The sequence below is a fragment of the Hydra viridissima genome, unplaced genomic scaffold, assembly GCF_058129835.1.
Source record: "Hydra viridissima isolate aposymbiotic clone 2 unplaced genomic scaffold, HvirCarnegie_v1 scaffold_5, whole genome shotgun sequence".
NCBI classification, from domain to species: domain Eukaryota; kingdom Metazoa; phylum Cnidaria; class Hydrozoa; order Anthoathecata; family Hydridae; genus Hydra; species Hydra viridissima.
The window spans coordinates 13,655,844-13,763,311 of record NW_028324304.1 but is presented as its reverse complement, the minus strand read 5'-3'; the positions used below and the strand labels follow the sequence as shown (position 1 = coordinate 13,763,311).

General features: G+C 28.1%; 7 protein-coding genes, 2 long non-coding RNA genes and 1 pseudogene across 22 annotated transcripts; 6 read left to right on the top strand and 4 right to left on the bottom strand.

The window, feature by feature from the left end:
* The first annotated feature begins 273 nt into the window (after positions 1 to 273).
* On the top strand, positions 274 to 26,565 carry LOC145189215 (transducin beta-like protein 3). The gene is made up of 30 exons (XM_090088385.1): positions 274 to 415; positions 1,100 to 1,151; positions 1,568 to 1,663; positions 1,777 to 1,821; positions 2,641 to 2,718; positions 6,217 to 6,280; positions 7,435 to 7,519; positions 8,110 to 8,202; positions 8,284 to 8,355; positions 8,998 to 9,073; positions 9,173 to 9,269; positions 9,545 to 9,723; positions 13,303 to 13,444; positions 13,644 to 13,702; positions 14,131 to 14,237; positions 15,701 to 15,776; positions 16,276 to 16,329; positions 20,861 to 20,932; positions 21,073 to 21,231; positions 21,396 to 21,466; positions 21,570 to 21,648; positions 21,854 to 21,931; positions 22,187 to 22,245; positions 22,332 to 22,435; positions 24,312 to 24,377; positions 24,582 to 24,647; positions 25,664 to 25,756; positions 25,904 to 25,938; positions 26,097 to 26,148; positions 26,350 to 26,565. Exons 1-29 carry the CDS (start codon positions 390 to 392, stop codon positions 26,142 to 26,144), a joined length of 2,331 nt encoding a protein of 776 aa, XP_089944511.1. The 5' UTR covers positions 274 to 389; the 3' UTR covers positions 26,145 to 26,148; positions 26,350 to 26,565.
* Positions 26,566 to 28,216: 1,651 nt separating this feature from the next.
* On the top strand, positions 28,217 to 41,120 carry LOC145188523 (ATP-dependent RNA helicase DDX54-like). Its single transcript, XM_090088013.1, has 29 exons — positions 28,217 to 28,537; positions 28,763 to 28,862; positions 29,243 to 29,313; positions 29,555 to 29,606; positions 29,685 to 29,749; positions 29,947 to 30,015; positions 30,162 to 30,211; positions 30,510 to 30,551; positions 30,715 to 30,813; positions 30,939 to 31,001; positions 32,094 to 32,214; positions 32,707 to 32,743; positions 32,953 to 33,047; positions 34,307 to 34,364; positions 34,457 to 34,524; positions 34,634 to 34,718; positions 34,865 to 34,923; positions 35,093 to 35,165; positions 35,340 to 35,428; positions 37,315 to 37,444; positions 37,602 to 37,684; positions 38,253 to 38,317; positions 38,499 to 38,595; positions 38,778 to 38,817; positions 39,002 to 39,059; positions 39,160 to 39,261; positions 39,547 to 39,648; positions 40,100 to 40,185; positions 40,870 to 41,120. Exons 1-29 carry the CDS (start codon positions 28,271 to 28,273, stop codon positions 41,037 to 41,039), a joined length of 2,496 nt encoding a protein of 831 aa, XP_089944139.1. The 5' UTR covers positions 28,217 to 28,270; the 3' UTR covers positions 41,040 to 41,120.
* A 1,009-nt stretch (positions 41,121 to 42,129) lies between these two features.
* On the top strand, positions 42,130 to 60,421 carry LOC145188522 (DNA annealing helicase and endonuclease ZRANB3-like). 8 transcript variants are annotated; one of them, XM_090087099.1, is made up of 22 exons: positions 42,130 to 42,273; positions 42,469 to 42,503; positions 43,063 to 43,241; positions 43,457 to 43,700; positions 43,782 to 43,915; positions 44,625 to 44,694; positions 45,087 to 45,161; positions 46,763 to 46,897; positions 47,220 to 47,459; positions 47,705 to 47,884; positions 48,010 to 48,159; positions 48,268 to 48,661; positions 49,505 to 50,722; positions 50,915 to 51,186; positions 51,409 to 51,539; positions 52,374 to 52,467; positions 52,573 to 52,608; positions 52,829 to 52,904; positions 58,541 to 58,602; positions 58,922 to 59,047; positions 59,460 to 59,675; positions 59,771 to 60,421. In XM_090087099.1, exons 3-22 carry the CDS (start codon positions 43,063 to 43,065, stop codon positions 59,951 to 59,953), a joined length of 4,215 nt encoding a protein of 1,404 aa, XP_089943225.1. In that variant the 5' UTR covers positions 42,130 to 42,273; positions 42,469 to 42,503; the 3' UTR covers positions 59,954 to 60,421. The 8 variants fall into 8 exon arrangements, 6 of the variants coding, with proteins under 6 accessions (XP_089943225.1, XP_089943227.1, XP_089943226.1 ...); XM_090087101.1 differs by having other exon boundaries at positions 43,063 to 43,306; positions 48,274 to 48,661; XM_090087100.1 differs by having other exon boundaries at positions 43,063 to 43,306.
* LOC145192279 (uncharacterized) lies at positions 56,557 to 57,465 on the bottom strand. Its single transcript, XR_016452421.1, has 4 exons — positions 57,326 to 57,465; positions 56,990 to 57,077; positions 56,809 to 56,901; positions 56,557 to 56,694 (listed from the first exon to the last, which is right to left on the bottom strand). It is a non-coding gene; the product is annotated as an uncharacterized LOC145192279 (long non-coding RNA).
* On the bottom strand, positions 57,479 to 58,212 carry LOC145198021 (uncharacterized). Its single transcript, XR_016452420.1, has 2 exons — positions 58,003 to 58,212; positions 57,479 to 57,660 (listed from the first exon to the last, which is right to left on the bottom strand). It is a non-coding gene; the product is annotated as an uncharacterized LOC145198021 (long non-coding RNA).
* On the top strand, positions 60,346 to 69,367 carry LOC145189332 (uncharacterized). 2 transcript variants are annotated; one of them, XM_090087102.1, is made up of 3 exons: positions 60,346 to 60,506; positions 63,476 to 64,486; positions 68,941 to 69,367. In XM_090087102.1, exons 1-3 carry the CDS (start codon positions 60,475 to 60,477, stop codon positions 69,044 to 69,046), a joined length of 1,149 nt encoding a protein of 382 aa, XP_089943228.1. In that variant the 5' UTR covers positions 60,346 to 60,474; the 3' UTR covers positions 69,047 to 69,367. The 2 variants fall into 2 exon arrangements, with proteins under 2 accessions (XP_089943228.1, XP_089943229.1); XM_090087103.1 differs by having other exon boundaries at positions 60,381 to 60,506; positions 63,476 to 64,467; positions 68,941 to 69,173.
* Positions 69,353 to 73,179, bottom strand: LOC145189194 (neo-calmodulin-like). Of its 4 annotated transcripts, none has more exons than XM_090087105.1 (4): positions 73,040 to 73,174; positions 72,786 to 72,962; positions 72,263 to 72,395; positions 69,939 to 70,139 (listed from the first exon to the last, which is right to left on the bottom strand). In XM_090087105.1, exons 1-4 carry the CDS (start codon positions 73,146 to 73,148, stop codon positions 70,064 to 70,066), a joined length of 495 nt encoding a protein of 164 aa, XP_089943231.1. In that variant the 5' UTR covers positions 73,149 to 73,174; the 3' UTR covers positions 69,939 to 70,063. The 4 variants fall into 4 exon arrangements, with proteins under 4 accessions (XP_089943234.1, XP_089943231.1, XP_089943230.1 ...); XM_090087104.1 differs by lacking the exon at positions 69,939 to 70,139 and adding an exon at positions 71,660 to 71,925; XM_090087108.1 differs by lacking the exon at positions 72,263 to 72,395 and having other exon boundaries at positions 69,353 to 70,139.
* Positions 73,180 to 75,922: 2,743 nt separating this feature from the next.
* On the bottom strand, positions 75,923 to 77,532 carry LOC149888821 (uncharacterized; annotated as a pseudogene). Its single transcript, XR_016452279.1, has 3 exons — positions 77,414 to 77,532; positions 77,204 to 77,272; positions 75,923 to 77,014 (listed from the first exon to the last, which is right to left on the bottom strand). The product of XR_016452279.1 is annotated as an uncharacterized LOC149888821 (transcript).
* Positions 77,533 to 79,490: 1,958 nt separating this feature from the next.
* Positions 79,491 to 85,728, top strand: LOC145189085 (translation initiation factor eIF2B subunit delta-like). Its single transcript, XM_090087759.1, has 12 exons — positions 79,491 to 79,614; positions 79,802 to 79,954; positions 81,076 to 81,184; positions 81,300 to 81,477; positions 81,663 to 81,780; positions 83,159 to 83,235; positions 83,438 to 83,540; positions 84,001 to 84,128; positions 84,558 to 84,649; positions 84,884 to 84,969; positions 85,107 to 85,287; positions 85,464 to 85,728. Exons 2-12 carry the CDS (start codon positions 79,808 to 79,810, stop codon positions 85,667 to 85,669), a joined length of 1,425 nt encoding a protein of 474 aa, XP_089943885.1. The 5' UTR covers positions 79,491 to 79,614; positions 79,802 to 79,807; the 3' UTR covers positions 85,670 to 85,728.
* A 4,335-nt stretch (positions 85,729 to 90,063) lies between these two features.
* LOC145189171 (adhesion G protein-coupled receptor G4-like) lies at positions 90,064 to 103,398 on the top strand. 2 transcript variants are annotated; one of them, XM_090086764.1, is made up of 14 exons: positions 90,064 to 90,348; positions 93,607 to 93,927; positions 94,046 to 94,360; positions 94,461 to 94,787; positions 94,881 to 94,990; positions 97,309 to 97,388; positions 97,658 to 97,806; positions 98,139 to 98,368; positions 98,454 to 98,624; positions 98,748 to 99,327; positions 101,520 to 101,760; positions 101,897 to 102,162; positions 102,385 to 102,451; positions 102,575 to 103,398. In XM_090086764.1, exons 1-14 carry the CDS (start codon positions 90,258 to 90,260, stop codon positions 103,011 to 103,013), a joined length of 3,387 nt encoding a protein of 1,128 aa, XP_089942890.1. In that variant the 5' UTR covers positions 90,064 to 90,257; the 3' UTR covers positions 103,014 to 103,398. The 2 variants fall into 2 exon arrangements, with proteins under 2 accessions (XP_089942890.1, XP_089942891.1); XM_090086765.1 differs by lacking the exons at positions 101,897 to 102,162; positions 102,385 to 102,451; positions 102,575 to 103,398 and having other exon boundaries at positions 99,456 to 101,650.
* The last annotated feature ends 4,070 nt before the right edge of the window (positions 103,399 to 107,468 follow it).

The window sequence follows — 107,468 nt, the reverse complement described above, 5'->3', positions numbered from 1 at the left end:
AATTTTTATCACTATGTATTAAAATAGTTTATTGAAATAATTACTTGAATTCGCAATCTTTTCTGAGGACTTTTATTAGTTTGCGCCGTACTTTTTATTTGATGAAATCGAGAAATTATTAGGAATGATGAAGCGAGGCAAAAATACCACATGGACCTTGTTGCCAATTCCTATTATTTTTAAATAAATATATAAAAATTTACTAAATATTCTTAAAGAGTTAATATCACAAAGTAATTTAACTATTCAGTTGTCCCCATGTACGTTTTAGTTAAGGTGTCTGGCTTATCATATATAGGGTGCTAGCGTTCTTTAGGACTGTTAAGCATACGAACTTTATTTTTTAGATAAAAACTAAGCATCTATCCAGTATTAATCTTGTTTGAATAATGGCTGTAGATCCTCTCAGAAAAAAGTAAGCAGAATACTGTATGCCATTATGTCTACAAACATATTTACTATCACAAATGTTAAAATTAAGAATTGATTTGACAATACACTGAATTTTGTATTGAACATTAATCAAAGAGAGAGAGAAAAAAAAGATAAATTATTGTTGTCGGAAATTAGAGTTCTATCTATTCTTTAGTTTAAAAACTTTTTGTTCGTTTCTTATATCTATTACTATCTTTATTATTTGTTAATGTCATTTTTACTGTTGCTATTACCCTTTTTATTAACATTATTACTGTTATTATTATCGTTATTATTGTTATTATTATTATTATTATTATTATTATTATTATTATTATTATTATTATTATTATTATTATTGTTATTACTATCATTGTTATTATTATTATTATTATTATTATTATTATTATTATTATTATTATTGTTATTGTTATTATTATTATTGTTATTATTATCATTCTTATTATCATTATTATTATTATTATTATTATTATTATTATTATTATTATTATTATTATTATTATTATTATTATTATTGTTATTATTATTATTGAATTTCAAAAATTAGTTTGATTTTTTAGTTATAATTTATTGACTTGCTATAAGTTATTGAATTATTGATATAAGTTAGAGTTGTCTATATTACATAATTATCTTGATTTTTTAAAATAAAATTATATTTTAGTTATGAGTTGGAATTGACGATTAAATCCTTTTACACTGGAGGCATATCACATGTGAGAAGTCTTTATTATTTACCACAGATTTTATGTTTTTAAAAATAGTTTAAATCCTCATTTAAAAGTTAAAGGATCTCAAGTTTTTTTTTAACTCTAACTTTTAATACAATTAAAACTATTTTAACAGTTTCTTAGATGCAAAAAACTTCTTATCTTGGAAATAATTGTAGAAAGTTATGTTTTAGATATATTTTACATTTACACCAAGAAATGGTAGATATTTTTGATTATTATACCCTAAAATGTCACACTTTTTTAAAAATAAAACTAGCCATACTTCTTGATAGCTCATAGTCCTATGGTTTCAACGTATTATTTCTAACTGATTGAAGTAAATTTTAAAGTCCATGTCATTAGGTGATTTATAAACAAGTTTTTCATTTTACAAAGTTTTACCTCAGTTTTTTGTTTAGTTATCAAAAAATGGTGTGGAAATGTTATGCACTTGTGGTGATGTGGTGAATGCATTAGATCTTTCAAACGGTGAAAGAATCTACCAACTGAAAGATGCAAGTTCTTTATTAGTCTGTTCATTAAAATTTCATTTCTCAAAAAGTTATTTTGAGCTCTTAATTTGTTATTAAATCAAAAATTATTTGATGAGTCAATTTTTTACTTTCAGGATGGAAGTGATATTAGCTGTTTTACAATATCTCCTGATAATGAAGTAATTTACTATCTCCTTTTTGAAATTATTTGAAGAATTTATTAATATTAATTTTTTATTTGTTTCTTAATTATTATTATTAATTTTGAAAAGTTTTAAGTTCAAGGAGCTAATAAGAATTATTTTGTTTTTTATAAATTATCAAATGTTATATCCAAATTATCCAATTAAACTCATTTTCTAATTTTGCAACTATGAATTTCTTTTTTATTCTATGTAAATGTATTTTTATGGTGGTAGGGTAGAATTTATATCTATGGGCTATAAATTTTTATTATTCAAAAACTAACTTTGACATAAATTCTTCTATTTTATAATCTAATTAAATGCTGCTACTGAAAGAATTGCATTTCAACCAAAAATAAACTTTGTATCAGCACTTATGATTGAAGTTTAAACAAATATAAACTGCATAAAAAGTTGATGTAAATTACACTGAAGCAAACATTTTTGTTTATTCAACTCATAGTTTTTCCTGCACAAAAACTTTGTTTCCTTGAGTTACATGAAAATATTGAAAATAAAAAACTCCACAAATTAGGTTCAATTTTTTATTGAAGAAACTTCATAGAAACATTTTTTTTTGAAACATTGTTTATCACATCTTCTGAAACTTGAATTGAAGTATGAATAACTTTGTTAATCACATCTTCTGATAACTTATTTTAAAAAATTATTCTGCGCAAGTGTATTTATATCATAATTCATCTGTAGTTATTCCAAATAGTTATCTACAAAATCTAATAAAATAACAAATTATGTTTTATTTTATGGTATGGGTTTATGTTTATATTTAAAAACTGTGTTTATATCTTATAGATTTTAGTGACTGCATGCAAAGCTCTGTTACTACATCAGTTTAGTCTAAGTCAAAGACAATTCATCAGGCGTTGGAAGGTATTTCTCTATGATTTTTTAAAAATCTAAGTCTTGTCTCATATATATATATATATATATATATATATATATATATATATATATATATATATATATATATATATATATATATATATATATATATATATATATATATATATATATATATATATATATATATTAGACATGTCCAAAAAACAACTTTTTTTAAAAATGTCTGAGCACAGCCGCTAAATGTGTTCTTTGTAATAAATTAATACTAAATTTAAAAAATTTTTGAATAAAAAAAATTTTTAGGGGTTGCTCAAGACCCTTAAACATCAGACAAGTCCCTAATATTTTGAAAAAAAAAGTTTTTTAAAACCATATCATGTTGGGTCTCAAAAGAAGTGAAATTTTATAAAAATTTCAAAAATATTAACTATTTTATATAAAAATTACCAGTTCAAATTTTATGAATTAAAAACTATCGTTTTTTAACAAAAAATAAAAAAGTGCATATTTTTAAAGTTTTTTTTAATAAACTTTTTAATTTGTGTTTTTTATAAACTTTTTTTATTATTTTTGAAATTTTTATAAAATTTCACTTCTTTTGAGAACCAACATGATATGGTTTTAAAAAACTTTTTTTTTCAAAATATTAGGGACTCGTCTGATGTTTAAGGGTCTTGAGCGACCCCTAAAAATTTTTTTTATTCAAAAATTTTTTAAATTTAGTATTAATTTATTACATAGAACACATTTAGCAGCTGTGCTCAGACATTTTTTAAAAAAGTTGTTTTTTGGACATGTCTAATATATATATATGTATATATGTATGGGCAATTCCACGCAAGTGACGGTCGTAACATTTGACGCTTTTTTAGCCATTAAAAATTAACCAAGAATGGTATTTACATGAAAATTTCCAGAAATGTTAAATACTATTATATAATTTAGTATGCAAAAGTTAAATCATTCAAGTGTTCAGCTTATTTGATAAATCAACTTAATGCAGCGTGACGGTCGTAACGCTTACTTTTTGACAAATCTAAACAAATAAACTTTGTCAATCTTTATGCAGCCATCTACTCAGTGAAAGAAAAAATCCTTTGCTGTGTTCTTTAACTCTATTATAATATTCTTATTAACTCTATTTAATACAACTCAATATCTAGGAGTATGTACTTTCATATACCTCGCAAATGTTTTAAGGAGCCGGGAATCCAATATAGGAAAAAAATATCTTAGAATAGTAAATTTTTTTTACTAATATATAAGCTTTAAAATTGTTCTGCAACCCCATCACAAAATATTAGTGAATTTTGAAACCAAAAACTTTCCATTTTTTACTTGCCAGAAATGCATTTTGGTAATATTTGTAACGACTTTCACTTCTTCTATTTTATCAGCTATTAAGGCCCAGCTTAGATAAAAATTCCTCTATGTTGATAAAATCTAACATACGTTTTGCACCCATTTGATGCTAAGAGAAAGTCTTTAGCGCTTAAGATGACCACTTCACGAGATTTTACCATGTTCCAAACAAATCACTTTAATGACCCTCCTACTCCATTAACTACTCCTTTACCGTGAGAGGTAGCAAAAAAGTTCCATTCTATACTTTGAAAATGATATATGACAGAGCAATGTTGTATGAATTTAGCCATCTACCTATTTTTGAATTGAGTGCATGGACCATCACTCCATAATATAGCTTTTTATATAATCAATGCAATAGAGGTCAAGTATTTCACTTAACTATGTAGTAGTGGCGCATTTTGTTTCATCATTATCGTCGGATATTATTACAACTGATTTTGGCTCTAATTGGTAACAATAGATTACAACTGTAAATAAGGCAATAGTTGACTGCGACCAATAAGCAGCTTAAACAGCATCCTGATAACCGCATGTATAGTTTTGTGAATAATCAAAGTGTATCAAAATTTGGTCTGGTTCGAGATTTTCTTTTTGACTGCATTATTGCTCAGACTGGTGCTTTTTAGTGAGATGATGCTCAGTAAACTCTAGTAAATTGTCACGGAAATGTTTAAAAATACCTTTTATGTTTTTTTTAATGTTGACTGAGTACACAGCGATGATCTTCTTTAATCCATCAACTATAGGTGATTAAGGTATCCATGTCTCTGTTTTTGGGCAAAGAAACTTTCAATAGTTTACTATCAAAGTTTCATTAGTTACTCAAAGTTTCAAAAAAAACTTTAACAAGTTTAGTAATAAGATGTTTAATGATGTAAATCGTTTGAAATGAATTAAATCGTTCGCGCTTAAAGTTTTTTTTTTAAGTAAAAAAGCCGTGATGGGAAAACCAGCATATTGTGATGGTCGTAACGTACTTAGTAACATGTTGAAATGAGGATCTAAAGCACTTTAATGTTTTTTTTTTGAAACGATGATAAAGTATGTATAAGTATCTTTACTTTTACCATGGTTGCAGTTTTAAAAAGTTTGATACGAAGCATAGAAAAAACTTTTCGACTTTTTTTTGTGACGGTCATAACGTCTTGTTTTCATTAATATGCTCTTCTTATAGACCTAGTTTGAGTTCGTTTTTATAAAAAATATTATGCATAATGTTTAATTTTGCCTTTTAGTCAAACTTAATAGTTATTTAAAAAAACAGCACTGAATCTTTTTTCAACACTTCACAACATGACTATATGTAAATGTCAAAAAATGCTCATATAACCCTTACAACTTTAAAAGTATGTTATAGTATGATAAAATGATTTTTTTAATAAATTTTTTTCTTAAAGGTATTTTTAAATAGCTGGAAAATAAATTTAATGCGGTTATTATATGTTGCTGTGAAATTTTTTTTTTTTTTTTTTTTCATCTTTTACATGGAATTGCCCATATATATATATATATGGGCTATTCCACGTAAAATACCATATATATATATATTATATATATATATATATATATATATATATATATATATATATATATATATATATATATATATAGCTATTTCAAGTTGTATTATTTTCAAATACAATATCTCTTGTTCGTATAAGAGTGCTCAATATTTTGTATAAATAGAGCAATATATATATATATATATAAAATGAAGAAACAACTATGTATGGTACTTAAAGTTTCATGCCTAGCGGCAATCATCAGCCATGAAATACCATTTATTTCATGGCTGATGATTTACCATTTATTTCATGGCTGATGATTGCCGCTAGGCATGAAACTTTAAGTACCATACATAGTTGTTGTTTCTTCGTTTTATATATATATATATATATATATATATATATATATATATATATATATATATATATATATATATATATATATATATATATATATATATATATATATATATATATATATATGGTATTTTCTGAATAAATAATTGAATTTGATGAATTAAATTCTTTTCATGACCCTTAAAAATGTATTTGAATGTTTATAAGAATAAGAATGTAATTAAAAAGTTTTTAATATATAAATATATATATATATATTTTTAATATCTTTTTAAAATTACAAATATCATTATAGGTTTCCCACAAAACTCAAGTTCTAGCAATGGCTTTTGATTCTTCATCAACTCTTTTAGCAACAGGTAAAAAATAGTTTGAACAAATTTTACAAAATAATATATATATATAATTTTACACTGTCTCATGTCTATAATGTAACCCAAGTTTTTATAACAATAGCACACATTTATTTTATCCTGCTTATTATATGTATTTGTCTTCTTGGAACAATTTTCTTTTTTTTTTTTTGTTTGTATTTGCTTAAAAACAAGTTTTTTTAGTTTTTTTTTTTACTTTAGTTCTGTACAAATTAGGTTAGTTCTATATAGATTAAATTTAATTCAAAATGCCCAAAGGCTCTAATGCAAGAACAGATAAAAAAAAATAAAATGTATATGGAAATAAATGAGGGAAGCTAAAAAGTGAAAAAAATAAACAAAATAGTTAAGAGCACAAAAATTAAAACACTTTTAAAAACAACAAAATCATATTTATACTGCATCTAAAATATCAAGTAAAAGAAGATCTGCACTGGATCTTGATGCATCTACAGAAACTACTGGACAAATTTTGATTCCCAGTCAAAACTTGTCAGGTCCCACAATTTAATTGCTGTCCATAAAGAGAAATGTTTTGAATTCATGATTGGGGGAAGTACAAAATGCAAGTAGCAAGGTACTGTTAACCAAAAACTAATTCTTTTAGAATTAATCTTTTAAAATTAATATCAACAAGATTTTACCACAGATTTTTATTATATGGTTGCGTATGTAAAAAAAAAAAAAAAAAAAAAAAAAAAAAAAAAAAAAAATTTTTTGGAATGTGACATCTAAGTTCTGAGTTTTCTTTATCTTTTGTGTTTGATAAGATAATTAATTGTTGTTACAAGTCAATTTATCTTTTTCATCTTATTTGATTGCTTCTAATAACTTTGTAAAGCTTTATCCATGCAAAATTTAAATACAAAAAAATTTAATTTTATTATAGAATTGAGGCAGTGTATGTGTGTGTTTTTACATGAATGCATATATACATACATAAATACATACATACATACATACAGACAGACAGACAGACAGACAGACAAACATACATACAGATACACACACACACACACACACACACACACACACACACACACACACACACACACACACACACACACACACACACATTTATGAAGTTTTTATTTTTTTAATTTCTGTAAAAAGTTTTTAAATGTACAAATCTAATATAGGTTCCAGTGATACCACAATAAAAGTTTATGATATAATAAAAAAGTACTACACTCATAACTTTAAAGGGTCTCAAGGTTCAATCAGGTGATTTTTAGTTAAAAGATTTTGTTTTATTTTTTTGTAAAGGTCAATAATGTTAAATCTCTTCATTTAGTTCTAATTAAATTCTAAATTTAATTCTTTAATTTCTTTAACTAATGCTATTAAAAGTAGGTTGTTCAGAAGATGATATTGTTTTTCTCTCATAAGCAATAGGTGTAAATAACTTTTGATAAATACATTATGACCATCTACTTACAGAAAATATTTTTTAAAGTGACTGACTTGAACTCTTACAACACTCAAAAAATGCTTACATAAGAATATTTTCTAGTATCTAACTCATATGGCCATAACATGACAGGCATTTCTCACACTAATCCCCTGAAATAATGTAACATTTTTTGCATTTTTACCACAGCAAGTTTTTATATGGCCAAGAGTTTTCATTAAATAAATTTGCTAGTTTTACAAGATTTTTGTATTGTCTTAAAAAAAGAATAAAAAAAAAAAAAAAAAAAATTATAAACAAAAGAAAAAAAAAATAAAAGAATAAAATATTTTATCAATAATATGTAAAATAAAGTTTAATTTATAAACTTAAGTATTTACAGTGAAAAAATTATTTTCTTTAGCGTTCTTAAGTTTCATCCCTGTGCAGAGAAGTTCTCCTTAATATCCGCTTCAGTTGATGGAAAAATATACATGTGGGACTTGCATACTAGCAAGTAAGACCTTATATTTGTTTTATGATCTTAATTTGAAAAAATTTTACACTTAAGATAAATTTTGTTTTTGTATTCATGAAGATGTGTGTCAGTACTAGATGGACACTACAGCCCAGTTACATCATTGGAATTTTCAAAAGATGCACTAGTTAGGTACTTTTATATTTTTTATAGAAATCATTTAACTAAGTTAAGTAAGTATATTTATAGAAATAACAAAAGTATGAATTTTATTCTAATGCCAAACAAATAGACGTGGATTCTTTAAATTTGCAAAATACTTTAAGTTTAAAGGTAGGAAGAAAATTTTTTTTTAAATGTATATTTATTAGAAATTTTTAATTCACAGAAATTTTAAACGTGCTATAATTCAATTACTCAAATAGTATTGTTTTTACAAGAAAATAAAAAATTTTTAAAATAGTATAATTTTAATCTAAAATAACTTGTGCGACCATTAAATTTATTCCAGAAAGACACTTAATAATTTGGTCTACAATGGCTTTTAATTTTCCAGATGGAAATCATTTCTTGAAAAATTATATATGCACTTTCAAATGATTCAAGTATTCTCAATCGTAATTTATTTCCTCACTCTTTATAGCTATCTGTAAATATCTAAACTATTCTTACATTGAAATTGTTAAAAAAAAAAGGATAAAGATAAGAACAATAAGTTACCAAACCTCAACCATTTTAATGTTTGAACCATTATTAATTTTTATTCTTTATCATCCCATAGATTAGTTTCTATTATTTATAGGTTTTATGTAACTGTTCTTTGTTTATTTGTAGTGCTGGTCGAGACAAAGTTCTAGTCTTTTGGGATTTAAATTCTAGAAAACAAATTAGGACAGTTCCAACTTTTGAGGTAATTTTTAAAATAAATAGTATTCCTTTAATACAACAAAAAGTTTACATTTTAAAAACTTATTTAAAAAACAAATTAAAAATTTTTCTTTGGTTAAAGGCTATCGAAAGCTTAGTAATTATTCCTAAAGAAAAGTCATTGTTGAAAAAAACTGATATGAAAGATACAGAGTTTGCTGTAACTGCAGGAGAAAATGGTATATTTTCCAGACTTTTTAATATTAACTAGAATTGTAAATTTTAATTTTAATATTAACTAGAATTGTAAATTAAATTTCAAAAAAAAGTTATAAAACTGATATGTAAATCGTGGGTTTGAACAAATGTTCTTTGACTACAATTTTTTCAAGTACAAGTTTTATAGTTGATAATTTGAACCCTGTGTTTGTCATATTTTTTATAATGTTAATTTAAATATAATAATTATAGTTATATGTATAGTAGAATAACTATAGGTTGTTTATGAATTTAGGTACTTTGCGGTTTTGGAGTTTACTTGGTGGTGCTTGTGTTTACACTACAAAAAAAGAAAATTCTGAGTCAAATATTGTTCAACTTCATTTTGATAATACTACTGAAAGACTGGTGGTAGTAACAGAAGAGCACAACATTATTGTGTATGACCCCAATTCATTAAAACCCATTTTTAAGGTATGCTTAAAGGGTACTGATATTTTAAAGTTAATTTTTGTGTTTATAGTATAAAAAACTGCTATCAATATTTGTTAACCATGCTCTTTATTCTTTATTATAAAATTTTGTTCAAGATCTTTAAAAAGCAAACACTAAAATTATAAATGTCAGCTTATAAACTTTGAAACAGTAATGCATTATAGTGATCAACTAGGATCTCTCTTATGAAGTCAATGTTATAAAACTTTTTCTAGCCTAACGCTAGAAATGTCGTAATTACGATGGAAATGTTACGCTACGACTATTTCAGCGTGACAAAGTTTTTCAATGTTATAAATAATTTTCAGCGTATTGCATCGTATCGTAATCTTTTCGTCATTTGTTTCAAGTGTGTCATAAGATTTCAACTCTATGAGTTGAATATTTTAGATGTCTGTGATTCAAATTGGCGGACAAAACAACAAGGTTTTTGGTCTTGCAATAACAATAACAATAACAATTTATAAATTGAAAAGGTAATAATTTTTAAAAATTTTATTTAATTATCTAATATCATAGATAAATGTTTAACACTTCATCTTTTATACCAACTAAATCTTAAACTTATATTTTTTTAATTCATAAAGTTTTGGTTGAATATAGACTTTTCCAATATGTATGTGACTTTCTAATAAGTTCTTGATTCTTTTGCCCCCTCCCCCTCCCTTGATTGGCTTGGGCCCTGCTTTGGGAAATACTGGAATAATTTAATGCCACCGCCTGATGTCGTCAAACTAATTGGGAATTCAAAATCGGTAGTTAAAAATAGACAATTTCTAAGTCTTAAAATATTTTTATTTTTTCTTAAAAATAATATAATATAAACCAATTATACTTTTACCTTGAATCGCAAATGGCAAAGAATAAACTTTGTTTTATTAGTATTATCTTCTGTTAAAAAAGTTAGAGGACGCCACTTACCTTCTAATACTTAATCAAAACAAAAAAAAACATAGATATTGCACAGCGCCATATATCATTACGACAAAAATTTGAACTAACGCTGGACTTTTTGTCGTACAGTTTTGAGCGTGACTTACGATGCTTCCAGCGTAAGTTACGCCAAAAAAGTTTTATGAAATCGATTTTTTTGTTTTTACGCTAGAAACTGCGTAAATCACGAGCGTAACACGTTTATAACATTGACTAATGGTTGTCATTTGGGGATTGTTAAAAAAGTACAGCAAAAGGCATACCATGGTTTCTTTTGTTATAAATTTTGCAATAGTATCATGGAAAATTTCAGACTCATAGGTGCACTACTAAGCCTTGCATATTTAATGTTAAAAACTGCTTTTTTGTATAAAATATGGTTTCATGCTAACTTTTTAGCATGGAACCGCATTTTATTTAAGGGCCTGAAAAAAGAGTTTGTAAACAATTGTAAAAATACTATATATAAAAATATATCATGAATTTAGGTGCTAATATCATGAATTTAGGTGCTAATATCATGAGTTTAGATGCTAATAAGACCCATCGCTAAACCCTAATATTGATATAAAGAAGAGCACTTTATTCAAAAACAAAGAAAGGAGGAAATTAAGATTTTGTTATTCCTGCAAAAAAACCATTTGTCCTGATTTTCTTCCTTTTAGAATCTAGGAAGGAAATAGGAGATATTTTGTCAAGGTTTGAAAGCTATTCAACTTCAGCAGTTGCAATACTGACTACCATCATAAATAATAGTAGAGGTCATATTGATTTCTCAATCTCACAGCAGTATACAGAGGTAGGAAAAGTAAAAAGTTAATAAAGATGCTCAAAAGATCAAAAAAAGATGGAAAATCTTACCTAAGACAAATGTCTACTCTTGGATACAAAGATAAACTAGAGGTCAGGGCAGAAAAAAAATTGAGAGATTGGCTGTTATCATTAAATGTTCAGGCATTTCTGATGCTCAACCTATTGGCTTTGTTCCTGCAGACAACAGTGAAGCAAGCACACAAGCTAAACAATTTAAGAAATCCTATAAGAGTGGGATTTTTTTGATATGTTTATCTTTTTTTCTTTAATATAACTTTTCTCTAACACAACTGCCACAAAAAATGAATGGTTAAATGGTATTTGTACACAACTAGAAAAGTACAAGGGGAGCTTCATGAAAATGTTAAGATACAGGCACCATATGTATGAGCTTTACCACAATTTATTAAATGTAACTTTTTTTATTGATATCTCATGCAAGTTAAAACTAAAAAAAATTTAAAATAAGTCTTGTCATCCCATTTTTTTTTTTCTTTTAAACATTTTTGCAAAAAAATTAGGTCCAGCTGAGCCACTGTTTGAAAAATAGATATAGAGTTGGAATAAATTATTGAGGAAGGGGATATGTTACACAGATCTTTAGATATATAAAGATGAGCCAAGGTCTTTTTTGTCAATCAAGATAAAGTGTTACCATGATTATTTAGTTAGATGTATAAAACTAAATCTTTAAATTTAACCCAGGATTCTGAAGCTTTGTCATTTCTTTAAACTAATCTTGAGAACCATTTGTTTTTTTAAGCAGATTACAAATACCATGTTAAGCTTAGTATTGTATTCAAGTGCATTTATTTATTTAATGCTTGACCTTGTACTTTCATAAATTCCAACTCTTGCACCTAATTTGGTGTCTGTTATCAAGGTAGTTGTTATTAAACAAATGAGTGAGTTCATTTCAATATTATAATCTAGTTTACTAAAAACTCTGTGGCAGGTGCTACTTCATCTCAGGACTTACAGGTAATTGATGATATAATTCAACACATAGCTAGAAGCCCTAATTCTGTTAATGCATGCCTCAGCTCACTGCAAAATTATTTCTGTTACCTGAAAGATTTGTTATACTATGTCTCAATGATAATGGCTTACTGGAAAGTGTTCAACAAGCTGTTGCTCTTCAGCTTTGCAAAACTCCTTGGCCAAAGATGCCATATTCTTACAAAAAAGGTAAAGCAATGTGACAGATTGTGATAGATACTCATACTAAATGTTTTTCTGACCATGATGCACCAGAGTTGTTTCTTATTTGGCATTTTATACAATTTACAGTTTGGTGTAAGTTATCAGAAATTTGTGCTAAAATTTGATACCATGGCAGCTTTATAAATGTTTCTTGACTCTTTACAAGTTTCTAATAATCATGGAACCTTATTCTATACAAAAAAGTGACTTTTTGAACCCAAAGTTCAAGGCTTAGCAGTGGATCTATAAATCTGAAATCTTCCATAGATCATACTAACACCAAAATTCACTATAAAAGAGGCCATATTATGTGCAATTATGATTTTTTTTTATTGTTCCTAGTAGTTAAGGTGAATAATTTGCAAGCTATCTTTCTATTTATGTAGCTGTTTAGCAAAACAAGTTAAATAGATGATAACAGAAAATTAATTTGTATAAAAAGTTTACAAATTTACCAGTATTCAATTTAGAAATATATAAACTATTAATTTTGTCAATAAAAAGTTATGGTTAAAACTTGTAATAATGTAAAAAGCAAAAATTTACAATTTTTTTTTGCTTTTTTAAAAAGCTTGTACTCAACTATTTGTTTTTATTCTCATCAAACAGTTTGTTGGCCATTTTGATGAAATTTTGGATCTGAAATTTTACGGTGAAAGTCAAGAGTATATTGGGATGGCAACTAATAGCAAGCAAATTAATATTATGCAGAGAGGCCATCTTTCATCTCATATGTTACAAGGACATAGTGGTAAGTATTTTTCTATGGTAATTCTGTAATTTAGTAATTCAGTAGTTAATATGGTTACAAGAACATAGTTGTAATTTTCTTGTAGTGCTCATTTTTTTGTTAAATTGTATAAAACTGTATTTCCTATTTCTTTTGATTTTAATTCAGCATATGGGTTCAAAGTTATGGCTCAACTTTATTATTACTTTAATTTTTTCAGATATTGTTCTGTCAATTGACACAAGCTTTAATGGCAAATACTTAGCTTCTTCATCCAAAGTATTTTTGTTTTGTAGTTTTTAAATTTGTTTTTTTTCTTGATTTCAATGAAAATGATTATGAGAAATTAGTTTGTCTTAAATGTGTCAGTTCTTTTTCACTGAAACTTTGATTTATTTTTTAAAGCTTACATATCACCTCCAATTAAATCTTAATTTTTTATTCAAGCTTTATATCAGTTTAAATTTAAATAATTTTAAATTTGTTTAAATATAAATTTTGAGTTTTTATAATTTTTAATTTAAATAATTTTTATTTAAAAGGAAACAGTTTCATAATTTTTTCAAAATTTTACTTTTAAAAATCAATAATACAAAATCAAGTCATCTAAAATTGTATCTGACAAAAGTTTATTACTTTCTTATTCAAAATGTTTTAAAAGAAATTTTTTTAAATTTGATAAATTTTTAAAATGAATATTACTTTAGGATAATACTATTCGAGTTTGGTGCAAAGATGAGGAACAAGATAGGTTTTGCTGTGTTGCAGTTGGTAATGGTCATACTCATGCAGTCAGTACTGTCTCTTGGCCAACGTAAGTAATCAACAAGTTTGTTGCACCTTTATATATGATATCTTTTATAAAAAGTAACCTTGACCAATTTTTTATATCTACTAATTTTTGATAAAATAGAAAGTAGCATACACTATGTGGCACATGTCTTCACTGATTATGTTTAATTAACTATTAAATACAAAAAAAAAAGGTTTTTTTCATTATATGTTTGATCAACAAATATACCACTAAAGCATGTCTGATAAGAAGGTGTTTCACTGGAAAAAGTAAATATAATGTTAATAACCTATGTGGTTTTGAGTGAGAAAAAGGCAGACCCATGTTAACAACCCAGAAATGTTAAAATCTGTTGAAAATACTAAGGTAAAAAGCCTATCAATTAGAAGTGAAATCTTAAAATTTGAAAGTTACTTTCATGAAATATCAAAACAGAACGAGTGTTTTGAATTTTACTACAAAAAATAGTTGCACAAATTGCTGAGAAACAAAAACAAACTCTAAAAACAAAGAGCAAGAAATAAAGAAAAAAATTTAAATGAAGAAAAGATGAGTAAAGCAAATTTGAATGTTCACTTAATAGATGATAAAACCTAAAACCTGTTGAATGATCCATCAAATGTTTTTGTTCAACAATACTATTACTGAACAAATTGAATTTTCTGATTGGTTCAAAACCAAAGAAAAGTCTACCATTGCCAGAAGAGCATGACTGATATAGTTAAAAGAGAAAGACATCTATTTTGTGGGATTGAAGAGAATGCTTCAAATTCAATAATAGCTGGGCCCCATTAAAAAATGAACTCCACTGAAAAGAGAATGCAAAAAGACACTAAAAAAACCTTCAAGAATTGATCTAAGGACTCACTAAGAAATTTGGCAGAGTGTCTAAATGTTAATGAAGGTATATCAGAGTAAATCTTGATACTTAATGAAAGAAACTAGAAGAAACCTCTGTTTGATTTAACATCAATGCACCATATAAACCATAATAGTTATGATTGTTTATTTAATAAGAAAGTTAAATAGAAAATTGATAACTTTTAATAGAAAGTTGATAACTTTTTCACAAATTCATAAGGCCATAGTGTTATAAGCTGAGAAATAGGTTATAATAGAAGAATATTAATTTCAATTAGATTATTATTTTAAAAACCTTCCCCTTTAAGCAAAAAGTAGATTTGTGTAATTGCACAAAAGTTTTTTGCATGTAATGTAACTTTAATGTATGTAATGTATTTTTTTGTATGTAATGTAACTTTAATTTTTGGCTTTTAAGTACCTTGCGTCAAAATTATTAGACGTTTTTCTTTATCTGTTCCTCTTTCAAACATTGCCAAATATGGTTTTAAAAAAGGCTTTTTATTTTGGTGTCTTGTTAAATTTATCATAAATGTTTGTTGTTTTGTTTGAATCACACAAGAAAAGTTCTCTTTAAAGGATTCAATTTTTTATTGAAAAAACTTTTTAAAAATATTTTTTAGCCTATCAACAGATTATTTAGTAACTGGAAGCCAGGATCTTACATTAAAATGTTGGAAATTACCTTCTTTACTCCTGGTAAATTGACTTTATTTGAGTTTTTTTTTTTTTTTACTGAAGTGTATATAATACTTTCAGATTTTTTCATTAATTAGCAAATCAATAGCAATCAGGTACAATAAGAAATAAATTGTTTACCCACATTGCAATAAAAAACTTTAACACTAAAAATACAAGTTTGTAGTTTTGAAAACCTTTTGTATTTGTTTGACACAATTTGTTAAATATTTAATTGTAGAAGTTTTACTCACAATTTTAAACCTGTTTGCCTTTCTACTATGTATTTAATTGAAATTTTTTATTTTATATCTTCTTTAAATTGCCACTGTATACTGTTTGCTTGTATTAAAAGTCACCTGTGTTTATGATGCAATATATATGCAGAAAAATATGATTTATTGCACAGAATCTTTTGAAAGAAAGTTTTTTTTTTTCATCTTAGTTTAAGTAATCTTTAGATATGAAGAATAAAAATGTGTTTCTAAAGTTAATTAGATGATCAATGTTTTTTTTTTAGAAAAATGAATGCGTTAGTTTGCATGTGAAATGGACAGAGAAGGCTCATGACAAGGTAATAAAATATTAACTCAATGTTAACCATTTTATATTTTAATGATATGTTATAGTGACTCTTAGTGTAATAACTCTTTCATTTAATAAAATTTCATTTTAGTTTAAAATGCTTTTTGATTAAAACACATTTTATTGTTTGTTTTAATAGAAAGTTGATAACCTTTTCACAAATTCATAAGGCCATAGTGTTATAAGCTAAGAAATAGGCTATAATAGAAGAATATTAATTTCAATTAGATTATTATTTTAAAAACCTTCCCCTCTAAGCAAAAAGTAGATTTGTGTAATTGCACAAAAGTTTTTTTTTTTTTTATTTTTATTTTAGAAAAATTTAAAAAACTTTCTATGTCTTCATGATGTCCTAAGTACTTTTCATATTTTACATGTAGCACATGTAAAAAGTAGAGATTGAAAATTAAAAATTTTTTTTTAAAACCAATTTTCTTGTTTTTTGTTTGTACACTGTTATTGATTAATCAACTTTTGATTTTTCAGTGCTAAGAAATTTGACCACCAGGATGAACTTTTTGTCAACTAAAAAATTCTGATTAATATAGTCTCTACACTAACATATAGTAATTGGAAGCAATTCAGTTTGAAATCAAAATTTCCTGCTAAGTATAAAAAAAAGTCAATTTTCATCTTTTTTTTTTTAAATTCGTAGATTTTAAAATGAGATTACAACAATAATATTATTTGGCTGTTCTTGTGTTAAAATTGACAGCAGCTTTTTTAATTATTCTCTATGTTCAATGTGCTCAATATGGTTCACAATTATATATTTTCAATGTTGACAAGGTTAATCCCTCTATGTTTACATTAAGGATGTTTTTTTTTGTAGGGATTTTAAAATGTCAGCAAAATTGTTGATAGTTGTTTCAAATTCTGGTTTCATATCTTTTCCAAAAGCTGCATCTTTTACTGATTTAAAAGCAAACAGTTTATTATAATATCAGATGTTGGTTATTGGGGTTTCCTTTATCACACCTAATGATCTAATTTTTCAAGTAATTTGTTGGAGTTGTTTCCATCCCACTCAACTTTAGTAATCAGTCTAGAGTCAGCAGCATCTGATAAACCATCATATTTACAAATTTGATTCCTTCTGATTTTAAATCTAAAACTCCTACAGTAACCTGAACTGGTTCATCACCTGTTGATAGATTGAATGTTGCCCCTTGTGTTAAATTTTCTTTCTCCATTTTAGTCTTGATAATATTTGACTCCAACTATTGTCTGTAGAGCACCAATACCAAAGTCTAAGTCAGTAAGGTTTACAGCTACCTGACTTTTACAGTAATTATGAGGTCTTTCTAGCATCTAAAAAAAATTTGGCAAGAGTATACATATTAAAAAAAATTCACTTACTAAATAAGAACAATAATTGAATCAGTAAAGGTTATCTTTATTTTTTTCTTAGATTGTTTAAAGCATTATATTTACAAATGTAAGAGATATATGAATTATCTTGCTAAATAAGAAAACTAAAAACAAAAGTATATCACTAAGTTTGTTATTTCAAAGCTCATAAAGAGAAAACTAAAAGAAAATAAGTTATCTCTTTAAAGCTTATTACATTTTCTGTAAAAGTTTAAACTTTATAAAAGCTTGGTTTTATTATTAATAATTTAATTTTAACTGTAAATTTGTTATTGGTTTTGATGTGTCATTTTTATTTTTAATCAAAGAATGTTGTACCAACACAATACCAGTATCATGTACTGCATAATATTAAATAATGATAAATTTGAAACTGAATACTGCATTCTTTTTAATAATCCTGTTCCTTGGGAACAGGATTATTAAAAAGAATGCAGTATTCAGTTTCAAATTAAACATCTAATAAGTAGTATGATAAATCCATGTCCTGTCCCACAATCCATCCACAAGGTAGGAATGTAAAGAATATGTTAAAAGGAAAAGAGGAAAATGTTTACTGCATCTAGTAATAAAAGAGTTAGTGTTGCTTTTCTGTTTTGTTTTTTTTTTTTTTCAAAATTTAATGTAGTAATCAAATAAAAAAGTCATATTCCAGCTGATAAATTGTATAATAAAAATGCAAGATTATTTAATTAAGTGATTAATAAGTTTTGTAATCACTAGCCTCAATAAGCAGTGTTTACAGTGGTTTCTGGTATCCAGTACATTTTGAATGAACTTTGTGCCTTTTATAGGGCCCTACAACAGGAGACAATTCTTCACTCTTGATTGAAATTTTGGTTGTAAAACCTAATGTCTAACCATTTCCTGCTAATAAAATCATAAATTACTAAAAGTATGATATGGTAATGCAGAAGTAATATAAAATCCAGAAGAGCAAGGATAACCCTAGAATTTGGCATTACTTGGCATTACTCACAATAGGTAGGCAACTACATTTTATTATTGGAAACACATTATTTTTAACAAAATAGTACTAATAATGCCTCAGAATGTGGTCTATGAATGTTTTAAAACAAGGTCAAATATGTGATGCAATCTACCAATATATTGAAGAACTGGAAAATTCTTCTTTCCAAATATTTTTTTCAAAAGTGCTACTACACCAGATTTTCTTCCATAAAATTGTTTTTGTTATTATAGCTGTGATCAGCTATAATGTTGCATATAATTGTATTTAAGAACCTTCTTTTAGTTTTAAGGCATAGCATAAATTATATTCATCAGTTAAACCATGATAAAAATTACTAAAGCTTTGAGGCAATTTTAGGATACCAAGTGTAATTTCTTTAAGGTAGTACTTCATTTTTTTTTATTAGTTATCTTCTAACTATTAGAGTGAAGTATCAATAGTTCATTTTAAAAGTCTTCATTGTCTGTTTTAAATTGTCTCATTGCATTAACCTTTGTAAATACCTGCATAAGATGATCTTGCTAGTTCAATTCTTTTGATGTTTTATCAAATATTCCTTCTTTCATAAGTACTTAGTTTAATATTTTTAAAAAGGGATGCAGTTCAAGAATGTCTGCTCTTCCTATGTTGGGCTGCTGGAATATGTTTTACATCACCTTTAGCTTGGTTTTTACAATGTTTATTGAAAATGATGATAGTATTGATTTACTGATTGTCACTTCTTGACTTCACTCTTGCTGGATTTAGATGGATTAATAGCAACCATTTAGAAAAAATTAACTTTCTGCAACTATAAGTTGACTTTTAAATAATTACAATCTTTCAACAACAGCAAACGCAATAGTAATAACAAATGTTTCTAAATTATTTAATTAAGTTTTGATATGGTTTATCTCATGATATTTGTTTATCTCATGATAATTGTTTATCTCATGATTTAATAGCTGGATTTTATGGACGATCAAGCCATGGTTTAAGTTATACAACCAAAACTTCACAATATTTTGAATATGTTTTCATAAAAGGTGTAATTGATTAACTGAAAAACCTGTTTATAAAAATTTATAAAAAATAGTTTCTCTTTTTATATTTAATCTTGTAAAATTTTTTTTAAAAGTGTTAATAAAATACAAGAATTTAGTGAGTCAGTGAAACCTATATTTTGAATTTACCAAAAGGCTCTATAACTTTAAACATAGTATTACATAATATAAAATTAAATAACTTTAGAAATTGCATATCTTTTACTCTTGTTTTTGTACTCAAATAGTTTCACCAACTTTTTTGATTCCCAAGAAAAATAAAAGTTTTTATTATCTGAAAATAATATTATTAGTAATTTTATAACAATTATAAATGACATGAAAGTTTGTGTATTTATTGGAACATTTAATTAACTTATAGGTTTTGTATGAAATCAATCCTGCAAATCCCTTTAAAAAATCCTGTCCCCTGTCTTTTAAGGTGGGAAAATTAAATGGATTGCGGTATGTATACCGCAATCCATTTAATTTTCCCACCTTAAAAGGTATGTATAAGCAATAAAGCAATTTTTTCCCACCTTGCGGTATGTATAAGCAATAAAGCAATTTTTGTAAAAGCTATATATGAGGGATGTTTTTCAAACAAATAATAAAAGTACAAATTTAACTCAAGACCTAGGCTTGTGATACAATGATAACCATAAAGTGTTTAAAAAAAGTGAAAAGGTGTTCAGTCTCAATTAAATATTAATTTTTGATTACCATTAGCAAGGTTCTATGTTAGATGATTTGATTTGAGATGGTGGTAACAGGTTACACTGGGACAAATATGAACTTATTTTATGTTGAATTGGATTTTTTTTCTGAATTTAGACTAAAGTTGGATGTATATCAACTAATTTAACAAACATTTTGTTCATTCAAAATAAGTTTCTATAATAAGTCAATTTTAAGAAAGGGGTATAAAAAAGAAACTATTAAAATAAAAGTTTTACAAAAATAGAAAAATTATATCTGATGAAGAAGTTATATTAAATTATAACTGCACACCTATTTAGTGCAAGAGAATAAAAAAAAATTGTCTTTTTTAAGTGGTTTAGCAATGGGTTAAATTACTAAAAAACCTCTGAAGTGTTTCTCCATTATTTAATGCTGTTAAGATGAAGTGTTAATCCATTGTTCAATGTTTTTAGGATGTTAATGTAGTCAGTATCTCACCAAATGACAAAATACTTGTATCAGGGTCACAAGATAAAACTGCAAAAGTATGTCAATTATTATATTCATAGTTATTATATTGCTAATATTGCATACATAAAAAAGATATGTTGTGTTTAAGTAACTTGTATTAATTATATTATATTTTTTGGTTAATGATAAAATTAACTATTTTGCAACTTACAAGATCTGGAAATTTAAATCTGGCACTTTACTTGGTACATTGCGTGGTCACAAGCGTGGTATTTGGTGTGCATGTTTCTCACCTGTTGATCAATGTGTTGCAACAGGCTCTGCAGATTCCACAATCAAGTTGTGGACACTTTCTGATTTTACCTGTGTTAAGGTATTAAAAATGACCATTTTGTTTCTATAAATCTGAATGTTTTTTTTGTTTAAACTATCCTATAGGAAATTTAAACGCTTTTTATAATAATAAATATTGAATTTTAAAAAATGAAAAAACAATCAAAAATGTACTGTAAGCATAATATTATATTTTTCGTTTAGACATTTGAAGGTCACAGTAATTCTGTTTTAAAAGTAAGATTTCTTCTAAAGGGAATGCAACTTATCTCTAGGTGAGCTTTTAACATATTTCAAATTTATTATAGTTTGTTTTTGTTATCATCTTTGAATTTCATTTTATTTGAAAAGTTATTTGTGATGGATTATTTATTTTAGTGGCTCTGAAGGACTAATTAAAGTTTGGAACATTCGTAACAATGAATGTATAACAACAGTTGAAGCACATGATGAAAAGGTAACACGATGAAAGTAATACAATCATTCTTTTAATAAAATAAACAGTAAAAAGCAAAGAGTGATTTTTTAAGCATTTATATTTAATGTGAAATTTTTTATTTTAAATGTATTATATAAATTTATTTATTATATATATATTATATATATTTATTAATTATATAAATGTATTATATAAATTTTAAGACTTATTGCTTAATTTTTAGATTTGGTGTTTAGCAGTGAATAAAGAAGAAAGTACAGTAGTATCAGGTGGCAGTGATTCTACAGTAAAAATATGGAAAGTATGTTCTGTTATATAACAGTAGAGTTGAATCAAAATGATTCTAAATCATTTCACAATATTTTGAATATATTTTTATAAAAGGTGTAATTGAAAAAGAAAAGAATACTGAAAAATCTGTTTAATACAATTTCTAAAAAAAATGTTTCTTTTTATATTTAATCTTGTAAAAGTTTTTCTAAAAGTGTTTTGATAAAATACAAGAATTCAGTGAATTAATGAAAAAATCTAGTTAAAAATTTTATTTTTTTATTAGGATGTTACAGAAAAGCTTTTGTTAGAAGAAGAAGAAAAAGCTAACTTAAAAGTAGAAAAGTGCGCTTAATTTTACATTTCCCTTCTATATACTTATTGAAATATTATAAAAGTAATATTTGATTTTGATTGTATTTCATGTTTAGTGAGCAACAATTATTAAATTTAGTCCAAAACAAACAATTTGAAAAGGCTATTGGATTGGCATTAAGATTGGAACAACCATTCAGGGTACTAAGTATTTTTAAAGGTATGTTTTCTATTTCTGTTTAGTTAAATTTAAATTTCTTTTAATTACCAATCTGCACAACTTGCAATGAAGAACCTATTTGTAAAATAATTCTTTAAGGAAACGGGTTACGGTTAAAGCAATCTTTATACTAATTTTATGCAATAAACTGCGGGTTACTTTAGAATATAGCTGTTTTACATCTTAAATTATGCTAACTGTTTCTAATAAGTTTCTTTGAATAGAAAAACACCAGTTTAATATTATTTTAGTAAAACTAAGTTAAGGATGTATAAACTTGATTAGAAATTATCTGTTAAATTTGTGAAATCAGTAAATGTTTTATTCAAAACTTATAATTTTACTATAAAAATAGGTAAAATATATATTTATTATAAGTTTCTGTCAGTTAGATTTACTTGCTTTATAATATATCTGTTAAGCAATAAAAGCAATAGACTAAAAGTGAGTTAAGTAAATGTTATGTTAATGTAAAAAAAACATCAGATACAAATATGAAAAAATGTAAAAGTTCTATCTACTTTGACAGCTTCAAAACTTTTTTTTTTTTGGTTCTTTTGACGATTGGCGATTTCATAGAAAACAAAGGTTTTAGAGTTAGTTGCATAAATCGCACACATAAAATCACAAAAATTACCTGTAAATATAAAGAATGCTGTCAGAATAAGCAATAAGTTTCTATCATTTTAACTCTTTAATATACAATATATGCAAAACTTCTTATCTAATTACATTTTCAAAATGATGCTCATGCAAAATAATCTTTATACGAATTTAAAATAAAGCTGTTTAAAACAAGGTTATGAGGAAATCACATGAGCTTTAAACAAGATCCTAATCCAAAAAAAGATTCTAAAATTATAAGGAACAAAATTATAAAACTAACATTTTCACAACTTAAGAAAAATTGTGTTTGATTTATTTGTGTCTAATAAACTTTTCATAAACTTTTCAATACTGGAGATAAGATTTTACAATTAGATTCAAAGTTGATTTGAGACCTGGTTTTCATTTCAAGACTTTATTATTTGTGTCTAATAAACTTTTCATAAACTTTTCAATACTGGAGATAAGATTTTACAATTAGATTCAAAGTTGATTTGAGACCTGGTTTTCATTTCAAGACTTTATTACTTTATTAGCAGATCACTGCTTTTTAGTCCTTTTTTGGATAATAAAAATATTAGAGTACATTTGCTAAAGTTCTCATTGCAGCCTGAGAAAAATTTTGATAACTTTTTTGTCTTATTTACATTTTCAGTGTTTTATTAAACACTTGTAAAACATTTATTTTGAAGAAGTTATCTTTAAAATTCACTTTCTTTTAAGCTTGATGTAAGAGTATCAAAACAGCGTATTTTTTGTTTTAGAGAAAAAGTCTAATATTTTCTTATTTATATCTCATAAAATTAGAACAATTGTTTTAAAAAGAAATTAAAAAACCTTTGTAATTCAAATTATTTGTCAATCATTGGAGTATTGCATTTCATAAACTCACTTTGGCGTATTCAAATTGAACTGGGCACTGGTGGATAAATAAAAATACCACAATTCATTAGAATCTGATAATCTCATCTACTATAAGTTATTACTAACTACACTCTTTGGATATAGCAGATATGGTTTGAGAGGTCTGTTTTTCTAATCAAACCATCCAGAAAGTATTTTTTTTAAAATATATTTATCAGCTAAAATGTTTTTTTCTATTTTTCTACTTGTTTTTTTAAAGAAATTAATTTAGGTTAAAACATTTTTAATTTTAAAATTTGATTTAAAAAAGATTAAGTTAAACTCTGATTTTAAAGATTGAATTTATTAAAAAAAAAAAAAATAATGTTAATAAAAAATTAGACATAAACCTCTATTTATATTATAGATATACTTGATAAAGATTCTACACAAATACAAGATATTGTATCTGGGCTTGATAATGAGCAGCTAAGTATGCATTTAATTTTATCTAATTTTAGATGTTAGTGAGCAGAATTAAATATATATATTTAATTTGTTCTCTAAGTTTTTTATTGTTAGTTTTTTGTGAATTTAAGTTAAGTATGTTTCATAAATGCATATTTTAAGTGGTTGATAAACTGCAATATTTTTAATATTTTCTCTGATGAAGTTCTTTTAAATTTTCCTATTGCAGATAAACTACTTACCTTTATATGCAGCTGGAATACAAATAGCAAACATGCACCAGTCTCACAGTTTGGTAAGTTTTTCTTTTTTTTTACTTAAACTTAAAGTAGAGAGAAACAAAGTCTCAAGGATATAAAAACTGAAAAATAGTTTCAGTTTTTTCTTGGGGTGTGTTTTGACCAAGAAAAATAAGAAAAGTAATAAAATAAGTATAAGCCTAACACTTGTAAATATTTAAGAAAAAAAAAAACATTTTACAAGAGTCAGTGGTTTTATGAACAACTTACAAGAGTCAATGATTTTATGAACTTATTAACTTGTTTTTTATGATCTTTAGATATTATTTTAATGATGGTAAAGTTCATTTACAGGCAAAACATAAAAAAATGTATACTATTTGAATACTATATGTTAAATTTTGTGATAAATGAATGTTAAAGGTTTGTGCATCACATTTAGAATGCTCTAAAGAATATGTAATCATACCATTAGCATGTGTTAATAGTATTAATTAGCACATACTACTTAACAGGTATTACAACTATCAATTACTAATTAAAATTACATTAAAGATTTTCATAATTTAAAAAAAACTCTCTACAAAAATTATCTCAAAGTATTTCATATCCAGAAAACTTCCGAATATACTTTAGCTTCTTTGCAAACAAACCATTTGTTTGCAAAAAAGCTAAAGCACATTTGTTACCTGTTAACACTCATTCCACTGAGTATTGCAAGTTTGTTCTTGAGTTAATTGGGTACTTGTTTTGTTGTTCTTTGCCAATCTCAGTATTATCATATGTAATCTCATGTAATTCCTCACCTAATTGTTCTAACATCATTAGATGTAATTGTTCAATCAAAATGAATATAAACCATTGCAATTTAAAATGCTAATGACATTTTCAGCTTTAAAAGTGTTTTTTAAATTAAATTTTAGCATGGCCAAAAACATTCCTTTTACTTAAATTTTTCAAGTAATTCTGAAAGCATTCAATCAAATCAAACTGTTTTTGATATTGTATGAAAATGTTTTAATGTTTAAGTGATAGTGTTGTTGACAAAACAAAGTTGTTTTTATTTTTTAAGTCTTGTCAGCAATCCTTAAAGAAAAAAGTGCAGATGAACTTTTGGATTTCCCAAACATCAAAGAAATAGTAGAATCTTTATTACCTTACACAGGTGAAATAGTAGATTTCTAATTTTTTAAACATTGTTACAAATTACAGTTATAATTACAGGCACAGATCAAACATTTTTTTGGTTTTAATTTCTATGTAGTTTGAACTTTTATATATATTCTGATTTCTTGAATAATATCTATTTTAGAGAGACATTATGATAGAATCAGTCAGCTAGTTCAGGTAATTGTAATTTTCTAAGGTTGCATTCACAATATTTTTTATTATAGTTTTTTGTTTTCTTAAAAATTGATCTATAAGATTAAATAAAGTTGAAAAGAGGCTTTTGTTTACTGATTTTTTTTCTTTCTGGCATTTCTTTCTTACATTTTCTATCTCAGCAATCCCTCTTTGTAACATACACTTGGGAATCAATGAAGCTATCATAAATAAGTAGGATATTTCTTCTATATTTTCTTGTTATTACGGATATTTTACATGATGTTACTATGAATTGATTTTTGAAAAAACAAAGTGGTGTTAAGTATAACTGTTTAAAGGTTTGTTTTTTTTTAAAGAAAATATATGCTTCATTTCACCATTTTTAAATTAATGATTAAATTCTATTTAATTCTAATGTATACTTTCTTTTAGCATTCTCTACACTTAATGGTTTGTGTTGGGCAAAGTTTACAAAGGATAATGTCTGTTGCAAAATTGTTTTTTAAATAATTTAAATATTAATAAAGCATTTTGTGTAAATGGTATGTTGCAGGATGTATATTACCCATTCTTGTTATGCAAAAAAAAAATAAGTTAGCAAAAGTTCTGTAAATATTTTTACATAATGAAAATATGTATCAATGCAAACTTTAATGATTCAGTGGTTTGATGATGGCAGTTAAATAACCTTGTCTGTATATTATATATTATATCAGTTATCGATTTGGGGTGATGATGACTGCATGCTTTGAGGTTTTTTTAAATTTAAAATGCAAAATTTAAGAGTAAAACTTAATATAGTTAAAGTACTTATAAAAACATTCTTCATTAAAAAAAATATATATATATATTTTCATGTAAAAATTTGAAAAATACACTACTATTGGGTACTTTAAATATTTTGTTTTTTAAAAAAATCTGAGAAATTTTATTTTTTAAAGCTTGATATAAAGCAGATTGTAGACTTGATAATTTTTTATATATAAATTATGTTAAAACTTTTTAGAAAACATGTCAAATAAAAAATAGCATGTCAGGTAACAAAATATCTTTGCATTTTACCACATTTTAAAAGTCTCAGAAAAAACTTTGAGTTATGAATTTAAAAAAGTAATTTTATAACTATAAAATAAAAAAATAAATATTTTTTTTATACTGAAATTAAATTTAGAAATTATATTATTGTTAACAATATAATTTCTGCTTTTTATCTTTGCAATTATTTTTTTAAAATTAATGTTAAAAATTGTTTGATATATATATATATATATATATATATATATATATATATATATATATATATATATATATATATATAAAATAATTGTGACCCACCTACAGAATAAAACAAATATATAAATAAAGAAACAAATATATATATATATATATATATATATATATATATATATATATATATATATATATATATATATATATTTGTTTTTTTATTTTTTATTTTATTTACTTTTTTTGTTGGTATCAAGTTAAAATCTTTCAAATCAATTTGTGAATATGACAATACTTTTTCTGAATTCAGTAAAATCAACCTGGGTTCAGGATGGTTCCTAATTTTGGTTTTAATTAAATTCTTTACTAAAAACCATCTGGATTTCATATTAAATTAGATTAGAAAAATTTCAGAGAAAAAAAAAATTGATAATATCTCATGGAGATTTTAATGCTGAGTAATAATGTAAAACAATAAAATTAAGTATTATAAATATAACATAAAGTATTTTAAAAAAATATTTATTGCACACAGAAAAAGTGTCACTTATTATGGTTAAATTTAACAATGCAATCCTTTCAATTGGAATGAGAACTCTATTTGTTTCAAAAAGTGAAAATTGTAAATTCCAGTTATGTTAATCCAAAGTTTGTACATGTTGTGCATCCTTTTTATTGCTATTTTTTATGTGTTTGGAATCAGACCATGTGTATATAATGCTGTATTTTTCCCCAAATCCCATTTATATAGTCACAATATAAACTGTTATTCTTCTTTTTTAGACTAGCAGATAATTGAACTAAATGTGATTTGCAAAATAAGTTTTGTATTAATAATATTATCCAGAATTATGGACTTATAAATATTATATTATCCAGAAATATGACTTTTGAAAAATAAAATATTAAGAGAATCAAATAAAAATTGTTTGATATTGACTGAATTTGTTTTCCATTTCATTTATAAAAAAAAAATAGTTATTTCAAAGTTCAAGAAAATAGGCAAGTTTTGAAGCTGCAAGTTTAAAACCATTTGGAACTGGATAATATTACAATACATTCTTTTTTTTTATTATTTGAAATTAACCATTACTTTTTATTGATCTTAGAGTATAAAAACATAATAATGGGCAAACCTAAGGGTTCTTCCAAACAAAAAAAGAAGTTTCCGTCCCACACTAATAATAGAATTGAGAAATCAAAGAAAGCTGGTGTGCATAAAAACAAAAACAAAAAAAATGTTTATAAAAAGTTTGTGAAAAATGATGAAAACACCAACAATGGTGACCCTTTAATGAAGGTTAAGCCAAGTAAAAGATCTTTTCAGAAGAAAAAAGATGATTCAGAAGATGAAGGCTTTGAAATAGCTAATGAAAATATCATGATAAAAGAGGTATGTTGGGTTAAATGCTCTTTTACAAATATTCATTTGTACATAACCTAAAAATTTAATTTTGGCATTAAAAAATTATTGTTAGATATTTAAAATGTGCAAAAAAATATCAAATTTTCTACTTGTTCATAGGGGCTATATAGTTATGATGAAATGCTAAATTGAAGATTGACTTTAACTTCTCTTTTTTTAATATTTAAAAAATGTTTTCTATATTTAATTTAGAATAATTTAACACCAGATTATGATGATAAATTAGAAGTAGGTGACTTAGCTAAAGAACAGCGAAAGAAACAAAAGAAAACTGGTGGATTCCAATCCATGGGTAAAAGCTATTTTTAATCATGTTTAAAAAAAAAAACTGTTTAACTAGTTTGTGTAGCTGGATATTGAAAAGTTTTTGGTTCCAATTTCACTTTGATCTCTGAAAAAAAAAAAGGTTTTGTTTGCGAATTTAAATTATTTTCCATTTTTTAATAATAATTTGCATATTGTATTAAAAAGCTAATCTTCAACATATTATTTTTCACCAGTTACATTTCACCCTCAGCAAATAAAGATTATAGTTTAGATTTGGAGTGTGAGAAAAAATAATTGTATAAATTTTGTATAAAAAACAATTGGCAACAAACTACAAAAGCATTAAGTGCCAATCCTTAAAAATTTACCAATATTGTCTTTTGAAAATTCACAAATTGTTTTCAGGATTTTCTTATGCAATCTATAAAGGAATCATTCGAAAAGGTTATAAAGTTCCTACTCCTATTCAGAGAAAGGTAAACAATCAAGATTTTGTAGATTTTGTTCTGTAGGTGGGTCACAATTATTTTATGGCTGATACTGTTTGAAAACAAATTTCTGTCTACTTGCGTTTTTACATATATGTTTTTAAATATTTGTTTTCATATATTTGTATTTGTATATTTGTTTTTATATTATTAATTTTATATATTTGTTTCTGTATTATTAGTTTTATACATTTGTTTTTACATTTTAGTTTTTTATATATCTTTTTAGACTATTCCTGTGCTAATGGATGGCAAAGATGTTGTGGCAATGGCAAGAACTGGTAAAATAAGCTGATTACTATATTAATGATTGATTTAAAAAGACCTGTAATCTGGAGTTTTTCTTGTCTTTATATTAGGGTCTGGAAAAACAGCTGCATTTCTTCTTCCTCTTTTTCAGAAATTACAGACTCATTCTACCAAAGTATTTTTATGTTTTAAATTTTTTTCAGTTAAAGCTAAAAAAGCTTCAGTTAAACTTTTTTTATTTAGTATCAATATTTTTATATTTTATCAATATATTTTGTTGTCATTGTACTTAGCTACCATTATATTTTGTTAGGTATATTTTTTATATATACTTTTTGTTTCACTAACTTTAAAAGTAGCTTTTGTGACTAGGGTGCACGAGGTTTAATTCTATCTCCTACAAGAGAACTTGCAATTCAAACATTAAAATTTACTAAAGAGGTAATTTTAGAGTAATTTGATTTTAAATATTCGTTTTACTTGTTATTTTTTGTTTTATTTTTTGTGCATTTGAATTGCTGCTGTTTTTAAGTTCTTGAACTTCACTTTTTAAGTCTCTTGGATTTCACTTCTTTTTCTTTTTTTAGTTAGGGAAATATACAACATTAAAGTCAGCCATTATACTTGGAGGTGACAGGTATGCTTTTAGACAATATAATCTGTATAAATACTGCTTTGAATAGATTATTTTATTTTGATATACAATTCTTATATTAGAGATTTTTATCTTGAGAGGGAAGAAAATACTGCACTTACTTGTGTATCTAAAAGTGAAGAATTAATTATGGGTTTTATGCGTTATTGATTTTTAAGTTTATTGAGTTACTAAGTTACAAAGTGTTTGTGATCATTTTGAAATTCTTTTCTGATTAAAGTTTATTTTTGTGTTTTTGTACAGAGCCATTAAATGTAAAATTATACTTTTTAATCTTTAGTTTAGAGGACCAGTTTGCAACATTTCATCAAAATCCTGACATGTATGTTAGTTAACATGCCCCACACACTCAATCCCCCCCCCCCCCTTTTTTTTTTTTTTTTTTTTGTCTTTAAATGAATAGAGGTACTCTAATGACATTATCAATTACAAATTCTCTTTTAATTATCTTCCTCATAACCTAATTTTTTTTTTGTTTATTAAAGCATTATTGCCACACCCGGTCGTTTTCTTCACCTACTAGTTGAAATGGAGATTAAAAGATTAGAATATATTGAATATGTGGTCTTTGATGAAGCTGATAGGTGATTTGATTGTCCCTTATATGCTGCATTTGATTGTCTAGTTTTAAGAAGTATGAAATACCAGTCATGTTTTTTAATGTGTTAGCATTTGTATACTATTTTTGACATTGTTACTTTGGATTTAGACTTTTTGAAATGGGTTTCAGTGAGCAGTTACATGAAATCATTGGAAGATTACCTGTATCAAGGTAATTTTGTACTAGATTATGCTAAATTATTTGGAAGTTCCTAATGTTTGTATTTCAAATTGAGTTTTTTTTTTTTTTTTTAGCGAGTTTAGACTCACTGTCATTTTATATGTAATTTAAAAAACTGATTTGTTGTAAAGAATTTCTTCTGTAAGTTTTTTTAAAAAGTTTTTAAAGAAAACACTTAAAACTTGCAAAATAAAGAATTTATTTTTGTGGCAAAACCATAAATATCAATTAACTTTCCATTCCTTTCAATTCAAAATTTCCCCATCAAAAATAAAATATTGCATTAACTCAAATCAAATATAATTTATAAATTCATTTGTGCTAACTGTAATGCTATATGAATAAAAGAGTAGAGGAATATCTTACATCACAAAAACTTCGCATACAACCTCCAATATATTCATGAAAAGTTTAATTGGTTTTATACTGTTACCAATGATTCTTTAAGCATTACATATAAGGTAGAAAATCATTTAGGCTTAAAACAAAAGAAGGTCATAACTTTACCCCAACATTTTTAGTTGTTTCCATATCTCTATCTCTATTGTTTCTTCAGCTGATAATTACAAATGAACTTCAGCTGATAATTACAAATAAACTTCAGCTGATAATTACAAATAAACGTCAGCTGATAATTACAAATAAACTTCAGCTGATAATTACAAAAAATGCTTGAAGGGTGATAAGGGGTTAACAAAAGTTGATCTAAGAATGCTACTTTCTTTTTTTTTAAAGCAGTTATATGGAAAACAAACTAAAAGAGAAATATTTAGACTTAAAAGTTGGTTTCTGCAATGACAAAAAAAAAAGGTTGTTTTTTTTTAAAAATACATCCACAAAGATTGCAACCAAAAAATGTAAAACTGTTTATACAGTCTCTAACACAAATTAGTTCTTATACAATCCATTACAAAGAGATTGCAACTAAAATTTAAAAAAAAAAAAAAATTTAAATAGTTTTATTTAAAATTTGAAAAATATTGTTCTTAAAAAAAAGTTCATAAACAAGAAAAAAATATGTACCACTTCAAGTGTTTAACATAAGTTGAAAAAATTTTATTTATTCATCTAAATTATTTTTAGACAAACTGTTTTGGTGTCAGCAACTCTTCCTAAAGTTTTAGTGGATTTTGCAGCTGCTGGTCTTACTGACCCAACTCTCATTCGACTTGACATTTATAATAAAATTAGTGACAAATTAAAGGTATTTTTTTCATTTTTGTATTTCTTGTTGTTCTTGTATAAACAAAAAAGATCATAAGAGAGAATATTTTTTTACTCATCAGTATGGCTTACACACATGCTATCATTTAAAAAATATTAACTAATAACCAATATTTGCTATAATACTTGCTTGCTTAACCAATATTTGCTGTAATACTTGCTTGCTGATAAAATGTTTTTAAAAAAGCATTTATATGCAAAAATAGCGCTTGATAATATTTTTTCTTCAGGTTCCAGGTTCCTAAACAATAAGTTGCAGGTTACAACTTCCTAAGCAAATGTTTAGGAAGTATGTAATTTGAAATCAAATATCACTAAGAAAGCATCATTTCAACATCTTGGTTCATTTCTGACTAAAACATAAATATTTTTCTAATTTAACTGCATAACATCCCTGAGAACTTGAGGAACAGGGATCCTCAGGTTCTCAGACATATTTTATTATTTCATGTTTTTTTTTTTTGTATTCTAGACAGCTTTTTTCCTGATACGACCAGCTGATAAACTAGGTAAATTTTGCTCATTTGTTTTTAGAAATCAATTTAAGATCAAGTTTAAAAACACAAAAAAATATCTGTTGGCTAAAAAGTGCTTGTGCTTTTTTTTCTATATCAATTTTTCATGGGAAAGACAATAAAAATATTATAGTTAAGACAATATAAACAATAATAAACAAGTTTAAATTTTTACATTTACAATAAATGTTATTTATTTTTAGCATGTCTGTTGCATGTTCTTCAAATATTAATCAAAGCTGATGAACAAACAGTTATTTTTGTTGCCACAAAACATCACGTTGAATACATACAACAGGTTAGTTTTTTATCTTCTGCTTAGAAAAAGGTGCCTTTTATGTTTTTTAATACTTCATTTTAACTTGTCTTTTTAAGGATTTATACCAGGTATTACAACATTTGAAAAAATTTGAAAATTTGTCATGCACAATCATTTAATATGTGCTATTCATTGATCACTCTGTGTAGTTGATGGGTATTTTCCAAAATTTATCCATATACAGCAATTAATTAGCTTTCTCCAACTCAATTGTTCATTTGAAACCATTAAACTTTTTTGAATCTGTAAATGTAGGTTTGTACATGTTTGAACATGAATGCCAGTTACTTGTTTGCTTCAATTCAATTATTGAGGCTTTTTTTATTTATTACTCTATCCTAAAAAACACTGTTTACCATTTTATGAAGCATAAATTAGTAATATGTTTTTTTAGTTTCAGAACCAGTTTGATTTTTAATTTAATTCATTTTTTTCTGATTATATGCTTTTCAGTATTTACAGTTTTTCAGTTTTGTTAAAAAAGTAACAATTTAAACAAAATTTTTATGAAATTTTTAAAATTTCTGATGAATTGATATAATTCTTAGTTAACCACAAGCAAGTTTTTGTTTTGTAATTTTTTTTTTATTAACCTTTTCCATACAAATTAAATTTGAACTTGGGGACCAAAATGGATGGAATAAATTTTGCAATAAAAGCAAAAGGTTGCAAACATTTTAAAAAATAATATAGCACCTGTTCTATTTACACTAGGATGATGAAACAAAAACTAAATTAACGAGAATTGAATTTTTTATAAGCCTATAATAGTTTTATTGCTATTTAATTTATTTTTCTGATAAAAAAATTCAAGATAAAGTTATGAATTCAAAAAAAAAAAAGAATCAAAACCAATGAAAAAACTTTAGAATTACTACTTACATTTATCGAATATGCATTCTTCAATATTTTACATGTATTAAAAGTCTATTTTACACTACTTATGTATGTACACTAATGAAGAGTCTTTATAATAATTAAAATTTCACTTGTGGGTGCCAAGTCTCAAAACAACCATCAACATCAACAATCATTTTTATTATCTACACATGTTTTTCATACTTCTAAGATATTGTTAAGTCGATTAGATTACATATAGCTCATCTTAAATAATAAGCAATATAACATCAATATTTTTAATGACATCATATGTCGTTTTTTGTTGGGCTAAGTATACTTGCAATGATACCATGTGTTGGCTTTCGTACAATAAAGCTTAAAGTCATAACTGTTTTTAGATACTAACTCATGCTGGCATCAGTTGTTCTTACATATATTCTTCACTTGATCAAACAGGCTAGTAAAGTTATGAAATATTAATGCTGTATTTTTTGTAATTACATGTTTATATTTTTAAATAATTTATGTTAAAAAAAATTTTAAACTAGCTCGAAAAATCAACTTGGCTAAATTTCAAAAGAAGGCAACAAAAGTTTTAATAGTAACTGATATTGCTGTAAGTTTTATTTGTATAAATACTTTTTTTTATCTTTTTTTTTTTTTTTTTTTATAAAAATCATTATTAGCTATAATTTATTTAATTCATTAAGTTTATTTTACTATAGGCTCGGGGTATTGACATACCAATGCTGGACAATGTTATAAATTATGATTTTCCATCTAAACCAAAATTGTTTGTTCACAGAGTTGGTAAAATGGTTAATTTTTTTTTATATTAATAAATAAATTAAAGAAAATTTTTTCTTTTTTAATTTCAAACTTTTGTTTACTTTCTTTCAATTTAAAATAAGAAGAATAAAGTTTACTCTTTAATTTTAACTATGTATTATTTCTAGGTCGTGTTGCAAGAGCTGGACGAGCTGGAATGGCATACTCCTTTGTACAAAAAGATGAGGTAATACTTAGTTCAGCCTGCAAATCTTTTTTAACTTGCTATTGTATTATTGCAAAGTTTTTTAATAGCTGTTTGAAGTTGTTCTTTTGTTTTTTTTTCTCATTATTTACATTTTTTGGATTCTAAACATTTAGATTAATTTTGTTATTACTAACTTTAATTTTCATAGATGGCATTTTTGATTGATCTTCATCTTTTCTTAACACAGCCGATTAAGTTTTCTAATGAGAATGTTCAAGAAGGTAACTAATCAAGAATAACGTAATGTAAATGTCAAACTGTGTTTTACTGCAAGTTGGTAGCTTGCAAGTTGCAAACTTTCGGTTTATAAAAGTGAAAAAAAGTTTATTTTTAAAAAAATTCAGAGCAAAAAATTTAAAGATTTTATTAAAATTTTCATTTTAATTTTGATATAGAAGATGGTTTGATAGGAACTGTACCCCAGTCAGCTTTGGTAGCACACCAAGATTTTATTAATAATACAACTGCTATTAATTCAACACTGGTTAGTTAATTTATTTATAAACTTTCTTTATCTTGTTTTATGATTAATTTATTTTAAAAAATTTTTAAAAATTTACTATTTAAGTTAAAAAGTGAGAAGTTTTTACATACACTACCGACAATTAATTTGAGACCAGATGAGAAAACAGTAATTCTAGTAAAAATCAATTAAATCTATCAGTTATATTTTCGTTTATGTTTTTTTCGATCTTAGTGAATAAAGAAACTACAAATTAGTTCATGAAATATACTTTATTTAGTTTTCTTCACAAATATTTTTAAACAAATAGAAAACTTAACAAACATGAAAAAGTTAAATTATAAGGTCTTTATTATTTCGCACAAGTTTCAAACTTTGCGTTCATCAAAATAACCACCACGTTTCTTCATTACTGCTTCACATATTCTTGGCATACGAAAGATTAATTTGTTTAAAGTTTCCATGGTTACAGCTTTCCAATCCTTTTGCAGTAACTCCCATAAATGTTCCTCAGATTTTAATTGGAATTTCTTCACATACCGGTCAATTTCATCCCAAAGAAGTTTAATGGGATTGAGGTCTGGTGATTGCGCCGGCCACTCCATAAAAGTAAGGGTTTTTTCTTGTACTAGTTGATTCAGATAATTTGTACAAAATTTAGATTTGTGCTTTGAGTCATTATCTTGCATAAAAACAGGCTGGCGTCGAACTACCATTCGATGAGCAGATGGAACGGCATGATTCTCCAAAATTTCTCTGTATTGCTCCTTTTTCATAATTCCACGAACTCTGATCAAATCTCCTATTTTGTGACCTACAAAACAACCCCATACCATTATTGAACCTCCTCCATGGTTAACAGTAGGCACAATGCACTGCGGAATGTAACGTTCATTCTGGTGCCGGCGTACAAATATTCTTCTCTTGTTGCTTAATAATTCAAACTTGGACTCATTGCTCCATACTACTGCTTTCCATTGACTTATTATCCAGTTGGCATGTTTGCGACCCCATTGTAGTCGTTTTACCTTATTTGCTTTCCTTAGCAACGGTTTTTTGGCAGCTACGCGCCCTCAAAGTCCAGCTTTCATCAATTGGTTTCTTATTGTCCCAACACAAACAAGTTTTTCAGCAGTTTCATGGTATTCTCTCACTATTTGTGGAGCTGTTAATTTTCTGTTTGACATAGATAATCTCGTAATACAACGATCACCATGTTCATCTATCTTTCTAGGCTGTCCAGGTCATGGTAAGTCACAATATTGACCAATTTCCTTCAAATGCTTGATTTTATTGTGAACTCCTGTCGTTGATATTTTTATTCTTTTTGTAATTTTTTTTTCTGAAACACCTTCTTCATCAAGTAAAACAATGCGAACTCTCTGTTCAAAGCTTAATTCTTGAACTGGAGCCATTTTAGTACAACAAAATAGAAACTAAAAAAAAATAAACAGCTCAAACCATACAATATTTGTATATTATTTGAAAGTCATAATATACTATATTGGATCTACATAAAGTATCTACAAGAAGCTACCAATGAGAAAAATTATATTTTCAATATCAATTACAAGTCATTAATCAAAATTAAGTAACAGTTAAAAATAATACTTGTATTGTCTTTTATGCTGGAAGAACTCAGCACATACACTTTTGTATACTTTTGTACATAAGAAAATTTTTGGGTGCAAAAATGCCCATATCCTATTCTATCCACATATTTATTGTGCTCTATTTATTTTTGATCCAAAAATAAAGAAGTGCAATTTTTTATAATCAGATATTTTTATTTTTGAGATGTAACCGTATTTAACCACTGGTCTCAAATTAATTGCCGGTAGTGTATTTACATGTGTATATCTGTGTGTTTGTGGGAATTGGATTAATAACAAAATTTTTTCTCCCAGCAATCAATGTATACTGTGATGATGAATGGTTATAAACAGTACACTAAGTCACGAGAGAATGCTTCTACAGCTTCCATAAAGCGTTCCAAGGAATTAAACTATGCATCAGTATCTAATCATCCTATATTTAGTAGGTAGATAAAATTATAATTACTTTTTTTTTTTTTTTTTTTTTTTTTTTTAAGTAATGTTAAACTATTGTTGCTTGTTTTAAAAGGAAATAATTCTTAATAATTGAAAAATAGACCATGTGATTTTTTAAAGAAACATTCATACACTGTTTATAGATAAAAAATCAGCATCTGATACAAGTGAATCTGCTCAGCTGTCTAAACTTTTACTTGACTTGCAGAATTTCAAGCCAAAGCTAGTAAGGATATTGTCTTTTTTTATTTTTGTAAAATTTACTTTGTAATAATTTTATAGGTCATCAAATAAAATAGTATTAATGACATTTATAAAAAAATTTCCATCTCTATTAAAAATTCAATTATACAAAAGTAGTATACCATCAAAGTTGTAACATGTTACTTTAGGACAGATATTTTCAGTTTGTTTTATCATACAACTGGTTTAATAGTGATTTAGCATTTGACAGTTAATAATGGTTATTTGGCAGATGAGACATTAGTATCATACAGTAAGAAGACTAGTGCAACAGTATTTAAAAAAATATCTTTAATTTTCTTATTATAAACTTTTACTATAAATTTTTTAAATAAAATACAAAAAGTAGAGAGAATAATGAAAAAGTGAACAGAGAGTTTTGTAAATAAAAGTTATTTTAACATTTATTTCTGTATTTAATTTTTTCATTTTGTATATGTTTTATTTTTTTCTCAGAATTCTGTAAAGAGTTCTATAAAGTTTAAAAATGAATTGAACGAAATTGTTATCTGAAGTTTGCTGAACTTATCTTTGCTTATTTTTGCTTACAGACAGTTTTTGAGACTATGAATACAAAGAAGTCAAAAGAAACTGAAAATGTAATGAAGAATAAAAGGTTAGAATTTTGCTTTTTTTAAATTTTTGTTTAAATATTTTTTAGGCTTAATTATTTTATTTACAAAAAACCTTTTTTTGAGTATGTTTCTGTAAACTAGATATTATTTATCATTTAGCATCTTATTGCAGAGTTCTAATGATCATATTCTTATCCCAGTGTAAATTTTTTTTTTACATAGACTTTATCATACTGATGTTATTGAACATTGCAAAGCTAAATCCAAAAATGTTTTGTCAATTGAATCTACAAACATTCCTGCAGAATCTTTAGCTGATGTAACTAATTTTGTGTAAAGATTTCTATTGATTAAAATTTCCAGATCTGAGCATAAAATGGACTTTAACTTTTAAAGAACAACCTAATATATTCAATGGTTATTTGAACTGTACATAGAGAAAAAGCTATTAAATGGGTTATTTCTAGAAGTTAATCTGTATAACTGTGTTATCATTTTCAGGATAAATATGTGGCTGATGTCTTCTCAGTGAATAAAAATGGTTTGTATTTATAAGTTTGTGTGTGCTTTTCCCAGATTTTTTTTCATCTGAGAATGTCTTATTAGTGCAATAAACGATTTATTTTGATAACTTTTTTGCAAAACCATTTGAAAAATGCTTAATAATTCTCTATCAAATTATCCTTTGATGATAAATTTTTGTTCTTATGAATTATCTTTTCTAGCATACAAAGACGAAAACTATATACCTCATCAGTCCACTGATATCGACAGGGAAAAGGGGCAAGTAGATTTAAACTCTGTGTCGTTAAAAGTGTCTTATAAATATTATTCTTGTTTGAAATATTTTCACCAATTCATTATTCTAACTTGATTTTAATAGGTTCAAATTAAGTTCATTTGAAAAAGAAGCAAAAAGTGTTTCATTAGAAGTATCTTCTGATGATCGGGTGACAATGAGAACTCAAAAAGCTGCCAAAAAATGGTATTAAAATTAATCAATTTTCTGTTTGTCCTTTAAGAAATTTAAAAAGAATACCTTTCACCTTCAGTTAAAATTTTGATCATAATGTTTAGTATGTGAGTTTCTATGTTGCTTCTATTTGTTGTTTTTTTTGTGATTGTGAGAGGGGGCATCTTCTGATTTTTTCTTTTTTCCTTTGTTTTAAATGTAATTTATAAAGGATTTTGTTGACATTCTCCTTTTTATTTTTCTTTATTTCAGTTTTATACTAAAAACAAATTCTTCGTTGTTTAACAAATTTTTTAGGGACAGAAAACGTAAAAGGTTTGTCTCAACTGTAGGAAGCAGTTCGAAGAAGATTAAAACTGAAAGCGGCAACTATATTTCAGCATCATACAAATCCAATGCGTATCTTTTCATGAGTCAGCTTAGTAGTCTAGAAGTAATATGAAGTAAACTTTAATAATAGTATTGCCTCACTTTCAGGCATTTTGTTCAATAAAAAACCAACAACATCCATTAATGAACTTTCAGCTTGTAAAAAAGAAAAATATTTTGATTTATTGTTTGTTCAGTGAAATAACACTAAAAAAGACTCTGTAATACTTTTGCACTGTAACTAATGCTTTAAAAAGGGAAGCTTAGTTAATGAAAATTTGTTATCATTGTAATATAGAGACTGGTGTAAGTACAAATTTGCTTCTTAATTCTTTTTGATTGTAATATACTTGTTATTTTTTTGCTTCATCTCATTTACATGCACCACCCCTTAAAAGCTTGATTTTTTTTTTTTAAAAGTAAGTAGGTTGTATTTTATTTAACATTCTGAATAAAACATAGTTTTTCTTAACAATAAAAGTTATAATCAATGGATCAAGAAACGCCATACTACTACAAATGATGATGAAACACCTAATTATAAAAGTGGAAAATTTAAACATAAAGGTATGATTTTTATTGTACTGTTGTCTCTAATCTAAAGGTTTTGATTCATTTTCTAATCAATGTAAAATTTAAATGAGATGAAATATTAGATTTCATTAAAAATTATAACTTTTTACAGCTATTAATTTGTACCCTGTTCCTATGTGTTGTAAATACTAGGAACAAGGTACACAACAAATCCATTATATGGACAGATGTTTACCCTCCTATTCAGTGTTTTTCCCATATTATGTATTTCAAATGAAAATGAAGCTATATTTAAAACCATCCAATATTGATTTTGACAATATCAAGTAAGTGCAACAATTTAACCAACACATTAGATAAAACATTAAATCATTTTCCCCTCAGCTTTACAAAGTTTTTCTGTGTCATATTTATGTTTCAAAATGATAGTTTTGCTCATCATATTTTTATGACAGTAAGAATTCTCACTGAACTTTGTCTTATCATTAGAATACTTTAACATGAACATAATAAGCCTGCTTTAAGTTAATCTAACCACATTGTATTCATAAATTAAATGTACAAAAGAAAGTTATTATATCATCAGGTTAAAAAATTCACCCATTTCAAAACTAAAAGTTCCATCATTAGAAAGTAGCTTATTTACTTTAGTGCTTTATAGTCAATCATGTTAGGTTTTATAATTTTGTAGTTGTATAATTTTATGGTTTGTTTTAGGTAAAGCAAAACAAAAAACTCAAGTCAACATGAAAGCCTCCAACAAGAAACAAATGAAGGGAGTTTTAAAATCAAAGGATCAAATAATCAAAAGCAGAATGTCTGCAGGGAAAAAGAAGTTTGCTGGAAAAAATAGAAATAAAATGAATCCAAAGAAACCACGCTATTAAGCAACCAAATAAACAATCTATAGCAACTTGTCATTAACTGCAAAATTTTGATACGTTATGAAATAATACCTTATGAAATGATACCTTGCCTTTTTTTCTCTAATTTATTGTTTCACTCAATAAAATCACTTAATGGTATTTTGTTTTTCCTTCCTTTAAGTAATTATTTTAAGAAAAAAATGATAGTATCCAATTATTTTTATTATTTTGTTTTTTGAAATGATTATGTTAGAGAAGAATACTTTTTGTAAATATCAAGAGTTCAATTGATTCAATCCTTTTAGTGATAAGTAATATATATTCCCTTTCATAACAAGTAATAAAAATATTAATAGACGTTATATGATTAGAATAAAAACTATAATAGCAGTAATAACAATATCAATTTTAGAGTAAAAACGATAATTTTAAGTTTAAAAAAGTTTTATTTTTATTGCATTCAGTATATGTACATGTTCTGCAAAAACTCTTTTTTTGGAAACTTTTTAATTAAAACTATACTTATATATTTATAACTATTTATAGTTATAAACAAAATTTATTTTGCTAAAAAGTTATTCAAGTTTTTTTTTATTTATGAACTAATAGATGGTCTTTATTAGGATTTTTTTTTTAATTGAAAAGAACTGCTGAATGATTTCTTTTTAAAATTATTTGCTTGTTTTCAAGAAAAAAGTACATTCTTATTCCCAAATGAGTTTTATGATAATGATCTTAATCATATGAGGAATAGTGATAAGACAAACTTTGACAACATAATCTAGGAAAAACCTTTTGAAGTAACTTTTTCAAACCAAAATAACATTAATAGTTCTATGATTTCAATGACTGTTGAGACCACCTAATAGTCACATTTTATATATCACATACCATAATCATCAAGTGGAAACACTGAAACTCAGGTAACTGAGTCTAAAAATTTTTTGTAATATTTTTGAACAAAAATAATTTGTAAATGTAAGAAAAATAGCAGTTATGTGAGATGAATATTATATATAATAAATGTATGAACTAAATAGTATGAGATAAATAATGTGATAAATGATATATGAGGAAAAAAAAAAAATTCTACTTTTGATGTTTTTGCTTTAGTGAAAATAAAACAAAAAAATTCAAGTTTTAGCACAATGTCTAAGGACCATATTTCATTATGCTTTTTACCTAAACATATGCGCAAGTCATTGACAAATTTTCAAAAGAAAGGTATACAGTTTGGAATTAGAAAGAATGGCAGGTTTGTTTATTTTATGTTTTTCGATTTTACTGAAGTATAATTTGTTGTACAATTTTGCTTCATGATTAATAGTTTTACATTAAAAATGTTTTTTTAAAACCAACAAATGGAATATCTCTTTATTGGCCTTTAATAAAAAAGCTTCATTGAATAAAATTATTTTCATTTATTATATTTTACTTATTACTTATTTAGTTTAAATATTTTTCAGAGTTCTCATTGGTGATGAGGTAATTTTACTTTGTGTTAATTATTTTTATTACAAAAAGTGAACAAAATGCTTTTATTTAAGTTTTCCTAATTTTTCCATTTTGTTTTAATTTAATGAAATATATATTAAAGAACAACTTGCATACCAATTGTATTGCAAAATATGATTTTTTATTTTTTATTTTTTTGAATTTTTAAATTTATTTTTAAAATCATCAACCAAATAAATATTTTTCAAGAACAAATCTTAAGATAAAAGGGTTTTACAATAATTGATTAATTTAATCACCATCAGCCTTTAGAAAAATTCAGTAGTGTTGTATTATCTATACAGCACTACTGAATTTTTTTAAATTGCTTGAAAATAGGTTGTTACTGGATACAAAACTACTGAAAAAAAATTCAGTAGTGTTGTATTACCGTAACAACCTATTTCCAAACATTTGTCATTTTGTATGACGTAACATTTAAATAAATCTTCTGCCTAAATTAATTTAAACAAGTGTTTTATAGCAAAATGTTTGTAAATGTTTATGTGAAAACCATAGTTCTTTATACTCCATTAACTTATTTTTTTAGATGGGTTTGGGGAAAACTCTTCAAGCTGTTGCTATAGCATACTATTACTTTAGCAAGTGGCCTTTACTGATTATTGCTCCATCTTCACTACGATATAATTGGGTTAATGAACTTGAAAATTGGTTACCATTTTTACAACCTGGCGATATTAACATGATAAGGAGCTTTGCTGATATCAAGTCGGATATTACTTTCATTTCTGTTTTAAGTCTTAGATGTGATTGTTCTTTGATGTCTTTTAAAAGTATGTCCAGAACTTTTATGTATTTGTTTGCACTTACTAATTATATGATTATTTTGTTAGCTGTAGCAGAATTTCTGGGCTATGCTCCAGCATTTATCATGTTAGTTTCTAATCCAAAAAAGCTTTTATTATTTCATATTTGTTTTTTAGTCAGATGGCTTGTTCTAAAGTCACTATAATCAGTTATGGCTTGATTAGTATTTCTCATGGCTTTAAGAATGTTAAAGTTTCAGAACTTATAGCTAAATCAAATTTCGGTGTTGTTATTGTTGATGAATCTCACTATTTAAAAAATATGAAGGCCATCCGCACTAAGGAAATTTTAAACTCTCTCAAAGGGATTGCTCATATAATAATGTTGTCAGGAACCCCGTCTTTGTCTCGTCCAGAAGAAGTAAATATCATACTAGTTTTTTAAAAATCTTTTCTAAACAAATATTGATTCTGTTTTTTCAATTCTTATGCAATCATTTAGTTGTATCCACAACTTCACCTCCTACAACCAACTATATTTAGCAATTTCCACCAGTTTGGTGAAAGATTCTGTGGTGGTTATTTTGAAGCTGTACGTGCACGTGGAGGACAAATATACAATACATTTCAAACAAGGTACACACACATATAGATAGAGATAAAGATAGATAGATGATATATTTGCAGACTTGTTTTGTAAAAAGGAAACTCTTTCATTTTATTTGAAAAAAGTCAGTCTTTCAGTTTACAAAAATTTTTCCGAATCCAAAATGAATGCACTGAAATAAACAGTTATTATTTCTCGGTACTCAAAAAAACCAAACAAGAACTTCCATTCTAAATGTAATAATTACCTTTGTTTGACTGATTTTTTTCAGATTTTAAATCCATAACAGTAAAAAATGTTATAATAGTATTTATATAGTGAAAATTTTAAAATGCATTTTTGCTGTTTATCAGCCACTTTTTTGTTAGAAGTTATGTTAAGTAATTATTTGTTATGGTTTTTATTGTAGATTGAAATAGATTAAGAGTAGAATAAAATTTCTTTAACTTAAGTTTAAAAATGAAAAGTTTTTAATTTGAAAATTTTACTTATTATATAGAAAAGAATATATATATATATACATATATATATATACATATATATATATATATATATATATATATATATATATATATATATATATATATATATATATATATATATATATATATACATACATATATATGTATATATGCAGGAAAGTTCTGAACTACGCAAATTTTTTTTCAAATATTATTACAGAAAAGAAAGTAATTAAAGCTATTAGAAAGAAATGTTTTTAAAATGATGTTTATTTAGGGGAGCTTCAAATTTAGATGAGCTAAACAGCTTGCTTAAGAACATAATGATCAGGAGATTAAAAAATCAGGTTTGATTTTAAAGTTAATTTTATTTGGACTGCAAAGATTAACAAGCAATTAACTTACTGACTTCATCCAATCATTAAGTTAATATTTTTAAATTTAGAGTTTTAGAATATCTCATAAGCTGTAAAATAATTTGTGGTAAAAAATTCATAATGTAAAATATTTCATTTGCTATTTTCTATTATTTATTTTATTTTTTAATATTTTTACAACTTTATTAGCTTTTTAAACTAAATAATTGCTACATTAATAGTTTTTACTTCTTTTTAAGTTTAAACATACTCTTGTATTTTAAGTTTAAACATACTTTTACTTGTATTTTTAAACAGGATTTGCAGTACACTTGTATTTAAATGACCTTTGCATATTTATTGATATTATTTTATTTTGTCAGGTACTTCAAGAACTTCCATCTAAAAGAAGATCAAAGATTATTTTTGAAATTCCTGACAGTAACAAATACAAAAAGGTAAAAATAAAAAAAAATTTATGAGTTATCAATGTGATAAGTAATTTCAATATTCTTTTAAATCAAAATGTTAATTAAAGATTGATTTTAGGTAAAAATAGTAAATGCTTGCTGTAGTTTAGTAAGAGTTATTTTCAAAAGGGTCAAATAGAAATGAATAAGAAAACTTTAGTTATATTTTTTGGTATGTGGTTAACTTTTAACTAATTTGTTTTGCTACTAAGCTGCTGTCATTCTTTTAGTGATATCTTTAAAATTTGTTTGATTTTATCTTAATCTTTACTTACATGATATTTATTTTTTATTACATTTTATTGTTTCCTGATATTATCTATCACGTTGATAAAGTTTAACTTTTTTTCTGCTGTTTGAAGTTTGAGGTCAGGTTTAAAGTAATTTGCTGAATTTACAAATGGCATCAAATTGCCTTTTTCTGTTAATTTAGGGGTTTGACCCTGATGCTAAAAATGTGTACCAGTAGGATGAGGCTCCACTCTATACAGCTAGAAAGACCCAGGAATGGCTCTTTCATGTCTCTTTTTTGGGAGAAAGTTTTGTGGCGTAGTTAGATATGATGAACACAAATGGGTTGTGTGGATCTTAAAGATGGTTAGCTTTTACTTGGTCAAGAAAGATGATGTACGAAATATCTATTTTTCCTTTTTTTTTATGAACAGCTGAGCTAAGGATAAATTTGGCCAGTCTGAACAAAGCTAACTGTTGGAGAAAAGTATGTCATAAACCTACATCTGTTAGAGCAGGAAAAAAGTGTTTTTCCTCCCTTTCACATCGATGTACTCTTAATGAACCAATTCATTAAAGCTCTTTATATAGAGGGCAACTGTTTCAAGTGCATTATTTCTGAATTTCTTGCTATGAGTTGCAACAGAAATGCTGGTGTTGTTGATGCAGCCAAAATCAGAAAGTTAAGACTCACAGTTTACAAATTCAATGATTGGCATAGAGAAAAGCTCAGATGACTGACATAGAGAAAAGTTCAAATCTTTTGTGGATGTTGTGAAAAACATTTTGACAAATATAAAAGCAGATATTGTGTAGAATTATTGCTTGAATATTATCTATTGGACAGCAAAGTTATCATAAATGTTCATTTCCTCAACAGTTACCTTGGTGATGTGAATGATGAGCAAGGGGAGCACTTCCATCAAGATATTAAGGTTATGGAGAAGAGGTATCAAGGCCAGTGGGGCATATATATATACTTGCAAATTACTATTAGGGGATTCAAAGAGAAAGTCTAGACATAAAGCACTCCAGACATTCCTACAAATGAAAATTTGTTCCTTGAATAAGTTTTTTTGATATGTTAATATTCTTGTTGCTATGTTGCATTTCATAAATTCAGACTTGTTTGTCATTAAACATGTTTTTGAGCATTTAGATTTAATTAACTATCTTGACTATGCAATTTATTTGTATTTTACATTGTAAAATAGGGGTATTTGATATAAAAAGTTGTGTCAACCTGTGTTGGCACAGTAAAACACTAAATTCTTAGTTTTTGTAAGCAACCATTTTAATAGTTATCACACTAACATTAGATTATTTTTTTATTTTTTATTTTTTCTTCAAAAAATTAGGGTATTTGTGAGCAATTTGAAGTAATACGTAAAGTTTTGAAACAAATAAAAAATCCTGAAAATGGTTTTATTGCTTCAGCATTTGATTACAATCAGCCATTTAATAAGTTGTTTTGTGATACTGCTCTTGCTAAGGTAAGTTTCAAATAATAATAGTTTTTTATTTTGAATTAGTAAAGAAGGTGGTTAAATTTTGATATTAGTAACAACAATACTAGTATTACTATTGTTGTTGTTGTTGTTGTTGTTGTTGTTGTTGTTGTTGTTGTTGTTGTTATTGTTAATTATTGTTAAATTATTATTAAATTATTAACATAAGTATTGCTATTATTATTTCCAAGATTTAAACATCAAACATTTTTGTTTTGTATCTTAAGGATCAGTTTTCATGTCTTTTAAATATCTATTAGATAATTAAATAAGGTGAGTTTATCTTTTTAACAAATAATTTATGTAGGCTGGAGCTGTTCAAAAATATATTTGTGATCTGCTTGAAGGAATGCCAAATAAGTTTCTTGTTTTTTGTTTCCACATGACAATGGTTAAAGCAATTCAAGAGATACTTGCCCAGAAGAAAGTCAAGTACATTTGTATTACAGGAAGTGTGCCATCAACTGAAAGGGGGCATCTAGTAGAAAGGTTCCAATCAGAAAGAGAATGTAAAGTAGCTGTACTAAGCATACAGGCTGCATCAACGGTATGTTTATTTTAAAAAATCTTTGATGAAAAATTCTATTTTTCGAAGTTTATAATTTTTTTGGATAAAGATAGATGTAATAATGTAAGAAGATTGTTAGATGCAATAATTTATAATGATAACATTTATGAAGAGGCCAGTAGTTTCATCAAAAGTAAACATTGACTGACACCATCACTCAGTATATTTTATGGCATCTCTTTTGATGCTCTGTACAAATTATTTAAGTAATCTTATTTTTTAAGGGTCTCACTCTCACTGCTGCAGATCATGTTGTTTTTGCTGAGCTTCATCATACCCCTGGTATTTTGCTTCAAGCTGAAGATAGATGTCATAGAATTGGGCAAAAAAATGCTGTTCAGATTCATTATCTTTTAGCTCAAGGCACAATTGATGAGATATTGTGGACAATGCTTCAGAGAAAGGTTTTCTTTCATTGCTTGTACTTGCTGTATTATTATTTAATGTTAGCTTACTGCTAAAAAGTTTGGCATTTTAGGTATTTTGATTAAATTTATTGTTGAATTTTTTTTTTCCTGTTTTCTTATAGGTTATGGTTACAACAGCAGCTTTAAACGGAAAGATTTCAGAATTATCAATGGATGAAAATGACTACAGCAAGAAAGCCTTACTTTCAATTGTTGATACTTGGGAGCCACTGCACACAACTTCTACTGAAACATCACAGTTATTTGAGGAGGTCAAGATAATAGTTTTTCATTAAGTATGGTTATTAGGAAAAATTTATTACAATTTGTTTCTCTATTCATATTAATTCTTAAAAAATAATTTTTTAAGTTTTCTTTAGAAACAGAAAGCATGTCATTCAAAAGACATTCGATCATTTTTTAACATAAAATCTGAGTGTGAAAAAGGAAAAAAAAGGAAGAAAGCATTAACTTTTTGCATTGATTTATGCAGTGATGGGGAAGACTTTAAGTCCCCCAAAAAGAAAAAAAAGGTTTTTGCTATTAATCAACCTAAGTCTCTGCAGACAAGTGAGAGTTCTTGTGTATGTCTGCTGGATAATAACCAAACTAAAAAGCCTTCAGTTGTTACTGCTGTGGAAAATCAAGTTATATCAAAAACAGACTTAACCACACCAAATGAAGAGTGCAAAAAACATTGTCCATTAGGAAAAAAGGTTGAGGGAAAATCCAATCTTGTAGTTGAATATGAAGTAGAAGCTACTACTTTAAAAGGTGACAAAACTAAAAAAATTTGATATTGAAAAAACACATATTGAGATAATATTATAATATGTATAATAATTATAAATGTATAATAGTTCTATGTAAATTTGTAGCTACTGTCTTAAATACAATTTTAAAAAAATTATTAACTCAAGTTCAGAATAACTAAGTAATTATAAACAAAATGTGAGGTTTTATAATTGCAAATAAGTAAATTCGGGTAATGAATTTATTTATTTGCAATCATAAAATCTGTCTATCTTCAAAGATAGACAGATCTGATCTTTGTAGTCAAAAATCTGATCTTTGTAGATAAGTGATAAAGTAAAAAAAAGAGAGAAGTCATTGTAAATGTTGCATTGTTTGCAATCCAACACTTTAGATTAGTTTTTGTGTTTTCTTTTTCATTTGTCTGGTTTTTTACTGGAGTATTTTTTTTCCAATTCTAAATTCAATTCTGAAAAAGCTTTGGGTTTTTCAAAGCATCCTAAAAGATATCATCTGCTATCAATAAACTTACTACTCCTGACCTGTAGGATATCATAAGTTTTAGTTAGCAGCATCAGCAAAAGATTTTAAAACAAATAATTATTTTTTTAAAATTTTTATTATTAGGTTAAATTATTTTATTACACTTTAAGCCATAGTGTCAACATTCATTTGTATTTTTTGTTCCCTTATTTTATTTTTTTCTTTTCTAAATTTCCTACTAAATTACCTACAATAGTCATTTAGTTAAAACAATAGTATAATTAACCTGTTAACCAGTGTAAAGTTATCAACTATGAATTCTTACAATTTTGTTTTGTTTTCAAGTGCTTAATATGCTTATTAAATTATACCCTTTTTTAGATTTTAATGTATCCACTCACCTTCAAAGTCTTAACACAAACAATCCATTATTAATAAACAGTATAAGTGTTAATAAACAGAGCTTGCCCCATCAAATGTTTCACACCAAATTGATTGAGGGAGATATACTTCATGATGAGGACTTAAGCTTAGATTTGATAAAGTCTGCCAAGGATCAAAGTTGTTTATCATATGTAGAGGAACAGGTTGAGGGTGTAAGACAAAATCTAGATAACGAAATTGTAAAGCAGACAATGAGTAGTATTGAACTGGATAATTCTGATGATAATTTTATGATGCATGGTGTTTACAATGGTTCAGCTTATAGCTCTAGTGATCTGAATGTTAACCAAGATAAGAAGACTGAGAATGATGATAATAACTATCAGCAAAATTTGTTTATGGAAAACTTCAAGGCTTATAACTGTATATCCTTGATTGAAGATGTAAGTGCTGCTGATGAAAAATTACTGTCTTCTGATTCATTAACAGTTTGTTCCTCTGACAAGTTTGCTTTTGGAAATCCATCAAATGTTTTGCCCTTAAAATCCTCTACGGAGATTCTTTCTGTAAATGCTAATATTAATGGAGTTCTAAGCAATACAAGATCTGCTATTGACAATAATGAAAAATGTTCTCAATGGAGTTGTTCCTCTTGTACCTATTTGAATCATTCAGAATTGAAAGCATGTGAAATTTGCCTAAATAAGAGAAATGATAATTTATATAAAGATAAATCTAAAATTATATGCTCGAGGAAATCTGGAGGAAAATATATTGGTATGGATGCAAATAAGCCATTTACTTCCCAATATGATTTAAGTCTTTATTCATCAGATGAAAAAATACCTGTTTCTCCCGTTAACTTTTCCCTTAATCATGTAGCAGATAAACAGACATATGATAGTGCTATTAACCTTGCTTTAAATCTAAAAGTTGACAAAGAGACATCTAGTTCTGGCAGTAACCTTCACTCAAGCAAGCTAGTTGATAAAGGAAGTTCTAATGAAATAAATGAAAGTATAGAGATGTTGTTTTCTTCCAGCCAGGATGTTTTAAATAAGGATTCAGATTCCAATGATCAGCTTAAAAATATAAGCCTGGAAAAATCTTTTGTTGGTAACAATTCCTTTTCTGTTTCTTTTTCTGGTGAAGATTCCATCTTAGTGGAGGAAGACAGAGTGAATGAATTTTTCAAAAGTGATTCTACAGGCATCGGTATTATTTTACTTTTTTACTTTAATTTTCTGTTAACCATATTTTTGTATGTCAGTCAAAATACTGCTGATTTTTTTGTTGTTGTTGTTTTTTTTTTTAATATTTTTGTTGATGTCAGAGTCATATGCATGATCATTATGTGCTTGTATTTTTTTTGCTCTCATACAAATTTTTTATCTTGTTTACATGCAGATAAAGTTGCTGAAAAAATCACATTTACTACTAATCAACATTTATCTCAGAGTAGTTCTTTAATGCAATCTGCAAATGACACTTTAGTAAAAGAGGGTTTGGATTTATTTTTTGACGATGATTTTACCATTGATGATCAATTAGTTACCAACAATCAAACTTTTATAAGTGACAATGATTCAGAAATATCAGAGGATGAATTGAATAATTTATGTCATAGCTTTAAGTTTCAAATGAGTTTCTATACAAATAAAGTTTATTTATTTGATTATGTAGGTATATTATTTTATTAATCCTTTGTTATTCTTTTGTAATGCAAAATTTTATTTATACATTCCACAATTATTAATTTGATACACACTATCAATTAGTATTAATTTGTTTTATATTGTTTTAGTATTTTTAAATCTGATTAAACTTCTTATTTTGTTTTTTTTGTTTTTAAAAGTTTTTTTGTTTTTATTATGTAAGGGTATTTATAATTATTTTTAAAGGAAGAGAAGTATCTTCAATTGAACTTTAATTTCCAAAACTTCTCAATGGGAATCATAGATGATCTTCATCCAACTCTTCTTCTTGATCATCATTTCAAGCAGCTTAAGAATTTCACCAAAGAATGGAAATCGTAAGTATTCTATGTACAACTAATTTGTTTTGGGTTGTTGCATAAATTCCTGCCTTTTTTTAAACATCTGTTTTCAAAGAAATTAAAGAATTTTAACAGTAAAAATAATAACACTTCAATAAATTATATGCTCTCCTTCATTATTCACTACTTCTTCCCATCTTTCTACCAGTTTGTTGATTCCAATTCGTCAGAAATAATTAGGTTGAGTCTCAAAGAAGTTGTTGAGCCAATTCACAAGATGATCCAGATTTTCAAAGCTAAAAACCTCTCGTTTCATTTCAAAGGCAGTGGAAGAGATGGTAATCTGTCAGGTTGAGATCTGGGAAATAGGGAGGATGTTGAAGGACCTCCTAACCGAGCTTTTGGAGGGCTATCTTGACAGTTTTGCAGTGTGTGGTTGAGCATTGTCATGGAAGAGGATCACCTAGCCTTGTTGATCAGGTCTTTTTTGTTGAATTGCCTCATTGACTCGATGCAATTGGGTTTTATAGAGCTTCTTCTTTACTGCCATGTTCTTTTCAAGCATTTCCTCCGAGCAGTTCTCTCAGCTATAGCGTCCTCTCCATACATAACACAAATATCTCTGGTAGCTTTACTCGCTTTTGGACCTCGACTAAAGGTGGAAAGAAGGAGGTGTCAAAAGTGCGATTTGTATGTATGTATGTATGTATGTATGTATGTATGTATGTATGTATGTATGTATGTATGTATGTATGTATGTATGTATGTATGTATGTATGTATGTATGTATGTTTATTATGTTTTGTAAAAAGATTTATTTATATATATTTAATGAATACTTATATATTTAATGAATACTTATTTTTTTAGGTTAGGGCCAAGAAAGCAGTTACTTGTTACAAAAAAAGGTCTAATATTTTCAAGCCCTCTGGAGGCTTACGCTACAATTTACAACAAGAACAACGTGATTTTTTTTAATTTCATATTTTCACTTTTTTTAAAATAAGATTATAGTTATAACATTTCTAATAACATCCTTACGAATTGTTGATGATTTTTTTGAGTTTAGGGTGAAGTAAAAAGTTTCAAGCGTTTCACTGATAAGGTGAAATTTTTTTTTTGTTAAAAGTATCTTTAAGCTAAAGTCTTTCAGTACGTACATAAACGTATAGAAAATATATATCATTGTATAGTTGTACAGAAAACATTTCTTATTTCCTTAGATAAAATTTGTTTTCTTGTCTTTGATTAGCCTTTTTTTTTAAGGCTAATGGTTCATGTGTTAGTTTGGATTATAAATGCCTATGATTAATTTTATTTTTCAGAAAAATTCGAACAAGGTTGAAAAAAATGCAAAGAATGCTGGGGGAAAAGTAATTGCAATAAAGCGGTTGTTAAATGGTAATTCCAAATATTTTTTTTAATGCAATGATGGTTTTTATAATATTTTATATTAACATTTCAGATCAAATGTTGAATCTAGCTTATAGTTTTTTTGTATTTTAAATAAGCGTGTTGCTAAAGTGGCGGTAAATACCGCCGCACTAAACTTTAAAATTTGCTACAGTGGCGGTAAAATTTATGACGTAAAATACCGCCACCTAAAGTTGATATTTTGCTAAAGTGGCGGTAAAATCTAAGTAAAAAATTACCGCCAACTAAAGTTGATATTTTACTAGCGGTAAATACCACCAGTAAATTATTTATTTTGCTAACAGAACCGTTATACTGAACTTAAAATATTGAGTGTCAGTAAAATCCAAGTATAAAAATGACGGAAATAAAAATTATAATTCAATTTAATCTATTTATAAATTTTTTTGACTTTATGAAATGTAAGATAACAAAAGTTGATTTTAATTCTTTGTTAAATTAAACTTTAAAATTTTAAAAATGTATTTAATAAATATCTGCGATATCTAGATCGCATATAGGTGACCAACGTGAGTCGTCCAGTCATGTAGACCTGGGACATGTGATGATAAGAACATATTGTAGATGATGTCCCCAGCTAGCACACATACGTAAATAAAACGTTAAAACAATGTTGCGAGTTTACGTTGGCAAAATGTCGGTTGCCAACGTTGTTTCTATATCATTTTGGTTACAAAAGCGACGTCGCCAACAACAACAAACCAACGTTGGTGCAACGTTGTATTTTTGTTGGCGAAGTGTAATATTTCACGTTGGTGCAACGTTATATTTTACGTTGAATCAACGTTATATTTTATGTTAACACAACGTTTTATCAACATAAAATAAAAAGGGCCAAATTTTGTCTTTTAAATAGATTCTTAATTCTTAAATAGATACTTATAAAACATTTGTTGAACTTAAAAACCTTCGAACAATGGCAAATTTTCTAACAAGAATACAAAAAGAACCCAGAATTTAACATGGTATAGATTATATTATTCAAAAGAAGAATGCAAATTAAATATCACTCCTCTCATAAAATTCATCGTTTTGATGTTCATCATGGATTATTTTCCTTTGTTTATTTATGTTTCCCCCCTTCCTACCGCCATCACGATCACATGGATACCTTAACCATTGTTTTATAACGTCTTCAATGTCAGTATTAGTCGATTTTATGGCTTTGTTGAGGTGCACAGCAGTTTAAAGTAAAGAAAATACATAATAAAGACGCACAATTAAGTTCCACAAAAAATGTGTGTGTGTGTGTATGTATATATATATATATATATATATATATATATATATATATATATATATATATATATATATATATATATGTAATGAATAATTGTACAAGCTCTTAATCCTGTCCTGGAAATTCAAATTCAGCTAAAAACAACATTATAATCATAATTAAAATTAATATGGTTTTAACTAAAAACAATATTAAAATCTTTGTCAGTAGTCTCACTTTTCAACAACTCATTGACTTAGGAGAGTAAAAGAATCAAACTTGCTCTATCTGCATTGCGTCTATAAAATGAATCGGCAATAAAAAAAAAAAAAAGGGTTGGTTAACATGAATACTAATCGAGTGTTGCCCGCAAAAAAAAGGGTTGACTTTGAACTACCAGTTGAGTGAGAAAAATCAACTTTTTTGGTTTTTAATCTTGGTGAGTAAGAAAGGTAGATTTAGCTCACTTCAGGTTTAATCTCGAACTAGCAAATACGGAGGCTTCCAATTGGCTAAAGTATTGTAAAATGAACTTGTTAATATGCTAATGCATATGGTAATACTAAATTAGGTAAAAAAATATGGTAATACTAGATTAGGAGTCCATTTGCAAAACGCCCCAAATCCGAGTAAATTGACTTTGAGAAACTAAAGAAAAACTTACTCTCATATAATTGCGCACCAACTGAAATTGATATTTTCTCTATCTATTTTTTAGGGCTAAGAGTCTTTTAATAGGTCTAATAGATTTCAATATATGTAATGTGGAAATGGAAATAACTCCAATTGAATTGATGTGGAAATGGAAATTTAAAATACTTATATTCATAGTTTCGTGTTATGCAGATGGGCTCCTTAAATGTATTTATCAATTGAAAGAACTAATTAAAATTAAGTAACAATAGTACATTAAATTTATTATGGAGAAGTAATCAAATAAGAAAAATTAGCAAATTTGTAAAGAGTTCATAATTACCCAATAATCATTAAAGTTTAGCATGATTTTGTTGTCTTGAATAGTCAAAGTGAATCAGATTTAAACACAACTGTAATCGTTTTGAAGTAGTTAATGATCACAACTTCCATTCCAAATTCCAAAATGACATGTCAAGGGATAAAAAATTAATAGACAATTAATGTCGATTAGCTTTTAGCTCCCTGACATGTATACTGTATGATAACTTGTTAAACAATGCTTTATTAGCATCACATGATCTTTCCAGCAATATCTAAATTTATAAAACATGCATTAAAATATTAAATAATAAACTTTTTAAATATTAAAATAACTTTTTATTAATTTTTGCAGTGACAAAATTATATACATTACATTTAGATTAAAATACTGGTTCAGCTTAAAGAAATTTTAAAAACAACGTACAAAGTATCTCTTTAGAACTTGTTCTTTTACAGTGAAATGCATCACAGCTGATAAATAATTTAAAACATAAAATTACAAAAACTTGTATTACTGATGTGGCAATGACAGCGAGTTGTTAGCATCAGATTAATAGCTGGTCACAGATTAGCAACTCTATTGCTTTAAGATATTAGTGTTATGTGCTATGTAAAGAAAACAATAGAAAAAAGTTAGTATTTTAACCACTGATATCTATATTAATGCTATACTTTATATAAAATATTTTACAAATACTATATAAATATATGTAACTAAGTCTCTCTCTATAGATATATGCTTAATATAAATATATATTAACATATAAACAGAAAAATTTCATTTTTATAACAACAGTTTATGTAACAACAATATGTTGAGAAGTATTCAATCTATTAAGCGCATTGTTTGCGCATAAACTGCATGTTGCTCAAGCGCTAAGAAGTTATGCTCAATAATAATCAGTAGGCCCCCCATAAAATGGGTCATTGTTGATTAGGGTATCAAGAAATACATAACATAATAAAAAGGGTCCCATTAACCATACACAATAACCATAACATGCACCTGTATGTACCACAATCAAATTACTTTTTTTTAAATAAGTAAGTTTCATATTGTGGGGCATCATAGAAATAGTATAATACCTCTAAAGAAGGGTAAAAAAGTTAAATAAATGGTTAAAACCTGTTTTAAAATGTTACCAGAAAATAAAGCTGTTCATGCCTTTTTGTATTGAGTTAAATTTTACTGTCTGTTAGCTAATGATTAATTATGTAAGGTTTCAAATACTGAAATTTACTAAATTAAAACCATATTTTAACAGTAGCAACTAAAACAAAATAATGGTTGATGTAAAAAAAGAGAATTTAATAAAAAGTAAACACAATATAGATTGAAATTATTATATCATTGAAGTCTTCTCACAAAAACAAACTTTGTAACATAAGCTCTTAACATAACTAGATAAAATAAAAGATGAAACAATTATAAATGAGATTAAAAAAAGATTAAGAATAACATTTAAAAAAACATCTTACTCATTAGCTCTTTTTAGCATGAAAAACTACCATTATGAACATTTTGAAGACAAATCTTCATAATGGTAAATCTTCTTTGTTTTGATGTTTTTACACTCTGATCTAAATAAAAAAGTTATATAACATTTTCCACCTACCATACAATTTGTTAAATGTTTATTTAAGCAAACTAAAAAATAATCTTGTCTTGAACATGTTTTAAGATAAACATTTTACCTTGATTCTTATCTATCGTCATTGAATATGCTAATCAACAGGAAACAGACAAAGTTTTAGTACAAAAGGTTGACTGGACTCTCTTAGAGCCTACTAAATTTGAGAAAGATATAACTGTTTACAAAAAGAAACAAACTCTTAATACCTTTGCATTATTGTCATTACTTTAAAGAGCACAAACCTTTATTAGAGTGCCATTAAATAGCCAAGCTTTAAGATCTAAATTTGGTGGCCTCAGTTGATGCATGTACAATTCCTTGAATGTTCCCCTTAATAATCAGAGTTTATATATATGAGAATAAATATTTAACTATAAATACATTACGGAGTTATTAGTCTAGAGACATAAAATTTTGCATGCTATTAGAATTTTTTTGTTGGAATTCAAGGAAAATTAGTTTGTTATACATAACTAGAGCATAAAAACCATTTTGTTGATGAAATTTCACTTTAGAATGACCCTTTTAAAGTTTTCCTAGTAGTATTAAATAATCTTCATTAATAAAAATATTAGTACCTTTAAGCTTTGATGCATTATCTGTGATCATTTTTTCCTCCTTGTTGTCACACAGTTGGAAAACAATTGTTTAATTATTGTTTAAAACTGCAGCCATGTGTGCTTGTTCAATTTTGATTACGCTTAATATGAAATTTTTCAGCCTAATTTTTTTTTCCTTTATCTTTGAATTTTTCCCATTCTTTTTTGTTTCTTCTCTCAGTTAAAGCAAACTTTGGATCATTATTGTCTGTAGAAATTTTAAAACAGGTTTTACCTGTTTACTTAGCTGTTTTTACTCTTCTTTATAGAGGATGTTATACTACTTTAATGACACCACACAATATAAACCTTACCTATTTAAAACAAAATATTTGACTGTAATATGTACAGGTGCATTATTTCTAGATACCCTAATCAACAATGACTCGTTTTACGGAGAGGGGACCTACTGCTAAGTTTTAATTCTAGCCAGCCAAGTGGTGTTACTATAACCCAAATAACAAAATTAATTATCCATCAATAGTATTAGTTAACTAACTACATTCTTAATCAGTATCATGGCAGCAATATCATCGGGAAACACGTAGAAATATTGCATACCAAATTTAGTTAGTCACAGTAAAATAACAAAATTATTTTCTAAAGATTTGTCAATAGTACCCCACTTCGCCTTACATAAAATGTGACACACTCACTTTCTTGTTATATGACGTAACTGTCACATTATTCCTTTGGCGCAAAGGATGCCAATGATCTTTTGAAAATTTGGTAATGAATGCTTGAGCTTCAGTTGCTGTTTGAAACGATTGGCCTTTATATAAGTCCATTTTTTAAAAAAGGTTGAGTTGAGTTTCACTGAGCATTGTCTCGTTTAAAGTCCCTTGCCTCATCTTAGAAAATTACCGCCACTCTAGCAAATTTCCCAGCTTAAGATGGCGGTATTTACCGCCGCAATAGATTTACTCTTTAAATAATTCACCCTTTTAAAATAAAATTTGGCTTTATATTAGGATCTACGTTTGTTTCGAAATAAGGTGCTAAATGCAAAAATCGCTTAATAACTGCTTAAGGTTACGCGTTTGCGTATGTATATATGTATGTATGTATGGTATGTTATGCTGTTATGATATGTTATGTTATGTTATGTTACGTTTTGTATGTATATGTACGTATGTATATGTATGTATATAGAAGCGTTCTTTTTAATAATATTTCAGATATTTTTTTAACTAGAAGAATTAAAGAAGAAGAGTAATAGCTCTCATTTAAATGAGAATAAAAACGTTGGGTGTGAGGTATTTTAAATTTATATTTGGTTATCGTAATATTTTTAGTAACAAAGAAAATACTTTTATTTTTGTTAGTTTTACCTGTTATTAATTTTCTATATGATAATTTATATATTACTATCATGTTAAGATTATAATATATAAATTATATCGTAATATATGATGTATCTTATAGATAAGATACATATAGATATGATTATAGATATGTATCTTATACATAAGATACATCTTATACATAAGATACATCAAATATTACAATCGTGATAGTCGGAAAATGAAAACGTTTTTAAATTTTGAATAAGATGGAAAATATTTTCATGTTTAGATATTGCAAGCAGTAGACAAACAAGGTATTGCGCTGTGCCTACATTGTAATAAGCAAGTCATTCAGATTGCAGCAGGCTCATGGATGGCTCGTTTTTGCTCTCATACATGCATGCAAGAATTTAAAGTAGCTTGTTTTTTAAAGTTTTCTTTTAAAACTTGCAACTTCGCGTTTTTTTCTTTTTTTAAAAAGGTTTTGTTAATATGTAATATATTATCATATAATATATTTTAAAATGATATAATATATAGCTGATATTCGCTAATATATATATAACAGCTTGATAATTATCAGGCTATATTTTTCATTACTTTAAAATACCACCTCTTCCATTTGTATCTTTCTATATGCACCTTTGTCTCTGCATCTGTATTTTTTTTAAACGCAAGATACCAACTTAACTCGTTCTGATGCAGTATTTCAACTTTTTAGTTTTTAATTTATAAAAGTTAATGAAAATTGTACACATGCAAACATACCGGTCACATACATACCGGTCCTTTCGTTGTTGTTGATAGTTGTTTGTTTTTCCGTTTAGATACGTACAAAAAGTAGAAATCAAAACGCTAGAGAGCAGCTTTTTGCTGTAGAACTTGGAGTCTGTCAGATATGTGGTACAGATGCTCATTCTATTTTCCAAGAAATTTGCAATATACCAGTAGCTGATAGAAAAGCAGTTTTAGAACGAACTAACTATATAAAATTGCCTGTATCCTCGTTAAATAAAATGATCAAATCTCCTAAGGAAGGCATGGTAATGAATTTAAAGATCAAAATTTAAACATTTTTGTTTAAACCAGGGACTCGTTTTTATTTATGGGTTTTGCATATGAAATCTTGTTTCTTTAGTTTTGGGAAGCAGACCATGTTCTTGCGGTTGTAGAAGGCGGTGGAGAATGCGGTTTAGAAAATTATCGAACCTTGTGCACTCCCTGCCATAAAGTTGTAACGAAGGACTTGATGGTTAGAATAAATAAAGGAAAAAGAAGCGCTCAGAACGGGGTCGATATAAGTTGTTATTTTAAGAGATAGCGAAATAAATATTTTATTGAAATTTTAATGTAATCTAAAACCATTATTAATATTTTCTCGTTTACCATCGAGCCTTTTTGTATTATCCTTATTACCAAGCATCCAGCAACTTATTTATAATTGCTATGTAATGTTTTTTTTTCTTTTTCTGTTTTTCCGTTGACGAAGTTATAAAATTCATTTTTTGAACAGCAATTAATTTTCATGTTCTTTCATTTAAATATTTTTATATTTCACTCTGTGAACAGCAAGCATTCGATTCGATATTGTTTCTTCTATTTTATTCTTTAATTTCAAATTAGTTTTATTACTTTGTTTGAGATGTAATATTCAAAATTAATGTATAGGAAACTCTATTCGCATGAAATTATTAAATTAAAATTAAAATTCTAAAGATGAATAAACAATTGCTTCCGATGAGCGAAACGTTATATTTACTTAAAAAAAAAAAGAGGCTGATTTCGTTTTACGGATGACTTTTCTCTTGTTAAACCTTACTCTGTCTTCAAAAAACTAATCAAATGAACAGACCAAAAAGTTCACACTTTAGAAGGTAAGTTTTGTTTTATGACTTTATATTATCATAGTGATAATAAATAAAGATGGAATGAGAGGGTATTTTGTTAACAGTATGCTGTAGTTGGTGCATGCGTTTTTTAAAATATGCGTTTTAAAATAAGCGTTCGGAAACATTTTGAAAGATCTTTTTCACAGAACTAGAGCATCCCACCATCGGAAATTGCGTAAATTCCGATGTGAGAAATAGTTTATTATGGTGACTCCGATGTGATTTAATCCTTTTATTTTCCGATATTTTCCGATGGTTTGTGGTGGCTTGCAAAATTTTGCTGTAATTTTGCGAAAACTTCGTAATTATAGATAAATACATCGGAAATACCACAATATTACGAATTTACACTTTAAATACGATTTATTGTGAAAATATCTTACGATAATGCGTAAATCTCGAAATAAATCGGAGAATGCGTGAAATTCTCCCCATCGGCCTCGGACTGCATCGCACCTCCGATGTGATACCATTCCTCACCATCGCATCACATCGGAGTTACCTTTATAAGCTATTTCTCACATCGGAATTTACGCATTTACGCAATTTCCGATGGCGGGATGCTCTACACAGAACCATTCTATAATTACTATTTCACGGAACCATTCTTGTATAGTCTAATACTCGGTAAAATCGTGAATTTGAACATTCAAACAAGCTTGCCAAATAGTATATACCAATTATGGTCTAGTTTATTACACGGCCATTTGTACTGCATTTTAGAGGCCTTTATTTAATTGCCTGTGCTGAGCTATTTAGGTCAAGATAGCGAGTTTCATGAGCTGACAACTTGTTATGAGCATATTGATAAATACCAATTGGTGTGCTGAACTTTTACCCTCTTAACTTGAAACCTTTGTAAAAATCTGAGGTATACTATTTCGAAAAAGAGATCTAAGATCATTAAAGATTATAACAAATTTTTATAATCCTAATGAAGAGAAAAATGCAAATGGAAATATTTCTGGTATCTGTTCTGGAATAGCAACAGCAAGTGTTCTTAGATGGGGGTATATACGGATTGTTCAGAAATATATTCCAATATAGCTATTGTTATACAGCTTCTGCCCACTTTCCGCTGTCAAGTACTTTCTGCTAGCATATCTTAAACACCTGAATTATTCTTGGAACTTCGGTGAGTTGTCTGAATTTTCCTAGTTGAAACTTTTAGAATCATAATATTACCAAATAAAAATAAATTTTTATAGTAAGCAAAAATAATACATGTTTTTTTTAAATTAAAAACGTGTTTATAAGAAACTAGTACAAGAAGTCCCAAAATTTTAAGAAACTATTAGTACTGAGTTCGTTTTCGATAGGAAACTTATTTTATTAATAGTTCGAGGAATATTTCCTAATTTGTGCTCTATTCAGGGACAAACCTGAGAATCATATTACGTTGAATAAGATTGATGAAACTCAAATAACTTTAGTTGACTGTAAGACATTTTATCTTACTTGTTAAGATGTTTTCAAATTGAAATTTATGTACTTTTTCTCTCTTTCCGTTAAAATCTGAAACTTAAGAAACTCTTAAAAAACTTTTAGTAAAGTTGTAAAAAACTCTTAAAGTAAGAAACGGTCTGGTAACAAAAAAAAAAAAAACAAAAAAAAAAACTTGTAATTATTCTCATAATCCCATAATTTTTATCATCAAAAAATGATTTGTCTGTTAAAGAGGATTTTTTGTTATTTTATTTTTTTGATAATTTATCAAGTATTGTTTCAAGAATTTATTACCAATTCACATCGGTGAATAATTTGCTTATCGAACCTATTGACTTTTAGACAATAGATCAATTGATCTATAAAATTATGCTGTATTGTAGCATAGAACAATGTTAAGAAGTAGAATAATTCAAAAAAAAAATCTTTCTTAACAGCAAAACTAGCGAAATTTCGATTAGAGTTTGCAAAGAAATACGGTATTGAAATATTTTTAATACCGGTATATAACGATATTGCACGGTATTTGTAAGAAACATCTCAAAAATTTAGCCAAATCATTAAAAAACGTTACTAAAAAATTTTACAGATCTATTTTTCTTTTTTCATTTAATTCATTTTATTTTTTAATATTATTCAAAAGTTATAACATTATTAACTCAATATTTTAAATTTCTAATAAATGATATTTAAAAAGTATTAACGCATTTAACATAAAAATTAATTCGGCTTCCAAGATTAGTATGAAAGCTACCAGCAGCAGAAAACATTTTTTCGCTGGATGTTGACGAGGGCTGCATTTGTTGATTGATAGCATCATCAATCAACAAATTAAGAAGCACCAGCAACAACTTAAGTTCGATGTTTGAACTCCACTTGCTTCAAATAACTTCTTTAGTATCTCTGAAAATGGATCAGAACTAATAACCTTGGGGTTGGAGCGAAACTATCTTTGTTAGAAATTTTTTTTACAGTGTAATAATTTAGGTACTAACTTAGGTAACAATCCAGGTAATAATTGGCATTCTCAGCAACTTCTTCATTCGGTGATTCGATATCAACGCTATCCAATACTTTGGTAAAATTTTATTTGATTATAGTTTTTGCATAATGAATAATTGCTGACTTGGATAAATATTTCAAACCATCATTATTTTGTGGCATATGTTGCAATAACTACAATACCTGTGAGTAACTAAGTAATACAAAAAAACTAACAAATTTGTCGTTTTAAAACGGCGGAACAAACTAACTTTGTTTTCGTCTTTCATTTACAAAATTCGAACACAAAAAGTAGAGTGTATTGCTTTGCATAAAGTAGTAGAACAGTGAAAAGTTTCAGTGACCTGGTAAGAAAACTTCAAAAAACCTATAGAGATACAATATAAAAATCTCTTTTATGGTTTAAAAACTATATCCTCACTTTTCTCATTTGAGTTAAAATTGTTTGTTTTCAAAACTAAGTGTATATGTATTTTTTTTTTTTTTTTTTTTTTTTTTATCTTTAGAGCTTTGATTAAACAAAACCAAGAAAGATTAAAGCTTGCTTCACTCGAACAATCTTCATTGCTAGAGAAAAAGAGTAATTTGCGACCGAGTCACACTGATAAGTTAGCACAAAGTGCGCAAAGAATACCAGATGGAAATAAAAAGATACTACAGTTTAAACAGATAGAGAAATCTGTTCAAAGCGGTTCTGCACTATCTGAAGAACAAAAAAAAATCATAAAAGCCATTCAGGCTCGCAAATCTGCTCCAGGAGGACAAATATCGTCATCTCAAAACCAAGTAAAAAATAGTCAACCAAGGCAAGCTGAAAAATCTATTTTAAATGAAAAAACAAAAAACCAACAAAATGCAGACGTTGGCATTGAGGCAAAGACAAGCGAAAAGAGAATATTAGAAAAGCAGGGGCAGGCCATGCAAACAAGGCAGGCAGAGGAATCTTTTCAAACATGTCCCATTTTATCTTCGGAGGAAAGAAATATTATCAAATCAATGGTGACTCGTAAATCTATTTCAAGTGAAAAAACATTTGCGCAAGAACAAGAAACGATTAAACAAGCAATGCCGGAAGACATATCTGGACAAAGTACAACTGACGAGCAGTTTAGAAAAACCCCAACGAGAAAGCTATCCAAAACTGAAATAGCAAGAAGAGAAAGAAAGCTTTCTCTTCAACAAGAAGCCCAGTCAGTTAAAAACCAAGTCGTAAATCTAGAGCCAGAAGAATTTTCAGAGTTATTTTCTTATGCACAAAGAAGAGTATCTGACGTATCGCCTCAAGTGCCAGGCTATCCTGTCAGTCAGCGACAACATTCATTACTCTATGAAAGTAAAATAATTGAGGAACAGCCTAGCTCACTTGAAGAACAGCCTACCTCATTACCGGCATCGGAGTTTCTTAAACACCCTGTTATAACGTTATGCAAAAATTGCAATTTCAACATCGTGACTAAAGTGGAGTATCTTTCGGGAACCCTCACATGCTTATGCAGTGGTATGATGTGCATAGTAACGTAAATATCTTTTGTTTATTACATTTATTTTATTTTGAATCTTTAGTAGCTGCATGATGATTTGGTTCATAATTATACTGACCTTTAAGTCAGTTTAATCATACTAACCTAAGTCGAGAAATATGGTTTTAATCATTCTAACCTAAGTCTAGAAATATGGTTTTGCATTGGGGAGACAAGGTTTAGTTTCAACAAAGTTTATAAAACTATGTTTATTTGACCCAACCCCTAGCAATTTTATAAAAACTAGTAAAAAAAATATAATAAGGTTTTATCCCATCCTTAACCTACCTTCCTTAATGTGGTAAGTTACACCATTTTAAAAAAGAAAATACTTTACATATTTAACACACAATTCTTTTTTATTATTTATTTCAACATGGAAAAAGGAAAATCTCTACTCAACCTAAGAACATTGAAATGTGCTTTATACATAAAAAAAAACATAAAAATGCATAGCAACATTTTGATCTAAATAAGACATAAGAACATGTTTCATAAAAAAGGATTATGATGCGGCAAGATCAATCTTTCTCGTTGTAAAAAAAATAGGACTGATCTTAAGGGAAAAAAATTTATTATTCAAAAGTTATTATAATGCATGATATGCACAACTATGTATAGAAAAAAATTGTTTCAAGAATTTCTAAATACTTCTAAATAATTTCTAAAGACTTTGTGTTCACAAGTTAGACTTTAACACCAAAAAGCTGTTGTTATGAATATCTTTTAACTTTGAATTCTGCAATTACCAAAATTTGGTTCTTATTTACTTTAAGAAGTTACATATGAATACTGCAGTGATGTCTGAAAAGAATTCTGCCCTAAAAGTCCTATCACAACTAGCCCCGGTCTCCCTTACTTATAAACGATCTACAGCCATAAAACAAAAGAGCATTAAAATAAGAACGATCTACAGCTATAAAATAAAAGAGCAACAAAAGTTAATTAAGGAATTTTCAGTCTGTTCTTTATTTGCACGGTTTTTAATTCTAAATTTTTTATATTTTGTTATTTTAAGATGTTTAGAAAGCTTTAACAAATAACAAATAAGAAAAATTAAGTTCGAATTATTTTAGATGTTTTAAGCTATAAAAATAAAGGGCGAACAGAGGACTCAATTTAATTGAAAAGCGGTTTTTCAAAAAGGACATAAATCTATTTTTGCTAAAATTAAGATTTAAGTTACTTTTTTTTAAAGATTTTATAGTGTAAATAGCACGAGTCTAATGTAATAGATTCTATAGTGTAAATGGCACAAGTCTAACTATAGTTAACATGGACTGAAAACTATACATCCACTTCATTTTCAATGTTAAAATCTTTAAGTTTTTTCAAAAAGGTATAGGTCTCCGTTTCAGAAAAATGTACAACAAAAACACAAGTTTTTGCTAGTGCAGTAGCTTCTACAAAAAATTAAACCTATAATTGGTTTCTAAACAAATTACAGATTTAAAACTGGAAATTTTGGCTTGCACTTTAACTCCTAGACAAGGTCGGAAAAGATCGAAAATAAGAAAAACAGAAGAGAAAAAGCACCAGAGATATTCATATCTTCGAAAAAAACAAGTTAAAGCTTGCAGCCGCAACAACAAAAGATGTAAAGCAGGCTGTATCTTGGCAACCTGGATATTGTATCTTGGCAACCTGGATATTGTATCTTGGCAACCTGGATATTGTAGGTGAGACCAGTTGGTATTACACTTGCTACTTTTTATTGTTCAAAATTATTTCTGTTGTTAGCTATTTTTCTACCAAACTATAGTTTTAACTTTATAATTTATATTTTCTACGGATTTTGTAATATATATCTTTGAATTTCTTCTAAAGATCAACTATCAGTTTCTAAATTATATTATGGATTAAAATAAAAATAGTTTTTTTAATATCAATCTTGACGGTCTTTTTTTTTCAGGTTTTTTCCGGAAGCTGTATAATGAAGAAATAAAAGTTAAACAGGATGCTTTTATTCTAAAGTTTGTCAAATTAACTCAAGTGAAAGGACAGGCCAAGGAATACTTATATTTACGAAAACATTCAACAGACTACAGTATTGCTGACAGGAGTTGTAAAACAAATCTGTTTTTTTTTTAAAAAAAAAAAAACATTTCCATTACATGTTTTGGAAAAAGGACTAAAAATACTTCTTCAAAAATGGGTGTTTGAAAATGTGGAGGCTTTCGGTAAACTCTAGGTGATAAATAAATCACCAATTCAATAGTAAATTTTATTAGTCAATATAAAAATGTGTTTCGCACTTTGGGAGAGAAAAATTTGTAAAAGTTTTTCTTCTGTCTGAAATGCTGTAAAATTATGGAGAAACAGAAGTACAAAACCAAAACAAGATGTTTTATCAGATCAACGTGACAGATTTCTAAATTTGAAAAGTTTTTTAACACATATTCAATTTTGGATTTGGAAACCAGAGAACAGATGTCTGTTCTTTTTTGTGAAAATTTGAAAAGAAAAACTTTGATATGAACCTAAAGGTAGAAGAGTTTGCTAAATATTATCTGTACAAAGAGCAAATAAATTCTACTTTCTTATGAAAGAGAAAAATGAAAAAAGTTAAGTATACTTTGACATGCAACGAAACCAACCAAATCCTAAATTTAACTTTGGTGAAATGTTTTATGCTTAAAAAATTTGGCTCTATAATCTAACATTTGTTTGACATGATCAAACAGTGTAAAAATAAAGATAAGATGTTTGTTTACACCAAGTTGGAAACTCAAAGTGGTAGAGGATCTAATGAAGCGTTTTTTGCCCTGGTTCACTACTTTTCACTAATTTTAACTCGTCTTACTTGTTTTTCTTACTTGTTTTACTTGTCTTACTTGTTTTTCTTACTTGTTTTACTTGTCTTACTTGTTTTTCTTACTTGTTTTACTTGTCTTACTTGTTTTTCTTACTTGTTTTACTTGTCTTGCAAAAAGATTTAGTTACAGTAAGAAGAGCTAAAAACCAATTAGACCTACAATTATTTTTTGATGCTTGTTCACCAGTGAACAAAAATTTCATTGTTTTATGTTGTTTGAAAAACTAAATCAGTGTTATGTTTAAAGTTGTCAAACATTTTTTTCCAATCAGGGGTCATAGTTTTTCACCTCCTCATCAAGTTTTTGGGCATATAGAAAAAAATGGTATGCAAGAAAGAAACAATTTTATCTTCTCTAGAATGTTATAGAATTTTTTCAAAGAATGGAACAGTGCAAAAACTAGGAGACGATTCGTTTTCTTAAAGCTTTCCAAAAAATAGCTGAACAGATTCTTTAAAAAAAACCATATCCAATGAGAAATCAGAAAGTTGTAACTTACTTTAAAGAGAAGATTGAAGTGCGTATTCTGAAGAGACTTGCTTTCTTAGTATTTTACCAAAAAAAGGACAGGGTTTTTCAAAAAAATAGGAGAGCATTTTTCAAAAATGACTGAAGAGCAATACCTAGACCATTAAAAGCAAAGTTAAAAAGGAAAAGAAAGCAGATATAAAAAGGTTAATGGCTTTGATTGAGGTAGAAGATGTTATGAGGAGAATGCCTGTGTTCTTCACAGGCATAGTCCTTATATCATCTTCTACCTCAATGAAAGCCCTCATACCATTTTCTACCTCTTTATCATAGATATTTTTTATTTATTAAAAAATCTTTAACCAAATTTAATGTAATTGAGTATTTTTATGAGGTTAAAGAATGTAATCTGCAGCCTGGTTTGAACCGGTGCGGCTGAAAGCCATGAAAAACCGTCTCTAAACATTTTGAAGAATAATTGAGCCATCCCAGTCTGTATTATACGTAATTTTGACATCAAACAACATTGATTGTAGTTTTTACTTTTTGAAATAGCGCACATGACTTTCATATTGTTACAAAAAAAATGAAACCCCGAAGAGGGTCTTCATTTATCACGTAACAAGAACGAAGTTGTCAAAATATTTGGAGGGTCCCAGGAATTTACGTTATCATTTTTCATAAGTCCATCCAAAAAAACTTAAACCGCAACCATTAAATTATTAAAAATATAAATTTAACGCAAATTTTTTTTTCTCTAAAAAAATGTGAACTTTTTACGCCCTTTTTGAAAAACCTCTCACATTTTAAACAAATATACATAAAAAAAAAGAAAAATTTTAACAGTAAAATTATCTTCACTCAAAATCACAATTAACTACTGTTTACAAAAAATAAAAATTAATATTTGTTGAAAGTTCAAATAGATTTTTTTTTTTGAAAAAATTAACGAAAAAAACGCCCTTCAATTGATAACATTTTAACGACAGAGGTGAAAAAGTAATAAAAGAGAATTGATGAAAAAAACGCCCTTCAATTGGTGAAAATGTAATAAAAGTGAAAAGGTTAAAGTGTGTAAAAAAAAAATTCAACAAAACTTCTGTTTCCTTTTTTTTTTTCTTTATTTTTTTCAACATTAAAAACCAAGAATTTACATTTTTTTTTTAGAGGATTTTTATGTGGCTTCGTTCCTTTTTGTATCAATGAGTGCAAGGATGTTGTCCACGTATGCCCTAACTGTAATCAAATTCTGGGTACTTACAGAAGACTATGAAAAACGTTTTGCGTTATAAATAGTTTGTTTTCTTTTTTGTAATTGAGAATCCGAACTCTATTGCTGGCCTAAATTTACTTTTAAATGCAGAATCTTATCATTAGTTTAACAAACATAATTGTATTAAATTAACTATTTTGATTTCTCGCGCGTCCCAAGATTTTTTAGATAAATTGCTTAAAATTGTTTTTCACGTATGATAAGCTAGATATTATCAAACTGGAGTAGTAATTAAGGAAATGAAAACCATCCATCCATTATTTTTATGCGAGTGCCCTCACATTAAGGTTGGCGATCGGGAAGGGGAATTCGGAAAGTGCACCTTGGATTTCCACAGGTAGCTTTTTCTTACTTAAAGCTTATTTCTAATTAGAGCTACCGTAGTGTGACTTAACGAAGTCCTATGTTTTAAGAAAGTCCTAATTTAAGAAATGGCAAATTTCATATACATAAAATAAACATTTAGAGCAAAAAGTTTAGTTATTTTATCAAATTAGAAATCAAGTTAAAGCAACAAAGTTATTTTCCGCAAATGTTTCTTTTATATATACGAAATTTTTCATTTCTTAAATTAGGAATTTCTTGAAACATAGGACTTTGTTAGGTCACACCACAATATCTTTCTCAGACAATAATTTTTTCTGATAAAATTTTGCACATTTTCTACTATTCCAGAAAATTCCATAGACAACTGATGAATCTCATCTACCTGAAATTTTCCTACATATCTCCTTGATTTTATACCCTTTTTTCAATATTATGTATTTTTTTGTAGAGGTTTTAAAATTATGGCTGCACTTGACACATACTAAATACACCTTTGATTGCACTAGGTATCCATAAAGTACTTTAAATAGTTAAAATGGCATGTTACATTTTTTTTTTTTTTTTATAGGTTTCAATAATTATTAAGAGGATCTTTTTAAAATCACTTATAACTTAACTCTTCAAAATGAAACTTGAAATCCTGGATTTGCTTTGAAATCCCTCATTTGAATATAGAACACAGGTCATATTTTACGCGTTTAGTGGTTTGAAAGCTGAAACCATTTCTTTAAATTCTTGAAAGTAGATTTTCCTATTCTTTTCCAACCTAAAAGACAATTATTTTAAAAATCTTAAAGATTTTAATCATTCAATAACAAATAAAAGAGTTTTTACATAGTTTTCAGGTAAAAGTAAAAAATGTTACAGTAAAAGCGCTACTTTTGCTGAAACTTTTATTAACTAAATGCATATTTTAAACTATTTACTTCTGCACAGAATTTAGAAGACGTCATGGATAGCTCGGCTTCTCAATTATTTAACTTACGTCGTAATTTCCTAACATGTTTAAATGACCTAACTCGACCCTTATTTCAAATAAATTGATGACCAAAATCTGATCAAAAATATTTCAAATTAAAATTTTTCATTTTGATTGAAAATGGATATAAAAAGTATTTACGTTGTCCGTTAACAACACTTTTAAACCTTACTTTTTAAACCTTTTTTTTTTTTATCGGGTTTTAAATTCAAATCATTTAATTAGTCACTTTGAGCAGACAACTTTTAACTCTTTAAAAAAGACTTGCTATCTGTGCGATGCCTGTATCTCTAGGTAGAACCAAAAAAATGAACAGGGACTAATTTAATCGTATGCATCAGAGGTCAAGCTCTAAAAGCTGCATCGTTGGAAAAATCTGCTTAAATATAGCATTTGTGGCAAAACATTTTTCAGAGATATTTGCATGTAATTAGAAATATTCAATCATTTTGCAACCATTTTTTAGAAATTTTCACATCTGATCTTGTTTTTATTTAATCTTTATACTGATATTTTTTTGCACAATTCAAAAAAAATAACTACTGATGATATTAAAACTTACTTTACTTTGCTTATTTAACGATAAAAGTTGATATCAGCTCAAAATGAATTTTTTCAAGAATCAAGATCAAGAATCAATAATCGCAAGATCTTTCTAAGAATAAGAAAAAAGCAACCAATAACTACCAGCGCGTAGACATCAAACGGTTTGTATAACTTGGTGCAACGAACACATATCTAGCACCAGGTTAACTATTTGGGAAGAAAAGAAACCAAATTAAAAAAAAAAATGAATGCAGATTTATGCAAGTGGCAAAAATTCCTAACACTCATGGAAAAACACTAGAAAGGCTGTTGTAAAGACAAACCTTTAGGTTTACTATGAAATTTAAAAACTTATGTAGAAACATTTCAGCACTTTTTCTTCATTAGGATGATTCATTCAAATGACATTTAATTTTAAGTTAACCGCTATTAAATAGGAAACAAACTTCATGCATGCTTCATCAACAATCAAGTCAACTATGCTATGGAATTGCTTATCTTATTTACATAATAAGTCTTTATTTATATCTCATATATATAAAAAATAATTTAGTTCTTATAATTGCTTGATACCTATGTTTATATTACGTGCTTATGCAATATATAATAATATATTTATGACAACTATTGGCATATCATATTTATATCTAGGTATCATTTTTCGTATATAGGAAACGACGTATATAATGTTAAATAAATTACAATATATAATTATTTGACAATATCAAGTCATGAAAATTAAAAATACTGTTAAAAAATAAATTGCTTTCACTAACACGCTTCAAAAGTCCTTGCTTTGCCTCACTTATCAGGTTTTTTCCTCACAAAATCAGTTTTTCCAACGATTTAACTTGACCAGTAGCTTGATCACCTGATTAATATGGTTATATATTGCAGTAGTATGACAGTAAAAACTTTTTTGTCTAACCATACAGTTGCACACAGTTGGATCTCATAGTTGAAAGTTTTTTTTTTAAACCCGAAATGAGGCTGCATGATCGCATCACAGCATAAATATCTTTTATATCTAACGTCCATGTTAATGAAAAAAAAAGAGATTTTTGATATGACACATGTGTTGATATGACACATGTGTTCTGAAGGTTTTAAGATGACATTTGTTCTAAAAGTTTTATCATTTTATGTAGATGGTTTAGATTTGCTAAACATGTTTGGAAAATAAAATGCAAAATTAAATTTTTAAAATTTTTGCCTGAAAAGCTGAATTTTCAAACATAACAGTCTACAATATAAAAAAATTTCATCACAATCTATGATGATCCAGCATATGATGATCCAACATATGACATTAGTTAATTTGAGAATGAATCATAAGAATCTTACATAAAAGAGTAATTACATACTTAAAGTGCTTAATAATCCCTTCTTTATCAGATTCCGATGCTTTCTCCATTACGAACATCAATGCTTCAACAATATCGCGAGCAGCGATGTAACCGTGGCCCTCAAAATCGAATGCATTAAAAGAATCCTTTGCTAGAATCCAAAGTTTAAGAAAAAAGGCTATTTAAAAAAGTAATATTTTCAAAAAGCTAAATCTATATGTATAAAGTGTCAAATGTTTATCAGAAGTGAGAGAAATCTTTCCTATCCCATGAACACTCTTCACAATAAATATATGATACTTTGGTTGCCATATTTTGACGGTAAGCCAACGCTTTGAGCTCAATCCTTTAGATGAAGTTAAATGAGTGTTTAAAAACAATCAAGTTTATATTTCCTATCTTTTTTTATGGAGCGTTTTTATAATATTTTTTCTTAAATTTACATTTTACATCAATGCACTCTTCTTCTGTCATCCTCTTTACAAAATATTGGCCGCAAGAGGAATTTTTCTAGAATAAACGAAAGCGAAAAATTTCTTACCTTCTTTCGTATTCTTTTCGTCTGTTTCAAATCGACTTATGAATTCCATAAATTCATCAAAATTTATCCTTCCATTTCCATCATCTACCGCAATGGTTAGGGTCTCGAGAAGCTTATCTGTTGGGTTGTATCCTATGGTTAATAGCATTTCACGAAGATCCTGAGAAGGAAAATACCCTAAAAAAATTTTTCTATCTGTTTGAGTAAGGTTAATCAACAAATTGTTTTCTTAGAAACATGTTGAAAAAAGATACCTTGATTCTTCTTGTCGAGAAGATTAAACGCGTTATGGAACTCATTTATTTGATCCTTTGAAAATCGATTCTTATAAGTATATAATTGATTCTTATAAGTATTCGCCATCTTCTTAGCGTAACAAGCGCGTTGAAGAAAAGATTCTACTTTTGTACTCTCTACTCGTAACAATGATGATTCATTTAATGAACTTTAATTTGACATTTTAAACTTGACATGTGAATCAATAAAATGAATAAATATAAACTTTACTTGCATTACAAATGACAGCGTTTTGCTTGAAAGTTACTTACTTTATCTGCAGCGTTGTACTAAAATTATTTTCAAATATTCAAACTTTTTGTTATCTTTAGTGAAACTTGTCGTCTTGGCATTTATTGATGCCTTTTTTAATTTTGCCCCTTTCTTTTTTTTTTAATTATTAGTACAGATTAAAATAGCCATCTAAAACGTAGAAATATTGAAACCTTCTTTAGTCTTGATCAAATAAAAATAATATTTTAAGACAAATAAAAAAAAATGTTCATGCTGAAATAATGAGAGCTTTTTTGGTTTAAATTAACATCAGAACTCGTCGTTACTTTTTACTCAAATCATTTAGTGAAACTGTAACAGAAAACAACGTCTATCATAATTTCTCATAGACAGTTTTATATTAAAACCAATTTCAAACAAATAAAATATTTTATTCGTTGATTCGTTTAATGATTTTTACACCTGATTGATAATATTTTAATAAGAAGTGTCTAATTTTGGTATAAAACGTCAAAAGTCATAGTTATATTAAAAAATTATGCGGTTATTCGCTACGTGGGATTAATATCAATATACTGCACTACTCATTCCGGCAGAAACCTTTTGTAGGGGATTGATGTGGACGGTGAAGCAAAGGGATGGGTTTTCTGAACTACCTTGGAGCCTCAGGGATTTAAGCTGTATGTGTTCGAAAGCAAATACCGGAGGTTTATAGTACCTCCGAAACTAAAAACTTCTCCATTTTTAATATCGATTACTAAAAAGTACTGATATCTCCACCAATTTAACGGAAACACGGACCTGTCAGTGTTCAATGATTTACTTATAATACTGAACACTGACAGGTATAAATCTGAATTAAATAATGCTTTAAGAAGTTAATAAAAATGTGAAAAAAAAAAAAAATACTGTGATATGTGTGTTTATTCTAGTACCCATTATTAGCAATCAAATTTTAAATTAGGTTATCTATTTCGGTTAACTACGTATTTTCAGCTTATTTAGACCGTATGCCAAATTAGACCACGTAATTCAAAATTTTTTCGCAAGGAAAATCTTTACGGGAAACATGAAAATGAAAACCCCATGAATTCAAAAAACATAAAAACTAAAAATGTTGTTGAAAAGAAACCTATACACATTCAATAAAAATCATCATCAAAAGTATTTATTACCATAATGAGCTTCATTTTACCGTAAGAAATCGTGTAATTGAACACTTATCACAATAACTTTTTACCAATTAAAAAAATTCAAATCGACTTTAGGGGTTTTAACATTAAAGAAATGTTAAAAGCCCAAAAATTAGTTGCGTACCTAGGGGGGAGGGGGGTCCGCCCCGGATGTCACCCATTTTGGTGACACCCAGTTTCTCAACTTCTAGAAAACACAAAAGTACAAAAGTTGGCGAAAAAATTGAGTCACTAGTTTATTTTTTCATTTTCGGAGATTCCCAAACAGGCATTTTGCTCTGCTAGATGTGTTATTCGGGGATTTTCTTTTAGTAGCGCATATGAAGGGCTCAGCGGAAAAGTTGCCTAAGCCACAATTACTTCATTTTTAGTAAACTGTAAAAGACTTTAAGGATATTTTTAAAAATAACAGGAAAAAGTATCATTATCAGAAAAATAGTATCTATTATAAAGACAGGTGAAAAAATACACTGGTATATCTACTAAAAAATTAGGACACTATATTACTGTGTTCTGCAATAACAAAAATGTTAGGCAACTTTGCCTCTTCAAAATTTTTAAAATATTGTTAATAGAGTTGGTTAGGCTAAATGGATGTTTTGTTTATGACTTGTTAATGATTCTTTTATACATGTAGCATGCACTAATTTATGTCTTCGTCACCAGAATCATCTGTTAGACCCAAATCAGTTGCCTCCTCGTCACCTTTAAGAGCAAGATAATAGGGATGATGGACAGGTGGTATGAATTGTATTAGCTCAAAAAGATCACTTAGCCTTTCTCTTGTGAGTTTTCTACCATTGGGGTACAAGGGCTCAAGTTCAACATTGATAGTGGTAGATGGCCGTCCACGATATCGCTTTGTTACGTCTAGCAACATGAATGTGTCACTTTCTAAATGTGTTTGCTTCATTTGAAATGAGCGTGGTGATCCTTTTTCCAATTTTATCCAGCATGTTTTTAGCCATTAATTTTTTTCGCCATTTGTTAATTTTTTTCTATCGGTTATCCCACTCTCCAATGATTTTGTACTGAGAAATTCATGGGTCTCCATTTTTCTTACAATAAATATTAGAGCCCTCTTCTTTGCATTTTTAATAAGGTCTATCCAATGATCTGGAACAAAAATTTGATCCTTCATTTTTTTGGCTTTTTCAATCACAGCAAAGTCTCGGTCGCAGGAGGAAAAACTATGCCCTGGTACAAAAAATTTCTGTTCAATGGTTTTCAGAAATGGAGATTTGTGCAAAATATATTGTAACATAAGAGACATTTTTATATTACTATTTTGTCCACCGCAACTATCGCTATACAATATTAAATGGGTCACAGTTTCTGGTATGTGTCGAAAAACATGCTCGAGGATACACGAACCTATCTCTTGAGTACCTCTGGATGCTTGTTACTCACTCCATACATACATAAAACCTGTCTTTAAGTTTTCATCGTGGATTCCAAGATTTTAAGTCCACATTTGCCTTTTATAGTAGGCTATTCCTGTACTAAGCACTGGTGTCGGTAGAGTTTTTTGTAAGTCTAAAACTAATACCCTCTTGTTTGGATTTGTATGTGCATCTAGTGTATCTTCTTTCATTTTTTCTTTTGCCTTTTCAGCCATCTCTTGATGAATAATAAGGTCCCTCCTAACAGTGTTCTTTTCTTCACCCTCTGAAAGACACCTGGTTTTATTGTTAAATAGATCACATTTTTGACATGTATCTGATTGCGGATGGTGAAAATGTAAATTGAATTTTGTATTGAATATGCGTCGAAATACAAAAATTGAAAGTGGGGTGAGATCATTTTCATTGCAATTGCAAACATATTTCTCGTACATCGTTGACATTCGTAAAGTTGGAGGCAAATAATTTCTGTACTGGTTGTCTTTTCTGCTATAGTGAGATTGGTACGTTGGAAATAAGCGAATAAATCTTTGAAGATATTCTGTGTCTTCATCACTACTTTTATTTTGTGGAGCCGATTTACCTCTGCGATCTTCGATAGGTGTACCATATGTTTTTTTCCTTGCTAAAATATTTGTTATTGTCCCATCAGGAATCTGCAATGTGTCTTTGAAGTAAGTTTTGCAAATCTTTTTAACATTTCCACATTCATCAGTTAGTTTTTAGGAACGACTATTTGCCCTACGGGAGTTATTTGATGCAGTATACGTCCTGTGTTTTTCTTTTACATCAACAGAACCCATCACAAAGGCGTTTTTTAAATCCAAGTTCATGGTGTAAAAGTTAGAAAAAATTTGATTACGGCGAGCAACTGTTATTTTACTGCTGCACTCTAGATTGTAACCACAATCTTTGTTAATAAAAATCTTTGGTTCAACTACTTTGCCCTTTGATGTAACATATCCCTTCCCTGTTGACCTTTTCTGTTTCAAAATATTTCTTTTGTGTAGTTCTGGATGGGCAACTCGCTTACGACTATGTCTATGACTATGGGTTTCTCTTTGTACTTCCTGGGAAAAGCTGTCGTCCTCTTCTACTTCTCCAACAAGGTTAGCATTTGAATCTGCAATGAAAATGTTAGGTAAAAATTATTTTCTAACAAGAAAAGAATTTGTAACAAAACAAACTAAATGGCCCTAGCTAGTCTAATGCTAGACCTAACACCAATGTAAACAATCAGTCCTAGGCCATATCAATAGGTCTAAAAAATTCCTTTTATAAGCCTATTTAGTTTTAGACAAATTGTACATACCATTAACTCCTGTTAGTATAGATATAGGTCTTGCATTTTTTTCAACATATTGATCCCCAATACTTGAAACTAAAATAAAAAAGTGCATGTCAGTTTTGAAAAACTAGAAGAGGAAAACCTGCCTAAACAACATTGAGGCTAGAAACTATATTATTGTATGATAAACTCAATGAAAAGTATATCTTGATGCTGCATTAATAATATACATACCTTCGCTAACATCATCCTCTAAAGAAGTGTTGTTATCTGCATCTGAATCATCACAATCACTTTTCATTAGAAACTCTTCCAAATCTGAGCAGTTCATTTTCGCCATGTTGATTGTTGGATAGGCAACTTTTCCACAATTCAAATTTTGTTTTTCTGTTAAAGTAAATATGATTATAGGTAGTAGCACTGTATGGATGGGCTTTGGGGTTTGGCACTTTTTTCACAACAAACTACATACTCAATGTACAGTTTGCAGTGATTATCCAGAAAATTTCAAAAATGTGGGTTAGACCACTTTTCCGCTGAGCCCCTCATATAGTAAAAACAAGTTTTTGCGTCTTCGTTATTATTTTACTTTGGTATTTTTTCAATGTTAGAAATACAAATATTAATTGTTCCATGAAGTGCATACTAAATTTATTGCTTTTAAACTTTTGATGGGGTGATACCAACAACTTCTACCCCGGGTGCCACCCGAGCAGTTCGCTACTTCCAAAAACTACAAAAGTGACAAAAACTCTGGGAACAATTTTAGATTTAAACTTGTTGCTTTTTTAAAATCAGTATGCCTTCGATTAGAGTTAGGACTATTGTAATTGCAATTAAAACAATAACAGTAACAATAATTATTGTTATTGTATTAACTTAATTTAGAAACAATAACAATACTTGAGATTTACAACAATTGTAATTCTGTAATACAATAACAATAAATATTGTATTGTAATTCATCTTATAAAACAACAATAAAAGTATCTGAAAAAAAAAAATGTGTTGTAATGACCCACTACAATAGTATACACTTCAATAACAATAAATATTGTATTGTAATTCATCTTATAAAACAATAAAAGTATCTGAAAAAAAAAATGTATTGTAATGATCCACTACAATAGTATACACTTCAATAACAATAAATATTGTATTGTAATTCGTTTTTGTAATACAATAACAATATATTGTTATTGTAATAAAAAAATTATTTTATTGCCAAAATTTAATAAATGTTTTAATAGGCCAGTTGCCGACTATATACCCTTGAACCCTTAAAATAGGGTACAACTATTATTTAAAGATTGATTCTATTTTACTGAAACATAATGGGAGGGGGAAGGGGTGCCAGAATGGTAAATTGGGCAACTTTAAATATTGAAAATCAAAGTTAAAGGGATCAAAAAAAAGGAAACCACCATTTTTCTGCAAATGAAAGGGATTCGGCAGACCTAAGACAGCGATTCAACATAAAATACGTCCTGAGAAATAAAAAATATCAAAAATAACAGTAAGTTCGTCAGAGATGAATATAAATACGTTAAAATACGTTAGCTTTTCTTCTTTAATGTAAAGTAATGCACTACAATAAATTTTTATAATTATTTTCATCAAAACAATACAATAGCTATTGTAATTTTATTTCATTAAAACAATACAATACAATAGTTCTCGAATTTTATTGTATTGTTAGAAAAAAAAACAAACAATACAATACTTATTGTACTTGTTTTTCATCACAGCAATACAATACCATAATAAATTTTTTTTGTTGTTTCTGTAATATTACAATACAATATTATTGTATTGTAATGTGTAATTGTATTTAATTTTTACAATTACGATTACAATAGTCCTAACACTACCTACGATTGCAGTTGACCTTCAAAAAAACCCAGCCAACGCCATGTGACATTAATTTGACATTAATTTGACATTAATGTGACATTAGTTTGGTGGATTGGTCTCATGATTGAAGCAAACAACAAATACAAAAACGACATCCCTAATTGAGAAATTTTCTTCTTTTTAATTACCTAAAATCATCTGAGGCATTGAAAGTTAAATTTGTCTGGAGGGGCGACTTGTTAAAAGTTATTCTGAGAAAACACCAAGAAGTTTTTTGCTGAAATTGTAAATCAGATGAATATGTGTTTAAATATTTTGAAACTAGCAAAATCCACTTTTCCTATAAATAGTACAATTTTTAGGGGATAAAGGATAAAATGTATTAAGCATAATTATTTTGAACTGTTATAATATCATATAATGCAACAGTTTTTTAATAAAAGAAAATTTACGGAATCAGCAAAAGAGTTCTGATTTTTTTTAAATCAGCTGTAACTTTTTTTTTGCTATAAAATTTTCTTACAACTTTGAACGTTACTTAAAATTACAAGCTTTCACGATACACAGGAGCAAATTTTACGGTAAAGAATAAGTGGAATAAGCAGATATCTACTGTGTTATTATATTGGAAGTTATTTTTTTAAGTCTGATGCATTCAATGGGATTCTAGGAGATATTAAAATAAATTGGCTATATGATTATGAAGGAAAAGATGTTTCTCAATCTCTAGACACAGAAAGGTAGCAAATTATATAATCTAAACTTTAGAAAAACATGCTAGAAAGTACTCAACCTGAAAAAAAAAGTAAAAAAAAAGAAAAGAATGATCCGGGAGAACATAAAAAGAAAGAACAACCTACAAATCCTGATGGAACTGCAAAAAGCAAAGGACAGATTCGTGCTGAAAGAAGGCTAATACAGGTAAAATAAAGAAATTCTAATCTAGTCCAAAAAATTTACTTATCAAATAAAAATGTTAACATAAAACTGACTAACAATTAAGTAGCCAAAATATCAGTAGTTATACATTTGTAATTCATTTTCCCTAGATGCTTAATAGAGTATTTTTCCTATCTTTGAGAAATTAGACTTGATAGATAAAACAAGGGACTGGGCAGGGGGAAAAGAGACGAAAAAAGAGGGGAAAGGATGGGAAGGGGACTGCAGATAAAAAATTAAGTTAAATAATTGAATTTAATTTCATTAGTAAAAATGGTTGTAATGTAAAATTAAGTTAAATAATTGAATTTAATTTCATTAGTAAAAATGGTTGTAATGTTAATATGCTTAGTGATTTTTGTAAAATTCTTCTTAATGGCTATACGCTTGCAATGATTTCACACTATAAATAATTGTTCAAATACTACCTCCACAGAAATATGAAATATCATGGTGGTTTATTAACTTGCTAAAAATCTTTTAGTAATAGTTATTTAGTAAATTTATCTCTGTTTCTTAAATTGAAATTTTCTACTGAATGATTGTTAAAGGATAAATATTAGTATATCTTTTTTTCCTAATGAAAATACATTTTTTTACATTGAAAAGAAGTTTAAGATAGTGCAGCTTCTATTGCTTTCATGACTTTTGGATTTCTGAATCTAAATGCTGCATTGTGATAATAATATATATTATGAAAAAATGCAATGTAATCAAATCAATAATTATTAACTTGCAATTTTTTGTTTCACAAATCATGTTAAGAAAACTTAATGCAAGTATTCAAGCAAAGTCCATGCAAACACTGATTTAACTGAAATCATTTTATCAGTTATTTGAAAAATAGTTTTCAAAGAAATTTTTGCTCTATAATTAACATGTTATAAAAAAAATATACCGCTAACTTTGAATTTAATTTAGTAGAAACATTTAAATGTAAATGTAAAATGTAGTGGATAATTTCTATTATCAGAATTTCAATGATTACTTTGTCACTTGCTTTTACACATACACATATTTTTGACTGGGTTTATTTTTGACTGGATTTGTGTGAAGCTTTTAACTATTAAATATTAACAAGTTTCATACTGTTTTAAAAATAGGATGCCCAACGTGCCGCAAAATCATCAGCTTCTACGCAGGTAGCAAAAGCAACCCCAAATAATGTAGTTCAAAGTACTCAAAGTAACAAACCTAAACCAATGGCTGAAGGTGTTCTTCACTTGTTGATTGTTATCTTTTTATTTATTTAATTCTATTTGATTTTATTAATATTTTATAAAAAGCTCTATGCTGCTTTAAAAATTATGTTTAAATTTGGTTTTAGGAGTTCAGCGTGTGGCTTACAATGTTTTGATGGATGATCCTAAAGCACAAAAAAAGGTTTCAAAGAAACTTGCAAAACAAAACGTTCCACAAAGAAACATACTTGAACAAAAAAAAGTCAATTTATTTTCTCATCTTCATCAATATGAAGAAGATGTTTCGCTCACAAAAGATATAACGTCAGTTATAACTTTTTTTTTTGTAGTTTTTTTTTTAATGGTTGTTAAAGTCAAATAATAATTTGATAGTTTGTCAAATGTGAGGTATGAAACCATGAAAGGATTATGTATCTTTAGCAAATAATCCTTTCATGGTTTCAAGGCTGTGATGCCTTTTTACTTGCTAAATCATTATATTTTTTTAGTTTCTCCCCAACTGGTACAATACATCCTGTTATCATCAAGCTTGGCTTGCAATACGCAAAAGGCATAATTTCTGGTTCTAATGCTCGCTGCATTGCTTTACTTTATGCATTCAAGCAAGTATGAAATTTCTACAAAAATGGGTGATGATTTTATTGAGATTCAACACCATTTGTTGGTGCTTTGCATCACCAAATAATGATGTTGAATCTATCTATTAAAATTACAATACAACAACTCATGTGTAGTAGTTATATTTGAAGAATGTTATAAAGCTTTCTAAAATATTGCTTGTCATTTTATCAGCATGATTTAAATTCCCTAATTTGAAATAACAACTTCTATGTGAAACAATCACTTGTAAACTTAAAAGATTACAGTTGAAAAAGTTTAATTTTAGAAAAAAAATTTGGATTTGTTCTATAAAGTTAAACTTTTTCCCCTATAATCATAATTTTTAAGAAGTAATTTATCAATTATTTTTTCAATTTTATATCAAAGTATTTCTTATATTTATACATATTTTTATAAGTTAGTTTTGAAATAGTTTACAAAATATTTTTTTAACATTTTCTTAATATTGGAACCTAATTGCTTATTTGTTCTCACTCCTATTTTATGAAGCTGTCATTGCGATAACAAATGCTATATATTTCATTACTAAGAATATTTCATTGGTTATTTTAGTGATTGTTACCCCAGGAACATAATTATTTGTTATTTTAGTGATTGTTACCCCAGGAACAAAATTTTACTTTGTTCTAACTTCACAGTTTTTTTTTGTTTTATATAGCTATATTTTGTTGTCATTGGTATCTATTTTTGCTAAAAATAAAAGAATTTAGGGAGGGAAGATAATTTCTATGTTATTTTTAAAGTGATTTGAAATTGGAAAAAATGTAAAATAACTTTAAAACTATTTTTTGATGTATTTTTTTAAAAAGTCAAGTACTTCTTTCTCAGGCTCTGAATAGAAAACTTTCAGGAAATACAATATAACAAAAAAAAAATATTGAAGTAGGCTTAAGTTCATACTCCAGACTTTTTTCAGTAGGTAATTTTGTGGAGTAAGGGTAAAAGATTTCAAATTTCTAAACTTTTTACTTTTAACTCAAAAAAATTTTCATTTTTAGTCCAAAAGAAGCCCTGTTTCAATTTCATCTACCATTTCTGCTATAGCTATTAAGACTTATCTTGGTTAAGGTTGGCTAATTAAGGTCACAAGTTTGATTATTCTTCCTTTTTACAGAGAGTTGAAATCTTTTAGAGAATAGGTATACTTAAAGATTAAATAACCTTTGTATTCTGAAGCTTTTTCTAAATGATTTACATGCAATTGATTTACGTGAAGCTTATGAGCAGCTCAATCCAATACGGTTAATAGCTAAAAAAACAACATTAAAGTAAAGTTCAAATGAATTTTCAATGTGGCATTCATAGTATCAAATTCTATTACAAATGGAATGTCATTTATGAAATCTTGCTCACATTTTTTTAGGTTATAAGTGATTATACTGTTCCACCTTCCAAAGAACTTGCAAGAGATCTTGAGATGAAGATAAAGCCTTGCATCAGGTGTGTATTTTTCTTTGCTGTTGGTTTTATGGTAGTTAATTTCAAAAAGAGTGCATTTTGTTTCCTCTTTGAACAGAATTTTCTTTTTTAGTTCTATTAGTTTAACATATGTGGTGTATATCTATGTTAAGTATTGATTAGTTTAACTTATGTTATCTATAACATAAGTTGTTGTTTGTAATTTATAAAATTTGTGTTTCAGTTTTTTGTCGCAGTGTCGTCATCTTTCAGTGAGCATGGGTAATGCTATCAAATATCTCAAGCAACAAATCTCAAATACATCTCATGATTTGCCTGAATCAGAGGTTATTTTTTTGTTATTTTAATTTTATTTACTTCAATGGTTATAGTTATAAAATATTTATATTAAAACATCTTCATCATTGGTTATTTAAAAATTCTAAAATTTGGTATTAAAATCAGTTTAAAACTTAACTTACATTATTTATAGTTATCATTTAGCTGAGCAACCCATAAGTTAAGTCTAAGACCTCAAAATATAAAAAGTATGTTCTGTGTTTATTATTATTTATAGTTATCATTTAGCTGAGCAACCTATAAGTTAAGTCTAAATATATGTAAATACAAGTCAGTTTATGAATGATAATTTTATGAGAGCAGATCAACAAACCAGTAAATTTATCAATCTGAGTAGTATTACCACTTCTATGATCTCACCATAGCAAACGCCTAAAAAAGATTAAGTTAAACTTTGTTGATCTGTGTTTTTAGCAAGTAAAAACAAAAACAGTTTTAACTTTTCAGGCGAAGCAAATGCTGATAGAGAGTATTGATAACTTTATTAGTGAGCGCATTGTGTTAGCAGACAAAGCTATATCAAGTTTTGCTAACTCCAAGATAGAAAATGGTGATAAAATACTAATCTATGGTTTGTAAGTAGTTTCTTGTTTTGTTTTTTGGTGCTTCCATCTGGCTTTTAGTCTATTTCTTTTTGTGTTTTTACAAAGGTATTCTGAATTAAATATATTATAATTAAAATTTCTGTTTATTTTACAATAATTTATAAAAACTATAGTCATCATTTTTTCTTGACATTTAACATAAAATTTAGAAAAGAATTATTTTTTTAATTTAATTAATTTAATTAAATTTTGTTGCTCTTATAATGAGAATCAGCACATAAGTAGCACCATGGCATCAAAAATTATGATGCTGTTGCAATACCTTTTTCAATGAATTTTGCCACTTTCCCATTGACCAATAAAAGCATGATCAAAGCAGCACTTATGGCATTTAAATAATTTTTTAAACCTCGATGTCTTTAATTTATTGACAATTTTAACATTTGGGTGTCTTTTCAGTTCATCTTTGATCGTTAAAGTATTAAAAGATGCAAACGCAAACGGAAAACATTTTCAAGTAGTCATCGTTGATTCAAGGCCTGACTTTCAAGGTGACATTTTTTGTACATTACATATGTATTAATATTTATATGATAAATGTTAAGTTTAACTTCGTAAATTACTTTAAGTTGTCATGGGAGTTGACATGAGGGTTGACATGAGAGTTGACATGAGAGTTGACATGAGGGTTGGTCAGGGTTAAGTTAGTTTTCACACTCAATTTTTAAAAATTTTCAAAAACTTACTTTGCCTGTGTTTCCAAAAATGTTTATTACTTTTTTTAGGTCGTGAGAGTCTTACAAGATTAGCAAATGCAGGAATAAAATGCTCATATGTGTTAATCTCAGCAGTTTCATATATAATGAAAGAAGTGAGTTGTTTAACAAAAATGCGATTATTTAATTCATTAATAATAATAAACGTATCTCCTTCGAAGGTTTCAGGATGGTCTATTCTCATATGACTCAAGAAGCTTCTCAAATGTGTCGCTCTTTTATTCAACCCTAGGTTACCAGTGTTTTTATTGGCGCTCATGCGTTGCTTGCAAATGGTAATGTTATGGGAAGTGCCGGGTGTGCCATGATTTGTATGGTAGCTAAGGCAAACAATGTACCAGTGTTGGCTTGTTGTGAAACATACAAATTTTGCGAGAGAGTGCAAACCGATGCCTTCGTTTATAATGAATTAGGTGTGTTAAGTTTTCTGTAGCTTCATTCTAGTTTTTTGGATAAGATTTTATGTAACTAGGATTAATGATAAGATATTATGACAAGAATTTACTATAAAAGTTATGAGTACTTGGCAGTTTATCATTATTCAATACAAGGGTTTACTTAACATCTTTTAATGTATTTTGTTTTGCAGGTGATCCTGATGTCTTAGTAAATCTTAACAACCCTGCAATTCCAGACGTCTTAAACGGATGGAGAGGAATCAATTCCCTTTATTTGTTGAACTTAGTTTATGACGTAACACCTTCTAAATTTGTAGACATTGCAATAACTGAAATAGGAATGATACCTTGCACATCAGTGCCGGTTGTTTTACGCGTTAAAAGTTCGGAAACGTGATTTTTAAATGATTTAGACACAAAGTTGTAGTTGTTTGTAATAAACTTAAAGTACAATTCTTTTTATGTTAATTTATTAAAATGAATTAAACCCAGCAAAATGCTTTGCTGGGTTTTTCGTTAAAAACAGTTCATCTCAGTTAAAACCTTTGAACTCCTATTGAGACCCACACAAAATTTTTTCCATTAAAACTGATCAGAGATCTTTTTAAACGTTCTTTTTAAATCTATTCCTTAATTCATCAATAAAACTTGAGTGATTTTGCACTTTGCAAAAACTTGAGCTATTTTTAAAATGTTTTAAAATAGGATTTTTTGTCAAATGAAACAGTCATTTCGAAGTCTTAAGTATTCAGTAATTATCTATAAAGTCTTGAGTATGTGTTTTTCAAAATAAAACTTCGCCGCAATGTTTTAATATCTAAACCTCTCTGCCAATGATTTTAAAATTAATTGTCAATTTATTTTTGTACTTATGATTTTTTAACATTTTTCTTGAAGCATAACCGTTAAAGTTCTATACCTCTTTCGAAATGTTTAACATTGATAAAACCATAACTACCACCACGTTTCTTTAAATGCTTATAAATATGACTAGCGTCTCTCTGTATCAGTTGCAACTCCGGTGCAGATAGGTGCTCTACAAACAACTGGTCACTTGTCTCCCCTTATACCGCCAAAGGATTCATAAAGTTGAAAAATCTTGCGCTTTATCTCTAACGATAAATTTCTTTGGTCCTAACTGAGAGAACTTTTCTTCTTTAAATATTCCTTCCTTTTTCCATTCACGAATATGGCAAGGTTGTACAGCCATAGCAATATTAGGTGATAAATTTTAAGATCGGCTAAAAATGAGCGTTTTATCTAAACCAAGATCATTGAGCACCAAAACCGATAAAGCTTTTACAGAGCCTTCCATTGCATCTTAAATTCTGGCAGTCAAATACTCCTTGACCTTTCCACTTCTTGATATCTTCTAAAACTTCATTCTCAAATTCAGAGACAAGGTTCAAAAAGTTCTAAAATATATAGCATTAGTAATCTTGACTAAATCTTGCGTAAATAATTGTTTCAACACATTTAAAAATGTACAAATTTAATTTAATTACCGGCAGTATCTCTCTAAATTATTTCCGAGTATTTCGACATATTCCGACTGTTTTATTGAATACGCTCTTTTCTTTAGTCTCGATAAGTAATTTTGCAAACTCCTCATTATCTTCACACTTAATCGTGTGAGAAATGTTCCATCGCTTTCAAATCTTCCTCCTTAACATTAAATTCTGGCAAGTGAATTATGAACAAATTGTCAAGTGCACCGGCTGTATTTTTGTTTATAAATGTTTTTTTTGCTTTCTATACAGGCTTTTTATTTCCAACCTATCTAAAATAAAAGTAAATTAAAGTCATTTTAATAGGTTTGAACATTTAAAAGAGAGAAAATAAATTCATATAAGGATTTATAGTATCAGTTTACAGTCGGACAAAGTAAGTCTAGCTCAAATCTTTATCATACCAGAGAAATCTGCTTAGGTCTGCATTTAGAGGAGCCTATTGTTATTGATATTGAGCTTTCTACCGGTAACAAGTTTAAATTCGGGAGTAATCTGTTCCTAAATTTTAGCTGCAATCTGAATTCTTTCTTATATTTTAACCGCTAATATTTTGTCACATAATTTTTTCCCTTTCATATGTTTGAAAGAAAGGATGTGCACACTTTTTCATATGATGCAGTTTACTCGGCAGGCATTCACTTTTTCTTGTTCTGGATCTTGCAGGTTAAAATAGTTCAAAAAGGACCGAAGTTATCAATTATCCCTTTTTTTTTAAGTGTTTAATGAAAACTAAGTATTTCGTATTTTTGTAAGATTTTTTTAAAATTACATTAAATACTGTAAAACTCGCATTTTTACTAGTTTTATTTACTTCAGTTCCCTACTTTATTATTTTTACGCTTTGCTGAAAAATGAAAAATTTAAAAAAATTGTCGCACCAATAAAAAAATAAACAGCATGGAATAACACGTCATCACACAATTTAGGCCTTAAAGATTTGACCAATTTTCGATAACTGTGAACTAATGGTGTTGAGGAAATGGCGAATAATAGCGTTTTAATAGACTTTTTTTTTTTCTTCGAGTTAAAGTTAGTAGATTGTGTTGGTCAAAAAACAAAATGGAAACCAATTTTATTCATTTTAAACGACTTTCATAATTTGCAATAAAAAAAGGTGTGTGCATGTGGGGGATGGGGGTGGGGTAGGGATGGTTGGATTGTTGCACCAACTTACAAACATTTAAAAATTTATTTATAAATACAAATTTTGCATAGTAATTACCTCTTCATTAGCTTTTCAACAATTGTCATTTGATCACAACCTGATCTTATCAAGAAAGAATCTCAATTTGATTACATGATTTCACCCGGCAAAATCTTCACTTCGTCTTACCTAACCGATTTTACATCACAAATCATCGTTAACAATGTTTGCTTGTTTTAGTAGTGCTAGGGGTGATGCCAAAAGTTTATAAAAAACTTTACTGGAAGTATGCAAAAAACGTCGGGTTTTCTCATTATACCAAAAATCACTGGTTGTACAAGAGGATTATCAAAGTGTACTTGACTGAACATTACTGAAAAAGCTATCTTTAAAGATCAATTTTTCAGTTTATTTCTAAAGACATTCTTTTTTTTTTTTGTAGGATTTACTGTTATAGACAGGTGGTGAATAGCACTGTCGGATCTAAAGTGTCGTTTGGCAACTTTACATGTTTGTCGAAAGCACCATTTCCAAACTTAATTTATATTCTACTTGTTTCATATATTTTTAATAGCTTTAAAATGTCAAGTTACTAGCCAAACTCTCTTCATTTGCGGGAAGTTTTACTTTACGGGTTCAATTCAAAGAAATCTGCGTCAGATGCTCATCGAATACTCTCTATACGTATGGTGAGGCAGCTATTAGTGAAAGAACGTGTCGTGAATGGTTTCAAAGTCGAAAACAGGCATTGCGGTGGAAGGGAACAAATCTTTGAAGATGACGAGTTGACAACTTTGCTCAACGAAGTCACGTGCCAAACCCAAGAAGAGTTGGGAGAATCATTTTATGTGACCCATCCAGCCATTTCCAAACGCCTCAAAGCCCTATGAAATAATTAGCCCTATGAATAATTCAGAAACAAGGAAATTGGGTACCATACGAGTTGAAACCAAGGGACGTTGAACGGCGTTTGTTTGCTTGCAAACAGCTGCTTCAGAGGCAACGATGGAAGGGATTTCTGCACCGTTTTGTGACTGGGGACGAAAAATGGGTTCACTACAATTATCGCAAACGCAAAAAATTATGGGGTTTGCCCGGCCTAGCTTCCACATTGACAGCCAAACCCAATATTCATGACTCCAACGTTATGCTCTCTATTTGGTGGGACCAGCTCAGTGTAGTGTACTAAAAGCTGGTAAAACCGAGTGAAACCATTACTGGCGAACGATATCAAATTCAACTGATGCGTTTGAGACGAGCACTTAAGGAAAAACGGCCGCAATACAAGGAAAGGTAAGACAGTGATTTTGCTGCATGACAATGCTCACCTTATGTGGCGTGATTGGTAAAAAAGTACTTGGAGACGCTGAAATGGGAAGTTCTACCACATCCGCTGTATTCTCCTGACGTTGCTCCATCTGATTACCACCTTTTCCAGTTAATAGCGCACGGCCTGGCTGATCAGCATTTTTTTTCTTTCGATGAAGTGAAAAATTGGATTGATTCGTGGATCACCTCAAAGGATAATGAGTTCTTTCGACGAGGGATTCGAGGGATCCCGGAAAAAGTAGTGGCTAGCGGTGGACAATGTTTTGAATTAAAAATTTACCATTCAACTTTTGAAAATTAAGCTTTAAATTTTGAGAAAAAAAAATGGCGGAAGCAAAGTTACACATCTAATATATATATATATATATATATATATATATATATATATATATATATATATATATATATATATATATATATATATATATATACATATATATATATATATATATACAAATATATCAAAATGAAAAATACAATTATCAAACTTTTCTGAAATCCCACCGGAAAACTTGCAAAGCAATTTCTGCTAATACTATTCTTCGATTTGACATTTCTACGTGTCAGCTTGTCATCGTTCCATTTTGACATATTCTCGTTTTGACTTGTTTTGACTCGTTTTAGCAACTCTAATTATTATTGTTGTTATTTTTTGAATAAAACTATTAAATCAACAATAAAAAGTAAAACTCTTCTTAAAAAGCTTGTTTGACTTGTGTTTGTATCTATTTTATTATTACTCTATTATTATTAATAATTTTTTGAGTGTTGTCATAATACTACCCGCATAATGATTTTTTTTGTTTGCAAAGTAAATATGACTATCGGCGTGTGTAGAAATTTTTTATCGTAGCCATTCTTTACGTAGATAAAACTTTCATTTAAACATAGAATGAGGAAAAACGAAGGCGATTAAAAGTTTTTTTCTTAAAATTTTGTTCCCATCAAATTTTAAACTAGGGAAAACTTTTCAGCTGTATGCGAAATGAAATAAATTAAAAATGTCAAGAATCACGTGGCTGGAAAAAAAAGAAATCGTCGTGTGGCTCGTTTTCAATATGCTGCTTTATTCGCAATCAGATGTTCAGCAAAGTAAGTTTTTTACATTTTACTGAACATAAGGTGATCTTGATCAAATCAATGTCAGAGCAAACGATTATCAATCCTTTTATCCGGTTTGTCTCGTGTCAAACTCGCACATTTCCCCTTCTGTTGCTAAATCTGCCGCCATTTCTTTCTTTGCTATGCGTATTATTGTTATATTTTTATGCAGCTATATATATAAATAAAAATCATTTTGATGTTAAGGCCGCATTTAAAACAAAATTAGTTTAGATGGCCACATTTTTATTAGTTCATGAATTGCTTCCACATCTGATGAAAATATTAAATCGAATGCTAAAAGAACGACCATCGAAACTAATTTAGGTTTTCTTTAAAAAAACAACTTTACAATGAAAAACAAAACACAATTCTTTAAGCTTGCATTTGTTATTTCAAAATTTTTAAAGCCGAATGTTATATAAGGTATGAATATAAGAAATAAATGTAAGAAATAAATATAAGAAATGAATATAAGAAATAAATATAAGAAATGAATATAAGAAACAAATATAAGAAATGAGTATAAGAAATAAATATAAAAAATTAACGAAGATAAATATATAAATAAATGTAAATAAGAGAAGGTAAACAAGCCCTTCAGTTCAACTGTTTTACAAAAAGTTAAAAGAAAATTTATTAAATGAACTGCAAAATATGGAGCGATTAAAAACATCCTCCAAAAATCAATTGACTTCTCTCAATTTACACAACCTAACTCATTCAGTTATGGAACATTTATAACAGTAAAAAAAAACTCAAATATGAAATATAAACTTTAGATATAAATTCTTTTACAATTTTAAGGTCTTTGGCTTAAATTCAATCAACGGTATCACCCTCAAGAAAATGGTACTAATTTGGTTATGATAATTTTGACAACGAGCGGGTGGGGCAAGATCTCCTACCCCATCTCTATAAGCTTAAGACATTATCAGTTTTTCCATGGGTGGCCGCGGATTGTCGTGCAGAAATAAATCTTTTGGTGCTATGGCCGCGTTTGAGTGACTTTCTATCTGAGTATTTACAATGAATTTATGAATGATGACAGTGCAGCTCTCATGCGTATGAACATCAGTGTAGAGGCTATACAGCGACTGCTGATGTTGGGCCGTCCTAAACCAGTTTGCGGACCAAGTTGGAAAACATTGGAACGAAAACTTTGAAACTAAACTTGATAAGTGCGTTTGGTAATGCTGCAATGGCCTAAAGCTTGTTATTTGTTGTGTTCGGCTTCACCAGCGGAATGAGCAAGTTAAAGCTTATATAGTTCTGAGTGGAGAACTATATAAGCTTTAACTTGCTCATTCCGCTTTGGTAGAGATCTGATTAAAAGTATGTCTCCCAAGACATACTTTTAATTAGATCTCTACCAAAAATTTGGCAAGGAAAAGAACACTTTATTTATCCACTCAGAACTATATAAACTTAAAGCTCATAATTCAGTTAAATGCAACATAGAAAAATAATAGATCTTACAAAACAGATCTAAGTAATCAAAACTCAGCAGCTAAAATTACTTAGTAATTGAAGATTTAAAGTAAACCCAGCTAACACAAAACGTTCGAGTACGTTCGAAGAACGTTAGAAACGTTTTTAGAACGTTTTTAGAACGTACCCTACCGTTTCTAACGTTCTATGAACGTTACTTGAACGTTTTGTGTTAGCTGGGAAAGTCTTTTGTAGGCAGCTTGGGTTGAAAATGTATTGTTAACTTGTGCGAACACAAAGAACAAGCACTCACAAAGTACTTCAAAAATTTAATTAACAGTTTATGGACCACAAACTTCATCATACTTTGTCTTTTATTTAACTTTTAAGTCCCTTGGAAACTCACCATTGATCAGTTAACTGCTCATGCGCCTAATAAAAGATAAAGCAAACAACAAAAAATATCATCTAAACAAACAACACAAAAACTGAGCTGTATGCTGCTGCAGAGCAACAGAGATAGTTATCAAGATTTAAAAAAGTAGTACGTTATAAAATAATAAAGTACCATGCAAACAAATACCGCATATTAGCATTTTATTACTGAAAAATTAAAATCACAGCTATAGTGGAATGCCAAACTATTACAACAAAAACAAAAAAGCTAAAACAAACTAAATTTACCAAGTTAGTTTGCAAAGCTCACCAGCTAAATACAAACAAGGTTAAATAATTACTTGCATTGCTAAAATTTTACTAATAACTTGTATTGAACTAAATGTTTTTTCAAGAGAAACTTTTAATAAACTCAAAAAAAAGACAATACACTTGCTATTGTTAGCCAAATTCTTTTTTCTTATAAAAATTAAAAACTAAATTGATCTGCAGCTGTTTAAAGGCATCCTAAAAAAATAAAAGATAATGTAAAGCTTGAATCCAATAATACTTGTGAATTAAAGTAATCTAAATAAAAAAAAAGGAGAAAGAGAGAGCATTCTACTTAGCAGCAAAGATCAAGCACAAAAAATGTCTTCGTTGATTTTTTTAGATAAAAGATGAGCTTTACTTTAATACAAACAAAAACTAAAAATTTAAAGTTTGTTATTAAGATTTGATTAACATTTTATAAAAGGTCTAGTAGCTTTGTTCGATAAGCCGAAGTAAAGATAGATTTGAAAATTCAAAACCTTTTTCTAGAACTCTTCTGTTTTATCTCCCTTTGCATGCTGCGTGGTTTACAAAGCAACATTTTTTGTCCCTTATAGCTTTGTGTAACATGTTGACACATGATAAACACTCGGTGTCAATCAATATAAAAATCTCAAAATGTGCAAAAAGCAATTTAAAAAATCCACTCAATCTTGTTAGTCAACCTAGAAAAAATCATTAGCACTACCATTTCTCGAGTTGAAAACTAAGTTGAAACATAAAATAGAGGGAAGACGTGAATAAGCAAAAGAAAATGATAAAATTAAACTATTTAAGCGGTTAACAACTGCAGAAAATTGAAAAATCATTAATCGAATAAAACAATGAAGTTAGGTGGCGATAAATTAAACAAAAAAAAATCCCTCAATTAGGTTGTCAACTTATTTCCTTATCTAAAAATGCTTGCAAATTTTATATATGAAAAACATTTCTAAATCTTTGCTGTAGATAAAAAAAGTAACAATTTTTTGGTTAAACTTCTGATAAAAACTTATGAAATAATCTAGCAGTACATAATTAAACTGAAATAAGAGCTGATGGAATTGCATTAACTTATCTCCACAAAAAGTAAAAGCATCGAGATAATCTACCTTTTTTTTCTCTTTGTAGATTTGCATTTCTTTCCGTTGGAAAGCACATACTTGGAGGTTGTTGCTGGTTCAGCATTACTCTTTCCTAAATGTCATTTAAAGCAAACAACTCCTGGAGCGACTCTTACAAAGTTTGATATATTTTGGATGAAAGATGATGTCTTCAGAATTAATTCAACCGAAGACCCTGTTTTATTAGAAAATAACGAATTTTTATTTCCTACTTTTCAAATCTATAGAAGTATTTTATCTGATTTTGGGGTTTATAAATGTGCAGTCCAAATAGTAAACCAAATGGAACAACCAGCGTTTTCAGATAAATTTGAAGTGAAAATTAAACGTAAATATTTATTTTTTGATTTCTTTTTAATATGAATTACTTCGCCTAAACTTATATCTACATATATTAATATAATATGATTTTTTACTTTACAGTTATCTTTTTTATTACTTTCCAGCCCAAGTTGTGGAGTTTCTATCAAAAATTGACCTTCAGAATTCCATTTATCCACTAACATTGCATAATTGCAAATATAGAGCTCAGGAAGATCTTTCTCACTTTTCATATTGGTTGTTAAATGGAAATGTAAAGTATAAAGTGCAGAACAGATTTGAAAGATCTACTAATGAGGGTACTTTGAATCAATATGAAGTGCCCCCTCTTGGAATTGAAAGCTACGACATGATTGGTTCATATCAATGTGTAATATTTGATAACAACACAATGGATAAAGAATTTATGTCTGAGATATTTGTTATTCCAACACTACCTGGTAGAGTGTTTGAGTATCGTATGCAAATTTATTGAACCACTTTAAGCAATTGATAGTTTGAAATATGCTATTGTAGAATAACATGCATTTACTTTTTTAGAACCAGAATTTGTAAAAACTCCTTTTAGCCGAAAAAACGTGGACGGAAGTGCAGAAGCTTGTAATTCTATTAACATATTTGGTTGTGAGTTTGATTCCTACTTTAAACTTAAAGAAGAGGAGGTGTATTGGATTAAAGATGGTGTGAGAAAAATAAATGCCTATGTTGATTTGGTAAATGAGCAGTTCCCTATCAGATATAGGTTTTCTAATCTCTATTTTAACAGAATCAGCTATATTGATCATGGTTTTTACCAATGTGCAATAAATTCAGTTGTATCACCACCTAAGGAAATTATAATTAGTCAGTATGATTTACAGATGCAAAGTAAGAAAATATTGGTTATATGCTTATTACTTGCTGATTTTTAGCTGATTTTTAGCGATAGTTATATTATGGAAAAAAGTTTAAATGTTTTAGATACGTCAAATACAAAGCTTAGCATTAAACTAAACTCACCGTGGAAATTAGATTATTCAAATCAATCTTCTGAAGCTTTTAATCATTTGAAGAACGTTGTTTTAAAAAATGTAAGCATTTTATTTGTAATTTTTATTTAATTTTCAATGCAGTATTAACACCTTGAACTCTTTTTCTTAATTAAACGTTTTTAGTAATTTCAAAGATTTATAAAAAAATGTTGGCACTTTTCTTTTTTAATTAATTGTATAATAATTTCACTGAAGGTTTATTTAAAAACAAAGTTTTGAGAAACCCTTTTGGCAGTTAACTTAAGCTCAGTAGGAATCTTGTTTTTGATTATTTTTTAAATGTAATCTTAAGTAAATCTTTTAGATCTAATGAATGTGATGATAAGCAAGGCGTTTAACATATAAGGTATTAATGCAGAAAAATCTTTGCAGTGAAATATTTATATATGTAAACATTCTAAGGTGCCAAAAAAACATCCTTAACATAAATACTTTTTGAAATTTAGTAGAAAGCTATACCGGACCTTAGGAAGTCATAAAGAATGCAATCAAGGATTGAAACCGCATGTTATTAATTGCTTGTATATTTTAGAACTTTTATTTTACATTTCCCATTTAGCTAAATTTAATAACTTTGCATCATTCTATAGGCTGGGTGAATAAAAATGAGCAATTGCTTTTACTCAGAAATTGGTCAGTTTTACGTGAATAAAAAACTTCTGCAGTTTTCCTCATACTTTTATTCGCGTAAAGGTAAGCACTTTACTCAGTAATTGTTCAATTTTACGTGAATAAAAACTAAAGTAAAGTTGCTGAAGTTTTTATTCACGTAAAGCTAACCAATTACTGAGTAAAAGCAATTGCTCATTTTTATTCACCCGGCCTTATGAATCATTTCCAATCATTTTCTATTTTTATTTATTTCAGAATCACTGAATGTAGAGGCAGATGATGCTACAATCAGTTTTTCTTTTCTATCGGACTGTTTTTCAGCGAAGTTTTTCTGCTGGCGTGTTTTTCTTTTTTTTTTTTTTTTTTAATAACGCTTAATTGAACAAGTTAATGATTTCGGACATTTCCCACCTCTGAAAACTGACATTTAGCATAGCAGGCAAATAGAAAAATGAATGTCTTTCTTTAAAATTTCAAAATATTTCCGGACAGAATTTTTCATTTTAGAAGCTTTTATTTTATACTTTTACTAAAAAACCGTTAAGTTAATACTAAATTAAAAAATAAAGTTTAATGTTGAAAAAAGTCACTTTCAAATTGGACTCTGTAAATATATTTTAAGCCATAAAAAAGCAGTCATTTATTATATCTTATGCATTACTTGTTATACGTTTATATATATTAGCTAACTTATATGTTAATAGCTTATTAACAATAAAATATCTTTTCATTTTTTAAGAAAAAAACCTCTTCTTATTTCTACTTCTTTTTTTTAACACCAGACATCATCATCTTATAATATTTTCACTTTCAAAAAAATTTTGTTTTTCTTCTTTTTCAAACAAAATTTTATAAATCTGGTCTTTTAAAATACACTTTCATTTAAATTGATACATTTTTATCTAAATTAACAACAACTTCTCGACTAAATATCGCCTATAAACTTCACAAGTCTCGCTTATAATCATCAACAGCTTCTCGCTTATAGACTCTTAAGCATTTGCTTTCAATTCTCTACAAAAACTTCAAGATTAATGTTAAAAATGTATAAAGAAATGGCAAACAACAACATGCTGTTTGCCATTTGTTGTTTGAAGTTGCTCTGTGGCTTAATCATATTCATACTAAAAAATGCTAGATGAGGATAAATATAAGGCAATTATAAAAGTTAAAGAAAACTACATCGTCATCATTAGATAGTTGAGATGGTTAGATAAAGAAATGCTTTTAGAAAAGACAAAAAAAGTGATTTAACCCTTAAAGAATTATAAAGTGAAATTTATGGCTTTGTGTACCCTGAACTAAAAGTAAATTTTACTTAAAACTGCTCAACTGCAAAACTGTTGTAAAACAGAAATAATACGCACAAGAAGTAAATTTAATATGAAACAGCAATAATAAAAAATAAAGAATTAAAAAAAACAAGTTATTTGAATAGTTGTGACCTTAGTAGTTACATTCTTAATTAGAGCAAATTACAAAAAACTCCTTGGGGAGCTGTTAAACTAACAACTTCTAGGGGAACGCTTGAACAAATTTGTTATACCTTGCTATCTTGTTAGTCTCTTAGCATTTACAACCTCAATTTCAGAGAGCCCTTTATCCAATCCTGAGCATAGAACAAAATGCAATTATAGAATATTGCTTTCATAATACAAATTTATTATAAATTTACTTTTTCATTTCTTTGAATACAGAAGAAGTTTGTAGCACAAGTTTATCTTATCATTTATCATTTATTATAGATCAAGCAAGTAACTTTCGCTATTATAAATGACATTACAGACTACATTCCTATGGTAATTGTAACTATTACTGAGCTCAGGTAATATTTAAAAAAATATTAAAACTTTCATGCTACTTTTTGTGTAAACATTCCTATATTATAGAACTGATTAACAGTTGTACATTCCCAACTTGTTTCGGGTATATATAACTATTACTCATTTAGCATGCACATTTTTCCTGAATTGCTTTTATATAAATAGTTTTCAAGATAATTTTGTTGAAATAAACGTTTCTAACTTTTAACCACTTTGATTGGCTTTAAAATTTACAAATTGAAAAAGCTAAAACGGTTTCACCTTTTTTTAGCCCAGAAAGTGGGAATGTAGTATCACGAATTACAATTGCAGATGTTCATGGCTCGTTGAAATTAAAACTATCGAATGCAATGTTGCAATACATCAATAAAGATTCTTTTAAACAAATAAATGCTGAATCTGTTGAACTTAAAAGCTTAGGTATTTAAGTTATTGAATAGTTGTGGTCTGAGTATTTATCTTTAAAGTTTGTTATGTAGTTATGTGTATGCTAAAACTTTGTTTTATCGGTGGCATTAATGATTATAAAATATTGTTCACCCTCTTCTTATTATTATTTTAACTCATCTTCTTTTCACCAAGCTAGTTCTTTTTTTTCTCATCAGTTATATTTATTTCCTTTTAATCAATGCAATTCATCTCCTTAACTTAAAGTTCTTTTAGCAATTAAAAAAAATCTTTTTGCTGCATTATGATAGCTTTTTGGATTAAAGTTGACATTGAAGATTTAGTGAATTATTTTGCATTTATAGACTATTGTCCAAAAAGCGTTTTTGGGGATGTTAATTATAAAGGCGAGTATACATTTGAGCAGACTCCAGCAGACCAAATTGCAGAGCAAATGTGCATTTATCAAGGTAATGGAGTTGTACAAATAGAATGTATCGGCAATTTAAAGGATGGTCCCACCTGGGGCGTTCCTGATTTTTCAAGGTGTGAACCAAAAACTGAAACAACTAAGAAGTTGATCCAACTTAGTAAGGTAAAGTTTAAAGATATGTAGTCTGATAAAAGTTACTTTCTTTTTTTGCTATTTTTAAAATATTTATATATATCTCTTGTTCCAGGAAACCATCTGTGATCAAAGTTCTCAAGCGAGCTGTTCCCTAACAAGTATTTCAAAAAATCTCCGTGACACAGTTGCTAACAGCTCTGTAATAACAAACTATCATGATGTAAACTTAATTGCAACAATTCTAGAAAAAGTTGCCAGTGCAGATCATTATATATCCGGGGAGGTAAGTAAGACCTATGCTCTAAATAGAAGTCTAAATAGAAGAATTTAGGTACTAGTCTCCCAAACCACTTTCTTTTTTTTTTTGTTTTTTTTTTTGTTTTGTTTTTATTTTTTCATTTTACAGGTTTTCACAGATGTTTTACAGTCTATTGATATTTTAATGGAGTCAGATGCTAAGTTTATTGCAAAATCACAAATTGAAACATCATCTTCATCAATTATTCTGAATGCACTCACTAAGTTTGCTGAACTATTTTCAAAGCAAATTGAAAGCTCTGTTTCTATTAGTAAAAAAAATATTGCTTTTCATGTTGAAAAAGTGGAAAAAGGACCCCTCATACTTTTAGCTCAGCAGTTATCAAATAATTCTGTTGAGATAAGTTTTAGTAACGTTACTGACTTTAACAAAACTGGTGTGACTTATGCTGCTATTCAAATACCAAGTGAAGTATTTTCTGACGAAAGCGAACTTTTGTACTCATACTTTTTCCGCTACGACTCTTTTTTTTTGAGTGAAAAAAACCTGTTGAAGTTGGTGGGAAGAAAAGTTTCAAATAAGCAGATTGTCCAGAGTGCCATCTTCTCAGCGTCTTTTTATAACAAAAATGTAACCAATCTAGTTTATCCAGTGATTTTAACATTTAAAAAGATTCAGTCAGAGTTTTCTGGTTCGAGTAGCTGCAATTATTGGGATGAAAAACTTGGTAATTTTTTTTATTTTTATTTAGAAACTTATCTTTTTAATTAGTACTTTTAAATTAGTATGTTACAAGCTTATTACAAACAATCAACTATGCTTACTCTTTATCATTAACTGTACTTTTGTTATGAGGTATAAAAAAAAGACTGCAGGGCGCAAGAAAATATTTGAAAAGGTTTTAAATGAAATCTGTTTTGCAAATCAGTTTAGTCCGTATTGTTGCTTTAAACACAACTTACAAATATTTAATAATATTATCAAGTCATCCATAGTTCAAGTTCTTATTTTGTGTAATATTACTTTACATTTATAATTGTTTTTAAAATTTAAAAACAAAGAAGTTGCCTTACAAGAAAACCCAACACCAAAACATATAAAAAAAAAAAACTTTTTGTTGTTTCAACAAATCGTGGAGTGAAGATCACGTTTTGGAAAGAAAGTCGAAAATTTAATTTTAAAACTTAATCTAAAAGTGAACCTCAAAATTTAAATGAAAGCCTAAAAAAGCTACCTATAATCTTGCATCTTGCTATTACCCAAGAAGTGCATTTAAATGGTATCAACAAAATGGTGTCAATTTAAAAAATGAATCCAGCAAACGTGCCACAAATTTTTTCAGAATGGAGAATTTGGGTTAAGTATGAAACGTGAGCTGTGCAAGAAGGACAATGTTGCGGCGAACATCAATCAACTCCGTCGTATTTAGGATGTAGTATAAAGAAATCATACAAAAACTGTTGTGCTAAAGCTCATGCAAGGAGTCCGCACTAAATTGAGAAAATATTGTGATGAGCTAAAAATTATCAAAATTGTTTTTTAGTGGTTCTAAAAGTTGTTCAAAAATCCAATGGTTGGTTCTCATTGTGGACAGTCATTAACACTACGCATAATTCCAAGCTTCTTTGGATAATATATATTAAACAATATATTATTAACATTGCTACATCAAAATTTTCTAATAAGCTCATAATATCACATTTATAACATATTTTGTTTGTTTTTAACAATATTACAAAACAGCTCAAGGATCAGAAGAACATTAATGCACATCGCTAAAATGTAAGTTACACTACTTTGTATTGATGATTCTTGTAATTAAAGATTGGCTTTAAATTAAAAAATATGTTTTTAAACTATTTGCATTTTTCTAAAAAAATACCATTGTAAATAGAAAGTGTGGTATAACAAGTATAATTCTACATAAATATAATAGTTAAAGAATTGTAGTAGTACGGCAACTGCTCACCCAATTTCAATTGATCCCCTATTACTACAAATTGCTCGTAGAGCCGTATTGTTATTTGTATTTTTGTTTGTCGATATCTATTTTAATTATTTCATAATCTTCTATTGCTTTACAACCAGTCTATATGTAATGTCAGAGGCATTCAAAAAACCAAATCCAAAAAAATTTCTTCGTATGACATCATTCCTTGTTTCTGTAAAACTTTCTGGGTTCTTTAAAACGAGCCCGAAAAGTGTAACAAGATTAAGGGTCACGCTACATATATGAGAAACGCTTATCTATAAAAAAAATCCTTTTCGATGGTGTGTACTTTTGATACAACGTTTCCCTTTTTTTTCCCTTTTGGATCAACTACTTTTTTATCATTGGCACGCTTCCCAACTTCGCCTATGCCTATAAAAAGTTTTGTAAGAATTCCACGTCTGGTTGATGATGCGGCAAAAAGCGCATTTTTTCTGTCCACTTTCGATATCCAGAAACAGCATGTATTTTCTGTCTGTTTTAATATCTCAGACTCAGCGTGTAGTAGAATAGAAAACTTTCATTTTTTCACTAGTTGAAGCATTTACTATTAATAAAAAATCATTTCAAAAAACAGTTGGCGAATGTCATTTTTCCGATTTTTGTACAAACTTGTCCATTGAGTAATCATGTCACCAATCCTCGGAAATATCCATTGTGAGTCTTCATGTATTAAATGATTTAACTTAGATGTCAAAACAATGTCATCAACATTTTTATAGGTGTAACACTATTTTTTATGCATTTTAACATCAAACATCGGCGTTAAACCCTAATGATGCAGCTAATTTGTGCTTATTTTTATCAATATTTTTCTTGCTCCCTGTATAACTGCAACCATTTTAAGCTTTTTTCACCTTAGTATTAATTTTGTTCTTATTTCTATTTAGTCTAAACTATTGTTATTAGTTTTTAGTATTTTCGTTTAGAAACTGGCATTCAAAACGTTTTTGGAGGATGGCTGAAGACTGGTTGCTATAAATACAAGGCTGGAGTTAATACAGACGAACTTTTTACATGTGCCTGTGATCACCTTACTAACTTTGCTTTGCTGTTGGATGTTAACCAAGCTTCTGACAATCCTTTGGGCTTGCAAATAATCACATTCATTGGTTGTGGTATTTCTTTGGTCGGATTATCATTTACTTTACTAACACTTGCTGTGTTTCGGTAAGAGTGCTTTTCAAAATCAAAGTACTTCGATTTCAAAGTACATTTCAAAAAACCTTTCAAATTTAAAATAACATTTAACAACAAAAATCGTTGTTAAAGATTGTCTAATAACCATTCTTTGTAACTTTTACAGTAATCTTCGGCAAAAACTCCCTCAAAAGATTCTCATATGCCTTTGCTTCTCTCTGATGGGTCTGCTTCTCACATTTTTGATCGGAGCAGTAAAAACATCACCCAGACTGGGCTGCCAACTTGTTGCAGCTATGCTGCATTTCTTCATTTTATCGACTTTTAGTTGGATGTTGGTGGAAGCGTTCAACTTGTATCGTTCTTTTGTTAAAGTTTTTAAAAAAGTTAGCGATACAGATGTTTTTAGAAACGCAAACATCTTGGCATGGGGTAAGTTTAAAACCGTACTTCTCAATATTCTTTGGATGGCTTGCTTAATTAATTATGCCCATTTAAATAACTAAGTAGCTTTTCAAGATCATTTAGTCTCAAGCGTTCCATTGAAATAAACAGTAACTATCAACAAGATTATGTTGTGTGAAAAGAACTTAATAGTGTTTGATGAGGTAAAACATAGTTTAACTCTTTTATTTTAAAATGCTCTGTTAATAGGATTTCCTGCTGTTATTGTTATTATCTCCGGCATCTCAAAACCAGATGAGCTTGGAAATGAAAAAGTGTAAGATATGAAATAGTGATACTTCTTAGATTTAAAAAAAGGTGTTTTTTGTGGATAAGCAGTACTTTCTTTTTCGTTTCATAACTTTGAGACTGTGAAAAAGTGTTTACAACCTTTGTTTAGATGCGTTGTTCGTGGAAATCCGTTTTACTTTGCTTTACTACTTCCAGTCTGCCTGATCTTGGTTGTGAACTTTGTTGTGTTGGTTGTCACGATGCTCAGCTTGACAAAAAGAGTTAAGTTTGGTAAAGATGTTGGTAACAAGCAGCATAACTTATCACAAGCTAGAATTACATTTATGTGCGCTACTCTCCTTGGTTTATCGTGGGTGTTTGCTGTTCTTGCAGTCAAAGACCTGTCAACAGTCTTCCAATGGCTGTTTTGCATTACAACATCGCTGCAAGGTTTCTTCATCTTTGTGTTTCATATACTGAGAAATAAGGATGCTATGAACGAGTGGCGTCGCTGCTTCGTTAACAATCAAGAATATAAACTTGCATCATCATCTCAAACCGCAAAAACTTACGAAATGAGACCTATTACAGGTGGAAAAAATAACTAATGCTTTCTAAAAAACGTCACCACGTTTCAAAAGGTGTCTACCTTTAATGACTGTTCAAAACCTTTTCCTAGTTGTTAATAGGAAACTTTCAATTACAATTTGCAATTGCCAATATGCTTGGTCTCTATTAAAGAAAAAAACGTGTAATTATTAAACTTTACTGAAATCCCACCGGAATGCTTCACTGGAATCCCACCAGAAAACCTGCAAAGCTATTTCTGCTTATACTACTCTTTGATCTGACTTTGCTACGTTTCAGCTTGACCTTGTTCCATTTTGGCATATTCTCATTTTGACTCGTTTTAAGCAACTCTAATTATTATTGTTATTATTTTTTTAACAAAAGTATTACATCAACAATAAAAAATTAAACTCTTCTTAAAAAGCTTGTTTGACTTTTGTTTGTATCTATTTTACTATTACTCTATTATTATTAATATTTTTCTGAGTGGTGTCATAATACTACCCGCATAATGATTTTTTTGTTTGCGATGTAAATAAGGCTATATTTACATCGCAAACAAAAAAAGTATTTTTATATTTACCGTTGTATTTTAAGCATGAGAAAATTTGTTAGTTGTATGCCAAATAAAAGATGAACTAAAAAGATATCAAAAATCTTGGGGCTGGAAGAAAAGAAATCCTCGTGTGGCTTGTTTTCAATTTGCTTCTTTACACGCAATTGGTTGCTTAACTTTTCATATTTTACTTAAGATATGGTAATCTTGATCAATTCAAGGTCAGAGCAAACGAATATCCAATTTTTTATCCAATTCATCTTGTGCCAAACTCGCACTTTTCCTTTATGTTACTAATTCTGGCGCCATTTGTTTATTTGAAATGAGAATTAAAAAGCATTTTTATTGTTTAATTGGAGATTTAAAAATATTTTAGAAGGCTTCGGTCTTTTTAAAATCAGCTCCTGATTCCATGAATGTTTTATGATTCTTTTTTTACGTCTCAATTGTTTGTGATCCAGTTAAGTTAAAATTTTTTGATGTACTGTTGTCGCTGTGGTTATTTTAAACGAACAGTACCATGTGAAGAAGGGGTATTTAAAATTATTTCTTGAGCTATAACCTCAGATGAACATTAATTTCTACTTGCTATTTTTATTAAATTATGGCAAAAAGAAGATTTTGAGCAAGTATGTGAAATTTCAAAGCCAATTACGGAAAAACATGTTGAACGACGTCTTTCAACTTTTGGTTTAAAACTAGTTTGATATGTTCTTGCTTTTTTTGACCACCCTTGTGTACTTGTTTTGTTGTTTAACAAATTAAGAACTCACAAGTATTTGGCTCTCTTATAATTTTAGTTTAATTTTGATTAAGTCATACAAAGGTAGAAAAGGCACCTTTTTTTTTTTGAACTGAAGTCTAAACAAAAGCTAGTCGTTGTTCCAGATCATATATATTATCTTAAACAATGTTAGTTTTTAAAGATGAAATAACAGTAAATATAAACAACAGCAATATAATAAAGATTATAACAAAAAATGATTAATGTCATATTTCTACATCCCATTCCATGTTTTTAAATGTCAATCGATATAAACATAGTTTTCAGGTTCATTTCTTGAAGTCGTCCAACGTCAAAGATTTACCGGATTCAGGTTGGTAAAATTTTCTCGGGAAACGTACTCTTGTTGAACGCTTTAATTTATGATCTCTGACCTTGGTATCCATAAGGGGTGGCATTGCTTGTTGCGATGTGTTTGTTGATGGAGACGTTGGTGTAGATGGCGGCTGGGGCACTGATGCTATTGGTAGAGGTGATGGAATTACTGTTTGTGCGGATGTCGGGGGTAGTGACAGTACTACGGTTGGTGCTGATTTCGGTTCAGATGGTATAACTTTGTTAGATTCTGAGACACGTTCTGTGATTTGTGGGGAATCGGTAGGATTTCCTTGGCGAAAGCTGGTTTTTAGTGGTTTGGTCAATGCGACTTCACTTTCGTGTGACTTTAGTGGGTTCAGAAATTTTCGCAAAAATTTTCTGTTTCTTACAGGTAGTCTACCTGTTCCTTCAACTTTAATGACATATTGGTCATTTTCTTTACACTCGACAACTTTCCCACTGCGATTTCATTTTTTAGGGTGGTTCTCTAGTTGATTTTGTATGAAAACACTATCTCCATCATGTAGTGGTGCAAGGGAACGTGTGTGTTCTTGAAGTGATTCAAGGGTCCTTGCATATCTTGTTCGTAATGCTTTTGTTGACCATGCGTGTCTCCATGTTTTTAGGAATTGATCATTATCAAATATAGGAATTATGTTTTTTATCGTGGGCATTGCGTCGCGAATGGGATGGCCAAATAATACTTGAGCAGGGGACAACTGACAAATAGGGTCTGGCGTGTTTGTAATTGTGAGCATTGCCCTTACAAAAGCGTTATTATTGAGAACGCCATTCGGTCCCACATTGTTTTCCAGGAGACTTTATCTACCGATGGTGGTCCTCAATTTACTTTTTGTTTCACCAGAAGTAAATTGAGGACCACCATCGGTAGATAATTCTTCTGGGACTCCAAATGTTTACGAAAGTTTACGAAAGCACATGATTAGTCCTTTTGCGCTTATTTCTGATGTTCCTGGTTTTGTTCTGTAGGCTTCGGTCCACCCGGAGAGTCTCCCCCCATTAACCAGATAATTCCAGCCACGAAATTCAAAATAGTCAGCGAATATGCATTCAAATGGCGTCACGGGGATGTAAGGTTGGATAAGTGGTAGTCGTGCATTAGACGGTGCATTTCAATTACAGCTGCAACAGCCGTCGCGTTTACTTTGAATGCTGTAAGTGATACCCGGCCAGAAAACGGTAGCTTGAGCTCTAGCTATCATTCCTGACACTCCTTGGTAGGCTGAATGCAGTACATTAAAAATATCATTTTATAAGGCTGGTGGGATTACAACTCTGTCGTTATATATTATCACTCCATCTGACACCATTAAGTCTTTGCGGTATTCCCAGAATGGTAAAAGGCTTTTTTCGAGATTCTTTTTATCATCTGGGAAGCCGTTTTCTATTGCTAATAGTAATGTTTTAAAGTCTGTATCCTTTTCTGTTTCAACTTTGATGCCTTTCCAAGACACTGCAATCATTTTATCTGAGCCGTTTCGTATTGAGGCTATTATTAGAGATTCCATGTTGTCAAAATCGGTATTTTGATCGCAGGTGGCTGAATTATTAAGTTCCTTCATGCTCTCTGTCGGGTAACAAGAAGTAGCATCCGCTACGAGATTTGTTTTTCCTGGTTGGTGCTGAATGATAAATTTCCATGGCAAGGTTCTCTGTTTTAGTCGAAAGAGTCGTGTGTTAGCAATTTCATCTAGGGTCCTATCTCCTAATAATTTAACAAGTAGTTTATGGTCAGTTACTACAAGAGGTTATCACATCCTTGTGTGAAATATTTAGTCTGCGACACGCCTAGCATTTCGCCTTCAACTGGAGAGTATCGTTTTTCCGTAGATGACAAGAATCTGGACCCGGCAATAACGATTTTCCATCCGTCTCTACAGCAATCTGGGGAATCTGATTCACATTTACAATGTTTTTGGCTTATGTAATAACCTATGCCCAATTTGACCAGTCGCTTCTCAAGCAGGTCTTCTTGGTGATGTCGAATATTTGGACCCCATTTTTAATTGCGCTGATGATCTTTTCCTTTGATATATTGAATGAAGTGTTAAGATCATCCGACCAATAGAATTTTGATTTAGGGCTGAGCAGAGCTTTGAATGGGGCCATAACTTCTCGAAATTGGGCGTAATAAGATACTTGGTTAACTAAACCGAACCAAGATCGGATATCAGTTATTGAGGATGGTGTTGGGAATGATCTGATTGCGTCAATATATTTAGGCAGTGGTTCAACTCCATCTTCAGATATTCTAAAACCTGCAAAGTCCACTAGTCTTTGAGCAAATTGGAATTTTTGGGGGTTTAAAATAATTCCAGCTTTACCAACAAGCTCAAGGAATTCGATTGTTCGCCACCAATGTTTAACTAGTTCATCAAAACGCCTGTTGTAGCCGTCCCCGCTGGAAACCAAACCTTGAGGAGCTCGAATGTATCTATAGCGTCCATAAGGTGTAATGAAGGTGGTAAGATGTCTATCTTCGATGCGTATCTGGACACTATGATAACCATTCCATGCATCGGTTACAGTTTTCCATGAATTTCATGGTACTGAACGAGCTAGTTGGAATGGTGATTTCATTGCATGGGTTTCTCTGTGGCAATATTTATTTAATGGGGATAGGTCAACAGTGCGACGAGGCCCGCCGTTATGTTTTCGTGTGATGACCATTCTGTGGCACCATGTTGTAGGTTCTCCTAGGGGTATCTTTTCAATGACACCAAGAGATTCATCACGAAGTAAATCTTTCTCGACCTGATCTTGCCAATGGATTGGTATGGTGGCTAGAGTGAATGCTGCAACTGGTTTAACATT

Coding starts and splice junctions, on each gene's coding strand:
- LOC145189215 (XM_090088385.1), top strand. CDS start 390: ATGGCTGTAGATCCTCTCAGAAAAAA. Junction 9,074..9,172: donor GGACAGTTCCAACTTTTGAG/GTAATTTTTAAA, acceptor CTTTGGTTAAAG/GCTATCGAAAGCTTAGTAAT. Junction 13,445..13,643: donor TATGTTACAAGGACATAGTG/GTAAGTATTTTT, acceptor TAATTTTTTCAG/ATATTGTTCTGTCAATTGAC.
- LOC145188523 (XM_090088013.1), top strand. CDS start 28,271: ATGGGCAAACCTAAGGGTTCTTCCAAACAAAAAAAGAAGTTTCCGTCC. Junction 32,744..32,952: donor ACGACCAGCTGATAAACTAG/GTAAATTTTGCT, acceptor ATTTATTTTTAG/CATGTCTGTTGCATGTTCTT. Junction 38,318..38,498: donor AATGTAATGAAGAATAAAAG/GTTAGAATTTTG, acceptor TTTTTTACATAG/ACTTTATCATACTGATGTTA.
- LOC145188522 (XM_090087095.1), top strand. CDS start 42,167: ATGTCTAAGGACCATATTTCATTATGCTTTTTACCTAAACATATGCGC. Junction 52,609..52,828: donor TCAAGCGTTTCACTGATAAG/GTGAAATTTTTT, acceptor TTTATTTTTCAG/AAAAATTCGAACAAGGTTGA. Junction 59,676..59,770: donor AATCTCCTAAGGAAGGCATG/GTAATGAATTTA, acceptor TTGTTTCTTTAG/TTTTGGGAAGCAGACCATGT.
- LOC145189332 (XM_090087102.1), top strand. CDS start 60,475: ATGAACAGACCAAAAAGTTCACACTTTAGAAG. Junction 60,507..63,475: donor AAAAGTTCACACTTTAGAAG/GTAAGTTTTGTT, acceptor TTTTATCTTTAG/AGCTTTGATTAAACAAAACC. Junction 64,487..68,940: donor GGTATGATGTGCATAGTAAC/GTAAATATCTTT, acceptor TTTTTTTTTTAG/AGGATTTTTATGTGGCTTCG.
- LOC145189194 (XM_090087104.1), bottom strand. CDS start 73,148: ATGGCGAATACTTATAAGAATCAATTATATACTTATAAGAATCGATTT. Junction 72,963..73,039: donor TCTCGACAAGAAGAATCAAG/GTATCTTTTTTC, acceptor AAATTTTTTTAG/GGTATTTTCCTTCTCAGGAT. Junction 71,926..72,262: donor GGGATTATTAAGCACTTTAA/GTATGTAATTAC, acceptor CATGGACGTTAG/ATATAAAAGATATTTATGCT.
- LOC145189085 (XM_090087759.1), top strand. CDS start 79,808: ATGCTAGAAAGTACTCAACCTGAAAAAAAAAGTAAAAAAAAAGAAAAG. Junction 81,185..81,299: donor ACCTAAACCAATGGCTGAAG/GTGTTCTTCACT, acceptor ATTTGGTTTTAG/GAGTTCAGCGTGTGGCTTAC. Junction 83,541..84,000: donor ATGATTTGCCTGAATCAGAG/GTTATTTTTTTG, acceptor TTAACTTTTCAG/GCGAAGCAAATGCTGATAGA.
- LOC145189171 (XM_090086764.1), top strand. CDS start 90,258: ATGTCAAGAATCACGTGGCTGGAAAAAAAAGAAATCGTCGTGTGGCTC. Junction 94,788..94,880: donor GTATGATTTACAGATGCAAA/GTAAGAAAATAT, acceptor TAAATGTTTTAG/ATACGTCAAATACAAAGCTT. Junction 99,328..101,519: donor TTATTGGGATGAAAAACTTG/GTAATTTTTTTT, acceptor ATTTTCGTTTAG/AAACTGGCATTCAAAACGTT.